The sequence below is a fragment of the Podarcis erhardii genome (assembly GCF_964252035.2).
Source record: "Podarcis erhardii genome assembly, chromosome: 8".
Classification (NCBI taxonomy): domain Eukaryota; kingdom Metazoa; phylum Chordata; class Lepidosauria; order Squamata; family Lacertidae; genus Podarcis; species Podarcis erhardii.
In genome coordinates, this window is record NC_138499.1 from 47,213,620 (window position 1) to 47,315,168 (window position 101,549).

A 101,549-nucleotide genomic window follows, 5' to 3' on the forward strand; every position below is an offset into this window, starting at 1 on the left:
GGGGCCAAACTATTTAGGACAGGGGTACTTAACACCCTCCAGATGTTTTCAGGCAGCCTCTATAATCTGTGACCACTGACCATGCTGGCAGGTGCTAATGGCAGTAGGTATCCGATACTGGGAGGGAAACATGTTAGGACCCTTAACTGTGCCTAGAAACAAACTGGAAGTCACTGAAGCTCCTTATGTATTGGTATGAAATTATCATATTCTGTCCCAAACCTGGCTGTCTGGTTTTTAAAAAGGTGGGCTATAAATAAATCAATTGTTCAGGGTGATGGTGGAGGAAAGTCATTAAAGTCTATGTGAGGGATGATTTTATAAATATTTCTGATTTGGATCTTAGTAGTCAGTGGCTCCACAAAAAACTTTCATAAAGTAATATTTTTCTAGCAGGGGAGAGGTGATGAGAGACTGGGCAACTCAAACTGAAATGAGGCTACAAACACATGAGAAAAGAGCTATAGCTGTAATATGTGTTAACTAAATTAGAGTCTCTTCAGCTATTGGCCTGTCCAGTGAGTAGATAACAGTTTACATTCGCTTACTCGATTGTTCCAAACATTTATTTGACAACCCAATTCTGGTCTTGTCCATCCAAGTACTTATATGCCCTCTGAAGAGAGTCTCCCCTGAACTGTTCAGCACAGCAGCAGCTGGCAGTAAGGCTGCAATGCGAACCATGCCTACTCAGAAGTCCCATTGAAGTAAAGGGCTTTACTCCCAGGTAACTGCGCGAAAACAGTATTCAGGGAGAGAGGGGAGACAGAACCACCCGCAGGATGTACTGAGTTTCCGTATTTCACTCCTAGGAGCAGCATGAAATATGACTACGCCATGCAATCAAGGAATTTAAGCTAGGGAGTCCTTGGTTACTTGACGGGTCCCCCGCAAGGCACCGAAAAGAGCAACCTCAGCTTCTAATCCCCAGTCCGCAAACCACCTCTGCCTGGTGCAGCCCAGGACCGGAACGGACTTGCTGCTGGGATGTCTTACACACCCATCCTTTCGTGCGGTCTGCAGGCAGCACACGGCACTCCGGCTTCAGGAGATTGTGGCTTGTTGCGACAGCAAAGGCTGCGCCAGCAACTCAAAGCCGCCGCCGCTGCAGCAGCAGCAGCAAGCAAGCAGCTCGCGGCTGCCTGGCGTTATTACCTCAGCACTTCACGAGCACAGACCGGCCGCCACGCTCGCGCTCACAGGCGGCGGCACAAGCAGAGAAGAAGAATCTGGACAGGAGAACCCGGGGCGGGAGGGAGGGAGGGAGGGGGGGGGAGAGAAGAGAAGAGGAAAAAAGGAGGCGCGCGCGCGCACGCGCTCAGATGCCAAGTAAAGTCGCCGCGCGCTGGCTTTCCGCCCCCGTCCTCCGGCGCATGCGCTCCCCGCTTCGTTCCCCTCAGTCTGTTTGAACAGGAAGGCGGACATATTTGTGAGAGTCTGCCCTCCTTGACTAGCTGCTGAGGCAGCGGCGGGGCCTCGCCGTTCTTCTCTTCGCCTCCTTCGGTCCGGCTTCCCTCACGACTTGGGAGCAGCGGCTCCTCCTCCGCCGGTCGCAGCTGCGGAACGGGGGCGGGGGCAGCAGCAGCAGCAGCAGCAGCAGCAGGGTCGAGCAGAATCAGGAGTCCAGCGGCCGCACCAGCTTCTCTTCCCCCCACCCCACCCCCCTCGCCCGCCCGCCCCGCGAGAGAGAGAGAGAGAGACGTGAAGCCCGGCGGAGTGCGAGGGAGCGCGGCTGCTGTCGGGAAAGAAAGAGCGGGGAGGAGGCGGAGAGAGAGAGAGCGGCGCAGAGGCGACGAGCGGAGGACCCGAGGAGGGGGGAAAGGAGGCGCGGGAAGGGAAGATGCCTTAGCCGTTACGCGGCCGTTGCTGGAGCCGCGCGTGTCCAGAGGGCAAGGCGGAGGCGACCGCCCTTCTCTTTCTCTCTCCCCACCCCCACCGCCGTGTCGCGGCCTATTCTGCAGCTGGCAGCCTCCCCCCGCTGCTGCAGCTCGGGCAAGGGAGGCCAAGCCGTGCCCTCCTCCTCCCTCAGGCCCGCGTCTCCACGGAGGGAGCTGCCCCGCCGCCGCCGCCGCCGCCGGTGACGCTCTGCTGAGAAAGTTTCCTGTTTTCATGCTAGGCCTCTCCTCTCTCTTTTTTCCTCTTTCCTCCCCTTGTTTCAAAGAAGTTGCTGCTGGGTAGCTGGCATCGGAGAGGAGGAGGAGGAGGAACCGCTACGCTGGCTGCCAGGGCGGCTGGGAAAATGTGGCTGCAGAGGCACGGGGGCCCAGGCTGGAGGCGAGAGGAGACTGGCAGGGCTGTGGCTGCAGCCTAGGCGCTGAAGAAGAAGGGGCAGCGGGGAAGGACTGCTCCGCACCCCCCAGCCCCCCTACGGGAGGGGGTAGCGCCTTCGCTCCCGTTTTCGGCTTTAGCTCTCTTTGGCGCGAGGATGTGTGGCAGGGAGAGCATGAGGGACAACCCCAGCGCATCCCCAGACCTCCTCTGAGAAAGGAGGACTAGGAGAGCAAGCTCAGGGAGCACTCCTGTTTCGTTTTTTTCTTTTCGTTTTTTTCTGTGGATTAATAAAGCGATCACCTCTTCAGCACCATGTCGACGGGAGAAAGCTTTGACTCTCGGTTTGAGAAAATCGGAATGATGATAAAGGATCCCAAATCTGAAGTGAACTCGGACTGCTTATTGGTGAGTTGTATGTACTACTGTTTTTGATAAATGAACATTAGCTCGGACTCCTTCTTAGAGAAGAGAGCTTCCTCCTAGAGTTTTTATTTTATTTTTATTTTTTTATTAAAGTCTACTGATGTTTGCCTTCTGATGAAGAGGAATAAATGTATTCTGGGTGCTATGTGAGATCTATTTTTCCAAGAGGCTGCTGCTCATCTCCTTATGTCTTTCTTTAAGCTGCTCCTTTGCTTTCACTATTTGATAGGCTGCAGTGGTATTCAAAGATTTGAGAGTTAATATGCTGCAATAAAAAATGTTGTTAGGTGGAGATCTCCTTTTATGCTGCAGCTGTAACCCAGGAAATCTTGTTGTGTGAAGATTTGTACTTCTAAGGGATATGTTAAGAATGACTTGTTTTTGTTCCCGCACACCATATTCTGGAAAATGTGGCTAATTAATCACTCATCTAATGTATTACCTTTGCTGAATAGTGCACAGTTAAACTGTGGGTTTCTAAATCTGAAAGTAAATCAAAATATTATTTCATTCATACATGTGAAAGTAAACAAGTACCTTAATTCAAGACATGGTAGAAAAGTGGCAGGAGTGGTGGCATCAAAAGTAAGCACAGAGTTGTACACACAATTTTTATTTGGCTTGTTCAGAGTACATTTAAGAGTCTTTCAGCATGGTTCTATGCATGCCTACTCAAAAGTAAGCTCCAGTGAAGAGCTTACTTCCCATGTAAGCAAAGGCTTTGCTTTTGAATGAAAGATGAAACAAGTGAGTATCTTTGATTTAGTAGGCAGCTCATTGTAAAATTTCTTCTCTGAAGCAGACTGTTTTTAAAGCATTTTGACAAAACTTTTTAATACTCTACCGAAGAAGCAGCAGTTTGACTTCTCCTTAGTGCATATAAATTTTCTAGTGATTTTTTTGTTAAGAATTGCTCAGTGTTTCATTCGTGTCATTTAAAGGCTTCATTAAGGTAGAATACAACTTTATCATAGCTTCCCAGAGCCAACTAGTGTGGGAAGCTTATATGCACCGCAGTGGTTGTTCGGTGTATTGTATAGCTATATAAAGGACTTGGGATTTCAATATTGTGACTGACTTGGGTCCTAAATAAAGACAGGATTCCACTAGTGAGTTCTCTTAAATGAAAGAAATTGGCAACCCATGCCAATCAGAGGGTTGTAATATGTAAAAATTTAAGAGATCGAAGGGGTTTTTTTTGTCCATTATATGCATGACATACATTTTATAATGTATATAATATAATAAACTGGAACAGAGGTAGGCAGGTATGTCAGCTGGTATTGAAACATGATTCTCCAAGTAGAAGTTACACTATGTTGACTAAACACATACTGAGGTTGGCCTAAGAAATTTCTGTATAGACTCTAGAATCCAGTGGTTAACTTCCTGTTAGGGCCTATTGACATGATCCTTTCAGCCTAGGGAAGCTGCACTTTTGTATTGGTTCAGATTGATACTTAGCTACATGAGCTGAGCCCAATAGTATAAACATCAGTGGCTATGTTTGTACATCTCTATAAGCCATAAGCCATGGTTTACCATGCATAAGCAAATTGTGTCAGCTTCACACTTCCTGCTTTTGCCAAAACGAAAAAAAGCCATGCAGACATGACAATAGTGTGATGTATTGAACTTGGGATAGATCAGTTTGGGTACTTAATCATAACTGCAGCTTTTCAACTTAGGTTGTGTGAACAGTTTCTGTTATAGTTCTAGAATATGTAGGCATGGGAATCTCAAGGCATGGTGAGGTATGTGATATTAAGGTGTAGTAGAGCATTTTCAATGTTTGTTTGAGATAAAGCTAGAACTGATGGAAACGGTGTAATTCACACTGAACCTTATCTATATTTTGTAGTCATCTTATAATCTTATAATAGACAAAGTGGGATCCATAATCTTTGAAAAAACATTAAGGGAATTCTGTAAGAAATAGTAGATCAAATATTTAAGTAGAGTTTCTCCCTACAGTGGCCCCCTCTTCCTTCCTTTTTAAATAAGGGCTCTGATAGCTATGGATTAACCTCCATTCATGGTGAGGCCTCTTGTAAATGGGTGGGAGAGATTTGGAATCTGTTGCATAATATTGGCCTTTGCTGTGCTACTTTTTCTGGTTAACTTTGAAGCAGCTACACAGCTGACTGTTGTTGCTAAGCAACAGTCCTACATATCTTCATATATTTTTTCTTTTCTTATAAGGCAGGGCACTTTTACATACCTCGTCCATGGGTGTTGTATGGGCAATTCGTGTGGCAGTACGTGGCAACTAAATACCCTTATTGAATGCTTGTGGATAAAGGCAATGAATGTTTTCATGTTTGTGATAAAAACATTTAAAACAGGCTTCCTCAACCTCGGCCCTCCAGATGTTTTTGGCCTACAACTCCCATGATCCCTAGCTGGCAGGACCAGTGGTCAGGGATTATGGGAATTGTAGTCTCAAAACATCTGGAGGGCCGAGGTTGAGGAAGCCTGATTTAAAACATTATTCTGAATCAATTAGATAGCCTTCATGGAAAAACATTTTCTAGCATTAACCACAGATTGGTAATATGTAAACTAGGCCTCAGTATTTAATTTTTGGGCAATGGCAGGAAATGTGTATGGGACATACTGAATATAGGAAGTTGAGTCAAACTATTAGTCCATCTTATTTAGTATTGTCTACACTGACTTGACAGCCATTCTCTAGGGTTTCACACAGCAGCCTTCTTCAGCCGTACTGAGAGATAACAAGGGATTGAATCTGGGAGCTTCTAAATGCAAAACATGTGTTCTACCCCTCCATTACAGTCCTGAGTGGGACAGGTATGTCCAAAGTCTGTTTCGGGGGTTAAATTCTAAAAAAACCCCTAAACAACTTCAACATTAAAAAAAGCTCAACAAATTCAACCCTAAAAAATGGTCAACAACTTTGGTTGGTCCTTTGATTGGCCCTCACAGCCCTTCACTTCATCAAATCTGGCCCTCTTTGAAAAAAGTTTGGACACCACAGTACTCTCTTTCTTATTCGTGCCACCTTTTGTTCCCTTGTTTGCCTTCCCTTCCCTTTTTGACTCCTACATCATCTTCCCTTTCCTGTAGGAAACCCCAGTGCATTAGTCTAATATACATAGGTAGTTTTATATTTTTCAAAAATGTTTTAATTAAGCTTCAGCTCTGCAACCTATCCTTAGTTCACAGAAAATAATTGATGTTTCTCTAGGTGTGTGTGAGTGTGTGTACTGTGATGTTGATTTCCTACTTAGCCAAATGCCAGATGTGAGGTGGCAAGGATAGTGATCTCACCCATCATTGTATCTAAGCCTGGTTAGGTAAGCATCTACATTTATTCCTCAGCAAGTATGTAATGCTTCTGTGGACAGAGCTGGATTTAACATTAGTCCAAGTAGGAAATCTTCAGCATTTACCTTTAGATACCATTCCCTTTGACAGTTTCCCTTTAAGATCAGATCTGAAAGAATTTTGCTGAACAAACAATGTGTTATAGACTTGTTCATTTGTATCTGTTCAGGAATGCAGATATATTTGTCCATGAATTTATATAATCTAGTACATTACTACAGGTCTGAGATACTAAATGAAGAAACCTATGGGCTTCATGTAGCCCTCAGCTACCTTGTGAAGTTAATGGTGTTATCTTGAATTCCTGTATTTATTTTTATCATCAAATGTTGTGGAACTTAAGATTGTAGAAAATATAATGATAAAAACCTAATTCATGGAAATTTAAAATAAAAATGCCTTAATTTTATTGAAATATTTATAAGTTTATCCAGTGTTAGGGATGGATGTGTAAGCTGCTGAACTGTTAGGTACCCAAGTATATTATTTTTGCCAGTTGGAGAAAATAGAGGCAATATTTGGAAAGAAACAGTGTAGTAAACAAAATTAGGGATTCAGTATTTGGGATATATGCATTGTCCATATTTCGTGTTATAGTGAAGCAGAGGTGGAGAACATGAGGCTCTCAAGGTGTTGCTGGAATACAACTCCATTTCCCTTGACCATTGGCCATGTTTGCTGGGGCATCTGGGAATTAGCATCTAATAACATTTGGTGGGCCACATATTCCCTGCCCCTGTGGTAAACACAGTTAATGGTTTACTATGGACATAGAGATAATTTCCACTTGATCCTTACTTAGCATTATATCCAAACCAGGAACAAAAAAGCCATCATCAGGAAGCCATGAACAAATCTTTGTTTCAAATCATGGCTTGCTTGGAGCCAAACAAGGTACTATCTTTGGTTTTGGTATAATTAAGCCAGGGATTGTGGTTTCAGTGTTCCCACAGGGAGGAGCAATGCAGAAGCCATCTATGCACACATGATAAACTATTAACATGCAAACTGAGCAAATATGTAGATAACTCTTATGTAGAATTGTTATTCAGAAATGGGAGAAATTTAATTTATTACGAAAAAGTTCATAAAATATCTCTAGAATGTAATAAAGTTATAGCAGTACATTTGGTGCTCAATTACTCCTTAATACCATTGGTTGAACATTTTATTCTGTACGGTAGTGTTTTATTAATTCATCTGATTTGGTTGTCACAGCAAACCATAACATAGCATGACAAGAATGAACCTCAGCCTTGCTTCCCCCCACCACATCCCAGATGAAAGGAATTCCGAAGTGTTCACTTCCCTTGTCATGCTGTCCAACCTACAAACTGCTTAATGTTAACATTAACTATGGTTTGTTTGAAACATGCCAACTTTATGCCATGGGTACAAAGATAACTTGTTTCCTTCTGTGGTTAATGCTAACCACAATTTGCTTCTTACTTTGTCCAGAGCTTGAAGTGATGCAGAAGCAGACCTCTTCACTTCCATAATGACAGCTTATCATGTGCAGCGAAATCCAGCTAAAATTTGTGGTCCTCTGGCAGAATGCATCATCTATCTGTGTCTATCAAAAGGCTCTAAAATAGTTGTGTGTACCTTGGCATTAGCTGACCTTGTATCTTGGGTACATAATTATAAGTTTTCACCCCCAGTTCTCTGCTGATTTGGGCCTAGATCCTCACACCCTCAATCAAATTGGAGTAAGCAAATGGCAACAAGAAGGTCCTGATGATGCTGTTGCTGTGGGGCTGCCTGGTCATACTACATTTGTTTGTGCGCTGGAAGGAAGAATTGGATTTTACAGAAAGTTAAACTCATAATAGATTATCAGTGTTTATTGCAGTGTTGTAAACTGAATGTTCAGAATCTTAATGATGAATTGAAAAGGGAATTAGTGTTCTGTACAGCCTAATCAATGACAAGTTCCTTTTGAGAGAGAGAGAATAATGTTTAAGATTTAAAATTGAGATTGATTCAACAATAATGGATCTTTCAGGTATCCCACAGCACATTTATAGGAAGGGATTGGGCTGTTCAGGCAGATGCTGTCAGTGTAAAGATGATAATTCCTTTTGAGGCGTATGATGTGGGTTAGTCCTGTGGTGGTATATTTTTCATCAGAAATTGTAGTACTTTGTTTTGGAAAAAATCCTTGATATTTGCAAATGTTGTGTTGTGGGGTTGAACTATAAGGACTTGCATTGTCCACAGGCAGACAGTCAATGGACCCTGCAAGTCATTAGGTTCAGAGATCAAGGGTCCATCTAGGCCAGTCTCTTCCCTTTTTTTCTTTAGAAGTATTCTTTTCATGCACAGCAGGGGGTTGGACGAGATGACCTTCACAGTCCCTTTCAACTCTACAATTTTATTATTATGATTCTATTTGTGTTTAAACTAGGATTGATGGATCATTCTTAATGTGGGCTGACATTTCTTTCATCATGTTTTTAAAAAGATAGCTGCAATGATTTACCATACCTGATCTTAAAACGTTCAGGTGAAAGAGTTCCCAGTCTCTAATATCAATTTTGGTCTTACATTTGATCTTTTATTAAAAATGAATACTGTTAATTTGAAGCAAACTTATTTGTGTGGATATATATTCTTGCAAACAGTGTCCTTAAGGAAAGAGTGCTCCCAACCTCCAATACTCAAAGAGAGTAATAAACCTATTAACATGGATGCCAATTTTTTAATTTTATCTCCCTTGTAAATGTTGGAATGAAATGTTAGTTAAGATGAAAGTATGGAGACATCAGACATTGCTTTTGCAAACCATCAGAATAAAACTACTATTTTTTCTATTATGTACAATCACTTAATCCCATTTAAAATAGTGTGTCTGATCATGTATTTAAAGCCTGGGGAAAATATTCTTCCACTCCAGTCTAATTGTGTCCACAAAAGTTTATAGTTAAAGTGTGTTTAGGGGAAAAATAATCTGTGTTAAGTGATCTTGAGTGTACACTTTAGAGACAGCTGATGTGTGTTTGGTTTACTTCTTGGCAGGCTTCAGAAAGGGAGAGGAATACTATTTCTTTACACCCCATAATAGTGAGGGAAGAAAATGGTATGTCAACACAGTGAATTGATTTAGAAGAAAAGGGCAATTTAAATAATTTAAATGAAGTTTTCTAATAAAAATTGTTTGTTTGTTTACTAACATGACTACTAAACCATGTTAATTTACAACTGGATGGGGTATTGCTTGAAATATCATTCTACCAACCAGGTCTTGCATTTCTTTGTTGCACTTTGTCTTTAAAGTATTTCCATATAGGGTCTGCCTTACTACCAGCTTCTGACTGTTTATAAAGTCAGCAGTGCAACCCTATAAAACAAGGTGGGCAACTTTCCTTTTTCTTTTCAGGACTGCATTTTATTGGGGAGTAATCTCTTCCAGGGGCAGAATGCCAGCAGAGCTGATGTTGGAGAATCAGAGAAGAATTGGGAGAATCAGAGTGTTCTAGATTAATTCATTAACACCACCTTGTTTCAGATTTCATCATAACTACATCAGATTCCCAGTTCTATGCAGGTTTACTCAAAAGTAGTGCTCAAATAGGTATACAAAGGATTTTGTTTTTATTGTTACATCAGAGCAACGCAGCCACTCTTCTTGAAAGAAAGTGAAAACAATTCTTTTCTGATTAATGCTCTCTGCACACTCAAAACACATGTGGCAGAAACTACCAGTTTGTTGCTGCACAGCTGGTGCTATACAACTGTAGAAAAAGTTAATCATGTCAATTTTTGAAACAAAATATTGCACTTCTGTTATTTAAGACACTGTATTTTTTCTAGCTTTTTGAAGTTCGCTTTCCTTCTATGTAGTGTCATAACAAACAACAGTTGAGGAATTACAATGGGTTGGAGAAGTGGGATAGTTTCAGGGAAGTATCTAGGAATGCATAAAGTGAGGCTTTGGTTCCCAAGCTGTAGATTGTCCATTTATGCTGTAGTTTTATACTGAGAAATATGTCTCATTGACTCAGTGGGGCTTTCTCCCAGATAAGTTGGCATAGCATTGCAACTACATCATAAATATGGGAATATAGGAACCCATGCATTAGACATTTTTTTCTTGTCTTCTTTCTAATGTTGCAATCTTCTGCTTTGTTCTGTTCCATCCTCATAAAAAAGATAGGAAACAAAAACAAAATGCTTATGGCTGATAGCAAACAAGATCTGTTAGTTACTCAGCAGACTAGAGTCGTTTATATTTGTAAAGTGAAGATGAGAAGCCTATGTCTAGTAGGGAGAGTATAAATTGTCTTATTTGAGAAAAGATCAACTTGGTTCTTCACTTACATAGAAATACCACATTTATCTCATTGTACTGTATCTGGAAAGGCACTGATGCAGGTTTAGAGATCAATTAGTAGCAAGTTTATATCTGGATTATTATTAACCCAAGAGAAAATACTTAGTTTTAAAAATCCAATTTAAATGTTAAAAAATCCAAAGCTTTAAAAGATGGATTTTTATTCACCCTGCATGTAGCCGATTGTCAGTATTATTTATTTTACTGCTAATTAACTGCCCGCCCCCAAGCCCGCTAGGACCTTCTCTGGGTCTGGCTTCCCTGACTCCCTGATGTCCTCCCACTCCTCATTTGACCACCCTCTCCATGGGCCTCATGACATGCATGTGCATATGTACATCTGGGGAAGAGCCAACTATGCATTTTTACTCAGAAGAACCCCATCGTGTTCCTTAGAGCTTCCTCCTTAGTAAGTGTTTTTAGGGAAGCCTGTTTTGTGGTACAAATGACCCACCCAAGCATTTCCATACATTGTGGGAGAGGGAGAAGTACGGTAAATAAACCCTCTTGCCTTCCTCTTCATCACTCAGGTTCAGGACTTGATGAGCAGTTCTCAATCTCAATAGTGATACATATTGCCAATTGTGTAGTAGTGCTAGACTGAAGTTCAGGATTAGTTGAGGGGGAAATTACTCCACTGAGCTCCAGCAGTCTTATAAACTATGGGGAGAATTTACCTGCTGTTCTCTCCCCTCTTGCCCATTGCTGTTTCCAGACCTTTAGCTTATTAGCTAAAAGAACCATTCACATTAAGAGGCAGTATGTTTCTGCATACCAAAACAGGAGAAGGCCATGCATTTAAGAACAAGAGCAGAACAGAGGCCCATCTAACCCAGCATCCTGTTCTCTTAGTTGCCGACCAGATGTCTACATTAAGAATACTAAAAAAGGCTGTTGCTTTGCCTTTCTTGTCTGTTGTGTAAGCTTTCTGGAGGCATTTAGCTTTCCACTACTGAAAACAAAATGGTGTACTTGATTAAATTTTGGATTGATCTAACAGGGCTTTCCTTGTGCTATTATCACATTCCCATTTGTTCTCAGATATCTGGCTCCTTTCAATATCTGAGCTGTGTATTTGCATAGTTTAGTCATGTCTTGATTTAATATACAAAATACCTGGGACAAAGGACACTAAAACAATTAGACTTTCAAAACCAAATTTCACAAGCTGAGAAATAAAATAATTAATGAAAATTAGGCTTGTGGGCAATCAAAATTATCAAGGGACTGGAGCAACTCCTCTGTGAGGAAAGAACACATTTTGGGCCTTAGTTTAAAGCAGGGGTGGGAAGTCTTTTTGGCTTCTTGGGCCAGATTCTTTATCAGGATCAGCCTTACGGATGGGGTCACCCCTCTGTCAGTTGCTTGATATCACAGTGATGGCGAGTGATTTGGCACTTGAAAGTCCTGAAGTTGGGACTTCAAAGTGCATTGCAGGTAGCAAAGCGCTGATAAAACAAAGGTGTTTTCCTCCATTTACATTTAGTCCTGCCAAGCTGGTAGGATTCAACTGCTGCTCATAAGTTGATGTATGTGGGGTTAAATCCTGCTAAATTATTGAGTGTTCCAGTTCCCTGCAGGATTGAACCCCACCTCTCTGCCAGAGAGTGACATCAGTTGGTTGACAGGGATGTGCCGTTTTGGGGAAATGGCTCTGTGAGCCAAAGTGGACCCACTGAGGGGCCAAGATTTGCTGCCATCCATGGTTTAAAGAAGAGGCAAGTGAGAGGGCACATTATAAAGATTTGTGAAATTATGCATGGTGCAGAGAAATTGGATAGGGAAAAGTCTTTCTTTCCCTCTCATAACACTACAACTCACTGAATCCAATGAAGCTGAATGTTGGAAGATTCAGGGCAGATAAAAGAAAGTACATCTTACAAAACAATTTGCTCTTACAAGAGGTAGTGACAGCTACCAATCTGAAAGCCTTTACTACAGTGGCTCCTAACTGGCTGGGGCAACCCAGTTAGATAGGCGGCAAATAAATATAAATATTATTATTATTAGCTAGACGGATTCAGATGATTAGAGGATAAGACTTTCAACTTCTACTGGCCATGATGACTCTGTTTTGCTTCCACTGTTCAAAGTATGCCTCTGAATTCAAGTTGCTGGGAACTGCAAGTGAGAAGAGTACTTCTCTGCTCAGTTTCTGCTGGCAGGCTTGCCATGGGCATTTGGTTGGTTGAGCAGGACTCTTATGTTCTTATGACTGCTCAGTCAAAGCAGTTTGTCACAATTCCTTACTAATAGGAGTAAGACATGCTGCATGTGAGAGTCTATGTATTGGGATAATTATCCAGCCCTGGCATTGGAAGAGAAATAGCACATCTCTGACCATCTTTCACCTAAATCTCACATGGGGACCTAGTCTTAGATCAAAAGAATTTTTACCAAATGTTTTTCTGATATTATTTGGATGATATGTGTTTGGGGGAACCTTTGAGGTAGGCATTGGTTGACAGGGTGGTAATGGAATCTTCACTGGATTCAAGCCCTATATGCCCTTGGAACTTTACTAAGTGGAATGCTAAGAAGAGAGTTTGTATTTGGGGTCCCTTCTACACACATTGTTTCTTAAATATAAAACTTAAACTAGACATTATTTCGTTGGGGCACCAAATAGGTCCATTTGACACAGTTCAGTATACTTGTGCTCCCTCAAACTTTAGTTCTTGCCCTACAAGTGCTTTTTCTCTCCTGGATTGAGTCGAGCTCCTCTGCCCCATTTGTGACCAACTTTTTACTTTTTTATATATCTCATTTTGTAGACAGTAATGTGATGAATTATTTACACTTCATGTATTCTTTAAACATTTTAAAGCCTGAGAAGTTCTGTACAGTATAGCTAATACATACAAATTGTGTTCTAAAGAAAACATCACTTTTGTTCTTCAGGATGGATTAGATGCATTGGTGTACGATTTGGACTTTCCTGCCTTAAGAAAAAATAAAAACATAGACACCTTTTTAAACAAATGTAAGTATGTCTTTGTATATATGTTTACAGGATTTCTGGTGTTGATAATGTTCCAATATACAGCTTTTTATTTAAAAAAAAAAGGAATTTTATGTGGTTAGCAGTTTGCATGGAAATACGGTATCTTTTTCTCACCCGTATATGCATTATCACAGTTGTTACTGCCATGAACTTGTTGGAGGAATCATGGGCTAAAAATTAAAGCTGGGAAAAGAGAGGCAGATGTGGCAATTCATGCTGTGCATGTAATGAATAGGTCTGGGCAGTATATCAGTTCATTGCCTGATAATGGTTTAAAGTTAAAGATGAAGGTGATGGACTATATGGAACTGGTGGAAATGACTGGCAGAATCCGAGACCAAGGAGAAGAGTTGGTGGAAGAAGATTGGAAGAAATTTAAAGTTTATCTACAGAAACATTGTAAAATTAAGGAATGCTAGAAGGATGTTGGAATGAAGTAATGTGGTTTTAGCAGAAATGATATAAGATTAAGTAAAAATGGATTGTTAATTGGTGAAAGAACAGAACGTTAAATTATAGTATATTAAGATAAATCATTAGGATAGAAATAAAGATGGAAAGGATTTGCTGAAATATCTAATTGAATTAGAATACAAAAAAGGGAGGTGTGAGGAGGTCAAGGAAATAAGCAAAGGAAAGAAAGTTATGTAAAGGATTGGTTTTTTTAAAAAATTATCTGCATCTTTTTTCTGTTTTTTCCCCCTTTGTTTTTTTCTGTTTAAATATGTTCTTAATTTTTTCTTTTTGTAACCTTTAAAATCTCAATAAAAATCTATTGGGAAAAAAAAGATAATGGTTCAAAGTTAAAATTGCAAGAGCAATTTCAGACTTTTGGAAGAGACAATGTATTGTGAATCCCCACTCACTCTCAGCTGCAGCCAGGATCGTGCTCTTCAATCCAGAGAGCCCAGCCAGGCTGCCTGATGCTCACCCATTCCCTCCCTCCCTCCCTTCCTTCCAGCTGCCGGCTTACCACAAGAGTGGGGCTTGCCAGCCTGCACCTTAATTTGTTTCTCTGGCTATGTGAGTGCCAGCAGGCTGTCTCCTCCCTCCCTCCCTTCTTGTGCTGATCACTGAGCAGAATGGAGCCACCTCCCGTGACTCACGTAGCACTCCAGAGGGTGGCTCCCAGTACCTGTGGTTTCAGGGTGAGCCTTGGCTCGTGGCTGCGGGGAGGCTAGTGGCTTATCTGTGGCAGTTCCAAGGCTTTGGAAGGCACTCTCTGTGGAAATCCACCTGGTTTCTTCTGTGTTGCCTATTTCTATAGAAATAGAAAATGATTTTAAACAAACAAACTTTAAATATGTTGTTATCTTTATTGCTGTTTTTCATAACTAAGTTTTTGTTCTGTAGCTATTAATATTGTAGCAATATTGCATGTTTGTTGTATGTTTATTTAGGATGTACTGCGGGATTGAATTGGCCATGTGTTGGGTGTGTTGTATAGAGGCATTGTGGAAAAATAAAATCCAGTGCACATATGCTCAGTGTGGGGATTTGTAGGACCTGAAAAATTGCATAGGGCTTTGATTTGAAATATTTCTAAAATTACTGCACTACAGAAATGCTGAAATGCCTACAATGTGAAAGGCTGAGAGTTTTTTTATATTAATCAGTCTATAAATTAATAAAAGAGAAATAAATAAAAGCACTTTCCCACAATGCTTCTTAATGAAAATGATGACTTATTATGGCAATAAACCAGAGGACTCTTTCATATTTTCACATTTGCTTATTGTCCTGGTAAGTCTATCGTCCTGGTAGTCTAATTGCTTAACTTTTTAAACATTATAATTTTGGATTTCCTCTTCATATATGCTAAAATATTTATCATTTTGTGGTCTAGCCACTATTCCCCCCACCCCAATTTAAATGTCCTATCTGGGAGAATGGGAGAATGATAGCATACAATCAGTTTAATGGATGATTGCAAAGATGATGTTTTTGATGCATTAAGTTGTCTAAGTGTTACCTTATGTGTTTGAATAGTATGAGATCAGAGGTTTCATACTTGCTAAGTTCATTCCTTTGGAACATAGGAAGTTGCCTTATACTGTACTGTGTTGGACCATTGGTCCATCTACCTCAGTATATTCTACACTGATAGGCAACAGCTCTCCAGGGTTTCAGACAAGGTACATTCTGAGCCCGACCTGTACATGATTGTGATTGTACTTGGAACTTTTCCCATGCAAAGCAGGTGCTCTGCCACTGATCTACGACCCTTTTAGCTTCCCAGCAGTAAAAATTTACAATCTGTGGTTTGGGGAGGCACACTCTATATGTATATCTTAATAAGGATTGTAATTGGTCAGTATTCTAGTATGTAAATATTGTTCCTTTGAACATTTCATTAGAAAAGTCTGTTTCGGTTGCTGTGTTCTGCAACCACAGAACTGAAATACTTTTTATATAATCTCATGCCAGTGTTGACCCATGTAGATTAAAATAGCATGTTACCAAATTTGGAGTTAGACTATTTGACCACTGGGAATTTAAATTATTGCAGTTTATTGGATGATGATTTTTAAAAATGCAGACTTCCTGCTTATATTTTCATGGTAAAGTTGTTTTTTAACATGAAAAAATAATAAAAAGGCCAAACACTGGAATCATATTTTAGTATCTAATTTGTAACCTAAATAGCTGATATGTTGTGATGAATGCAGATTTGTCTGGTCTAATTACTAGTTTCATATATTTGCGTATAAGTTGAATTTAAATTGAACTTCTCTCCTGACCTGTTCCTTCAGTGAGTTGTTTTATTGTGCATTTGGCATTTATATGTTGCCATAGGAATGAAAGTAACTTCAAAAGGAGATACTTGCAGTAAAGAAAAAAGATCTTAAAAAGAGCAAACTCTAGTCTTTAAACAATTTGTGTATTTAACAGGCAACAGATGTTGCAAGAAATTACCAGCAAATGAAGTATGAATAGAATGAGATGTTTACCCAGTACATTTTTCTTATATGAAAGTTTATTTTTAAGATTGTGTGTGTGCTTATGTCTCATGGTGTAGTTTTTTTAATTTATATTTTCATCACAGATAAAGACACAATAAACAAAATCAGAGATCTGCGTATGAAGGCTGAAGATTATGAAGTGGTGAAAGTGATTGGCAGAGGTGCATTTGGGGAAGTTCAGTTGGTAGGTTTACTTTTTGTGTATGAATAAGGCTAGCATTTATAAAAGAGGAAGCTGCAATTGTAACAAAAAAACAAAACGCTTACATGTGCACCATATTCAAAACAAAACAAATTCCTTCCAGTAGCACCTTAAAGACCAACTAAGTCAGTTCTTGGTATGAGCTTTCGTGTGCATGCACACTTCTTCAGATACCAAATATATGTGCACCATATATTTGTGGTGATTCCCCACCTGTCCCCATGACACTTCATGAGTTTTTTAAGAGAGTTACTTGTAAGCAATAGCAAAGCTGTTTTGATGAACAAGCATAACAGGACCAAAACAGTAAAAAATGGTCCTGATTTTAAAGGCACCTATTAATCACTAATTGCTTGCCCTGGGAGCATCAGGCTTTTGCGGGTGCAATGGTGCCTGCTAGTGCTGGGTTAGTGACATCTACTGCGTTGTCTTCAACCAGGTGCACCAGACCAAGCACATTACAGTACCTTTCAATCATAAAATTATTCAGCATTTCCCATGAGATATGTCAAGCCACGCCATGACCTTGCTGCTTTTTCCAGGGTCACAATGCTAAGATTTTTCAGGTTTACAAATGCATTGACTATTATTATTATTATTATTATTATTATTATTATTATTATTGACTATGCTCTGGAGAGCTTGAGAAGATCAGGGATGCTGTCTGTCTTTATGTGAAATGCAGAAGGACCTGTCATGCAATACTTGGGTATTGCATATTGATTGATGCAAGGCATGTGTATCATATTCATGTAGACTAAGCTTTGCCTTAAATTTTAATTTACGGTAACATTTTCTTCATCTTAAAATTTGTTTTTAAAGGTAAGACACAAGTCATCACGAAAGGTTTATGCCATGAAGCTTTTGAGCAAGTTTGAAATGATAAAAAGATCAGATTCTGCATTCTTTTGGGAAGAAAGAGATATCATGGCATTTGCGAATAGCCCTTGGGTTGTGCAGGTATATTGACTAATTTTTGATATGTTTATACCATTAGTTTTGCTGAATAAGGAAAAGTTCATTTTTCAATAAAAGTGCTAATTTACAGATTTTTAGCAACTTTAAGTCTTAAGTATGTTTGCATTTGCTGTTCCAATTTTTGCAGTGCATATAAATGTGATGATTACTAAAAATAGAAAACCTGAGTGAATAATTTTTAAGTATCTTGGGCAGAATCCAAAGATGCAGGAATGGACTTGTGCTCATAATGCTTCATTCTCATCTCCTTGCCCTGCAGCTTTCTGTGTGTCCCCAAAATCTGTTCCAGAGCCTTCCCAATTCTTTACAGCAGATTTTGAGGGTGTGTGGAGGGTTGCAGAGGAGAGGTAGTGAAGTCTGTTCCACTTGCCTGTGGACAGGGAAGATACAAACCCTTTTCTATCAATTCAGTAGTAATGTATTTACTCACCTAGCATCTTTGTTTACCGTTGGAAGTCTATGGCTACTCAGATCAAGGAAATTCAAATCTGGAGTGGTGGGAGTGAACCTGTTGGATTGGGCTTCAGTTTTGAGGTGGGGACTGAAGCCCAATTAAGCAGTTTTACTAACTCTACAGTTCAGGTAGGGACAACGTTCTTTCACACAGTAGACTTCTAACTTTATTAGGAACTATGTGCACAAGTAGTCAATAAGAGGCTGTGCACATAATTCCTGTGTCTGAATCTGGAGGGACACTTGCCCCAGTTAGAATATGCATTACTTTGCCTTGGACATCACTTGTTCAGATGGATTGAACATACCTTCCTCTGAACAATTAGCTAGTAGTGTTGAGCTGGCAGCAGCAAATATTTGATTGAATGTACAAAGTGTCCTGGTTAGCCCACTCTTGCACATGTGAATATTTTATCTGTGGCTGATTTTTTCACTTGTCTTGCTGAAGCTCATATTTGTCTAAACACTATGTGTCATTGGTTTAGGAAGTTTTGTTGCTTTGGACATCTGAGCATTTTAAACTCAAACAATTGTGTATATAATTGACGCAATGAAATAATTGAAGTCACTATGAACTTCAATGCAAGAAAGTGATGACTTAATGGCTAGTTTTCCCCAATATAACAATTAAGTAATCTTTATAAAGAAGATTTCCTTGTCTATTGTTTTTTCTTGAATGCTAATCATGCCTTTTTTAAAAACACTTTTACTAAAAATAACAACATTTGACTATGAATGGCCTGGTTCTGTAGACCATTGCTTGGCTTACTGAACCAAGAAATGTAGTTTGAAATCCAGTTTGAAAATGGATTAATATCCTGTCCTGTTTATTCAGAGGCTGGTAACCATCATTTCCTTGTTCAGATGAAACAAGGACACTATGGTTAAGTAAATCCTTCCTGGTTTAATTGCAGCTTGCTGCAAGTGTATTTTCAGATAAATAAGGCATTGTATTTAGATGGTAAACTGGTTCTTCCTTTTGGTTGATACACATACTGAACAGCAGTGAATTGCTAATAATTTAAATGTTAACAAATAATTCTAATTGAGTGAGAGGAAGGCACTAATGATGAACTGAACACACAGTAATCTTAGTTTTATTTCTTTTTATAGTTATTTTATGCATTCCAAGATGACCGCTACCTTTACATGGTGATGGAATACATGCCTGGTGGGGACCTAGTGAATTTAATGAGCAACTATGATGTTCCTGAGAAATGGGCAAGATTTTATACTGCAGAAGTTGTTCTTGCATTAGATGCAATTCACTCAATGGGCTTTATTCACAGGTGTATATGCTATTTTTCTTAATATCTGAATAACTCAGTATTCTATCTGGAGTGCATTACAGTATAATCAGTTGCATGTTTAAATTTTTTTTTTTGAATATTTATTCTAAATAGCCAGAATTTGCCCACTTCCTTACATGTTTGGGCTGGCCAATCGCAGCCATTTTGGGCAGAAACCATGAAAGGAAGGAGGAACGGAGGCAGGGAGAGAAATTGAACAAATCAAGAAGCAGGAAAGACTGGACAGGCAGAAGCTTTTTCCTTTGTTTGTCTTTTGCTGGTTGGCTGCAGAAGTTTGTGGTGGAAACCAGGGAGGGAGAGATTTATGCCAGTATAGATTAGAAATTCCAAATTCTGCCAAATCCAAACTCTCCCCCCGCCAGTGGATCTTGGATTTGGATTACACAAGTAGGCTTCTGATTATGTTGCCACTACTGTAAATAAGGTAAGGTGAGGCTCTACCATATGCTGAGGGAGGGAGAGAGAGAGTGAGTGAGTAGTGGGGAAATTAAAATGTGTAGTTCTGCAATGTGCTTTGTGTTAAGAGATACAGAGGCAGTTTCATCACATTGAACGTAAGTCAAGTTTAAGAAATACTAAGGTGGCACTGGAACCTTAGCCTCTTCCTAAAGAAAATTTCTGTCCTCTGTCTCATTTTTAATGGTGATATGCTAATGGTAAATTATGCTGCCAGTGGACTTTTAAAGGGGTCAGGCAGCTGGTGATTGGAAAGACCTCTGCCTGAGACCCAGGAGAGCCACTCCCAGTTGTGTAAAGCAGTTTCATTTGTTTGTGTGTTTAAATCACAGCTAGAGGAGGAATTTGTTCAAGGAAGAGGATAAACTATGACAACAGTAATGGCCAAAGGTTGGCTCTAAGTTTGTTAGGTGTTAGTTGTTAACCATCTTATGTGACAAGACGGGTATGTAGCATAGATGGTTTTTAAAAAAATAAATAAAACCTAGATTGATTTGCTTTCTTTTCAGAGATGTAAAGCCTGATAATATGCTGCTAGATAAATCTGGTCATTTAAAACTAGCAGATTTTGGTACCTGTATGAAGATGAATAAGGTTGGTATGCTTTTTTTAAAAAAATCTGAATTAACTTCCATGCTTTTGGAAGTAATATTTTTCTTGAAGAATGTTACTTGAATATCAGTTTTGCCTAAATTTTAGATACTTGGAATACTGATGTGGTGTTTTTTTTATTGCTCGTTTAATTTTTTTTGGCATGTTTTAAAGTGTTGCTTTAATTGTTTTTACCAGTAATTGTATTGTTTTATTATTTTTGTAAACTAAATAAATTTCATGAAATAAATAAAATTCTTAAGATTTAAATGAAGTTTAGCTTACATTTTCCCAAGGAAATCTAGGAAAATGTTTTGCTTCAAGATACTTTTCAGATCTCAGGTGAATTCTACAGAGTGCCTGTTTTAAATAACCCCTCTCTTTTCTTTATAGGAAGGCATGGTACGATGTGATACAGCTGTTGGAACACCAGACTATATATCCCCAGAAGTATTAAAATCTCAAGGTGGTGATGGTTACTATGGACGAGAATGTGACTGGTGGTCAGTTGGTGTCTTTTTGTATGAAATGCTTGTGGGTGAGCATCAAAATAATCAGTGTTTTGCAAATGACATTAACTGCATTTACTGTTGAATAAAAATGCCTTTTATTTTAACTATTGCTTAAGGTTTACATGGAAGCAAGCCCCATGGAGTTAAATGGCTGCCTTTTACAAAGATTATAAGATTGTAGTCTTCTATACTTCAATGCTACATCCTTCCAGATCTTATGCTGTTGCTAAACATCAAGTCAGGGAGCAGAAAGACTTCAGCTATTCAGGGTTTGATCTCAGCTGAGCAGGCTGACCCTTGTGTTACCAGTAGAGACCTAGCTAGATAATGGGAAGGCTTAATCTTAACCAACTCTTACTGAGGGATTGCATGTTGCCTTTTGATGTAGAGTTTAGGATTTTATTTAAGGCTCCCACCTGGGGCTTGCTTTATTGTCTCTGGATGTCACTTTATTTTATGAATTGGCAGTATTATAACATTAATTGTTACACCTGTCAAAATAGTTGCATATGTAAAAACTATCTTATCTATAACAAAAAACGTTTTAAAACAACACATACATAAAAACTATTCAAATCCAAGACATATACCAATGGAAACGATAGATGCTGCTACACTAAATGTCTGATTTTGAAGATGTTGTTGATGATAACAATAATAATAGTAATAATAATTTATTTCTACCCCACCCATCTGCCATTCAGAACACTGCGCAGTGATTGGTTTTGTATGTAGAACACATTGTGGAGGTTTTTGGCACATAGATGACAATGGTCAGGCTATCCGATCCAAAAATGGCCATAGTTGTCTTACCAGCTAAAACTAGTACAAGGCACTCCTAGCCACTAAACTTAGAATCATGTGATGTGAAAATGCTTCTACCACATACTTGTCAGAACGTGAGCTTCTTAGATCTTCAGTACAACTGGAGTATTGCTTTCTAATTTGATTTTTATGTTAAGTGATAAGGTGAATCCTGACTACTTAAAATCATGGCATGAGAAATAGCAATCATTTGCTTTCTTCATCCAGTATTTAGCCTAGTTCTGACACAATGTTTCCTTGGAATTTTATTGTCTTCAGTTATTGTGTGACATTTTTTCACTTTCGTTCTTTTTAATTTTAGGGGATACACCTTTTTATGCAGATTCTTTGGTTGGAACATACAGTAAAATTATGAACCATAAGAATTCTCTTAGCTTTCCTGATGATAATGATATTTCAAAAGATGCAAAAAATCTTATTTGTGGCTTCTTAACTGACAGGTAATATTTTACATCAAAATGAAAGTTTTTGGTTTAGAGGTTTTTCTGTAGTAAACTTCATCACCTGGTGATAAACCAGTGTTTATGAATTTTACATACGTTTTAATAAACTTTTTAATCCTATTAGGTCTTGTCCTGATAATAAAATATAGTGTTGCTGCTGTAAAACCACTCTGTATACGAGAGCTTTTAAGTCAGTCTGACAATTCAAGAGCTTGAAATCAGTTTCCTAGTATTTTTATTTGTTGAATAATAATCTTATGTTAAAGGGATGCGGGTGGCGCTGTGGGTTAAACCACAGAGCCTAAGACTTGCCGATCAGAAGGTCGACGGTTCGAATCCCCGTGATGGGGTGAGCTCCTGTTGCTCGGTCCCTGCTCCTGCCAACCTAGCAGTTCGAAAGCACGTCAAAGTGCAAGTAGATGAATAGGTACCGCTCCAGCGGGAAGGTAAACGGCGTTTCCGTGTGCTGCTCTGGTTCGCCAGAAGCGGCTTAGTCATGCTGGCCACATGACCTGGAAGCTGTACGCCAGCTCCCTCGGCCAGTAAAGTGAGATGAGCGCCGCAACCTCAGAGTCAGTCACGACTGGACTTAATGATCAGGGGTCCCTTTACCTTTACCTAATCTTATGTTAATAATTGGTTTAAAAATGTCTTTCTAAATGTTTAAGTACTTTAAGTTTATATACATTTTAAGCAGTGGCATTAATAGTATATGCAATCATACCCTGCAAAATATTTAAAGAAATTAGAATTAAACTGGCTTCAAGTTTGAATATCTTAACATTTGTACGAATTTTGAAATCTTTTACCTCATTCCTGTGTGTTCTTTTCTTGATGCAAGCAATCATTTCTTGGACAGTCAATATCCAAACAGTTATTAGCTGTACAATGTGTTTCTTTTTAGCTTTAGGGTGCATGAGTATACCTGTTTATTATTCTTAGGTTTAATAATTTATGTAAAGATGGAATTAAAAAAAATCTTGCAATTTAAAATATTGGTAGGATTATAAATGCGGTTTCTTGAATACCCTAAACAGACTATAGATACACTTCTTCAAAATAACATGTGTGAGATTGTGCTGCTGATGTTCTCATAGACTTGGATTCAAAAGTATCCTTTCTGCGAGCAGAAAAACTCTTCTGCTCATAGAAGGGGTTTTTATGACTTAGCAAAGAGCAGATGAGAAACTAATCTATAATGCCAACAATGTTCTTGAGTTTGTAAAAGCTCTTATAAAATTGTATGCGCAAGACTATTCAGTATTTTTTCTCAGGAAAAAATACTTCAAACTGTTTATAGTGTAAATCCCTAATGTGGAATAATTTTGTGCATTAATGATTGGAGTGCACACTTGCAGTTCTCCAGAACTGCAAAGCAAGACCTATGTTTTGGGCTTGCATTGCAACAGGGACTTGCGTGTGTATGGGCAAGAATGCGCCTGATCATTTTGTGTACTTTGACATAACTCTAGATACATTGTTGTGTGAAAACTTTTCCTAGCACTTATACAGCAGCTTACAGAAACAGTTCATAGTCTGTAGCAGTCCAGGAACATATATCAAAAGGGGGGGGGGGGAAATGCTGCAGTGTGTTTTGTTGAGGAAAACCCCCACTTTGGGTGGGGGTAAAGTGGATGGGAGGAGTGGTTAATATTTTTTATACACATTATTTCAATCTACCCCATAGTTTCAAGACAATGTTATGAGGTAGCATGAGTTTGAACCACAGGAGGTGTGAAACTGCGCCCTCACCTCAGATTCGGAGTGGATAAGCAGTTGGTGATTTTCTTTTCAGCTCTTCTCAGCTCCTAATCACCCCTCTCTAATTTTCCATTTAAAAAGTGACTTATTGGGGTACTGTTGCAGATGATTGCATGCTTTATGTATTTTGATCTTCAGAGCTTGCATATTTACTTGTTTCAAAATATCCCTTCAACAGAGAAGTCAGATTAGGACGAAATGGTGTGGAAGAAATCAAGCGACACCCTTTCTTCAAAAATGACCAGTGGTCTTGGGAAAACCTTAGAGACAGTAAGTATCTCTTTTGACCACGCATGAAGCTATCTGCATTGAGGCCCATATCATATATTTTAAAAATCAGTAGTATAAATTAGTTTGGTGTCCAGACTTGTATATACACAAAGTTGCGTATGTATATATAAATCGGGAGCCTACTCCAGGCATAGAATTCACCACTTAGGACACTGCAGAAATTAAATAGCAATCAATTTTTAGTATTTGTGAAAATATATTGCTCAAGAGATCCCTAATTCATTGCTAATGTGAGGTCTCTTGAGTGACCAATGGGTGTGAGGTTTTTAAATTGGCAGCTGTCTGGGGACCTCAGGAGCAATCTGTTCTGTTTAGTAATTACAACTATATTTAAGTTTTGAAGCTTTGATTTTTTAATAATAATATTTTTTCTCTTGCATGTGCTGCTCAATGTAGAATAAAGAGTTAAATCTTGCCATGTCTCCTTGTGATTCTTTCATGCCTCTTCTCTATTCCAATTGTAACATTTTTAATATATTAGTTTCAATAAACATTTTAGTAATCCTTTTTTTGTTTATATTGATAGCTGTAGCACCTGTTGTGCCTGATTTAAGTAGTGATATTGATACTAGTAACTTTGACGATTTGGAGGAAGATAAAGGAGAAGAAGAAACATTTCCTATACCAAAAGCATTTGTTGGCAACCAGCTGCCTTTTGTAGGATTTACTTACTACAGTAACCATCAGTAAGTATACATGTGCTACTGAAAATGCAGGCATGTGAGCTTAAGTTGTGAGAACAAATCCTATAAGATTTGACAGCAATGTCACAAAAGCAACTTAATTCTGGGTTTAAATGATACTTTAAAAAATCTGTCTTGCCATATCATCCTGAAATATGCAACACTTACTATAGCAGTTTTGAACTTATGGTACGGGCAGCAATTTTGTACATCTAATTTTGGTTCCTCTTGATGTGACATCATACCATATCTCTGATTTTTGTGTTTTTCTCAAGCAATGTCAGAAGGCCAGGCTTTTAAGTAGTTATTACTTCCAGTGCATGCTTACCTGGGATAAAGTCTCATTGAACTCGGTGCGGTATATTTCTGAGTAGACGTTCATAGAATTCCACTGCTAAGGGTCAAATTATTCTATGTATTCTGCTCATTAATGTGCCTTTGAATTTGTTTGCTTACTAGCTATGGAGAATAGCAACAATGTCTAGTGAGCAAACAAGGAGAAATCATGCAAGAAGTTGATCCACTTAATTATTTGCTAATATAATTTGCAAAGAGTTCATGGATTCTTACTAGGATTGTGAAAAACGTCAGATTTCATCTAGAGAAATTTTAACTCTTAAAGACCATTCAAAATATGATAGTAATACATACTACAGGTTAGAAATACATAGTCAGATACGTATTTCACAATTACACAGCTAATTTCATGATTTTTGAGGAACTGTCCAGTGTTTGGCGTAGTAAAGCTTTTTACTACCGCGGACAGAGGTTGTCCAATCTTCCTTGTAAGTTAAGATTTTTCATCAGCTGCAAAACTCTGCAGAAAAAAAATGTTGTAAAGCAAAACAGTATGTGATATTTGAAGGAAAGATGTCTAAATAGGGTGTTCATGTTGTGCCTTTTCAGAAGATGTGTGCTCTCAAGTTCAAATTTTAGTTAACGGCAGAGACTCAAAAATGTCAAAATACACTTTAAAATTGCATGCACCCTTCCTACTATATAATGTGGGCATTTAAGTTTCAGGTATATAGGTTGCAGAAATGTGCAAGCAAAGTGATCAGGGGGCTGGAGTACTTTTACTATGAGGAAAAGCTAAAATGTCGGGGGGGATTAGTTTTAAAAAGGGTAACTAAGGATAGAAATGAGAGAATTTCTAGTATGTACAAAGTGGGGAGAAAAAAAGTTGTTCTCCTCTCCTCATATTACTATAACTTTTATTGTGTGCTTACAGGTATTTATCTAGCTGTACAGCAAACTCTAATGACAACAGAGCAAGCACCAACGTAGATAAAAGTTTGGTATGTCTTTTTTTCTTCTTTTTTTAATCCCCCCCTTTGTTATCAGTTTAAGACCTCAAATAAGTGCTATTAGCTAATTAAATATTTTGTTGATTAATCCTTTGTATTGATAACTTGATTTGAATAAATGTAAATTACCAAGACATCCATATATACAGAGGTCCCTCTTTCCAAACACAGTATATTCCCAGGAAATTGTTTGTTAGGCAATCATTTGCATAAAGAGCTGATGATTTCTATTATTTCCTATGGGAACATTTTTCTGGCTCTCTTTCCATCCTTTCTGCCTGAATCTGATGCAACCAATCAACAAAAGCCAGACAAAGGAAAAGCTGATTTGTCCAACCTCCTTTCTTCCCTCCCTTCTTCCCTCCCTCCCACCCTACCTCCCTGCTTTCTGCCCAAAATGGCAACGCCAACCAGCAAAGCACAAGTAGGGAAGTGGGTGAGCTCCAGCTGTTCCGATATGTGAAACAGCCCTTTGTGTAGTGAGGGTTGGGTATAATTCTTTGTATTTTGATAACTGAGATTTCGTGTAATGAGCATTCTGATAGTGGGACCTATCGGAAGATTTGTTTTCAAGATATTGAAGGAAGTGTAGTGTAAAGATTAATAACCAATATTTGCACTCATGTAAGAATGAAAATGAGGAGTCAGTTCTTTTTCTTTCTCATTATTGCAGCACAGCAGAGCTAAAATGTCACAAAAAATTAAATTGATTTTTAATTACAATGTTTATATACTACTTGATTATAATAAAACCTCAAAGTGGTTTACAAATGTGTCTTAATTTCTGGTCCCATTTATAAGAATGTGCCCATGTTTATTAATCTGTTAAAGCAGTAATCTCTTAGCTGAAACTTGCTGTTCCAATTTTTTAAAATAAGATACTGAGAACCATTCAAAGCAATTTTAGATAGCTGTTGTAAAATTCATTATAATTTAGCTAGTCCCATAAGATCATGTCAAGTATGGCTTTTATTTTCATTCTGTATTTTATATTTAAAGCTGGAATCTCTGCAGAAAACTATCTATCAACTTGAAGAACAGCTACATAATGAAATGGAACTGAAAGATGAAATGGAACAAAAATTCAGGTGACTCATTTCATTCTATGTTATCAGAACTTCAGAAACACCTGTTTTATGAATTTTATATTGGGGAATTATGATGGTATTAACATTTAATATGTGTAGACCAGGAGATTTGTAGCCCACCTCCAAAACTGAGTATCAGGGTCTTAGGAACAAATTAATGGCACCAATTCTGAAAGTGATATTTTTAAGAGTTGCTGGTAGCAACAAAGATGCTTTTGCTTGTTGGCATTACAAAGAGCAAGACTAAGCACTCTTAGGTGAATGTGTATCAGTTATCTTGGGAATGAAGAATTTGAAAGATAGGGATATAGTCACTTTGAGTCTCCCATTTGCCTGCTTTTTGTTTAGTTTCCTTCCCTCTTAGAGCTCACCCTGGTTCTTCTCAGATTATGTTCTGGTTGCTATAAAATACAGTGGTACCTTGGGTTACATATGCTGCAGGTTACAGACTGCTAACCCAGAAATAGTACCTCGGGTTAAGAACTTTGCTTCAGGATGAGAACAGAAATTGTGCTCCAGTGGTGCAGCGGCAGTGGGAGGCCCCATTAGCTAAAGTGGTGCTTCAGGTTAAGAACAGTTTCAGGTTAAGAAAGGACCTCCGGAACGAATTAAGTTCGTAACCCGATGTACCACTGTATTTCATATTCCTTAGTGGCAGCTTCAGATATTTGGAGCTAGTTAAAATCTAAGGTTCTAGTTCTACACAGAAATAGTTAAGTAAAATTCTTAGGTTACTAGGATATCAGTGTTAGACATAATGTGTATTCAACATAGCACTAATTTGCTGGTTTCGTCAGCATAGGCATTTTTCCTTATGGGTTGTTTCCCCCTCTGGGGCAGATTGGAGATGGCATGGAGTAGTCACAGTGAAGGAGAGGGAGAAAAGTCCTGTTTTCCTAGTGCTATTTAGTTGAATACTGCCCACTCTGTATGACATTGGGCTATACCCACTAACAGGTTGGTGGTAGCCTATTCTGTACACCACTGTCAGCCTTTTGGTCACAGATGTAGATTACACAGTCACGATGATGTGAGTTATTGCAGTGTAATTGATTAAATTGGGTTGTTTGCAGAGCAGTTGTAGAGCAGTGTCCAAAAACAAAAAAGTGTCACTAACATAATTTTATTTTTTCTAGAACGTCAAACATTAAATTAGACAAGATAATGAAGGAATTAGATGAAGAGGTAAGTGATTTTTTGTGTGTGGTTGGAATTAGTTTCCCCCCATTTTTAAAAATAATGGTGTTAGAATTTTACTTGCATACATGTGATTTCTTTCTTCAATCATTTACTATTACAAATAAAACAAATCTCTCTCTGAAGGATTTCTTTCCTTTTGGGAGAATGAGGAAAGTAAAGACTTGCACCGTGGATTGCTTGTACAGAGAGACTTTTGCCAAGGTCTTGATTCATTTATTTTAATCTCTACTCTTGGAACGCCGTCTCTCTAGCCCAAGCATGGCCAAACTTGGCCCTCCAGATGTTTTGGGACTACAACTCCCACCATCTCTAGCTAACAGGACCAGTGGTCAGGGATGATGGGAATTATAGTCCCAAAACATCTGGAGGACCAAGTTTGGCCATGCCTGCTCTAGCCTGTCAAGTTGCTGGGCATGTGGCTAGTGACTGTAAAAAAGCCAATATACAGATAACTCATATCAGTTTAATACAGTATTTTTAAAAAATCTAACACAATTATGATTGCTCTATTTTACAATTTACAATTTACAATTATATTGCTCTATTTTATTCTAAAACATGATAGTATTTTCTTTCAAAGATGGATTATGAATTTCCTAAATAAAATAATTTGGACCAGTTTCAACTAAATAGTTGTCTGAGTGGGAGCCAGTGCAGTGAGTCCTTCTAGTGCAACAGGGTTTCCCCTCCTCTCCCTATGCGCCCACTTAGATCGGCTCCCAGAACAGTGGGCAGGGAAAGAGATATTGTTCTGTCTGGCAAGCAGAAATGCTTCTGCTAATCATATTCGTACAGCGTTGAATTCCACTGACAGCTTCATTGGGATGATTAGAACTTAAATTTTCTACCAAATTTAAACGGTGAAAAATTAAATGGCAGTATATATCTTGCAGGGCAGTCAGAGAAAAAATTTGGAATCAACAGTTACTCAGGTTGAAAAGGAAAATATGCTTCTGCAACATAGAATAAATGAATATCAAAGAAAAATTGAGCAGGAGAATGAGAAACGTCGAAATGTGGAAAACGAAGGTAAGCTATATTTCCTTTCAGGAAGCACCTTTCAGGTAAGACTGATGGTCTGTTTTGTAGGATATTTTTTGAACAGCATAAATATCTTAGTATTCTTTTCAGTATTATAACTGGGGCATATTTGTGTTTGAATATGCCTCAGAGCAGTAGTGGCTTGTTTTTTTTCTTGCTGTATAGAAATATTAGAAAAAATACCTCCAAGAGACATGCATATTTATTTACATTTAACATTTCCCCTTTGCATCTAGTGTCAACGCTAAAAGATCAGTTGGAAGACTTAAAAAAAATCAGTCAGCATTCACATATTACAAATGAAAAAATAACGCAGTTGCAAAAGCAAGTAAGCAATTTTCTATGCCTATATCTGCTTTCCCTCCAAAATGTATAAATTTAGGGTAAATGCAACAGAGCTGGATGTATTTGTTGTATGATACCCACTGCTACCTTTTCTTAACTCCCCCTTCCCCTCCCAACAGCTTGAAGAGGCTAATGATTTACTGAGGACAGAGTCAGATACCGCAGCAAGGTTGAGAAAGAGTCACACAGAAATGAGCAAGTCAGTAAGTCAGTTTGAAGCCCTAAACAGAGAACTGCAAGAGAGATGCAGAATCCTGGAAAGCACAAAATTACAAGTGGAAAAAGACTATTATCAACTTCAAGCTGCGTTGGAAGTGGAAAGAAGGGATAGGAGTCATGGATCAGAAATTATTGGAGAGCTACAAGGTAATAATTTAAGCCAAAGTAAATCTAATACAGTGGTACTTTGGTTTAAGAACTTAATCCGTTCTGGAAGTCTGTTCTTAAACCAAAGCATTCTTAAACCAAAGCGTGCTTTCCCATAGCAGCAGGGGACTCAATTTACAAATGGAAGACACTCAACAGGAAGCGAAACATGTTCTTATTCCAAGGCAAAGTTCACAAACCCAAACACCTACTTCCAGGTTTGCAGCGTTCTTAATCCAAGTTGTTCATAAACTAAGCTGTTCTTAAACCAAGGTACCACTGGAGTGCCTTCATTTTTGTATTGATCAAATATATGTATGAATTCAGTGCTTTCAATACAGTGGTATCTCGGTTTACGAACTTAATCCATTCCGGAAGTCCATTCTTAAACCAAAGCTGTTCTTAAATCGAGGTGCACTTTCCTTAATGAGGCCTCCCGCTGCTCGTGCCCTTCCAGCGTTTGGCTTCTGTTCGTAGACCTAGGTAAAGTTTGCTAACCAGAACACTACTTCCGGTTTTGCGGAGTTCGTATACTGGATAGTTCGTAAACAGGACTGTTCTTAAACCGAGGTACCACTGTACTGAATTTTAATACAAGCTGAGAGCGTAACATTAACATTAGAAACACTGTCTCTTTTTTAAATTAACCAACGACCTCTGATGTATGTTAGGAGCTTTATGTGGGTAAATCATAGTTTCGGTTTTGTGTGCAAGTACTGTGGCAGATTATACTATTTAATTGTTTATGTAGCTCGGGTTACATCTTTACAAGAAGAAATCAAAGGTTTAAAGAACAATCTTGAAAGAGTGGAAGAAGAAAGAAAGCAGGCCCAGGACATGCTTAATCATTCTGAAAAGGTAAGATCATTAAAACAATGAGGCATAAATTTCTTGTTTCTTGGAATACAGATGCATATTTCTAAAAATCTATAAAAAGCAGCATGTGAATGTGATTGATAGGATGATTTTATAAGATCTAAATTAAGCCACTGTGTTTGAATTTAAGTTTGTTTAATTCAGTTGATGTGAGTGGGAATACGTTGGCTCATGTAATATTTTTTATATAGTTGTGGATCAAGCTTTTAAGGGTGATAGAAATGTGGCATTAATACCAATGCATCTATTGTTGTTTTTATTGCTATGATACCATCAATGTATATATATTTTCACCAAGTAATATAGGGAAAAAGGACAGACTGTTACCCTAAAGGACTTTAAGTCTGTATCATGAGAGTGAGGGGTAGGGAAAAGTGAATGTTTGATTCATTTATGGGTGAGGATTAAAGGATTAAACCAAAAGCTTTCTGCAAAAAGTGGAGTAAGATGAGAGATGTTACAGCAAGAGTTTTTGGGTGGCTAAGCATAGCAGAATTGAAAAGGCAAAGTCCTAGGAGTAAAATGACTTGCGATGCATCTTGAATCAGTGCTTGTGGTTGTCAGTATATATATTTTAACCAAATGCAGATGCAGTGATCCCAATTCCTATCAGAACTTGTAATATTGGTGGTTTAACCCTTCCTCCATTGCCATCATTGCACTGAAAAATCACCCCACCAAAGCTTCTAGGGACAAAGGATGTTTAGTGGGGAAACGGTGCATGGGGAAAGGGTAAAACATCCTTTCATGAGCTGTAGTCCCCAGATGGATTGTGGGAAGCCCATGGCTACATTGTAGGGGAGGATAATACAGAGAAACTCAAGCATGGCATTCAAAGATACATTTACAAATAACTTGTGACTTAACCCCAGATAAAGAGACACCACCGCAGGGCAGAGCTGTTAATCATTTGTGAAATTCTAAGCGTCCTCAATCATAAATATTTGTGGATTGTGTGTGCTAAAATAAGTATGTGTGTGCATCACTTTGTCGCTCGCTTGCAATGTAGCAGTTCATTATCATATTTTCAGTTTTAAAAAAAGAAAGCTGAGGCAGATGGGATGACAAAAAGCTATTGTCATGAAATCTGAATTTCTTTTTAGATTAAGGATGGTATGGTGTTCTTAACCTAACTTCAGCTTATAAAAATATCTTGCAGGAAAAGAATAATTTAGAAATTGATCTAAACTACAAACTCAAAATATTACAGCAGCGTTTAGAGCAAGAAGTAAATGAGCATAATATAAATAAAGCTCGTTTAACTGACAAGCACCAGTCAATAGAAGAGGCCAAGTCAGTTGCAATGTGTGGTAAGTTTTTATAGCGTTTGTTCATATAGCGTTTATATACTGTCTTCCTCCCAAGGCATGTTTACAGTTTTAAAATACTAAAACAAATAAGTAACTAGAGTCCAACTGGAGCAGGTCATGATGTTGGCTTTACCTGCCGCCTCCACTCTTTTTTTCCTTCTCACAGGAAAGATCATGTCCAAGGTTAAAGTACTGTTAATTGTTTGTATATTTTTCCTTTGGATAATTACAGGATAAACATGCCAGTTACGTATATAATAAAGAAATGACAGCTGCAATGTTACTTGTAAGTCAGTAGGAGAAAGGCACAAATTGGACATGTGTGCCTTCAAATGTCTCTTTCCTATCCAGTCATTAAACAAAATGCTGCCTGTAGAAGCAGTCCTAGTGAAATGCTCAATAAAACAGTGCTGAAATGGAAAGTATGTTTCTAACAGTATTAGCACACAAGTATTACTTGTTTTTTCCTCACAGTCATCACTAGTTTTATCATTATACAAATTACACACACACACACACACACACACACGTGTGTATATATATATATAGAGAGAGACAAACAAATTTTATTACACAAACATAATAAAATAATAAAATAATAAAAATAAAATATCTGCTTAAGGCCCCTTTGAGTAGATAAAGAACACTATGAATGAGACATACAATGATTCTCCATAAACTGTCTAAGTTAAATTACACAATTCACAATTACAATATGTGGTACAGCCAACGATGCAGCTGGATCATAAGGGACTCACAAATGGGGATAGTGCTGTTGCACTCAGATCCTGCTTGTGGAGTTCCCATAGATATTTGGTTGGCCATTGTAAGAACAGGATGCTAGGGTGGATGAACCTCTACTGGTGGCGATTCTTATGTTATTAAGGGGAATAGACAAATTCGTGGAAGATAAATCTATCAGTGGCTACTAGTCATTTAGTCATTGCATGCTAAGTCCAGGATTGGAGACAGCATGCCTTTAAATACCAGTTGCCAGGGAACAACACGGGGAGAGGGCTCTTGCTCTCATGGTGCTTCTGATTGGCTAGTGTGGGAAACAGGATGCTAGGCTAGATGAACTTCCGGTCTAATTCAGCACACCTCCACTCACATTCAAACATTTGGCAATTTTTTGTAGATTACTAAGATGTCTTGTCAGTCGGGTATCTTCACTGTCCTCGTGAGTGTTGAAATAGTTTATTTTTCCTCACTACTTGCAGATAGTTTTGAGTGCTGAGTCTTACTGCCCATGGTAGTAAAGAAGTGGTGATGGGCTAATAGTCAAGTAAGAAACTGCCAGTACATATAATAATTCTGGACAGTTTTAGTATCTACTATGGCTGCTTATACTACCTAAGTCTCGCCTCCCCACCACCGCCCACATCAGATTATTGTAACTGATTGGCCAATGTCTGTAGACAGTGTAGGGTGTCTGGTCAGGTACCACTGCAAATGTGGAAGCTCTGCCCATTTAGTATGCAGAACAGCCTGCATAAAATTCTTTTATTGGAATTTTTTAAAAGATGTACTATCTTTGGTCCTTTAGAAATTGAAAAAAAGGTGAAAGAAGAGCGATCAGCAAGAGAGAAGGCAGAAAATCGAATAGTCCAGATTGAAAAGCAATGTTCCATGCTAGACTTTGACTTGAAGCAATCTCAACAGAAGCTGGAGCACCTTAGTGAACAGAAAGAGAGACTAGAAGATGAGGTAATTAAAAGTGCTTAAGTTAGTTGCTATAAGTTTGAGGTACTTAAGAAAACTTAACTTTCTTCATATCCCTTTAAGCAGAAAACTCCCCAAACCTCCACTTTTGCATGTGGATGCGAATCCAGTTTCTGAATTCATTTTCCCCCAATTTAGTGTTGTAATTGGAAATGTTTTCTCAATTCATACAGTTTGGATTCTACGTGCCATGTATTTTGCACTACAAAGCTTTGCTACAAAATATGCTAATGAAATTGGAAATACATAGAGAAATGATTATTATAAAATTAGTAGGACCTTTCTTTTGCTGTACTGTGGGGGAAATCATGGGTTGTTTTTTTTCTCAAAATTTAGAATTGAGGAAGATGGGCTGCTTTGTAAAGAAATTCTGTATGTTGCCATGTACATTCTGTTGTACATGGACATAAAGGCAGCTTAGGCAACCACACAACTTGTTTTGCATGCTCAAGGCAGTTTGTGTGTGCGTGCAGAGGCTTGTGTAGTGTTCAAGTCTTGTGTGTGTGATGGCAAACTGCTTTCAAACCTGAACTCACTTTCAAAAGCAGCTTTTGATACTGCATTGAATGCTGCTGTATAAAGAAAAAAAATGTTTAAATTCTGGCATTAACTTATTTATGAAATATTATTACTTTTAAAGAAACCAGAAAGCCTTTTCTATTGGCTAAAATATTTTATTGTGTGGTTAGGTTAAGAATATCACACTTCAGCTGGAGCATGAGATTAATAAGAGAGTGATGACACAGAATGACCTGAAGATTCATGCTATAGAGGCAGATAACTTAAAAAGTTCAGAGAAGCAGCTAAAACAGGAGATCAACACGTTGTTGGAAGCGAAGAGATTAGCAGAATTTGAGTTGGCTCAACTGGCAAAGTAAGTAAACTCAATTTAGAATCAGCTGCTTCACCCCATAATGTTACAAATGTTACTGAGTGCTTTTCTGTATTCAAATATGCATACATTTCAGTACATGAATATCTTTGTTTAGTAAGATCTGTTTATATGATCACATTACAGGTTAATGCTATAAAAGTAGATGCCATAGGGTTTGTTTCTTGTCTTTTAAGCAGAAGTGCACTGCTTATTTTCTAGTTGTCTTACGAATGAACTAATCAAAACGAAGCACTTGTTCCAGTTTGAAGTTTCAGCTAAAATTCATTTGAGGGAACGTATAACCTTAAATTAAAACCTTGGAGTAAGACAAACCCCTTCAGAAGTTTAAGCTGTCTAAAGGCTTATTTCATACTTCATGCACAGCTTGGATGTTTAGCCAGCACTTGATGAATGATAGTTTATTGTATAAACTCGTTCAGTTGAGAAGTATTTTATTTGAATGTGTATTAGGGATTTGAATGCTATGTCAAAAATGAGAGATCTTTTGAATTTGGTGGTGGGGAGCAGAAGCCTGCTGATTGACTAGGTAATGTGGGGATGGGATAGAGAGGGTTGTGTGGGTTAAAAATTACCAGATAATATGTTGCCAGCAGGTCTTTGGTTAATATGTAGAAAACTCTTTAATATTTTTCTCCTCTCAAAGGCAGTACAGAGGGAATGAAGGCCAGATGCGTGAACTGCAAGATCAACTAGAAGCTGAACAGTACTTTTCTGTAAGCTGTCCACTTGTACATTACACAAGCAATTTTTCTGAGTGATGATATGGTAACATTGTATAATCCCAATAGTAGTGACTTTCTATATTAGCTTCATATAATGTTTGTGCCTGGGGAGGGAAAATGGGTAAAGAGGTAATGATAAGGACAGGAAAATCAGACAGAAGTGGAAGACAATGTGCAGATAGTGCTAGCGGAACCCTCAAGGGCCATGGTTTCGTAGTCAATGCAACAAAAAGCAACTACATCCCTTGGGATGTAGCACTTGGGAGCCATCAAAATCAGGGTGGTCATTTGCTGACTTTTGCTAAGGATATCGTATGTAATGATGTTAGCTCAGCTGTTGAATATGATGGCATTAGTTATAGGGATCACACCATGGGCCAGACACCACTCCTGACCCTCCTACTATACAAAGACATCATAGCCAATTGTAGACATTGTCAGATCCTCCTGGTGGCCTATATCAAATGGCCCTTTCGGTGGTGCGCAACTCCAGTGCACCTGATAGCAGGGGTTCCCCTAAAGAACCTACCACCCCTAACTATCACAATGGATGCTAGCCCCAGGAATTGGAAAACCCACTAGTGGGCCAGCATGTCCAGAGCAGGAGGACCAGGCCAGAAGCCCAGCATTCTTGTCAAGTGACTGGAGCTGTGAGTTGCCCACCTGATGCTGAAACACCTCACCCACACATTGCTCATCTCTGATGTTCAAATATGGATGGACAACACAACCATGAAAGTCCATGTTACAGGTAGGAAGGAACCAGATTGTTGCCCCTTCAGCTGGAAGCCTTCCATGCACTAGACTGGGCAGTGATGCATCTGACTTAACTCACATTGGAGCATATCATTGTAGTTTCTGATGAAGGTTATGATTTTATAGGAATTTATAGATTTGTTCTCTGTTGCTTGCTTTATTACTTTGTTTAATCATATTTTAAACCTCTCTGAGATATTGCCTATACCTGTCAGGGTGCTGTCAGCGACTCCCAGCTGATTGCTTAGGGAGGTATGAAGACAAGGAAAAGTTTTTTACAGTCCTTTTTTATTTCAAACTTTACAGAGAGAGGCTATAGAACCCAGCCTCTTGGGTAATGGCATTGTTCCGAGTGAATCTCCACCCCCACCTTCTCTCCCACTTCCTCATTTTTCTTCTCCATCATCTCCTCTATGGGTGCCACTATGTGCCCTCTGTCTTCAAGCTCTTTGCTCTCCTACTTTTAAGGCTTGGTGGGTTCTGTGAGACGGTGGGTCTGGAATGCTTTCTAGTGATGTGTCAGCCAGCTGCTGCTCTGACTCTTCCTGCTCCTCCTCTCCCATTATTTCCCAACTTTCCCCCTAATTTGTCCCTGAGCTGTGACCTCCTGCAAACCACAGTTGTAAATCTACAGTGTCTTCCTCTTCTTCCTCCCTGGAAGGGACAGGATGGGGAGGCGGTTTCCACCACTCCTCCTTTGCCCAAATCCCTGACAATACCTGAAAAGTGTTTAATAAATGCTCAGAATGATAGAAGAATATACAGTAAGTAGAAAATAATGTGCCAGTATTTTTTTATGTGTCCTGTAATAAAGAATGTTTGAATGGTTAGACATATTATTGAGCACAGTATTATAGATTTGGATTTGATTTTTTAATTTGCAGACTCTATACAAAACTCAGGTTAAAGAACTTAAAGAAGAAATTGAGGAGAAGAATAAAGAAACTCAGAAAAAAATACAGGAATTACAAAATGAAAAGTAAGTAAATGTTGGAAGCACAATCTCTCCATTATTAAGCACCTGTTTATTTTAATTAGAAAGTGAAGCATGTACTCAGCCCCTCTAATTGTGGAGACATTTCTGCTTCATGTTTCTCACGAGAATGCATACAGTGTGTTTTTAATTTTGCCTAGAAATAAAATGTTCATAAAAGTGTAGGATGTTACATATGCTAGAAGTGTAGGTATACAAGGTTGTACTTGAGTAAAAACTGTACATTTTTATTTGTTTTTACTCCCAAGTTAGGACAGAGCAAAACAGCATATTCTAGAATACTGTGGACACAGTATATGTTGACACAAATTTTAGTTCTGCAAGCAAATAAAAAATACAAGTATTTAATGATTGTAACATACAGAGGGACATGAGAAGAAGACCTTGCTCTTTTCCCCTGCAGTAGCACCTGTGTTGTCTGGAACAGACTTTTTGTTTTATTGTGTTTTATTAAAAAGACAACATGGCTCATACTTTGCTTGGAAAAAGTATGTATAATTTATATGCTACATTTATTTCATACCTTTCCATCAAGGAGCTCAAGGTAGCAAATATAATTTCACCCCATTTCGTTTTCACAACAACTCTATGAGATAGGTTAGCCTGGGAGATAGTGACTGGTTCTCTGCAGTCTTAGTCTTAAAACACTATATATTACTACTTTGGAAAAAAATATTAACTTTTTGTTGTAGAGAAACTCTTGCTGCACAGCTAGATCTGGCTGAAACAAAAGCTGAATCTGAGCAGTTGGCCCGAGCTCTCCTTGAGGAGCAGTATTTTGAATTGACTCAGGAGAGCAAGAAAGTCGCATCACGAAACAGACAAGAAATTGCCGACAAGGATAATATTGTAAGCCGAGTAAGTTACTGTGCAATAAACACATTACAACACAACTTGCTATCTTGTATCAAAAACATCTTTGAATCCTCTATTTTATACTCCTTTAAAATTTTATTCCAGATGTATGTATTGCTCTGATGTGCACTGGAAGTTCTGTTTTCCGTAGTGGAGAATGGAGAACACATAACAGGGTTAACTCCCTTCCAGCTAACCCGTAGTGCTTTTCAAGTTTTGACCCTGCCTCAGAGAGAGTTAACCCCTTCATGTGTGCTTCCATTTCCCACTGAACAGAAGGGCACTTCATGGTAAGGCTAACTTTCTGATTTCAGTAAAGGGAGCTGAGGCATACATACAAAGGGCTACATATGCAAACTGGTTCCTTCCTTGAAATTATAGGAAAAGCCATTCCATGCTTTACATATGTGTCCAAGCTGTCAGGGGTGCTCCTCAGCCCAAAAAAGTGCCGTATTTTTCCATCTATAAGACCCCCCCATGTATAAGACATTTTGGGGGGGACTCTGGTTTAAGAAAATGGGGGGAGATGGCCTCCGTGTATAAGACGCCTCCACATTTTTGACATTATTTTTAAGGGGGGGAATCTAGTCTTATACATGGAAAAATACAGTACATGACACACCTGTTTTGTCGTGTCTAGGCAGCTATTCCCAGGTCTGTGCTCTGTGGAGCAGTTGCAGCAAGAGGGACCATGCCTCTTCCACCAGCTTATTTATCTTCCCCAACAGGCTATGCACATGCTACTGGATACTATACCTGTGTGTGAGCTGCCTCTGCTCTTCCTGCTTCAAATCTCTCCTGGTTCTAGGAGAAATTGGTGCAGAAGAGGGTGAGAAGCACCCAGCCCTTCACTTGCCTGAGCAGTCTTTTCTTCCTCTCCCTCTAGCTCTGAAGCTTCTTCTGCCTTTGACTCTTGCTTCCTGGTTGGTACAGGTTCCCACAAATAACCTTCCCCTTTGCCCTAGCCAGACTCCATCCACTCCCCCCCCCCGCCCAGTGCACACTTGTCAGCATCCTGCTAGTTCCTGGCAGTTCCCTAGCCTTGACATACAGTGGTACCTCGGTTTTTGACTGTCTCTGTTGACTAACATTTCGGAACTCGAACGCCGTAAACCCAGAAGTAAATGCTTCTGTTTTCGAACACACCTCGGAAGTTGAACTGGAAATGCGGCTTCTGTCTTGAGTTTTCTGTTTTGAGGCTTCTGCTTTGAGTTTTGAGAACGCGTATGGTCTTCCAGAACAGATTAGGTTCGAAAACTGAGGTACCACTGTATTTGAATCAGTGTTAAGTTTTCTAAAGTTTCTTTACATAGCAAAGCACTGTATGTGATCTTTTCGCACATCACTAAATATGTCTAGTAGAGAAAAGATCTGCAGAAACTAGTCCAGATTTTTAAAAGGATAAATTGTGAGATGACAAATTGCTACCGGTCAAGTGTTTGTAATGTGCTTATTGATGTCAGTGGTTTAACAAAGCCTTCCCCCTGTCTTGCTTAGCTTGAAGAAACAAATAATACATTAACCAAGGATGTGGCATTTCTAACAAAAGAAAATTCTGAACTAAATGAGAAGATTAAGAAACTGGAGGAAGGTATGTGATAATTTCCATATCAATGGCTATAAAAGATTAATTTTGAAATATATCAAAGCCTTTTATACACGGAGAGCAGTTCTTTTTTCAGTGGGTTAGGTCCAAACATCTCTTTCCACAAACAGAAGGGCTCCTAGTGTCTGAAGGCAGGAAATGCACCAAGTTGAGGAAGTACTGTAAGTGGCTTGAAGTCCTCAATTCCAGTCTATTTCCTGCTTTGTCCAAGGTGATCTTTGGTGTTAGCCAGGGGTTGGCAAGGTTTACCTCACCTGGGCCAGTTCACTCCAGTGGAGATCCCTCTGTGGGCTGGATCGCGCACATGCATGAGAGCGCGCCCGTGATTTTTGGCACCTGTATCTGTGCAGATGTGATTCTGGCGCTGCGGAAGCGAGTCCTTGCGGCTCGGTTCAGGGGCAGCTTGTGGGCCGGTTAAACGACCCCCGTGGGCCGCTTGTGGCCCATGGGCCTTAGGTTGCCTACCCCTGGTGTTAGCTGTTGCTCTTGACCTTTGTAAGATGGCTGTATTCTGTTGTTTGTGTCCCTTTTTGCTAGTGGACTTCTGTAGGCAAGTCTAGAACTGGCCTGGTATGTCCTCTGCAGTAAAGTATACAGTTTAACAATCTCTGTTCTGCTAGAACATGAGCTAAAAGTTGGAAATCTAACCGTTAGAGTTTGAGGTATGGAGGAGCCATGCTCTTTATTATAAATGAAGATGTTTAAGAAGAATTATTGGCAGTATCATTTAAATCAGGGGTGGCTAACCTTTTGCCCTCCAAATATTGCTGGACTAAAACTCCCATCAGCCCCTGTCAGCATGGGTAACATTCAGGAGGTTACCCACCCTTCATCTAAATTGTTTCTATTAAAAAGATTATGAGTTATGAAAAAAGTGTACTTAAATTTCTCAATTACCATCATAGATGGTAATTTTCTGAGGTCTTAGTTTTTATCTAATATCTAGAATAGTTTCTTCTAATTTCATTTAGGCACCATATCAATCCATAATTTGATTGTGTTCTGCCTTTTTGTAATTGAAATTTGTTTTTTTTATTGATTGCTTTGTTTTTATGTGACTCATCATAGTGGAAAGGTGGGATATAAAGCTTCTCATAAAACAAATAAATAGTGTGGTATCTGACTAAATCATCCTAAGAGTACAAATATTGAATCATTCCAGAATGATTATGCACTGGCATAACCATTTGGTTACATTAATAAAAATTAAATAATGATTGATGGGGGAAGGGAACCAAGTAAGGAGCAGTTATTTCAATGTCATAAAAGGTCTTGCTTAACTTTAATACTTAATATTGTCAACAGATTATATATTGAAGAAAGAAGAAGAAATAAATACCATAAAAATGCAGTATGAAAAGAACTTGAACACTGAAAGAACCCTTAAAACACAGGTATTTGTCTTTTTTTTGAAGCTGTGTTAAACTACATTCTGAAAGATTTTATTAGCTCTTCATATGTTCTTCTGTTTTCACTACAAACAAGGATGAAAGGTTTCAATTATGATTATACACCCACAGCATTTCCCCATTTGTCTTAGCTGTGGTCTTACAAAATGTGTTATCAAGGTTAAACTTAGTCCAAAATATAAAAATCATAAGCAATCAACACAATAAGACAATTACATAAAATATCAAATATATGAACATTTTAACATCCAGTATGAAAAGTAACAATCGGAAGCAGAGTTTCTCAGTGCTGTATCCTTTTCTGTATCTTAAAAATGCAAAATGGAGCTTAGGCAAATCTCTCTGGGCATCCTAATAAACCACAAGGCTGGCTGCTTTGTGGCGTTGTAAAGCATAGACTTTAGTTCTCTGTTCCTGCAGGACTGAACTGGTTAAAGGGTGTCTGGTAGCAAAGCTGGGAAGTGCTGTAGACAATGTTGGACTAAATGGACCAATGGGCTAGTTCAGCATAAGGCAACCGCTTATGTTTATAGGGTCATGCTATGGTAGTATTTCCCTACATAGCTCGAGAAGAATAATGGGTTAAATGGCTTAGACCCATAGAAATATTTGAGATCCATATATTTATTTCACTAATTGATAATGCTTTGTAAAATGTTTAATTTGTGAGCAAGACTCAAATGTTATCATTGGTTAGAATAATTCCAAGAGGTTGGGGACCATATATGTGCTTATATTTTTTATGTCTATTCAGATTTGTGCATATTTGTTTGATACATAACAGGCTGTCAACAAACTGGCTGAAATTATGAATCGCAAAGATTTTAAGCTAGATAGAAAGAAAGTAAACATGCAAGACTACAAGAAAAAAGAGAAGGAAAATCGGAAGTTACAATTGGAACTTAACCAAGAAAAAGAGAAATTTAATCAGATGGTAATAAAATACCAGAAGGAGCTTAATGAAATTCAAGCGGTAAGACCTTTCCTCTTTTTTCATTTGGTTTTATATAGTCCTGTCAAATACATTCACTGATGGTTTTCTGCTTAAAAGCTAACATATATGAGAATAAATGGTGTTCAGGACTCAGCTTGTCTGTCTAAACTCTACTGTGGAATACATTGTTCAACTAAAGAGTTTTCAAATGATTACTGTCATGCACGAGGAAGTAGCAGGACAAAGTTAATCTAACAGAGCAACCAAGGCAGTTTCTGTGCCAAAACTGGTGTTAAACCTGACCAAAAACTGGAAAATCTCTCATTTAAGAGACTGAAACTGGCCAGTGATGATATTGTATACTAGTAAATAATTTTGTTTCTGCAAGGTTGATGATAGATCTGCAAATAATGAACATTTTGTTTGGCTCAGTTTGAATTTTAATACCTCACGTTCTTAACAAATTAGTTCATACAAATAATATTCCCCACATTTTCTACTGAATACAGCAAATTGCGGAAGAGTCTGCACATAAGAACGAACTTCAGATGCAGTTGGATAGCAAGGAAAGTGATATAGAACAACTGCGCAGTAAAATTAATGACTTACAACTAGGCATGGACTCAACTAGTGTTGCCAGCCTTCCGCCAGATGACACTGATGGGAATGTTATAGGTAAGAGGCATAGATGTTTTGCTTACTATTTATGCATCTTGTTCACCAGGCTTTTCTTCTCTATATAGATAAGCTATCACCTTTTTTTTTTAAACAACCTTTGGCTTTATTATTTTACATTTCTTTTGTAGATAGAGGATAATATGGTTTAAAGGCAGGATGCAAAATTCTCTGCATACTTCTCTATAGAGAAAATTTAAAAGCTTGAGTTCCCATTTAGATAATTCCTTAGTATGCAGCTTGCAAGTTGTCATTTTTTTATACAGTGGCTGTAGATGTGATATCTGCATTTACCATCATTGTTTGGTTAGAATAGATTTACTGTGGATTATATTTCATTGCAGGGACGCGGGTGGCGCTGTGGGTAAAACCTCAGTGCCTAGGACTTGCCGATCGTATGGTCGGCGGTTCGAATCCCCGCGGCGGGGTAAGCTCCCGTCTTTCGGTCCCAGCTCCTGCCAACCTAGCAGTTCGAAAGCACCCTTAAGTGCAAGTAGATAAATAGGTACCGCTTTATAGCGGGAAGGTAAATGGCGTTTCCGTGTGCTGCGCTGGTGCCAGTTCGCCAGAGCAGCTTTGTCACGCTGGCCATGTGACCCGGAAGTGTCTTCGGACAGCGCTAGCCCCCGGCCTCTTAAGTGAGATGGGCGCACAACCCTAGAGTCGGACACGACTAGCCCATATGGGCAGGGGTACCTTTATCTTTACCTTTATATTTCATTGCACAAATAATTAACAAGTCCACTTCCCTACATGTAGTGTTGCAGTACAAAAAAAGGAATGGATTTTTAAAAAATCTTAATTATATTTATATGTATGATCTAACTACTGCAAAGAATAAAGCCCCTGACAATTGTAAAGCGCCTGTTTCTTAGCTCCCCTTTTACAATTACTGTATATCAAAATAACTGACACATCAAGATTGAATTGTTTTCTGATTCTTGATAATAAAATTAATCAGGGTCATTTCAGTTTATATTATTTTATGCTTTTAAGCTGATTGTTTAAATTAATTAATTAAATTAAGTCTGCATCACAATAGCAGACCTCCACTCATTTTAATTTCCTTCTTGCCCTGCATGCCCCCAAAATCTGCTCTGGAGGATCTTCCAACTCTCTGGAGCAGACTTTGAGGGTGTACAGAGGGCTGCAGGGTGGAGAACAGGAAGGTGAAGTCAGATTGCAAGTCCTTTCTGCTCACTCACAGATTAATATATATATATATATATATATATATATATATATATATATATATATGCAGGTTTTGGTGTCCTCGGGTGTCTTCCCGTGTAAAAGTTGGGGTGTCTAGGCGACGTTTCGACGAGGTCTCACTCGTCATCTTCAGGCTGGTGCTTTCGGCTTCTTGTTACTGGAACAGAGCAGGATCTCAGTGTTTGAGTTCCTATAAATACTGTAGAGGGGGTGTGGTGTATAGCCTCCAATGTTCTGGGCAGAGAGGAAGTTCCCAGGCTAGTGTGCCTTTTCTTCTTTTGTTCCTGAATTACTTGAGAGATATCTTGAGTGATTTCTTGAGTGATATCCTGAGTACCACTTAGGTGGGTCATTAGGTGTGGATTAGTTGTTAAAGTCTTTGTGTCTTGACCTCTTGAACTTTGTGAAGAGTTTTCCTGAGAAGATGGCTGTACTGTACTTAGTTGTGCTCTGGCTTGGCTTCGTGTATAGGGGCGAGCTGTGGTTTTGTGGCTTGTGTCAGCCAGATCTGTGTAGGGATTGCAGGGGGGTGCAGCATCCGGAGGTGCCACCATGGATTGGCTACTGGATGGTGTCTGTAATTCATCTGTGGAGAGGGTCTGGGTTTGGGTCTGGTGTGGTTGATTGGTGTTGGCGTTCTGTGTGCCTCTGGATCTGGTGTCAGTTTTTGTGGGGAGGGCTAATTTCCAGATGTCTGGCAAGCGGGATGTGTCGTCACGCTTGTTCATGTTGTGAGGGTGTTTCTCTATCTCGATGGCTTCCATGATTATTCTCTTGTGGTGATGTTCCGTGTTAAAGAGCAATTTGGAATCTGCAAAATTAATTTCGTGTCCTGTTTCTTTCATGTGTTGGAAAAGAGAGGAAGTTTTTTCTTCTTTTTTGACGGCATTCTTGTGTTCTGCGATACGTGCATTTATTCGTCTGTTTGTTTGTCCAATGTACGTGGCTGGGCAGACTTTGCAGGGTATTTCATAGATCCCTTGGTTTTCCAACTGGATTTTATCCTTGGGGTTTCTGAGGATATTGGCTATTTTTTGGTTGGTGCAAAAGGCTGTTTTGATATTGTGTTTATGGAGGATTTTGCTAATTTTATCTGTAGTGCCCTTGATATAAGGGAGGAGGGCCATGCCATTGTTTTCTTCTGTGTCTTGGTTTTTGGGGGGTGTTTCCTTTTGGATTAGCTTCGTAATCCTGTTTTGCTGGTATCCATGGTGGCACCTCCGGATGCTGCACCCCCCTGCAATCCCTACACAGATCTGGCTGACACAAGCCACAAAACCACAGCTCGCCCCTATACACGAAGCCAAGCCAGAGCACAACTAAGTACAGTACAGCCATCTTCTCAGGAAAACTCTTCACAAAGTTCAAGAGGTCAAGACACAAAGACTTTAACAACTAATCCACACCTAATGACCCACCTAAGTGGTACTCAGGATATCACTCAAGAAATCACTCAAGATATCTCTCAAGTAATTCAGGAACAAAAGAAGAAAAGGCACACTAGCCTGGGAACTTCCTCTCTGCCCAGAACATTGGAGGCTATACACCACACCCCCTCTACAGTATTTATAGGAACTCAAACACTGAGATCCTGCTCTGTTCCAGTAACAAGAAGCCGAAAGCACCAGCCTGAAGATGACGAGTGAGACCTCGTCGAAACGTCGCCTAGACACCCCAACTTTTACACGGGAAGACACCCGAGGACACCAAAACCTGCATTCCTGTACCCGTGAAAATCTACGAAAGCAAATATATATATATATATATATATGAGAAACATCTTAATTAATAGTGGACAGAATGGCCGAGGGATTAATTACCTAATTATTTCTTACTTGGTTGACAGTTCTATTTTAAAAGTATTAGATGGGAAAACCTATATAACAGGAACCTGGAGGTAAGGAAAGATAGGAAAAACAATATATAGATTATAATTTCACATCAAAATCTGTAATGTGAACAGTTCAAGTTTTAAAATGTAACAGTTATTCTGCTCATTTACATGTGATTCACCCCATCTGACCAGATTCTATATCTCTAGTCTCCAGTGAAGTGCATTTAGGACTGGATTCCTAGAGACTGAACACTACAGCTATCTTTTCTGACTCCTCCACCAGATTGTTTATCTTCTTTAGCCCTATTCAGAAGTTAGACATGTGCAGTGCTTTATTTGAAAAAAATGAGTTGCCAGTACACCCACCCCTCACCCCTTTGCCTGCCTCCTCCGCCACTGCTTCCCACCCACCGCCATCCCCAGAGGCATTTTGGCGTGACCTACCAAAGCAGGTCTACCACAAAATGGTGCGGCTAGAGCGGCCCACAGAGCAAGGAAAGGAGGAAAAAGAAATGTCGTTGTTCTAGCCATGCCACTTTGTAGTAGAGCACAGCAGTCCTCTACTACAAAGTGGCATGCCTGGAGTGGCCCACTAGTCAAGGAATGGAGGGGTAAGAAAGTTGGCCGCTCTTGCCACGCCACTTTGTGGTAGACCCACTTTGGTCCAAAATGGCTGTGGGGAAAAGGTGGAGGAGGATGTGAAAAAGAGGTGGCGGTACAATGTACTGCCGCATACCGCCTAAAAAAACAAAAACCTTGACATGTGAATGGGAAGCAGGGTTGTGCTGAATATCTGAAAAGCTCATGCACCGACTTTGTGTATGCTGAGTATTCCTGGCTTCTGGTGTCTGAGCGTACAGTGTAAATATATGTTGAGACAAAGCCTTTGTGTGTACAGTTGTATGTGCAAAGAATTCAGCACAGTCTTGAACCTCAGTTATGAGGATCACATGGAAGTCAGTTGTGTGCACAAAGGCTCCATCCACACAGATATTTGTGCTGTATGTGCAGATGCCAGAGGGCAGGGCTAGTTGGTGCCCATGATGTTGGGGGCACGGCTACTTGGCACAGCCTTGCTCATGCGCTGGTTTCATGTGTGAGCAGAATTTATGAACAGTGTTATGCATTGTATTCTTTAATGGACTTCATCTTGAAAAGCAGCAGCTTTCATTCCTAACTGCGGCTTGCTATCTCTTCCTGTCTTCTTATCGTGATGTATAAGCATCTTTCCAGATAGTGGTTCTGCACACTAAGAATTAATTCTGATTGTGTTGATTTTTTGTTTATAATGTGTTGAGAGTTTCAGTGGGGAGTACATCTGAAAGTAAAGAACCTCAGCCTGGGCTTAAAAGTCCCACTTTAGCCTAGACTCACTTTGTAATCAGAGGTCACTAGCTCTCAGGCCCAGTACCCTGTCATTAAACCTGCATCCAGTAAAAAATTATTTTTTTACTGCTAGGAGCCAGATGAAAACATTCTTCTTTAACCAGGCCTTTGGCTGTTAAAAAAATCTATGGACTTTTAAATGTGTTTGCCTGTGTGAAGAAGAAGATGATGATGATGATGAATAGTATTTTTTGTTTTTATGTTGTCAACCACCCTGTAATCTTTGGATGAGGGGTAGAATATAAATTTAATAGTAATAATATTTTTCAGTCAACACTTGGTTCTGAAACAGTACCCTGAATTTGGGATACATGTGGCAGGGTTCTCTCTCTCTGCCCCAGGTTAGAATATCACCAGCTGGCAGTTACTTGTAATGAAATTTGGTGTTACAAACATCAGTCCTTTTTATAAGCATTTAGAGAACCTTTTGCCTTTTATATGATTATGTAGAAATCTTATCACAGACTAAAAAATGTTGTATGAAAACTAAATAAACTGCTTCTCTCTTATTCTTTATATCTAGCTGATTCTTCCTGCATTCCTTATTTATTTCTCTTCTATTCTTACCTTCTGTGAGTAATGGGACAAGTGGGTACTTTGTGTTTGCTCTCCTGCTTTTTTTGTTTATTGTGAACTGTGGCTTTCAGTTACTATACCTTTATGCTTAGTATTTCATCTTCCCTTTCCTAGTGTTACATTACATTTATGTTAAAATTTTTAATAATACTATGATTCATGCTATACCACCATTTTCAGACCAAAGTCTGGTCTGGCTGTTTCAAAACTTTGCCATTGAAACAGTATTTGATGTTACCCTTGTAAACCCTTTTGCTGCTTATTCTGCAATAGGTTTATTGCCATGGAAAATGAATTTGTGACAAAGCATGAAAAATGCTTCAGTTCTGTTTTTTATTTAGCTGTGGCTTTTATTCCTGCTTCAGCAGTCTATTTGGTAATTGCTAATGGCTGCATGAAATTTATTTTCTTATAGTTCTCTGTTATTAAAGTGTTGCCTAATATGTCCCCCAACAGAGTCAAGAATGGAGGGCTGGCTTTCAATACCAAACAAAGGAAATATAAAACGTCATGGATGGAAGAAGCAGGTATATAAGAATTCTATTTTCTTTTGAAGCATATGCCAAATCAGATATTAAATTATTCAGCTTACATCCAATGCATGGGTAGAAAATATTTGATGCTTACTAAGACACACACACATGCTGAAAAATAATTGGTTATGTAAAACCATTTATGCTGTACAAAAAAACAACCCAGGCCATCTAGTTATCATTTCTTCTATCTGCATATTTTTGAAAACAATTTAAACTGAGTAAAAATCAGTATATATGCATCATTGGTTTTTATCCTAATTTATTAGTGATTAACTAATGTTGTCTCTGGGGTGGTTCACATGTCACCCCCAATTTCAGGCTAGTGTACTCCATGTTCCCTATCTTCCATCCTTCCCTTCCTTGTGTTCATAGTTAAACTCAAACTCAGATGTTTGAGTGAGATATGGCAACTTATCCTTTGCCCCAACTAGGATCAGAAGTCAAGCTATGGTTTTGCATTACACCTGAACAGCCTCTCTTTTTATCCAGAGAAATGACGAGGTGGATAGAATTGCCTTTTATGTATTAACAGTCTTTTCCCCTTTCTCTCTTTTTCAGTATGTTGTGGTCAGCAGCAGAAAGATTTTGTTCTATAACGACGAACAGGACAGAGAACATTCTAATCCATCCATGGTATTAGATATAGAGTACGTACTTCTAATATCAGTTTGAGATAACAGAAAGGAATTTTCTAATTTAAAAGGTTTAATTTTTATGGGTCTTTAGATACAGAGATACATTTTAGTTTTTGTCAGACTGGATAGGCTCAACTATTCAGAAGAATGGTTCACTTGAGCATGTTGAATCCTTTAGTGAATAGAGTGTCTCCATCATTTCTACAACTTTTATATGTTCACATGTCACACCAGATTTTCCTGCAGTAAATATGTATGTGTGAACATCAGATGAACACCCATGAACACCACTGGATACACTTCTATGATCCCTGATTCAGCTGCATCTTCCTGTTACCTATACTCTGTTACATATACGCACACTTCTCAATAATTCTTTATTTGGTAGGAAATGCAGTAACATTATGTACTTGTAGCAAAATGGATATTGATGTTAAACAGTAGGGAAATTAATTTTGATCTAATATCTGCTTAGTTGTGATATAATTATTAAAACAGTGCAATGTTTATTTGATTTCAGAAAATTGTTCCATGTGCGACCAGTAACACAGGGGGATGTCTATAGAGCGGAAACTGAGGAAATTCCTAAAATATTCCAGGTAACAGCAACTGTCATATATTGATTTGAACATAGTTTCTTTAAATAACTTGTCAACTTTGAAGAAAAATGTATGAAATACTACTATATGCCTTTCTTGTTTTGCTCAGATTCTATATGCCAATGAGGGCGAGTGCCGAAAAGATTTGGAAGCAGAACCAGTTCAGCCACCAGAGAAGACAACCTTTCTGAATCATAAAGGTCATGAATTCATCCCAACATTATACCACTTTCCAGCCAACTGTGAGGCTTGTGCCAAGCCCCTCTGGCATGTATTTAAGCCACCACCTGCAGTAGAATGTAGGCGATGCCATGTTAAGTGCCATAGAGATCACTTGGATAAAAAGGAAGAATTAATTGCACCATGTAAAGGTAAGGTGACGATATTTATATTTGAATTCAGTGCAGTTCTATCACAGGGGCAATCCAAACTAGATTGATTAGATTATGGGTTGTATCTGGTGCTCTTCATGTGTAATTACACTGGCTGAATGGGACTTCCATATTTCTCCTCTTCTTGTGCCCCCACCCTCAAATCTGTTCTGGAGGGTCCCCCAAACCCCCACAGCTGATTTTGAAGACATCCAAGTGCTTGTGTTTACATGTAGTTTTATTAAAAGTAATTTGAAAATATATTGAAATATGCTGACTGACTGTAACTTTTAAATCAGTAATCTGTTTTAAATTGATTAACCAATTAAGCAACTAAGTAAAGGTAAAGGGACCCCTGACTGTTAAGTCCAGTCGCGGGTGACTCTGGGGTCATGTGGCCAGCATGACTAAGCTGCTTCTGGCGAACCAGAGCAACACACGGAAACGCCGTTTACCTTCCCGCCGGAGCGGTACCTTTTTACCCACTTGTACTTTGACATGCTTTCGAACTGCTAGGTTGGCAGGAACAGGGACTGAACAACGGGAGCTCACCCTGTTGCGGGGATTCGAACCGTCGACCTTCTGATCGGCAAGCCTTAGGCTCTGTGGTTTAGACCACAGCGCCACCCGCGTCCCTAAGCAACTAAGTAGTGCAGTTTTAATTTTGAAAGATCTGGATTTCTTTGCTGTAAAGTATGTACCTAAGTGCTACCAACCATAATACATTACAGTGGTGCCCCGCAAGACTAATGCCTCGCAAGACGAAAAACTCGCTAGACGAAAGAGTTTTCCGTCTTTTGAGGTGCTTCGCAAGACGAATTTCCCTATGGGCTTGCTTCGCAAGATGAAACGTCTTGCGAGTTTTTCCCCTCCCCCCCTTTTTCTAAGCCGCTAATAGCCGCTAAACCACTAATAGCGCTAAGCCGCTAAGCCGCTAATAGCCGTGCTTCGCAAGACGAAAAAACTGCAAGACGAAGAGACTCGCGGAACAGATTAATTTCGTCTTGCAAGGCACCACTGTATATTAAAATCATATAATTGTAGAGTTGGAACGAACCCTGAGGGTCATCTAGTCCAACCCCCCTGCAATGCAGGAATATCAACAAAAGTATCCATGACAAATCCCTACCCAATCTCTTTTTAAAAACCACCAGTGAATGAGAGGTGTTTGTTCAATACTTTCATTAGCCAACCAGTGGTGATAATGTTTATGTTATTATATTTTGGTTTTATTTAACAGTATTCTTTTTTTCTCATTAATAGTGAGTTATGATGTAACTTCAGCAAGAGATATGTTGTTGTTAGCCCCCTGTCAAGAAGATCAAAAGAAATGGGTTTCTCATTTAGTAAAGAAGATCCCCAAGACACCACCATCCAGTTTTGTTCGTGCTTCCCCCAGAACTCTTTCTACAAGGTCCTCAGCAAATCAGTCATTCAGAAAAGTTAAGAATGCGTCTGGAAAAGCTAGGTGAGATGTGAATGGACTAAGTTTAAATCTTTTTTTTTTTTTTTTAAGGAGGGTCTGCATATGAAATAACTGACCTATCCAAAGGTTACTGTAGATTCACCTCTTACAAATCTGATTAAATCTGGTTCCTAGTTAAGGGCATTTACTAACTGGAGATACTGTCTTTTTAAATGCAGCAAATCTTACTTTATTTTTGTTTAACAAGCAGCAGGAATTCATATCAATGTAAAATGATTTATTCAATCCTAATGCATTTTGAGCAAATTGTTCTACAATGGGATTTAATTTTTAAAATAAACATTCAGTTTGTGAACATAACATACTTATAATTTTTATATTTGTAAATATTATTAATATAAAAAATTAAATGTACTAAAACAATCTTAAGTCTTTAAAATAGACATACCAAATCTACCTTACCCTTCGATCTATGCCTTTCTAGCTGATTGTAACTTGCTGTCACATCGACAAAGGAACTGGTGGAGGTTGGGGAGGTTCAGAGTCTTATATAAGCACCCATTTTTCAGTATAATCAACTGGAATTCTTCATGTACTTATGGTGATGTTCATTTTTATACAAACATCTCTTAAAAAGAGGAATGCACTTGTTAGTAGTATCCATAAAATGCATTGCTACTTGTTTCACCAGGTTTTTGCTTTATTGTTGCCTTATATTTTGCCTTGTATTTGGTTACTAATGGAAGTTTGATGTTCAGTATTATATAACTCTGTGCCCCTCTTTGCTGCATTATTCCACATCCTGGTCTAAGTTCTCAGCAAAGTATCCTGATAATAAGTCATATCGTTGATGTTGGTAAATATTCCTCCATGTAATCCTTAATACACTGTGTTTTATTTCTAGCATGCACAAGCCATTTATTTAGCCCTTTGTGTGAAAGTGCTTTCCAATCTTTAATACTTTGCTCTTTTTTATGGCAAAAAAATATTTTATGTAGATTTTTAAAACCACAGGTACATGCTTTAAATTGACAAATGTAAAAACTCCATAAACTCAGAAATTCAATAGTAGAAAAATCAGCCTTCTCTCAAAAGAAAGTAATCCACCCCACTGTGATTTAACTGACAAGAAATCTTTGCTTCTCCTTGGAATATTCAAATGGAATGACTTCCCAGGAAAAATAACACAGTAGAAACTAATTACACTGTAGAAGGCAACACATTTAAATGGGGATAATATTGGGGATGTGCACTGACCAGAGGATTTGTTCAGACCCTGATTCAGCACTTCAGAAAACGTCCACCTAAGTCCAAAGTACTTTGGAGGGTGCCCAATTTGTGTCAGTTCCAAGTCTGCGCCAGAAAAAAAGCCTTCATCATTTCTCCCATTTGCTATTGAGAACTCAGAAAAGAGCTCTAAATTGGGCAGAATTTGATAAAGGTTTTAGGTGTGCATGCCTAAAATCCTTTGGCAGAAACAATCCTGCAAAATCTTGTGAGGATAACTGCAGTGGTTTTCCTACAAGTGGAATCATTACATTTTTAAGGTGGTGTAAGAAAGCGATTACATTAGTCTTCCCTACTGTGGTGGACACTCAGGGGTGTATTTATCAATCCTTTCGGGGTTGATTTTGGAGTGAGGGGTAGGGACTACAGGGGATTTCCTTTCGTCCCTGTGGTTTTGTTTGTGGGCACTACTTCAGTGCTCATAGATGATACTGCACACAGAGCTGTAATCAAAATGCTTTGTTTACTTGTGTGCCTGCCCAGTATGCTGGGATATTGTACTTTCCCCACCCCAAGCCCTCCATTGTTGCTTCCTAAGCCGCTATTGTGTATCTTCTTCCAGCAAGAGGAACTGGAGCTGTCTGGTGTAATGCCCTTGAAACTTGCCCCCACTCAGCTTTTTTTTGCAGTACAGGCAGATGGCATAGCTGGGATCCACCATCATCTCAAAATTATCCCAGATTATGCTCTGCTACTTTCTCCTTTTTATGGTTCTGCCAGCCTTGGAAAGGGTGGGGAAGAATTTGCATCTGCTGTGTATGTTGTCACTGCTCCTGCCTGCAAAAGTTTCAGCTTCGTGGGAGTTTCAGCCTCTACCCCAGTGGGAATCACCATGTAGTTTGCTGCCAGCACCAAGTACGTGCCTGCTGATCAGACATGTAAGGGTGTGGCTGTGTTAAATGTGTCTATTGTTCTGCTGCTTTGCTACCTATACCCTTTAGCCCAGTAACACACAACAGTATGTATGTAGAAAAGAAGCACATAAAAATGGAAAGCACAGAGTGAATTGAATCCAACTAACTCATTAAATCCATTGAAATAAATGGACATGAATGATGTAAATCCATTTATTTGAATGAATTGGATGGATATGGCTTGTGGTGATACAGTGTGTGCTTCTGGAAATCACTAGTACGTATGATGAAAACAGGCTCAAAAGGACAGGAAGCCACCATTAACAAATATGGAAAAACAGGGGAAATCACTTGAGGATGGGCACATACGGGGAGGGGGAGAGAGAGAGAGAGAGAGACAGAGAGAGGTTGAGTGTTACTTAAATTAATATGACTTAAAAGGAACTGCTTTTCTCATCTTTGAGTGACTGAAAGTGTTCAAGTGGGTTTGGCTTCCCCTACTGCTCAAAGGCAGGGAACATTGAACTTTAGAGGAAGTAGATGGTTTTCTCCTTAGGCTTCAGTTTGCTTCATGTGCAAGCTTAAAAAAAAACCCCACACAAATTACACAATAACAAACCACTGCACCAGAAAAAGCTCACTGAGTACACAGCAGAGCATAAAACCAACCTTAGGAACAAGGAAACCTAGTATGGCAGTTGAAAAAAACATTTTTAAAAGGGAACGACACCTTGAAAACTTTAGATCATCCAAGGACAAATACCTTTCAGGTGAGAACAATGGTTCCTTCTCCCTTGGGTATTTAAGGTCTTCAAGTAGGATATTGCTGTTCATGCCCTTTGACCACAAGGTGGCACTAAACTCTCAGACCTGCCATTCAGGTAGGAACCAAGAATTCTCTCTCTCATTCCATCTCTTTTATCTTTGTGTTACAGCAGCTTTGCTTCATGAGTGCCTTATGCAGGCAGTAAGTTGTGATTGTTGTAACTCATCTGCTCATTTTGCCGCCTAAACCATAGAAATCATATGATCGCAGTTAAGTTTAATTATGAGTTTCAATGTTAACTTTTTCATTTAAGTTTCAAGCCATCTTTCTTCTAGAACCAAATATGTTCACCCTACTCATTTGTCTCCCTAATTTCTGACATTTTCTTATATACATCTTCATTTGTGCTTCTCTACATTGTACTAGAGGATTTGTTTACAGATAGGTAGCCGTGTTGGTCTGCCATGGTCAAAACAAAATAAAAAAATTCCTTCCAGTAGCACCTTAAAGACCAACTGAGTTAGTTCTAGGTATGAGCTTTCGTGTGCATGCACACTTCTTCAGATACACTGAAACAGAAGTCACCGGACCTTTCTATATAGTGAGAAGGTGGGGAGGGGTATTACTCAGAAGGGTGGTGGGAATGGGTGATTGGCAGATAGCTGCGATGAGCCTGTTGACGACTCTTAACGACTGCAATAGGTCTAACAGGAAAAAGCAAGGGGTGAGAAGGTGAAAAATGGCTTTGTCATGTATAATGACAAAGAGGATTTGTATTCTTTAGCTAAGCTCCCGTATGTGGATGGCATGCCTGGGAGCATGTATGATTTATATATGATTACATTAATGATGAAAAATATAGCTCTATTTCAATACAAAATATATCATAGAAGATACGTTTTCTGATTTCTGGAAAAGAAAAAACAATAAAGATGTGATTTGGAAACAAAAATATATCAGCTAAATATACTGCTGAGTCAACCACTGGAGGATATAAACATAGATGCTAAGTTGTGCTAGGATCAATGCTGGCATTCTGTATAATTTTTGCACATTCATTCTAGTTTTACATCTTTTCTTCATTATGTATCCTGAATACTGATCTTCATCTTTCTATATGTACCTGTGAGTGCATATATACATCATTTAGCCAGATAAAGAGCTACATAGCTTCACTTTGTCAATTCATATTCATAGCTGTTTCTCCCTTACCACCATTGTCTTCGGAGGAAATTCAGAATGTTGATTCATTTTAACTAGAGAACTTTGTGTTGTCCTCACCATTTCTTTATAAGTATTTCTTGTCCTATTCCACTGGGATTCACAGTCTTTCTAGTCATGGACAAGGGTCTTCAAGCATGAAATCATCTGGCACTGACCCCAGTGACAGGCTTAGCTTGCTTGTTTCATCTCTTAACTCTGATTGCTATTAAACTAGCTTTAGCTGTAGTAGAAGTTATCAGAAAGGGCAGAAATATAATTGAAGTTTAGAGCCCATTTTCATATTTTCACATTCAGTTAGGTTGGTATTAATCAACATCTATTCAGACAACTTGAAACATTCAGAAAATCACTAGCAGAAGAAATTGAACAGAAATGCTCTGATCTTGCTCCACGAGCACTTCAGTATTGCTGAAGTCAGCAAGATAGATTTAAATGCATATTTGTTTGGAACTAGGGACTAAGATACACAAATACTGGATGGAAATATGAGGCTGTATATTAATTTAAAAAATAAGACTTCTAAAACGTTTTTATTGATGGTTGCTCCTATTGAACATCCCAGAATATACTAGGCTGTGGATGGGGTTTATTTTATTAGCATTGTGTTATGATGCTTCTGGTTGTACAATTTTGTTATGGCTGCCTGAAGTTTAGGCTATCTTGAGCCTTTTGAGAGCAGGGGAAGAAATAAATACATGTTTAGAGCTAGTTAATACATTTTAGTTTTGTAAAATTAATTTCATTCCTCCTGGAGCTATTTTAATATCTGTTTATTTCCTTGTCAGTGATTTTTATTTTCTGATGGATATTTCATTCCTTATTTCAGTTATTTAGCATGATGTTATAATTTGTTTATAAATACTAAATATATGAACAGTAAGAAAAGATACACTGTATATCATTTATCAGAAATGCATATATTTAAATAGAAGTTATGCAGTGAACAGTTGACTCAGACAGAAAATAATATCTCTTTCTTCAAAAACAACCATGATCTATAGTTTTAGAAATCCCAGTTCTTTTAAAGATTTTCTTTTATTGCAAAGTAATTTGGCTATACTTTTTGAGCCTTCATCTGTGAATTTCATTGCTTGGGTCCTGAACATTTAGAAATTAGAGTCTCTTTGATCCGTAATTGAGAGGCATAAAATTTCCATTTAAGTAGAAAAAAGGGGAATTTTCTTCTTGTTAAAGCAATTCCTTTCCCCCCTCTTTCTTTCCACTGTTTTATTAGAAACTTTGGTCTAGGTCTTCCCTTTTATTTGCTATTAGCATTCAGATCACTTTTCCTAGAGCACCATTTTTCGTATAGAGTGCACAGTGAGCCCTCAGCGCATCGAAATAGTCGTGAAATGTTCATTTCTAAATTTCAATAGGTCAAAGGAGTATGGATCTGTGGGGGACATTACCCATTCAGAAAACTCAAGTTACTGGTGAGTAGCCTTTGCTTTTGAACCCACTGCTACTTGTCATGTGACAGTAGTAAGAAAGCAGAATTGCTTTCTTCTAGTAATGAAGAAGGAGCTTTCTTAGAATGGGAAAACTATATTATTTCTCAGATTGTCATTTTGGAGATGTCTGTGGCTTTCTTTCTTTGATCTTGGATATCATTTGCTCGGATTCTTTGTCAACTCTATGCTTTCTGGTCTTGATACTGTTGGTAACAAAACAGTATGCATATCCTCATAACACAATTATGTTGTGTAGAATATGCCATGGTGGTGGAATCCATTCTTGGAATAAGTACATTTCCCTCATGTGCTCTCTAACACTTCTCTATTCTGATGGTGAAGGTGTACACTTTATTATCCACAACAGCCTAATTCGAGAAAAGTCTGTGTTAACTTTGGACAGTGCTAAATATATTCATTTCCTAGGTAACAAAAAAATCTTCAAAACAAGGGATTGATGAAAATATTCTCATTTTATGGCAATTTCACAAGATTTCTTTTAATTTTACTGCCCTAATATATTTCCTAGAGAGAACAAGTAAGAAATATATTCTGCTACATCTTTCTTTATTATTTGTTAGTCTAATTTAGCCTGCTTTTCTTAAGGAAGGCCAGAGCAACTTACATGGGGTTCCTAAGCATTCTCCCATCCAAGTACTAGACTTGTGCATCTTTATCAATTTTGCATCCTCATGTCACTTGTTGGATCCAATATTTTATAACCATAGATGTCCTTGACATTTATTTCACATTCTTGATGTTAAGTAAGTTTGCGTTATAACTACTGCTCTACAAATCAGGCCATCCCCAATTCAAATCTTATCCCAGTGGCAACAGAGGTAATTCAATTGGTAGAGGATGAGACTCTTAATCTCAGAGCCCCACATTGGGCAAAAGATTCGTGCATTGCAGGGTTTGGACTAAATGGCCCTTGTGGTCCCTTCCAACTCTACAATTCTATGGTTCTAGGGATCTTCCATGAATTCGCTAGGTGGCCTGAAGCAAGATACTCTGAGTCTTATTGCAGGGCTGTTGTAAGGATTATAAATGATAAGTAAGCAGGTGCTGTAACACTTCCAGTAAGCAGGTGCTGTAACACTTCCAACGGTTTGGCTTCAACCCCAAAGCCGCACTCCTCCATTGTCTCCTGATAAGACACATGCCAACAACCAGCAAAATTATAAGTATTGTTACTTGCCTTTTGCTAGCTGAGTTATGGCTTCTGGTCAAGGCAGGAACAAAAGCTTTGGAAATAGGTTTTTGCTGCCGTGATTCTATACTCCAGTTTGTTCCCTGCCTTCCTCGAGTTCAGTACGGTTTGTTGTTGCTCCCGCTTATCCTTCTCAGGCTAGTGTCTGTGTTTCCCCCCCTTCTTCTTGCCCTTTCCCATCAGCCTTTGTTTTCCAAGATCTTTCCCTCTCTCCCATCAGCTTTGTTTCTGGTGGCTTAACATCTATGAAGCTGCTGTGGTCATCGGGGATTTGGAGCGAGGTGCCTCTTTTTCTGTAACATCTGAATCAGGAGTGACTGTAGAGACCACTGTTTGGGTGCAGTGGGGGACTGGATGAGGGTCAATAATAATGTGTGAGAGTGGTTTCTGTGTCTGGGTTTCCTTTTCTGGATGGGATTACACTTCTGAAGGAACAGGTATGTAGTTTGGGGGTACTCCTGGATCTTTCTGTGTTACTTGAGGCACAGGTGGCTTCAATGGTAAGACAGATGCACCTGTTTCCAGACCTAGATAGCTTGGCAGCTGTGATCTTGGCAATGGTAATCTCAGATTATTGGAATGTGCTCTGATGTTTCTCTTGGGTTTAGTCTGGAAGCTGCAACTAGTGAATGCAGCGACTAGGTTGTTGACTGGGGCACACCACCAACACAATAGAACATATTTGCTGAGGGAAATGCACTGGCTGCCAGTATCCTACAAACTGAAGTTCCAAGGTTTTGCTTTTAGTATTTAAAGCCCTAAACAGCATAGGACCAGGTTACTTAAGGGACTGCCTTGCCCTATATATCCCTGCCTGGTAACTGGGTTCCTCAAATGGAGCACTCCTGAGAATACTGCATGCCCCAGAAATGTGCGTAGTATGTACTAAGAACTGGGCTTTTGGTGTTGCAGCTCTAGCCCTCTGTAATGAGTTACAAACAGAAATTAGACAAGCACCTACCACCTTGATATCTATTCATATATTTTGATTTAACAAGGCTTTCCTTGAAGTGTGACCCAGTTAGTTTATGGAATATTGATTGTATAATGGTAGAACTGGTTTAAATTGCTTTTAGTTTACCAATACCATATGTTCCATTTTATCTTACTGTACACCATTTTGGTAGCTTTTCATTTTGAAGTATAGAAATGCTATTAAAAACACACCCCAAAACAAAACTTTGATCCTAGATTAGGCACAGCTCTGTGAGTTGCACTAATGAATAAAGCATATATAAACATATTCAGGATTCTGTATTATTTCATTTATGTTGTGATATTACCAGAAATACTAATTATATTTGAATATCTGAATCTACGAAATGTATAGTGAGGTTTGGGCATAATTCTTTACATCCAGATAAGTGAATTTTCACATAGCAAGTGGGTGGATAGTGGGACCTGTGTGTGGTTTGCAATTGATAGCAAAGTTTACATTTTTACCATCATACCATGGGAATCTGCTGCCAGTTGCAGCTTCTCAATACAAATGCACACAGTAAAAAAACCAAAAACATAAAACCCCCCAAAATGTTCAGTATGTACATAGGATAATCTCCACTAATGTTCCATTGTATACAGAATATCGAATGTAACACTGCTCTAACATGCCTCTGGTTCATTAACTCCTGAACAATATTTTTAATATTGTTGACCTGTTAAACTAAAAACGACATAATGAAAAATGAGGCAATTCTAATGGTGTCTTTTTCTTTTTTTCTTTCCAGTTAACAATATATGCCGCACTCCATGGAATCTGGCTGAGTCTGAGAAAGCTGTGCTTTTTTTCCACCATACAGGGCAGTGCAGACTGGTTGTTTGTTACAATGCAATTATCACAGGCTTCAGGGCTAAGACTGCTATTACTCTCTCCTCCTTGCTTTGGCACAAAAAGCACGCTGAGGGTGTCTTATTGCGGGTTTGCCTTAAGGTAGATTAGATTAATTATTACTATGTAATGCAAGTAAAAGCAAATAAAGCTTAGCTAGAAATAAGTTTAAACTGCTGCCTTTTTGGATTTCTAAAAAATAAAACCGCCAGCTAATCATGATGGAATGCAGTGAGCTTTTCTTGTATCAATGAGAATAAGAGGACTATTTACCCTGTGGGAAGGATATTTATATCAAGATAAGCACACAAATATGAGTATAGAAAGAAGGTATCTCAAACTGAGAAGAACTGAATTTTCTTTGAAGACTCGAAGTTGTGCAGAAAACAGCAAAATTTGCTTCAAAACAAATATAATCACTTGTGCCTTTTCTGCATTGTTGTTAATGCTAATAATTCATCATGACAGCTCAAGGTGTTAAATATTTTGCTTTACAAAATACTGATTCTGCATATTTGTAAAGGGGGAGAAAATGAGTAATTGCATGTAATCTATGCATTGTTGCCAAGCCATACAGAATTTTACTTCTAGAGGCATTAGAAACTAAGTTAAAACAACCAAGTTTGGAAGCATATTTTGGTACATATTTTTTTCTATAATTTGTATAACATATTGCATTAACAATTTGAAGTGCTAATTATAGCAAATACACACACCCCACAAAATGTATGCACTGTTTGAAATGTAAATTATTGTTAGAACACTTTTAATGGATGTTGCCCTTTTAGTGCCTTAATCTGTTTTACTGCCATGTCAAATAAGTGTAGAAATCTCAAATACCTATTATGTGTCAGTGGTTTTATTGATCAAAGTATTGTAGAAGCTAGTTCCATTTTCATGTGTACAATTTTAAATGAAATTGCCTGTTACCAAGAGAGATTTTAATCATAAATACAAAAAGTAACAAATGCTTGTACCACGAATTTGAAACACCTAGAACACTTTAAAATTCCAGATAATGCAGGAATTGAGTACATTTTAAGCTCTTGCTTTGTAGCAGGAATATTATTGTGGTATGAACAGTATGGCTTATTTTATTTTTTAACCAAATACCTCTTCAGTAACTTATAACAGCTTTGCAGTTGTGTATTAAATAAGAAGCACTGGAAAACTGATTCGTCTACATGACGATTTGCATGTTTAAAGTGGTATTGAAAGCCACACTAATAGATATGTAATAAGCATATCTGTTATTACTATGGTAATGACTCGTGCTCATTTAATACAAAATAAAAACTAATTTATGGAAGAACTATTTTGAAAATGACTGTGGTATTTTTCTCCAGAATACACTTCTTAGGAAGTTTGGAAAATTATGATGCTTTACAAACAGATAACTGTCAACATATTTAAATCTGATACAAACTTGATAATTTTTTTAAATTACATTTTTATAATGTCATACTACATTTTAATACAGGGTAAAGTAGAAAAAAATTCATAGGACTTTGAAGAATTTATTTTGATATGTGAATTGTTAAATCCCATTTAGTAAGCACATAATGACTTTCATCAAAAGGAAATTATACCAGGTACACAGCTCTTAAAAGAGAATATTTACATATATTTTAATTTATAATTAAGTCATGATTAGTAGTAAAAACCTGTCAAGCTTATTCTGCACTCTTTGGAAGTCAGTGATACTGTGCTATCCCTAAAAAGAAGTAGCACGGACTCTTAATTAGATGATGAGATGAAATGGGGATGGCCAGAGAAGACTGACAACAAATTAAGAGTTGGATTGTAGCAGGGGAGACCATGAGGAAGGTCAGAATTGTTCAGGAACAGATTTTCTTAAATCGGGCCTTGAGGAAGGAGAGAAAAATGGTTTGAGGAAGGAAAAGGAAAGACGGAATGGAGGGCAGCATGGCATAAGCTGCCAAAAGCAGCAACTGGGAGGGAGAGACAAAGGAGAGAAGGCAATAGATGAGCTTGTGACAGCCACGGAGTAAGAATTGGTGTGAGAGGGAACATGCAAGAAGAGGTGGAGCAGAGAGGTTGACCACTGTAAGTTCTTAAAACTGAACAGGGAAGCAACACTGGAAATAAGTGGGGGCTGATATGGCCAAAGTGAAGAAAGGATGAACCCACCTTAAGGAGAGGAAAATGGAGAAAGGCCAGCAAGTGATTTGGGCAGATAGTGATTTTGGTGCTTGCTTCCCCTGGTTCAAAAGGTGCGGGTTTTTTATTCTGTTTTCTTGATTAAAGTTGTATAATTGTACACTGTTTCCATGAAGATGGATAGAAAAGAAATGTTTATTTACAGATGGGTATAAGCATTACCTGTAAATGTGCAATTTACAGCCTTTTTGCCAGATTAAAAATTTTGGTAGAGGGGATGAGGGGTGCCTAGGAGGGAGGATTAGAGAGCACCCACGACCATATATACATATGGTAGCTTAATAGCAACAGAACTAACATAGAATTTGATAGGAGATGGAGAAGGGTATTGATGCAGAACAATACTGATCCTTGCTGAAAGCTATGTGGTGACATTTCATGAGGGTTCACCTGTTACATTCTGGAGAATTATGCCTAAGCCCCAAATTTAGGGTGCCCAATTGGTTTCATCTCCAGGGCATATTGTTATATTCAGGAATCAATTCCTATGGTGGGCAGGTGAACCTGTTAAAATATTGATTCCTGCCCAGTTCTGAATTTGGTATCAGGCCTCTCCACCACGCAATGTCATTATATTGTGAGTTAATGTTCCAATTTAAGTTATGTATTGTATCAAGATCTGATATATTTTCTCAGTATTGTTTGTTTTCACTGTGCTGTTTTGTTCTCTGGTGTTCCTCAACCCATATGTATATATCTTCTACCTTATCAGTCCACTTCATGAATCATTTGGAGTAGCTGTTGCCTGTAAAACATTATGCTGCAATAAACCAATGAGTCTGTAAAATGTCACACAAGTTCATTATCGTTTCTTTAGAATGCTATGGTTACTATTCTGAATGAAGTGTGTTCTCAATAATCAGAACAATAAACACCTGCTACTTATACGGTAATTCTTAGAATATAAATTTTGTAGGGGAAAAGAAAGTATGGAATTAAGAAAACAATTGGAAAAAATCACCTATTGATAAATATACATTGGGCCTAAGAGAGTGTAGACTTTTCTCAACCCTCTGGTGACAGAAGGAAGAGATGGACTAGAGGAAATTCTTACACTGAGAGAAGGCTGTTGGAAGATTTAAAGCTGGCAGTTCAGTGATTCCAAGACTTACTGTTCTACCTACTCACAGCCAGGTGCATGAGGTGGTCAAGGATTACTCAGTGCTTTTTTCTGGGGGGTACGCAGGGGTATGCATACCCCTAAACATTTTGTGAATCTTTGTACTTTTGTCCATTTACTGTATTTATTTCCCCCGATATGAACTATAAAATGGTGATTTTCAAATGAGAGTACCCCTAAACTTTTTTTTTTAAGAAAAGAAGCACTGGGGTTACTGCCAATAGATTAGAATCCCTCTTCCAATATGTGGCATACAAATAATTTGACACTGTAGAGCAGGCCAATGTGATGCCCTCTAGATGTTGGACTACAGTTCTGATCTTCACTGGCCATTGGCTATGCTAGTTGGGGTTGGAAGTTGCATTCTAACAATATCTAGGGGGGTACCATGCTGTAAAGGATCTGGATTCTTCTCTGTGGGAGGCAAATCTGGACGTTGACTGTATTGAAGTTTATGATGAGGCAGGTCTCTAGGAAGCGTTCCCTTACATTCAGATCTGATGGGAATTCAAGCCCAGCCAGTTATTGGCATGGTTCAAGTCCCTACTAGCAAGGGAAGTCAAGAGAGTGGTGCCTGAGTTGTCCCAAGTGTAAATTGCTCTCTGTCAAGCCACACAAAGGCAAAAGGGGCCCAAGCCCTAGAGCAGCAATAAGGAGGAGGCTGCAGCCCAAAGCCTGCTCTAAACCTAGTAACCACTGAAGGAGTGGTTGGGTTACATGGCCTTATGTTCTCATAGGGCTGGCAAATTGGACCAGACTCTTCATTCAACATTGGCAATTTTGAATGGCACATTTGGGTTGTGCTTTCTTTGATGTGGCTCCTCAACTGTGAAAGTTTAGACAATGAGTTTCTGCTGACAAAATGTTTCCATTAAGCACTAGGAGTACATTAATGATTGTTCTTTGGTGTAATTGTTCTCATGCTGCTCTATTAATTGGGCTTAAAAAGAATAACAGTTATTGGAAATGCACTGGAATCAGATGGACCTGATGAGTAGTCTACAAATTGGAGGAATATTAAATCACAGATCAAGCACTATAGACAGAACCATCACATTGCCTCAAAGACAATGCTTTTTCATCAAAGCTGTGAATATATACAGCTCTTATTTAATAAGGATGCCCTTAAATCAACCTAGAATTCAGGAGCCTTGGTAATGAGGGAGCTTAGTGTAAAAATATTTCCACTTCTGGCTGCAGATTGCAGGTGGAAGTCATATAGGTATGGAAATTTGCAGATGAGCTGGGAGATGCACTTTCACACAACTCAAGTGAAGTGTGACACTTTTCAAAACAACCCTAGAATGCAGCACCTCTAAGCAATTTATATGTATCTTTAATTATCAGGGCTAATAATTTGTTGGATAAAAGACTAACACTTCTTGCCACAATCATAATTTCCTTTAATAGTAAATTGGGTACTTGACTACCTAACAGTTTGCAAGCAAAATAGGGCCAGCCAAATATAAAGCAGTAATTTCTGTATACTTAGGGGATTCCTTAGGTATGCAGGAATATATAAATGTATAAATTAGAAACACGTCTTTAAAAAAAAACACAACCTCAAAAAGCGCCCAACAAAGTTGTGTTGTCAAATCTATGGCTGAGCACTTGCGACAGAGAACATCAATTAAAGTATGGTTTGAGATAAAGGAGAGGTGGGGGGAAAGAAACGAAAGGAACTAAAGAATGAATTGACCAGCTGAAGGCCCTGACTATTTCATTCCGATACTAGACGGGGATAATTCAGTGGTAACGGGGGGGGGGGGGAATGCATGCAGAGTGCGACATTAAACGCAGTAAGCAGGGCTTCCTCCGAAGTAAGCAGGACACACTGGGAACATGCCCCTCCCTCCGCCGGCCAGGATCCTTTTGCACGAGCACTTGCCGGGCAAATCCTATTACATCCAGCGGGGCTTACATCTGAGTAACTAACGGGACATACCGGGTCCGATCACGAGGCTAAGCAGGCGGAAGCAGCGCGACTGACGGCGAAGCTTCCTCACGCGGCTCCCTTCCGAAGCCGCCGCCGCCGCGCGCCGCGGCCACTGGGGGCAGCAGCGAGGCGGCCTTTCCGGAGTTGCGCGCGCACCCGTCCGCGCTTGCAGCGTCATCCTGAGGGGCCGGTTTGAATGAGACCCCGAGGAAAGGAAGCGCCGCGCCGCCAGAGCTCCTTCTCGCTTCCTCTGCGCGCCCTGAGCTGCCGCCGCCGCCGCCGCCGCTGCCGCCGTCTTCCTGCAGGCTGCTCTCGCTCGCCGCCATGCCGCTTTTCACAGGTGAGCCTGCTCCGCCTCCCGCCACCAGCGCCGCGCAGGGGCCTAGTGCGGCTTCTCCTTCGTAGGCCTTGCTGGGGTCCTCCCGCTCCCCGGGCCGGGGCTCGCTTGCACGGGGCTGCGCGGGCTGCCTTCTCCGAAGGGCCTTCCTGCCCACCAGAGACACGGGGAAGGAGGGAAGGCGGTTTTTATCAGGTGCGAAGTTGGCTTGGCATCATGGAGACACCTGCCCTGGTGAGGGAGGAAGAAGTAGGGGGTCCCTTATTGTTTGCAAGAGTCCCCTTCCTGTCCAGGAAAATGGGGTTGCTGCACAGTAAGCCTTCCTCTAGTCTTCTCATGCACTGCGTAAGCCACCCGTCCTGGATGATTTCGAGTAGCAGTCTTCAACCTTGTCAGAATCTGGCCCCCTTTTGATCACAACATGGAATATGGGACCTTATTCATAAGTTATTTTATGCACACACACATCTTCCTTCCTTTTCCCCAGTGGTGTTATATGCCGCAAAGGAGAATATAGTGGGCTCCTGTGTGGGAGTGTGAGAATTTTGTTGAATGCTGCTAGCCATGCAGTAGTGACGGGAGCTTTCCCTCTAGAACAGTGTTTCCCAACCTTGTGCCTCCAGCTGTTTTTGAACTACAACTCCCATCATCCCTGACTAGCAAGACCAGTGGCAAGAGATGATGGGAATTGTAGTCCAAAAACAGCTGGAGGCACAAGGTTGGGAAACACTGCTCTAGAAATCACCTTTGCATACAACTGTTAAGACTGAGTCCTTGTTTTCCTTTTCATCTAGTAGCTTTCTGTCTAGCCTTCTTTTTTATCTTTTAAAGTGAACAACAAAATGATGGTTGGTGTTGATGCCATTGGTGTGATCCATAAAGATCAGGACGTGATGCATTGGGAGGTACTGAGGACTTTGGGGTCTTCTGAAGACCAATGGTTTACATGATGAATAACACTGTGGTGAATGTCTCAGCTTGCACATGTAAAAGCTTTGGTAGAAGTTCAAATAATGACCCAGTTTGCAAGTAATGCTAAGCCAACCCATGGCTGACCATATAAGGTTCATTATTCTGCAAAGTTCTTGACTGCAGAATCCTTTGTGCTTGAATAGTGAATCTTTCCTTTAAATTTGTGCTTTACAATATTTCATTGTAAAATGAAATATAAACCTCTATAAACATTTTCAGTGTATACAGCATGTAAGAACTGCACACCACTGTACCATAACTTGATGGTTCTATTTTTCTTTCTTCCCCCTTGCAGTTAACGTAAAGTGGGGCAAGGAGAAATTTGATGGAGTGGAGCTGAATACAGATGAACCTCCAATGGTATTCAAAGCACAGCTTTTTGCTTTGACTGGAGTTCAGCCTGACAGACAAAAAGTGATGGTGAAAGGTGGAACTTTAAAGGTAGAGTTTGAGAATAATTTTGCCATACTTTTGTCATTGTGTGTTTTATAAATTTCGTGGATTGTTGCCGTTCTTAGCAGGAGAAAACATATTGAGTTTGGCTTGTGGGATACAGGTAGAGAAGCACCAAAAAAATTAAAGCAGGTAACCATAAAGTGGTGCTTCCCTTTAGGTACTTATGTTTTGGGTATGGTAAGCTACATGGCTGAAAGGAAGACTACTTCCTGTGTGTAATGTGATAACTAAAACTAGCATATTGATGCAAACCAAAGAGAGCTGGTCTGCTTTTGTGATGTTTTAGAGAATGTGTGTGATACCAATTCACCAAAATGGGTGCAACCCACCAAGCATTGCTTCCAGATGTGCCCTGTTCAAATGAACTAGAGCTCAGTAGTGCTTGGTAGGTTGCAAGAGGTATATGCATGCAAATATATAGATACACATACACACTTGTTGCTTTCTTTTTTGTTTGATGCAGTGAGCTGATATGGTAAAAACTATCAAATCACTCAAACTTTAAGCTTTGGCAATTTGATGTCATGAGTACTGCAGGAAAATTCATTCCTGTGTCTAGGACATTGAAAAACTATAATGGTTGAAAAGCCTGAGTATGTTTTGCCTGGAGAAGATTAAGACAAGACGTGAGAGCTGATATCTGAAGTACTGTTACTTGTTGAAGATGGAGCAGACTTAGTGTCTCTTGCTTCAAAGGGCAACACTGAAAGTGATGCTTGGAATTGCAAAGAAATAGATTTTGGCTAAAATTATGTGAATACAGTGGTACCTCCGGTTATGAACGTAATTCGTTCCGGAGATCCGTTCTTAACCCCAAACCATTCTTAACATGAGGCGCGCTTTCACTAATGGGGCCTCCCGCTGCCACCGCGCGATTTCCACTTGCATCCTGGGGCAAAGTTCACAACAAGGAGCATCTACTTCCGGCTTAGCGGAGCTCGTTACCCGAAGCGTTCGTAAGGAGGACGGTACGTAACCCGAGGTTCCACTGTACTTCCTAATGCGTGAACTGTTCAGCAGTTCTTGTAGGACATGCCCATGTCTTCTTTGTTAGAGGTATTTAAACAGAAGAGGGATCTGTCAAGGATTGAGCAAGAATAAACCTTGAGGAAGCAACATGCACATACCTGTCTCTAATATGTAAACACTTTTCTAGCTGCCTTAGCAAGTAGTAGCTGTCGGTAAATAATTCCTTCCCGGCTAGCTTAAGAACTTGCTTATTTTTGCAGTTATACAACATGAAACACCTGCTATTTTATGGCAACTTATGCTTGTATATAGTTGGGAATATTTTCATATATAATTGGAAAACCTATAAAACATGAAGCAGTCTTAGATATTACACTGCTTATTATATAGTTAATGGCTTGCACAAAGAAAGGCATTAACAAATACAGTGGTACCTCGGTTTATAAACTTAATCCGTTCCGGAAGTCGGTTCTTAAACCGAAGCACACTTTCCCTAATGAGGCCTCTCACCGCCAGTGCCCTTTCACAGTTCGGATTCCGTTCTTAGACCGAGGTACCACTGTAATCATAATCTTCTGAGTCTGTGGCTTGGACTCTAGCTTCCATCCTTTGAATGGAAAGGTACTCCATTTGTGGGATTAGACTTCCCACCTCTTCTTTTCCTTAGTGGCCCTCTGCCTTCACATAGTTTTGAAGGTTAGGGGACCATCGGGAATTGAATGGCAGGAGGACTGCAGCAGCAAGAAGGAATTGCTAAAAATCAGGGGGCCCACCTTGTGAGAGTGGAAGTGCTGATACAACACTTTGGGGAACAAGCCCATGTTTGCAGTTCAGAGTCGCTGCAAGTGTACTCCCCATCCATTATACTGCACATTTTCAGTCTCTTCTGTGATAAAGGAATGCTCTGTGTGCACATAGCCTTTCCCTGTTTCATGTATTAAGTCTTTCTAATGGATGAGTGAGAGCTTTTACATAGGTGGGGCTCTATGTGTGTTCTTGAAGCTTGCTGCACTGCAGTTCACATTGGTGCAATCTGCATAAAGTTATTCATGTTTTTGTTCTGTTGGAATGAATAGCACTTAACTACGTCTTTCTGGGGATTGTGCCTTGGGTTTTGCAGCTACTAGATCTGCTGACTCATCTTAATATTATTTCAGGCACTTAAATTTGTTTTGTTTTGTTCAATAGGATGATGATTGGGGCAACATCAAAATAAAAAATGTAAGTATTGCTCAGTGACTATATTGGGCTGGATGTCTTGGATCCTAATTTTTCTTCAGTGAATGGGGCAGAGTTCACAGAATGAGACTTTTCTGCCTCCCCCTTCTCTCTACACTTTTGTGCCCCTGTCTTCTGTGCTTCTTTGGGGTTGGAGACCCTTGGTAATGGTGTGGGATATGGTGTGGAAGCTGCAGGTGGAGGGGGGTTGGGCAGAAATCCCCCCTTTTTATGTGAATTGTTAAAACCTTGTTCTGTATTTGCTACAATTATTCAGCTGTGAATGTGGTAGTCGGGGTTTTGTTTGTTTGTTTCTTAAAGAAGAAGCAAGCATAAAGCTAGTAATGCAAAGTCAGACTTAATAGCTGATACCATTACTTAGCAATCTTGGTAAAAAATTTCCTGAATGCTTAGTAAATAAAAGCATCACTGGAAAGAAGAGAGGCAAGGTTAATTAAGAATATGACAGAGCCTACATTTTAAAAAAATGAACTGGAATATACTGATAGTGCTCAAATATTATTTTTGAAAGATATTCCCTAACTTGCACAAGTAACCAAAGTGTTAAAAGGTCTAAACCACCATGCATTTTATTTCTTAATTGTCTAATTATAGTCTTTGTTCCTTTTTTGAACAGGGCATGACCTTATTAATGATGGGTTCTGCTGAGGCGCTTCCTGAAGAACCAATTGCTCGGCCTGTCTTTGTGGAAGATATGACAGAAGAACAGTTAGCCTCAGCTGTAAGCATATTTTTTCATCCCTTTGCAGAAGTCTGAATGTACTTCCTCATATTGCCACAAGTTTAACTTAATAATGTATTGTGAACTTGCTTCATTTTCAGAGAGAAGAATGGATGTATAAGAGCTGCAAACCTAGTTTTGTATGCCTGAGAAGGGTGTTTGAAAAAGTCTAACAGTCAACTGCTTATTGCCTATTAAGCTAGGAAAATTTCAAAAGCAGTTTGTGGCATGGTGGTGGGGTAGCTGTTTAAAGGAAAGAAATTGGATTCATTGGACTACAGCAAGCCTTTGCATGAGTCTTAAGGTTGCAATACTATACTTGCTAGAAGTCAGCTCCATTGAACTCAATGGAACTGTTGAGTAGACTGGTATAGAATTGCACTTTGGATCCATAGTGGTGCCTTAGTTAAAAGTGTAAAAGCTTTTCTTTTTTTGTTTGTTTGAACAAACCACTTAATTTTGTCCACAGAAAAGTAATAGCTGTACATGTACTAGCCTTAGCTGTGCAAAAGTGCTATAGAACTAAATGTTGATGGTGCTTTTCTGGAAATCACTCAGGAAAAACTGCTGTAAAATATTCAAGCACTCTTATATTTTTGTGGTAGATGGAGTTACCATGCGGCTTAACAAATCTTGGGAATACGTGTTATATGAATGCTACAGTTCAGTGTATTCGCTCTGTGCCAGAACTAAAAGAGGCCCTTAAGAGGTAGGTTTCATATTTTATTCAATGATGTTCAAAATCATTATTAAATAGAGATTGTGGCTTTGGGGGATGGGCTTCAGTATGAGCACCTTATTGTTTTTAACATTCAACTTCTCTTCTTAATGGGTACTAAATATATTGATGCTTACAATTTGGTGGTAGAATTCAGATCCAGTTAGTGATCTGCTTTTCTGCAAGTAGACTTAAACGCTATTATTAATTATTTTAAAATTTGATTTCTATTCCTATCCAATTTATTCCATAATTTTTTCTGTGCCTTGTTTGCCTAGTGTAGCATATTCAGTATAATAGCTTCTATGTTGGCTTTTAAGAATATTTCTCAGGTTGCCAAATCCTAGAGTACTGTGATTTGAGATGCGATTAAGGCTGATATATTAATGCTTTCATATTAAGTAGTTGGTGCAAAATTAATTTACCATGCCTTTAAAATAGTGTTTTCATGCTTAATGTTACTTCTGTGTGTTCTTTACTGCCACTTTGCTCCCGCTCTTTGTGAATTCATCAAGAAGCAGAATAGGCAAAGGTTAGTCTTGTTAGCACTTTGGGAGGTAGGAATCAAATGAATGACTTGTATAACTTGCATATAAAGCAGAGATTAATAGAAGTCATAACATTTTGAAGCATTCCAGATGGGTGAACAGTTCGGCTAAGCAACTCTTTATGGACTCGTTGCCCTTTTAAGGCCTTGATTTGGATCTAGAGGTGCTCTTGTGCAATTGAAAGGCAGTTTTGCTTATGCAAGGTGGCTTTATGTACTTTCTTCCTTTTGTGCTCTTTCGCTGCAGTCCCCTGTGCCACACTCCCATGTTCTCCCAGAGGGTTCCTTAACCCTTGGGTGTAGCTTGTCAGTGGGCATAGGAGACTGGTAGGGAGAGGAAGCCATATTGCAGAAGTGAAGTTCTGATTGCTCATGTTTGGGCCCAAGCACTTGGCTTTTAAACAGTAACTTCATTTTTAGTATATCCTGAGATGGTAATGATAAATATGGAAGCCATGGTAGGTGATGGTTGTGCCATAACTCAGTGAACTCAATGTGTATAGAAATGCAGTTATTGGAAGGCAGAATTTGGAACTCTGCAGAATAGAGAACTGGTTTTATCTTGTGTTGTTGGGGAGATTCTGCCTTGGAGTAAATTTGTGGCCTCAGTTCATTTCTGTGTACAGTGAAAGGAGCAAGACAAGGAGCCTAACGCTGTCCCAATGTCAGTGGGAGTAGAATTTCTGGGGTGGGATGGAGGAACAAATAATGAGTAATCCAGACTTGGGGACAGAAGGATCCTGGAAACCTTGTGCTTTCCTCTGCACATGTGTGCTCACTGTTCTGCAGACACTAGAGGACACGTTTTCATTATTATTTTAAATGGAAGCTGACTCTCAATTTCTACACTTTCATTAGATAAGTTTTGCTCCAAGTAACACAGTCCTGATAAAAGTCCACCTCAGCATTATTTTTGTGGGGGCTGCATTGATTCCAAGGCTAAATTAAATAACATGTTTTAAACATCTCTTTAGATATGCTGGTGCCTTAAGAGCTTCAGGAGAAATGGCCTCTGCTCAGTACATCACAGCAGGTTTGTATTTGATCATCAATGTAGAGCTTTCTGCTGCTTAAAAAAACCCTCTTTGTAACAGAATTTTAAGGATTCTATTCACTAGATTATAACTGAGGGGAAGCCAAAGGCAAGTGGTGTCTTAACAGGCAAAGAAACACATCTCACTGTCTTATTTTTTGTACTTCTGAAATGTCTAGGGTTGTCCCCACCCCAAATCAATTACTGTCATTTTGTTGAAGCTGATGGGTCCCTTACAAATCTCCAATTCTATAATTCTATCAACAGTTAATAATGTTTCTTGAGTTTTCAAAGAATCTCAAATATAACTAATGATTTTCAAGTGTGAAGTTTTATAATTGTGTTTAAAGAGCAAAAATATCCTTATTCAGAGGTGCTCTTGAGGAGCTACTGATAAATTTTGTAGTAACAATTGGCTTTGGGTGCCATGAAGGATTCTCATACACTGAATCTCCACATGCAGCAGTTTAGTCTGTTACAAGGGTGTGATGTATTTAGTCCTGTTTTGCAGGTAGATTGTTGGGACATATGATGTAAAAAATTTAACTAGCCCTGTTCTAAAAGTAATACTATGGTATACAATAAAAAGGGAAATATTTATTTGAACTATATTGTGTTTATTGCATCTATCCTTTAGTGCTTAACAATTTAATGTTTATTCACTTTTAAAAACAACTCTGTTTTATTTTTAAGCTCTTAGAGATTTATTTGATTCCATGGATAAAACCTCCTCTAGTATCCCTCCCATCATTCTCCTCCAGTTTTTACATATGGCCTTTCCCCAGTTTGCGGAGAAAGGGGATCAAGGCCAGTATCTTCAACAGGTAAATGCTTTTATTTTACTTTCTAATATTCAGGCAGCATATGTCTCCCCAAAATACATCTATTGTTCAACCAGTTTCATATGTTTCAGTTGTGAGGCAATAATTAAGTACAAACCTGCGTACAGTTTTTGTAAACTTGAATTTAATAATTGTATTCATATGATTCTGTAGCAACTATGAAGAAAAACACTTTTGAAAGAATGTTAATACTTCAGATTTATGATGTTTGCAGTAAACTCAAATTAGTATATTTATTGCAACTTCTTTTGTCAAACTCAAGCTATCACTGTGCCAAACGTTTGCTTTTCTCTGCTTCTTTCATAGGATGCCAATGAATGCTGGGTTCAGATGATGCGAGTCCTGCAGCAGAAGTTAGAAGGAATTGAAGATGACACAGTTATGGAAGTAAGTGGTCTTAGTCTTACAGTCCTGGAGAAAATGTCATTAACTGTGCTCAGCCAAAAACAGCAACAACTTTTGATTTTGACACACACAAAAAACCATGTGCTGACTGTGTGCAAGTTTTGGGGTAAACCTTAAGGACTGTGACCTTTAGTACATAACATTTTAATACGTTTATTATACTGCTGCATAGCTTCATTTCCAGAGACTTGCCGAATGTGCCCCCCCCCCCCAATACTTGAACAACTGACTGTAGTGGCAACAAAACCTGTCCACATTTTTAACTTCGAATTGAAGTCTCAAATATTAGCACTGTGTAGAAAAAACCTTGAGTAGCAACTACAGAAATAAGAAACTCAAGCTGTTGAATACGCCACCATCAATAAAAAGTTGCTTTGATGGAGTATATCTGAGGTACATATACCTAGAGATTTCAGAGAGCACAACTGTCCTCATTTATCCAGTGTTAAGGAACAGCTTTAAGCTCACACAAAGGGTTTGTCCATGCAGAGCTCTCCTTCATACTGAAGAGGATGGGGGATCATTAGAGCTCTCCTGTTCACTAAGAGCTCCTGACCGAGCTAATGTAGATTCTGAATGTGCTGGAAGCTGTCATTCAGTGGCTTCCACATGTGGAGTACCCACTCAGCCTGTCTCACTTCCACTCCCTGCCTTCCTCCTTCCATGTCCTGCAGCTGCTTTAAGCAATTTCACATAGGGAGAGGAAGTGTTCCACTTTTCAACAGCTGTCAAAGCTCAGGTCTGTACCCAGTCTTAATAAGCGCAGTAATACTGAAGGCCAGGCATAACATTGTAAGAGTAAAGGAACTGGGAAGATGTAATGTGGCTTAAAGAAGCTCAGAATGAGAAGTCTGTTTCAGAGCACAGTTCAAAGTTGTTGGTATTGACCTTTAAAGCCCTAAATAGCTTCGGCCCTGTATACCTGCAGGAGCGACTCCACTTCCATTGTTCAGCTTGGACACAGATCCAGCTCCGAGGGTCTTCTGACGGTTCTCTCACTGCGAGAAGTGAAGTTATAGGGAACCAGGCAGAGGGCCTTCTCGGTAGTGGCACCCGCCCTGTGGAATGCCCTCCCATCAGATGTCAATGAAATGAACAACTGTATGACTTTTAGAAGACATCTGAAGACAGCCCTGTATAGGGAAGTTTTTAATGTGTGATGTGTTACTGCGGTTTTACATTTTGCCAGAAGCAAATGGGCGACATATAAATAATAAATTGTATTATTATATTACTTCTTTGTTTTTACAGACTGACTCTGGAGCTTCAGGAGCAGCAGCAGCACCTCCTAAAAAGAAGAGCTTAATTGACCAGTTTTTCAGTATTGAGTTTGAAACTATGTATCCTAAACGTTACTGGCAATACATGGGGGATGATGTTCATGGTAATAGCAACATGGGCAGGGTTGGGATTTTACTGACACAAGAGGAAACATTTTTTTTATAGGATGGGTGATTATTAACATAGAATAGAAATAAGGAATGGCAAGTGGATAGAGGGAAATGAAAATCTAGGAGCTACACAAACTTTGTTTGTTTGTTAGTGAATCTGGGGCAGGGGTGAGGAATCGGGGGGCCTTCCAGATGTTGGACTTCAAGACTCATCCACCCCAGGCAGCATGGCCAGTGGTCACAGGCAATGGGAGTTATAGTCCAGCAGTCTCTGGATGGTCACAGGTTCCTCATCCTTGATGTGATGTAGCAAGGTTTCAAATCAAATAAAAACACAGCCAGCTGTTTTTGTTAAACAGTTCCAAAGTTGCAAGGGGCGGGTGAAGTTCATGCCAGGATGTGCAAATGTGTCCTGTACTGTTTGTTAGCAAAATAATTGGTCACTGCTATCAAAACAGCTTTCCTTGAAATAAGCACCATTGTTTCACAGCAAATTAAAACATGCTGAAATGAAGAGTAAGTATTGACTGGCACTTGTTTTAACTGTTTCATTAAGCTCAGCAGTGTTGAAATAGAGCAGCACTTCAAGTCTTTGCATAAATATATATTTGTCCTTAACATTACGCAAAGCATGAAATGCACAGAAGCAGAAGAGGAGGATGTCACAAAAGGAAGAGAGAATCAACTCCAGCTTAGTTGTTTTATCAATCAAGAAGTAAAATATCTTTTCACGGGTCTTAAACTGGTGAGCAACTTCACTTCATTGTCTCTGGAAGTTGCTTTCTTTCTGTAGCACAGTGCTTGAAAGACCTTGCTTACTTTTGGCTGGCTTGAAAACAAGCCACAAAAAGATGGTGGGGATAGGGAGAAAAAATTGTTGTGTGGGTTGTTTGGACACAAAATGCAGATTTGTGTCCTGAACATGCACTCCTAACTTTTAGGTGTCTTAATCTGTAAAGCAGAATTGCATTGCAAGTTCTGTTTTGCATTTTGCCTTCTCTATCCCATCCGATTGCTATGTATATACCATTTCTTTAGTAGCTTATTTTTTTCTATGCTAATAAAGCAGAGAATTCAAGAGGACTCTCCTCCTTCTTGGTCTCCTTCAGAACTGATATGGTGTTAAGGTAGAAGGCTGAGCATGAAATGTAGACTAGTATCCTAAGTATGACCACAGGATTAAGAACGCAGAACAGATGGGGAGACTGTCCAGACTAGATTGGGTTGTATGAGCAGATGTCTGATTGTACAGTGTGGAATGCCACCCTTTGCTTTTTAGTTCAGACTTTAAAATGCAAACTCAAAATGTCACCAGCTGATAGGCATTTCAAAGACATCTCCGACTGTTCCATATCTCCCTATTCTTGGTGATTGCTTGAAAGTGCCCCAGAGATTACTGCATTTAAGACCCATCCATTGGTATAGGCTATATCTTATTTTGGCAGAAACCAAAATAAAAGCAGGGAGAGGGCAAGTTAAGACACCAAAGCAGGGGTTTTGGAATGATTTTGTATGATGTGATGTAGTATTATGTTTCTGTTTCAGCGTCTTCAAGAAGAAATTACCAAGCTGTCTCCAACATTGCAAAGAAATGCACTCTACATAAAATCTGTGAGTAAAATTTGTAGCCATAAAACCGTTTATGTTGACATTTTAGAGGTGTAGAGAGTAATAAAGTTCAAAGACCCTACAATATCAATAGATTGGATTTTGTTGTGCTGCATAAATTGGAGAAGTACGCAGTATAATTCTAAGTATTGTAATCTGATACCCCATTCCAGTACTGTAACAAGTAGCTTATGGGAGTAACTTGTATCACCTGCACAATGTGCATGTACCTTGCTGGGAGGGGGGGGGGTAGTGTGGGGCTGGGTAAATAGTGCAAGCCCAATATGGGAACCTGATACTACTTGTACCAAAAGGTGTGTATTTTGTTTGTGGATTTTGCACATAATCCAGTTACAGTGGTACCTCAGGTTACAGACGCTTCAGGTTACAGACGCTTCAGGTTACAGACTCCGCTAACCCAGAAATAGTACCTCGGGTTATGAACTTTGCTTCAGGATGAGAACAGAAATTGCAGCGCAGTAGCAGCGGGAGGCCCCATTAGCTAAAGTGGTGCTTCAGGTTAAGAACAGTTTCAGGTTAAGAATGGACCTCCAGAACGAATTAAGTTCTTAACCCGAGGTACCACTGTATATGGAATTCAGTGTTCTTATTTTCAGTGAAATTTCTTCTTGTAATCCAGGGTCATACAGGATATAAAGTTTAAAATGAATGCATACTTCATTTGCTTCCACTTGCAGCTAGGTAGTTAATGCTGTGAATATTTTGCTTGTTTTAGTCCAAGATAAGTCGCTTGCCTGCCTACCTGACTATTCAGATGGTTCGTTTCTTTTACAAAGAGAAAGAATCTGTGAATGCCAAAGTTCTCAAGGTAGGTGTTTCATACATTATTATTATAATTATTTAAATTTGCCTATAGTTCTTCATCCAGAAGATCCCAGGGCGGTTCAAAACACCACTACAGTTCTGCTTTTTGATCCACCTGGTGGTCAACAAGCTGCTAAGTGAACTTGGGTGCTTCCATGTCAATTTAAACTGTTGTGATAGGAGTGAAAGCTGAACCAGCATAGCCCATTTGATTAGGAGCATGATTTTTCTGCTAGAAAATGTTTCAGACCATGTGATAGTATGAAAGCTGTAACATGACAGAACATTCTGCAGACATTCACAGAATATATTTTTATATGTTAAGGCTAGGCTATGGAAAGGGCTATTAGCTCCAGCATATACTTTATGTGCAAAAAGTTCCCGATTCAGTAACTAGAATCTCCAGGTAGAAACTTGGGAGTTGCTGCCAGTCAGGAGACAGTTCTGAGCTAGATGGCAGCTTGCTATGTTCGTAAGTGTTTTTTGTTTTTTAAGTAAATCCTGAGTTTTAAGTGAAAAGGCAACTTTAAATGTGTTAAATTAACTGCATTTAAAGCAGTCCTGGGAAATGGTGTCTGTGGTGGTCAGTTAGCTTCATATGATGCTTTACAGAGATGTTAAGCAAGCCTCTCTCCTAACTGCTCCTAGGATGTTAAATTCCCTCTTATGTTGGATGTATATGAGCTATGTACATCAGAACTGCAAGAAAAGATGACCCCGTATCGATCAAAATTCAAGGAACTAGAAGACAAAAAAGCCAATCAGCAGCCAAAGAACGTAGGTGTCCTATTAAGATTGGTTTAGCAGTGTACCTAATTTTCTTTTATATACAAGCCTTAAATAAGAGCCAGCATTGGACAAGTGAACCATTATGACCCAAACATCATTTAGATGCTTTATAATAATGCTGTATTTTCAAAAATTTAAGACTTGATTATCAACATTTGCTGTTGAATTTCATTAATTCCTAGACCTAGTAATTGTATTAGCGTATGCAGCTGCCATTTCCCTCTTGCTGACAAATTCTTCCCTTTAATTTTATTAATGGGAAAATCAATGGATAATCCCACTTGTTGAAAGCAGAGTGGCTACTTCTTCATTGGTTGTGCTTCTTACTCTGGCTGTGATACTTTTGGAGTTTCTGTAATGCTTTGACACACCATGTAATTTGCTCCAAAGACTTTTAACTTTTATTTAGAAATTGTTTCTCATTGATAAAGGTCATCAGTGATCATTTATTAGGATGATATGTTATTTTATTTTTAATGTATTTCTCTTTTGCCTTATATGAACATAACTCATGTAAACCATAGATATGTTTATTTTTTAAGTCTAGTAAAGGTGATGGTGCACAGAAGGAAGTTAAATACGAACCATTTTCCTTTGCTGATGGTAAGTGGAAATTGAAAGGACTTTGGATACATTTAAAACTCTGATTTTTTTCACCTTAGATTACCATAAGGCGTTTAGGTATTGAAAATGGACAAAACACATAAGCATTTTTATTATTTCCTTGTCTGAACAGCTGAAGATATATTTGACCAAGTGAGTGAAGGGTGTAAGGGTGTAAGTGGTGTCTGATAAATTGCCCAGCTTAGTATTTGAATAGTACTTGATCTATGGTACAAAAACTAAAGCTCACAACTGCTACAGAAATATAACAGGAAAGAGATCAGGTGAGATCATGTCTTTGTACCAGACAAGCATTTGATCTTCTACACTCTTTTTTGTTGTTAAAGTAGATGATTTTTAAATTTTATTTTGGCTTGCACTTGTTAAAATGGAACTGCGTAGTTTTTTTACGCATGTTGTTTGCAGTCTGCCACAGGTAACAAATCTGGACAAAAATAACACAGGTAGCAAAGCTAATTTCTTCCCAAGCCTGTTACATGTAGTTCTGCTATTCGCTCTATGTGTCTACAAATTTCCTTAACCTCAGACACTGCTTAATTTTGCAGGCAGTCTCTTCCTTCACATGCTTAATTTGGTGTTCTTGGGTGTGTGCTTATGTGGAGAATGCATTCATGAATAAGGATTAAGGATCATAGGAGTTGTAATCTAGCAGCATCTGGAGGGCTATAGGTTCCCCATCCCCACCCTAAAGCTCTAAAGCATGGGTTGGGAGCCTTTTTGACCCAGTGGGCAAGCCACTTATCATTTCCAATTCTCATGGGTCAACTTTGGCAGGTCTAGACCTCTTGTCAGTGCTGGGTGTCAAGTATTTTTGCAGCACTGGGTGGTAAAGCTGCTTTCTGCAGGAATCCACTGTGCAATCAAGTACCCATGAGGAACTTGAGCTGCACAGCTGATTTAGCTGCTTCAGTATCTGCCTGACACTTGACACCACATGGACAAGTTTTGGGGAAAGTAGGCTTGTGGCCCAAATTTGTGGGATGGAAGGTCCGCATGCCTACTGTAAAGATTCCTGTGGCAATCACAAAGAGACGTGGGTTAAGTGTGCGGATTGTTTACTGTAGTGTTACATTATGATCTTTCTCCCCCAGATATTGGCTCCAACAACTGTGGATATTATGACCTACAGGCAGTGCTAACACATCAGGGAAGATCTAGTTCTTCTGGACATTACGTATCTTGGGTTAAAAGAAAACAAGGTACTGAGGCAATTTTAGATGCTAGCAAAATAATAGTACATGAAGGTTGGCTGGTTTTATTGAATGATAAATTGGAAGTCCTAGCTCTGAATAGTTCATGTAATATGTGGTATTAATTTACTATTTCTTTTTCTTCACAGATGAGTGGATTAAATTTGATGATGACAAAGTCAGCATTGTTACACCTGAAGATATCTTGAGGCTATCAGGGGGTGGAGACTGGCATATAGCTTACGTTCTACTTTATGGGCCACGCAGAATTGAAGTAGTGGAAGCGGAAGTGGAAGCTGATCAATAGACTTCATTTTTACCATTTCTGCCTAGGTGTGAAATAAATTTCTTAACTCCAGAGAGCTTCACAGAGGCTGCAAAATTGGTTCCTTCAGTCTACTGTCATTTGGAGCGGCAAGGAAGCAAATCAGGTTTTGAAACTGACCTCTGCACTAAAGTCACTACTACAGTCACTCAATAGTTGTTATATTTGAAATTGATTTTAGTTTTCAGGTTGCAAAAAAGTCCATTTTAAAACAACTAAATTTTAACAAAATTAAGCAGGCCTCCTGCCCTTTCCTCTAATGTTATCAGCAAGATATTTATTACACACCTATTCATGCATCATTTTGTTGTTAATTCTTGCATGGTTTCTACCAGTTCAGTAGCTGTCGATCCTTTCTATTGTGTCTTGACAGCTTTGTCAAGTGGAATATCAATTGTTGCCTCAACATGTAACACAGTGCTGCTGCCCATAGCCTATGGAAATATGGCTACAATCACGTATTTGTCCAGCCTGATGTGCCAACCTGGTCTGTTCTGTTGCTGGCATTCCATGACTTTGAATAAATGGTGATCAGTAATGATGGTGCTTCTTACATAAATGTTTGGTGTTTTGTCTTCTTGCTAGAGCTTAACCGTATACCTCTTGGCTTGTATCCAGTGCAGGGCTAAGTAAGCATCCCATCCAGCTTCAACAGGAAACCAAAGAATACAGTTTAGCAAAACTGTGATTGAGTGGTTTAAATTGAGGTAAAGGAGAGGAAGTGGTTACAGTTTTGGGAAATAGTTCTTATTAAAAACTTATTTGAAGAGGAGCAATCTGCCTTCTTATACTGCATGTTGATGTTATATGCTTTTAAATGGGTTTAAATACTATGATGGGTTTCTGTAAGTTGGTGCTCTGTATAGAAGTCAATGTGTAAGCAGTCACTTCTCTTCCACCATATTCTTTCATCCTGTTCCTCCTAGAAATATTACAGGCTTAATAGTTGGTACACTTCCCTAGTCTTTCCTGCTACAAAGTCTTCAGTAGTAATTAGTTAAATACCTAGTAATAGCAGTAAATTATAAGCAAGAAAAATGGTGTAGTGGAGTTTCTGGCAACAGAAACCAACGGTGCCCAGCAAACCTAGGTCTGACAGCTTTCTAGGATTTGAATCAATTCAATGTGTTTGGTGAACAGTAAGGGATCTACAAGAAGCCACCAATTTAAAGCAGGCAGTATTGGTCTGTTTGTGTGTAGCTGGCTTCTTGTTTGATCATGGTCAGGCCCAAACTTGATTAGCTACAGCAATGGCACTGTATTGGTCAGGTATATAAGCATACCTAGGGAATGATGTGAAAGCAAATACATTCCTTATAAGAAAGCACACTTTATAATTTATGCACAGATAGGCGCTATGATACTTAAGAGTAATATGAACATATTAAGTGTGGTGTTTCACAACTTCAGCAGGGCAAGAGCAAGCATTTTCTGGGAAAGTGCATCGACTTTACCCATAAGAACATTTCATGCTTAAATCCCGGGGGTTCTTCCATAGCTCAGCTCATCTTTTCACACTGCATCACAAAAGGCAGGACAAAATGACCTGCTAAAGCACTAATTTGGTAAGCTTAAAGGGGAATCCTAATCAGCCTCTTCATATTGTGATCCTTTCTGGGCATATTTTAATTTTTGTTGCAGTGACAAGGCCTAGTAGCTCTGAAGTCAGAATATCTACAGCTGGAACAGAAACTAACAAAATGCCAGTTACCAGGAATTGACAAACCTTAATGAGCCAGACCCATAAATATATGTATTGCCCTTCACTGTACATCTATACTGTATCCTATATCCCACAGAGACTTTGTAGGACCTAGCACTCTAAAACAGCACTACAAAAGCCCAAGCCAAAACTGAACATCTAGTTATAACACTGCTATCAACAGGAGAGACTTCCACTACAATGAAGTACCTTAGACACTTGCTGTACATAAAATAGGTCTTCAAACGGTCATAATTTCATGCATAAAACACTACAAGCATAGAATGATCATTCATTAAGATTATTAAAAAGGTCTTTCCATGCCCTTAATAAGTAACCAGAGTAATTCAGCATGCTGCTCTCCTACTGTTTTGGCTTACACTTATCAAGCCCAGCCAACAAAGCTCTCAAGAGGTAGTGAGAATTTTAGTCTACACATCTGAAGGGCACCAGGTTTGCAAAGAATGATCTAGAGGCAGCTTTCTCTTGTGCATCATTTCCATACAGAACTAGGGGCAAGGGCAAGGAAAATACCATTCGATCAGTATTATATTGGGACCACTTTGTAACAGCAGTACAGTTCTGTTCAGTGGTTTCCCATTTGCTATAATACTAACACAAGTTTACTGAACAGGCACCTAATTTTCACTAAAGGACTTTACAACATTTTTAGCCACATGTAAATTGGGGAGGAATCCCTAACCAAGAGCAATAGTTCTCCAACCTTCATAGAATTTGAGCACTTAAGGCATCTCAAATTATGTAAGGACTATTTGTGTACTATGTCCCTTCACCACATTCCATGGAAAAAGTCAGTAACCTTCCTATCTGCTTTTGAACAGCTCTAACAATTCATTTATTCCTGGAATTTCTAGACAGAAGGTTACTTTAAAATGTTTTATTGCTTACCAAATTAAACTGATCTATCAAATGTTGGGTTGTTACTTAGCAACAACAGCTTCTTTTTCCTTGTTTAACATCTATTTTAGCTATTGTTTTCGCTATCGTTTGTTAGGCTTTCTGCAAGGTCATTTAATCCAGCTTTGTTCAATGCAGTAATCAGATTTTCCATTGTAGCGTGGATCCCTTCTTGGTCTTGCCAAGTTACAAGCAGCTGCTTAGCTCTCATCTTCACATCTTCACTATCTGATTCAATTTGCCTTATATCAGAGTCTTTCATTTCCAAATATGGGGCCAGAACATTCCAGTATTCCCCAAGCTTGTTAGCAAGCAACTCTATTTGTTCTCCTGTTACAAGTTTATCCCGTTGAGCATCTGGACCTAAAAGCAAACATAAAAAAGAATATTTAGAGAATAGCATTGTATAATGCAGCACTCAACAAAACCTGTTTCTGAAAACTAACAGCTTGTTAGGATTGTCCAGTTTCAGTAAAGAATTATCCTTTTACATTCATGCTTCCAAGTTTTATTTAAATTCTACTATCTTAAAATCATATTACAGAAGGTGCATTTGTGACTATAGACAGATCACTTGTTAGGCTACTTTTATACTCCCTGAAAGTGCAAACCTCCACCATTACTTTTAAGTCAATCCGTGATTTTAGACAGTTGTCTTCATTTACTAAACATTGAAATTGCCCAGCTGATTTGCATTTGTTTTGCAAGTTCGAAAGGAATCCCTAACTGCTCCAAAAGAAAGCTGCCTGTTCTCCAGTGTTAATGATTATTGTTTATTGGTCACATTCATTTACAATATATTTCAGAAACAGCCCTCAATGAAATGAAAACTGGATGGCCAAGAAGCGGGAAAAGGTTCACATGTAGCTGGTAAGAGACATTGTCAGGAAGGGGGTATTTGAACTTTTAAAAACAAGTAGGAGTGAGATACAGCAAAGGGAAAGGCAGATTTCTGCTGAAGTAAAGAGGATGGGAAGTAAAATTAGTAAACAAAAGAACAAAAGCTACTAAAATGAGAGAATGCAATAGAGCAGGGTAAGTAGCATAAGCAGGATTCCATTGAGGGAACTAAAGCAAGGCTGACTTTTCAGTACTATTGTGGAGGGTGGGGAGGCACTGATGAATAAGCATAGAAGACTTGCATGAAATTATAGAATGAATCAGAGAGCAAACAGGATATGAAGTGATCACATGAGGAAGGAAGACATCATGCAAATGAATTTAATAAGAAACACAAAAAATAAGCAGACCAAAAGGTATGGAAAGGAACGATCAAGGACAAGCCAAGTTTAGGGACAGACACTGATTCACAAATTGTGAGGCAGGAGATGGAACTGGAAGGATGGTCTTTGAAAACTAGCTTTAGAAGAAGAGGACAAATTCTCAAACTGACTTGCTTCAGGTGGAAATATATACCAATAGTTTTCATAGAACATAGCCGATGAGCGAGTGCAACTGTTGACAAGGTGATGCTGTTTTGGAAGAACAGAGTTTGCACAAAGGAGCTATGATAGATGCAGGAAAAAACCTCAAGAGACAGTACTCTCAAGGTCTACTCATTTATCAAGCACAGACTATCCATCAAGAAGGCCAGGGTGCAATAAAGTATGAAGGATTAGGAGGCCCTGGTTTTGTGCCTTTGTGTGGCTCCTCTTTCTGAACATGGGACTTAAGTATTATTACTGCTACTCAGAAGCAGTAGACAGGATGAACTTGGGGGGAATGTGGGTCTGCTCACATACTCCTTTTACAACACGTGTTGAGGAAAATGGGAAAACCCCAAGAACACAGTCTTACTTTCATTGTTTTCCTTTAACAAAGCATCATTATCTTCCTCATCTTCATCCTCGCCTGTTTTAATTTCTTCGGAAGGAGGCTATAATGAGAGAACTGAATATCACCGAATGGATTTGTATATAAAAAGAATTTGCTACATGGTGATTCCTGACCTACATGTAGCAGAACAGAGTTTACAAAGAGACAGTTGGAATTTATAAAGAAACCATACCTTGCTTTTATACAGACGTCTATTCTAAAACTACTACTAATCCTAATATTCTTTTAAGATACTGTAAATCAATGTTTCTAAGAATTCCCATGCAAAACTGCTAAGAAGACAGAAATTACATCCCATTGCAATGAAAATGAATTCTTAGTAACTGGTTCCAAAAAATAATCACTCGCTCAAATTGACTTCCCAGAACTAACTAAAAGCTTCATTGTCAAGACAAATTCCTGTTCTCTTATTTTTTCCTGTATATTAAAAGGCCAAGAGAATGTCCAGCCCACAAGGCTGAATCCTTCCAAGGAAGATCATGAGCCAAAATAAAAGTAGATGCAAAAAGGATCCTTTAAACCCCAAATTCATGTCTCCCTCCTGATGAGAGTTCTTTTCACAAATGCTAAATGTTACAAAGACAAAACACACAAACAAAATCATCTGCTTGCAGTTTAAGGGCAGAGTGTTATAGGCATTTAAATAAATAATCAAAGGTATTTTACTACTTACAGGTAGTTCTTTAGCTAATTTGATGACCATGTTTTCGAGGTATTCTGGTAAACTCTTGAATTGCTGATTGGTTGGCTGGAAGAAGTGGGGGCTTCTACGTGCCAATAGCCGTAGTGCTCTCCAGCCGTAGTTAGAATTATTCACAACCCTGCCATCAAAGTCAGAATTAGTGTGCCATTTGGCATCTAGGAAAAAGGAGCTTGTTTTCTCAGCTTTGTTGTGCAAGCCAAACTATGTTTGAAGCAGATGAACAAATCAGTGCAACATGGATGAGAAATGTAAACGGCAATGAAAAATGATCTGCAGTACATACTTAAACTCTTTATCAACCATGTTTTCGGGATCTGCCTGCTCAATAGCCTCTTCAAAGAACTCTTCCAAGGTTGGCATATATTCTCTAGAAAATAAAAGTCAGATTTAGTGTTTAACTTTCTAGACTGCCTTCATGTTTCCACGTCTTAGTTGCAATTCCTTCAATAGAAGAGTGGCCAACAATGAAATGAGAAAAAAATACTATTTTTTCTACTGTCATCAGCAGTTTTGATGTAGGTTCTATTGTGGTTGAACAGCTCAGTGAATTGAAGACTGTTCCTTTTACTGTGATATAGCATATCGGAATCTGTGAAACATGCAAAAAGTATTCCATCCATATCAAAGCATCAATAAATACTACTATTTGGATTAAATCCATGTTTGCAATTATAGGAACAAACATTATAGGTGAAATATCTAGCAGATGTCCTTTGTGATACCTCATGCCCTAATACCGGTAAGAAACTTACTGCAAGTCTCTTGATTATCTGCTCTCCCTCTCTACATTAATTCATTCAAATCACTTCATGGGTCTTCTGGCTTTCAGCTTTTTAAAACTGTTTTGAGTTTTTGTTTGTTTTACAATTAAGTGGTATATACATTCTATGAAATAAAATATGAAACAAAGAAATAATACAGCTTTCTCCAAGAAGCAGCTCCCATATGGGCAAGCCACCTTGAAAAACTGAAAGGCACAGTAAATAAAGTCAATTGACCTGACTAGGACTTGACAAAAATCATTTTTTTTAAAGAAGCAATGCTCCTTTTACAATATATATACACATTCACAGTCCCAGGTTATAATCTGAAGGCACATAAGGCCACCATCTGACTGAAGCTAAGCAGGTCTGGTTAGTGCCTGGATGGATGACCTAGAAACTACCTTGGGATCCATGGTGAACAAAACAGGATATAAATGTAATAAAATAAAGTGAGCAAACAAACATTATTATAAAACTGCCATATTACTTTAGGATGTACCACTGGCCACAAGAGTTCCAACTGGTTTTATTATGGACCACCCTGCCATATTTTCGTATGACTTACCGGGTCTCGGATTTACAAGCTTCCATGTTATCAGGGCATAAATTCCAGAGTCGAGTCAACTCTTCACTAAAATGAGAATGAAAAAGCAGGTCACTGCATTGTTATGAAGTGTGTTTTGATGAGCCAGATATTTTGCAAAGAGGGGCTTCTTCAAAGTGAAAAAAATTGCATTAATTGTCTAAAACACACATACACTCATTACTGTACCAAAATTCTCATGTAAAAGATCAGATCTTAACACCCTTAAATTCCTATGTAGGGAACTTCAATACACACTGTTCTGCTGTTTCTGAAATGAACACAGGCTCAGCAAGAAAGAGGCCCAAGTCTTAAGAAAAACTAAAATAGAGATAAAATGAACAGGAGATATTGCCAACAATTATGCATGGGCCTTGCAGCTGGGCCTTGTTCTGTCACTAGTCTTGGTCTGCTATAAAAGCTGTGGCCTTTTGGTCCTCCAGATATTGCTGAACTACATCTCCCATCAACCCCAGCAAGCACGGCCAATGGCTGAGGACGATGAGAGTTGCAGTTCAGCAACATCTGGAAGTCCAAAGGTTTCCCACACCAGCACTATATGATGACACTAGAGCAGGCATAGGCAAACTCAGCCCTCCCAGATGTTTTGGGACCACAACTCCCATCATCCCTAGCTAACAGGACCAGTGGTCAGGGATGATGGGAGTTGTAGTCCCCAAATATCTGGAGGGCCAAGTTTGCCTATGCCTGCACTAGAGAATCTTTTTTATTGCGGGCCACAGCTGTGGAATGCCCTTCCCCTGGAAATACAGATGGCAGAGATTTTGATGGGGCTCCACTAGCATGTAAAAATGTGTGGTGCAATGGGTCAATGGCTGTTAACCAGAAGGTTGGTAGTTCGAGCCTGCCCAGGTGCCGCTGTGGGCAGGATTCCTGCATTGCAGGAGTTAGACTCGACCCAACTCTACAATTCCATGATTCTATGATTTCATTTCTACAAGCATTCAAATTAAATGAGTAAGACTGCCCCCCTCCCCCTGGGCATTTTCATACTGCTGCACTCATTAACAGATGAATTACTTGGTTTGTTTAATCATTGTGTTTTCTGTTTTGCTGGGATCTTTTTAATGTGATGAACGGCAGCCTAAAAATGTCAGAAATAAATTTATTTATTGACATTCATAATTTAACCAAGCCTCAAAATAACCGTTTTCATATCATTAAGTGATCTCTAAAAGATTACAGATATATAGATGATGAAATAGAAAGGTTTAACATACTTCCCCATCAGAATTTTTCGGTTAGGTCCTTTCCCCAGGAAATCTTCAGGAACGGGTCTCTTTCGCACAAAGAGTCTTATTGGCGTGGGATCACTTGGTCTACAGAACAGATATGCTAAGGTTAACAAGCAGAATGGTGCAAAGAGGTACAGCTATTACCTGTTCTACCTTGGGCAAATAATTGTGTTTCTTTTGTATGTTAAAATGCCACCCCAAGCTCCTTAGACATTTTCCTTAGCTGTTCCTGAAAATCTCAAAGTAGAGGTCCATAAAATGACAAGAACCTACCAAGGTTATGTATCATGGGTAGGCAAACTAAGGCCTGGGGGCCGGATCCGGTCCAATCGCTTTCTAAATCTGGCCCACGGACGGTCCGGGAATCAGCATGTTTTTACGTGAGTAGAGTGTGTCCTTTTATTTAAAATGCATCTCTGGGTTATTTGTGGGGCATAGCAATTCATTCATTTTTTTAAAAAAAATATAGTCCGGCCCCCCACAAGGTCTAAGGGTCAGTGGACCGGCCCCCTGCTGAAAATGTTTGCTGACTCCTGTTATGTATCCGGGGCGGGGGGGGAAGAGCTCCCTGATATGAATTTGTTTCTAAATAGTTTAATATAATACAGCATAACCTGTTTATTAGCTTGAAAATGTTATATATAAACACAGGCATAACAAGATGATGAAGCCTTGAACCTGAATGTTGATCCGATATAATACAATCTCTAAACAACGTTTTTGAACTTACCTTTCCTTCACAAAACTTGGGCAACCTTCGTTTTTCCATGCATTCCAGTTCTCTTCAGTGTTTAATATGTGCTATAAAAGCAAAAACATATGAATGTGTCAGTGTGAGTTACTGTCACCTTCAGTATTAGCATTCTTCATTTAAAGAAATCTGCATTATGAATGTATCAGGTATCTAGGGTAGAGGTCAGAGGAGAAATACAATCTCTGTGTTTACTTCTGATAGTGGTAAAAGGTAATCTTTTTTTAATATGGGTTGGATTCAGAATTCTGTTCTATTCACAGGACACTCTTGCTAGAGGAAGAGTGTGGGAAGAAAAAAATTGCCAATTCCGCCTTCAGGCTCCTTAGTTCAGCAAAAATCTGCTTTAATTGAGGGACCTGCTGGAAGAGTGTTGCTGGTGGCACAGGGACTGCCAGCCTTCACTTGATCACACTTACAGGTAGGTAGCCGTGTTGGTTTGCCATAGTCAAAACAAAATAAAAAAATTCCTTCCAGTAGCACCTTAAAGACCAACTAAGTTAGTTCTTGGTATGAGCTTTCGTGTGCATGCACACTTCTTCAGATACACTGAAACAGAAGTTTCCAGACCCTTCTATATAGTGAGAAGGTGGGGAGGGGTATTACTCAGAAGGGTGGTGGGAATGGGTGATTGGCAGATAGCTGTGATGAGCCTGTTGACGACTCTTAACGACTGCAATAGGTCTTACAGGAAAAAGCAAGGGGTGAAAAGGTGAAAAATGGCTTTGTCATGTATAATGAGATAAGAATCCAATGTCTTTGTTCAGACCAGGTCTCTCCATGGTTTTAAGTTTGGTAATAAGTTGCAATTCAGCAGCTTCTCTTTCCAGTCTATTTCTGAAATTCCTTTGTAACAGAACAGCTACTTTGAGATCTTGTATAGAATGTCCTGGGAGATTGAAGTGTTCTCCTACTGGTTTCTCTGTCTTGTGATTCCTGATGTCCGATTTATGTCCGTTTATTCTTTGGCGTAAGGTTTGGCCTGTTTGTCCAATATAGAGAGCTGAAGGACACTGTTGGCATTTGATGGCATACACAATGTTAGACGATGAGCAATTAAATAGTCCCGAGATGGTATGTGTGATGTTGTTGGGGCCAGTAATGGTGTTGTCCAGGTGTATGTGGCAGCAAAGTTGGCATCTGGGTTTATTGCAGGCTCTGGTGCCAGTGTCCGTGTTAAGTCTGGTTGTAGTATTATTGTGGGTTAGGAGTTGTTTAAGATTGGGTGGCTGTCTGTAGGCAATGAAAGGTCTTCCTCCCAGAGCTTGAGAAAGAGAACTGTCATTGTCCAACATCACACATACCATCTCGGGACTATTTAATTGCTTATCGTCTAACATTGTGTATGCCATCAAATGCCAACAGTGTCCTTCAGCTCTCTATATTGGACAAACAGGCCAAACCTTACGCCAAAGAATAAACGGACATAAATCGGACATCAGGAATCACAAGACAGAGAAACCAGTAGGAGAACACTTCAATCTCCCAGGACATTCTATACAAGATCTCAAAGTAGCTGTTCTGTTACAAAGGAATTTCAGAAATAGACTGGAAAGAGAAGCTGCTGAATTGCAACTTATTACCAAACTTAAAACCATGGAGAGACCTGGTCTGAACAAAGACCTTGGATTCTTATCTCATTATACATGACAAAGCCATTTTTCACCTTTTCACCCCTTGCTTTTTCCTGTAAGACCTATTGCAGTCGTTAAGAGTCGTCAACAGGCTCATCACAGCTATCTGCCAATCACCCATTCCCACCACCCTTCTGAGTAATACCCTCCCCACCTTCTCACTATATAGAAGGGTCTGGTGACTTCTGTTTCAGTGTATCTGAAGAAGTGTGCATGCACACGAAAGCTCATACCAAGAACTAACTTAGTTGGTCTTTAAAGTGCTACTGGAAGGAATTTTTTTATTTTGTTTTGATCACACTGCATTTCATAAATGGAAAGACCCGTCCATTCGTAGAAGGGCATCTCTGTACCCAACCCCACACATATTCGTGCAACTTTGTCACAGTTCCAGGGAGAATATCTTGTAGTTAGAGGGCAAAGTGCCAGCAGACATTATCAGGTATAGCACTTGAAACTGTCAGGTATAGTACTTGAAACTGTCATTTCACTGTTTTGACGCAAACCACATTTAAGTGGATGGCACTCATCTAAAATTTTATTCAGTTCTATTTATGAAGACGTCACTCACCTCTACCATTTTTGAGAATCTCTCTCCATCGGGAGGATTTTCTGAAAGAAGCTGTTACCAGATGTCAAAGAGTTAGCCAAAGGTTGCAGCATCCAAAGTTAGGACTGCAGCTTCAGAAATATCATAAATACAAAGTAATATATTTTGGTTTCTAATTATCCAAATTGTGCTTCACAATCTAAATAGCTTAACCAAACTTGATTTTTCAAATGTAACAAAACCAAACCAAAACCAAAACCGACCAACGTGTACATATATTGCCCGCAGTCTATATCACTGACCTGGTAAACTAATTTTGTAGTATCTTCAATCCACAGAGACTGCTCATCTGTCAAAATGTAGTTTGAACTAGAAAGCAAGCCACCACATATGTCAAGAAAACTGAAGTTCCGCATATTTAAGTTAATAATTTGAGTATTAATGATTCCCACCCCCATGGTCCCTGAAGAGCTGTTCTGGAAGGTTCATGGACCCATTAGAAATGGATGTGAGGCTGCAAGGGAAAGGAAGTATTGGTGAAAATGCCCACCTCCTAGATCACAGTTCCCTCTTCCATTCTGGGGAACAATAAAAAAAAGTTTCTCCAGGGATTTTATACAGGTAAAAATAAAGCATTTAAAAAGCGAATTAGTTCAAATTCAATAATACTAGCCTACCTTTTAAATTTCACCTGTCCCTTTAGATACTGAAATAATATTAAATACTGCAATAGGATGTGTCGGCGGAAGTTGCTGTCACTCAGCTGTAAATCCATTAACTGAAAGAAAAGATGCACAGATGGATAGAAAGGCTCCTGCAATGTATTTTACAACATAAATGGAAATACAGAGCGGTAAAAGTTAACCATGGGCCCAACAATGCAGGATGGGTTGTATCCTGTATCAGTTCTACTCAAAGCAGGCCCACTGAAATTAATGATAATTTCAACAGGTCTACTATGAATTGATCTTAGTTGAAGACCACCCAATATTCCAACTAATGATTGCCCATTGGTAAGATAACACTCCTTTGCCCACAAAAGCTAGTTTTCATGCAAGTTAAGAACAACAAAGACAATACCTTCTCACTTGTGAGAAATTTAGCAAAGTAAACATGCTCCCCGCCAGCTTTCAGCTCTTCCAATTTCTTTCTCGACGCTTGGGTGTCATCCAACTTGTAGCTCTTAAAGACAGCCAATACTTCTTCAGAGTACTTGTTAAAATTGAAAAAAAAATACAATATTTAAGGACAATCACATCCACAAATCAGACCTGAAATTTGATATGCACAATGCTGATCTACTGATGCTCCTTTGCAGAGTCCAACTTTAACATTTACCTACTCTGTCAAACACTATACACAGCCTGGCGTCAGTTCATTTATCAAGGACCTACACGTCCTCCAATGATATATGCCATCATCTGTCAATACCGTTTACACAGGTCAAACAGGGCAGTTACACAGCAAAAAGAGGGCACACAAAACAGAAATAGAGTCACAAAGCATTACCTTCAGAAACGTTTTCCACGAAACCTTTTCGTAACATTGCACTGGATTCCGAAAGTAATCTTGAAGTGACCAGAACTTTCTATACAGGTTGTAATCTATTGGAATGGAACTAACAAAATATTTAACATATAAACTCTTAACACACTTCTGCTTATTCCTGAAGATACATTCATTTATCATTTAAATTTATACCCCACTTGAGGTGCCCAATTAAAATGAACACACGAATGCAGGCAGGAAACTTTCCCAAGTTCCCTCTTCAACTCATAGAATTAATGTGAAAGTCGTTAATGGTAAATGCCTCTCTGTTAAGCATCCCCTTTTAGAAAATGCTGTATATAACTAAATAATAAATAATAATAAATAAATAGTGGCTGTGGAATGTCTCTAGTGAATGATGACATTTTTAATTAAGAAGCTACAATGTTATGAATTCTCTATTTTAAAAAAATCTTGCACACCTGAAGGAAAGCATTATTTGCCTCGGCTATGCTTACTACTGTATTTTTCGCTCTATAGGATGCACCCGACCATAGGACGCACCTTGTTTTAGAGGGGGAGAAGAAGAAAAAAAATTCTCCCCCTCTCTGCTCAGCGCCCCATCAGCGAAGCGGCAGGAGAAACGGAGCCCCTTCCATTTCTCCTCCCACTTGGCTGAAGGGGTGCTGCGCAGCTCTCCCTCTCTGCTGAAGCCAGGAGAGTCTTGCTCTCCTGGCTTCAGCAAAAGGAACCTGAAGCCTCCGGAGCGAACCGACCCCTCTTGCTCTCCAGGCTTCAGCGAAAGCAATGCGAAGCCTCTGGAGCGTGGAGGGAGCGCTCCCACTGTGCTTCGGAGGCTTCGCGTTGCTATCACTGAAGCCAAGGAGCCTGCATTCGCTCCATAGGACGCACACACATTTCCCCTTAATTTTTGGAGGGGGAAAAGTGCGTCCTATAGAGTGAAAAATACAGTAGTTCTAACCACACTTCTCATTCGGTTCCTTAAACATGACAGCAAAGACCTGATAATCCACCAATACAGCTCCAATTTTCGATTGTCACAAAACAGTGGCAGAGGACACTCTTGCAACCATTTCAGTCAAAGCTAGCTAATCAAATTAACTGCATTATGTGTATCACTAGCCACCCAGAAATATTTTCCACTCCAATACAAGCTAGTTGGATGAAACTGTTTATAAACATTATCCTGAATATATCATCATGGATAAGAGGACATGGAATCTGTGCCCTCCAGATGTTCCTGGACTACAACTGGGACTTATGGGAGCTATCGTTCCTTAATAACTGGAGGACCAAGGGCTCCCCACCCCTGCTCTAGCCACAGAAAATATTTCATGCATCTCCCCCCCCCCATTTTAGAACAAACAAATGGATAAATTGGTCTAAAAGCTTACCAGCTTGTAGGAGCTTCATCATCTCCCATCTCACCTTCCTCTACATCCATCCCTTCATCTCTCTCCTCAACATGCTGAAGAGAAAGAGGGCATTTAGAATTAATAACGCTGAAAAAGGCTTTGCACCAGAAAATTAGGAGATGCAGATTAAAGATTAAAATATTATTTATCACAGGAATTCTAAGTAATTAGTAAACTACAAAGGGCTCAGAAAAGATACAGCAATTTCCTCCACCTTGTGCCTTCTCCCCTTAAGACTCCAGTTTAGAAAAGTGCTAAAATTTAAAACCGATGCTTAAAATAAATTATGTTCACATGTATATTAGTAAGTAACTGAAGAATTTTTTTTATTGTTTGCCCTCTTTAGAGAGTTGCATGTGTATTTGTTCAGTATATAGAAAGCAGAGTGCTATTTTATGCCTTGTTTCCCACAGAATGGAAAATATAATAGAAAATATAAGATAATAGAAAACAAAAAGAAGATGACCCACCTTCTGTCCAAGGGTGCTGTCTTGCTCACTGGTATTATAAACTGTGATATTTTCCAAATTAAATTGACTTTGCAAATTAAGCCCTGTAGAAAAAAGGATGCACATTAAAAGCCAAGAAAAACAGAGGAAAGAATTATATCCAAAACCCAATAAGACATTTGTAACTTGCATATGTCAATTTACAGAATATAAGATATGATGTTTCCCATCAACAGTATAAAAATCAATCACTGTACTTTAGCTACAATTAAGCAAGACAGGAAATGTCTACCATTACCACCTTCAGAGATTTCCTTGGCTAAGGCAGGCTAGACAACTAAACAGATTACAAGCATAATAAAATTAGTAAAGAACTTAAGATATGCAGCAGACTTCCATTTTTCCATTTGAGTATGTTTATGTCATACACTAACAAATCTCACCTGATTTTTCTGAAAGTGGGAATAATCTAGCCAGGAATAGCTGGATTCTTCCACAGAATACTGTATTTTGGGATTTAGACAATCGTCTCAGGAGGTCTAAACAAAGAGATAAATAAGGAGAATATGTTTATCTTATCATGGCTCCATAATTTTTATAATTTGTCATGGGCAGACTGTGGTATGTTAAGGAGCTGATAAATGTCCTACAGGCAACCAACTTCTTCACTTCCCTCGCTTGGCTAACTAAGACCAGCAGCAGAGTGTGGCTTCCCAGCCAGGGCAGGAACACCCAGGCGTGCCCAGGGGCAGGGCTTGAGAGGGCATTGTGAGGACACAGCAGGGGAGAGGCCCCACCATGCCACTGGCTAAGACTGCAGTCCTAATCTCAGTGAGAAGCAGACCCAAACAAACTCACTAGGAACTACTTATGAGCAATCATGCAGTAATTCTCTGAACTTCGAATATATACACAATACTAATACCCTGTTCCAAAGAGTTCAAACTAAAGCACATGTTTGGCTGCAACATGAAATAGCTTTTGATCTTCAATTGTGTAATAATAATAATAATAATAATAATAATAATAATACCCCACCCATCTGGCCAGGATTTCCCCAGCCACTCTGGGCGGCTTACAGCATATCTAAAAAATTATAGCACCTGATACAGGGCTGCTTTCAGATGTCTTCTAAAAGTCAGATAGTTGTTTATTTCCTTGACACCTGATGGGAGGGCGTTCCACAGGGCAGGTGCCACTACCAGGAAAGCCCTCTGCCTGGTTCCCTGTAACCTCGCTTCTTGCAGTGAGGGAACTGCCAGAAGGCCCTCGGAGGTGGACCTCAGTGTCTGGAGTGTTCAAATGTAGTTGGCTTGGAGACGAGTGAAGTTTCCATGAACTGAACTGAAAGTTGTGCAAACTGGGGATGAAGTGGAGAAACAAGACTACTCACCATTGCACATTCTCAGCAAGTAATTCTTTCCTGCTGAATAAAACGTGTTCTAAAAATAAAGTACCAAAAGGTTGTGATCAGTTAACATTTTAAGTAAGAAGGTTGGAGGTTACACTGATACTGTAAATAAATCCACTTAACTGTAGAAGAACAGTCACTTTATATCAGGCCACGCCCAGAGAATGCTTGTGGACAACTTGCCCACAGCAAGATTATGGGTGACAATCAATTATGTACATCCACTTGTGCAACAAAAAATCCACTTGGGTCACAGGACATCCTGTTTCTCTTAAACACGTCTCCAGCTCTTTGTGTGCCCCCAGAGTCTGCTACAGAGAGTTCCTCAACTCTCCAGACCAGATTTTGGTGGTATATGGGGGCCACAGAGTAGAGGAAAGGAAGGGAGAAGCCCTGTGAATTCCCATTATATATTAATTAATATATCAATTATTTCCAGTCAGTCAGTCAGAAATGTTCTTAAAGAAAAAACACAATGTAGCAAAACAAAATTAATTTAAAGTGTTTCAATCCAAAATTACACCAAACATACAACTTCAGAACAGCAGACTTTAAACAGCACCTCACAGGTCACATCCTGCATGGGGCGCAACAGTAGTGCCAAGCACCACCTTCTAGGATCATCCTTCCAGAAAGGGTGAGTTATTGCTTCTTTCTTTTCTTTCTTGCAACTAATGGCTTAACAAAGCTATATATCACAGGTATATATAGGAAAGCAATACAGAAACCCAAAAGTCTTCTAATAATCAAATCTATCCTGGAACAATAATACTTACAGATTTCCATGTAGTTACATTCTTTTCCACAAAGGTGAAAATTTTATCACATTGATCCAAAGGAAGGCAATCCAAAACATCTCCCAAGAGGACAAAAGGGGTTGATGCAGTGCAGATACCTTCATGGGTCAGAATACATGTATATATTAGCTTCAGGAATTTTTAAGAGACTTGCAATTTGTTTATGTTGAAAGACTTTTCAATTCAGTGTACAATCTAATCAAAATATGTTTTACTCGATTTACAGGTGCAATTCTTTAAATCTAGTCTTACAGCCCAATTCTCTCTCTCTCTCTCTATATATATATATTTACCCAAAAGTAAGTCCCACTGTCTTCAGTAATGCTTACTTCCTAGCGTATTTAGCACTGCAGCCTTAGAAAACAGTAGACGTTTAAAAGCAATTTCAGTTCAGTTGTTGTCAAATAGGAATGAAAAGCTAGTAGTAATTACTAATAGAAAAACTTGGTATCAAGCCACTCAGTGTCCCCTCCTCACAGAAAAAGACCCCAATTGGCTGCACGGTGCCAGAACGTTACAAAATATTATTTAAGGAGTATTTAAAGCAGGGTTTTTAATTATTTTATTCTATTTTATTTATTGTAAGCCACCTGTAAATTTTATAAACAAGCAGAAAAACTGTTCCACACTCACCTTCTGTGACCCCACTAATAACAAGTGATATGATAGCCAGGACATTTTCACAGGAAGCTTGGTTTATCTGAACAAATATAGTACAAAGTAAACATTACTTTACAGGTGAAAAATCCACTAAAAACCAACAGCCACACCAGCACATTGTCAAGAAACAACATTAAACTGCTACAATGGCTTAAAGCAGACTTTCCAAATGTGTTACCCTCTAGATGCTTTGGAGCACAACTGCCATTAGTCCCAGCCAGCATGGCCAATGGTAAAGGATGATGCAAGCTGATGTTCAGAAGATCTGAAGGGTAACACATCTGGAAAGGCTGACTTAGACAAAAGCAAGTGAAGCAGGACTTAAAGCTAACTAGTAACAATGCAGGTTTCTCCAAGACATTTATAGTCTGCTTAATTATTTGCATTTCTAAGCGGCATACATAAAAACAATTTAAAAAATCATAAAACCGAACACTACTTTAAAATGCCTCCTTAGTCGTGTGCCTGATGTTCAGCAAGGAGAGAATTTCACAGGCTTGGTCCACTACATTGAATGTACAACTTCTAGTAGTTACAAGCGATGCATCTGACCCATGAGGAACCACCAACAGAGACTCCCCCCCCCCCCAAAATCTCAGTGACTGGGCCAGGATAGAGGGGATCAAGCATTCCTTAAGCTATCCTGGACCCATGTTGTAAAGGGCCTTGTAAATGAATTCAAGAACCTTGAACCTTTCCTGGTAACATATGAGTAACCTGAGCAAGCTTTTAAGCACCACTGTTATGCACTGGCAGTAGTCTTTCCCTATCACTAGTATAGCTGCAGCACATTGCACCAGCTGAAGCTTCTAGACCAGACACAAGAGCAGCTGCACATAGGCTGCATTGCAATAATCAAGTCTTGTGGGCCCTGCAACATTGAAGAGGGCCCTCAGGAGTGACTGTATCAACAGCTGTCTTCATCTGCCCATCCCACAACAAGACCAGGGCCTCAACAGGGTCCCCAGCTCCATCTCATGTGAAATCCCCCAGAGCAGTCAGGAACCTATCTGGTTCCATTGTCTCTTGGTGAAGACCATCTGAATGGTTTCCTCACTCCCTCAGAGTGGGGCTGCTACCAGAACTCCAAACTTCACCAGGAAGTGTTCCCACCCTCACAATAGGTTATGACCACCTCTCTCCTCACTAGGGACAAGGACCAAATCAAGGGTATGCCCTGCTCTGTGTGTTGGGTTGGTGACTATCTGGGACAGTCCTGGTTGCTATGGAAATCATGTGATCTTGAGCTAGCCCTGAAGCAACCTCAACATGGATGCTGCAGTTGTCCAGGACCACAGTCCAGGTTTCCTCCAACACAACACCAAGAAATTATAGTTTTTGGTTCTTCAAAAAGATCAATCAAAGCATTGAAGGTTCAACTGATTTGGTGACTTCCCTTAGTGGTCATATTTTTCCTGACGCATCAGAAGTAATTATACATTTTTTACTTCGAAAGGAACCATACACTTTCTACTGACAGTGATATGTAGAGTTACAACAAGTAGTACTCACAATTTCTTCTTCCAAGGCAACTCTGAAAGCTTGATCCAGGGTAAACTTTTTTTCATTTTCACTACCAGAGGAGAAAAGCGTTAAGACTATTTTGCCAAAGCCTACCATATCAACATAATTAAATACATGTTAGGAAACAAAAAGCAAACTAAAGGTTACCTTCCAGGTATCTGGCTGAAGGCACTCAGTAAAGGTTTAATAGTTTTGTTCTTAAGTGCATCTCGAGTTGAGTTCTGAGAAGAAAAGGCAAGTGGGAAAGATTAGTAGTATTTTTAAGTAGTAGTTTTAAGTAGTATTTCTATTCAATACTATGTGTAAATCTATATCAAAATTAATTTATAACCCACCTTTCTTGCATGATGGTATTTAAGATGGGTAACATATGGTTCCCAGGCACAAATCAGAACTGCTTCACTTTAGCAAAGTTTATGCATTGGGGCCTTCTCACCACAACCATGGATAATAGGGATTTTAAAGTTCCATATTTACTTAGAATTTAATTGCTCTAGTACTTTAAGTCCAAGACTTTACTCATATGAAAACATGCTATAACTCATAGCACAGCCTAAACCAAAACTAGACTTGTCTAACCAGACTGACTTTATATCATTAGCGTTCAAATTATAATTGAATATCTTCAGTACAAGGAAAGAATTCATGACTTATGTGCACTCAGACCATAAAATCTTCTTGGGTCATTCCAAATCAAGTGATCAAACTTTTAATGGTTGTTGTTTTTACCTCGTGTCATTTTCTTAACATTTTGTACACTTGTTGAACAATCAAAACTAAGTTTAAATCTAAAATTTAAACTGTTTATCCTATCCCCTTTTTGAGACAATTCGAAATAATAAATGTAAGCATAAAATGTGCTTCAAGGTTTGTGTATTCTATACTTAAAGCTTTTAAACACTGCAAAAATGCATGCCCTTAGCCATGCAGTTTTGAAAACAGATATGGAAATGTAACATGATGGGTAAAGGTAAAGGTAAAAGACCCCTGGACAGTTAAGTCCAATCAAAGGTGACTACGGGATGCGGTGCTTCCATAAGCACAATCCAAACCATAGTTTCTCAGAACAAAGCACTACATATTTAAGTATTATTTACTCTCAACTAAGTAGACTTAGGAGTGCATCCATTCACCTCTGCAAATAACAAACAAATGTGCTTTTGATTGAATTAGGGCCAATTCACATGATTAAACTGGAATGTTTGGAATACAGACTGAATAAGTCTAAACAAAATCAGGCTACAATGAAATACTCATGTGACTACATTTTACCAGTGTATAACTCAATCTAAGCAAACCACCTGAAAGCGGGCTGAGTTCCTTTTAGAATTAGAGATGAGATAATGAATTACAGTGATTATACCGAATGTTAAACTTGCTATTACATTATTATATATTACATTCAGCTGTTATACACGTCCCTCACTAGTTGTCTGTAGCAATAAACAGTGATTTGTATGAATGAACATCACCACAGGTCCAGCAAGCTACTTCTATTTACACTCCTTTCTCCACACACCAATTAAAGGTGCAGAAACCTTTGGGCATCTGACCACCCTACCGGAAGCAAAATTTCGACATCTTCTCAAGGAGGACAATGTCGCCCTGTGGTGGGTTATCAGCAAACAGCTGTTATTGCTGTTCCTTATATCCCACCGAAGACAGGAGTGCCTGGCGTGCTCTGGTCCATGGGGTCACGAAGAGTCGGACACGACTGAACGACTAAACAACAACATATCCCACCATTCATTTCCACAATAAAGATACGGGCATTGAAAACGAAGCTAAAAACACAATTCCAAAGTGCAGAAGATATCAGCGTTGAAATGTGGTCGATACAAATGTAAGTGATGTCCCTCTTATTAATACTCAACAACAGGTCTGAAGCCTATGGCTTTAGGGGGGAGGGTGGGAAACGGTCAGGTAGAGAGGGAGCTCCGTAATAATAATAATAATAATAATAATAATAATAATAATAATAATATATTTTTCAAAATATTATTTATACCCCGCCCTCCCCAGCCCACGGCGCGGCCACCGAGGGAAGCCACGTCCACCGAAAATGCTACATTTCTAAACACATTTATTGGGTAGGACGGGTGTGAGTGTGTCGTTTTTTCGGGGGTGGTGGCATGCAGAAAGCAGCGTGGGCTTCTCTCCCCGCGCCCCCAACCCAGTTCGTCCCCATCCATTCCGGATACAAGCGGGGGTGAAAAGGGAGCTCAAGCGAAAAGGACAGGCGCTCGGGAAGCCCCAGCTCTCCGGAGTCGCCAGCGGCGGCATTCGCGCCCCAGCCCGCCTCCCCGCTCACCGTGAAACGCAGCCGCGCCTCAGGCAGGCTGAAGAGCGGCGGCGGCGACATAGCACCTCCTGGAAGACTCGGCGAACAACCGGCGGCCCGCTCTGGTGACGCCATCCCTTTGCGACTGCGGAAGTCCGAAGGCAGCCGCGAGCGCCCCCTCCTGTCCCGGAGGAGTCTTTTTAGCGCCGAGAAAAGGGCGTCTCGGAAGAGGAGGAGGAGCTTCGAGGATTCTGAACCACGTGACTGCTCTCTGCCCATTCAACTCTCGCGTCGTCCTGCCTCGTTTTATTCTCAGTTCGTTTTGTGGCGAGGGAAGTATGGCTCGCTGCCTCTCCACCTTAGTTTGATCTTTCCTATTAGTTCCTTCTAAGAAGCATTAGCTTTCTTATTTTCCTAAACCCAGAGTCCCAGCAT

General features: G+C 39.2%; 3 protein-coding genes and 1 long non-coding RNA gene across 6 annotated transcripts; 2 read left to right on the forward strand and 2 right to left on the reverse strand.

Moving 5' to 3' along the window:
- Positions 1 to 1,694: 1,694 nt before the first annotated feature.
- Positions 1,695 to 63,121, forward strand: ROCK1 (Rho associated coiled-coil containing protein kinase 1). 2 transcript variants are annotated; one of them, XM_081874935.1, is made up of 34 exons: positions 1,695 to 2,676; positions 13,277 to 13,358; positions 16,426 to 16,526; positions 17,367 to 17,504; positions 19,089 to 19,264; positions 20,251 to 20,335; positions 20,726 to 20,870; positions 21,971 to 22,109; positions 24,052 to 24,143; positions 24,691 to 24,850; positions 26,079 to 26,145; positions 27,154 to 27,242; positions 28,379 to 28,427; positions 29,336 to 29,471; positions 29,720 to 29,811; positions 29,948 to 30,194; positions 30,946 to 31,052; positions 32,230 to 32,380; positions 33,927 to 34,087; positions 34,792 to 34,976; positions 35,641 to 35,710; positions 37,360 to 37,454; positions 38,162 to 38,327; positions 39,822 to 39,915; positions 41,236 to 41,324; positions 42,124 to 42,312; positions 42,783 to 42,948; positions 48,413 to 48,483; positions 49,051 to 49,139; positions 49,648 to 49,726; positions 49,836 to 50,097; positions 51,361 to 51,565; positions 57,031 to 57,087; positions 60,043 to 63,121. In XM_081874935.1, exons 1-34 carry the CDS (start codon positions 2,584 to 2,586, stop codon positions 60,044 to 60,046), a joined length of 4,131 nt encoding a protein of 1,376 aa, XP_081731061.1. In that variant the 5' UTR covers positions 1,695 to 2,583; the 3' UTR covers positions 60,047 to 63,121. The 2 variants fall into 2 exon arrangements, with proteins under 2 accessions (XP_081731061.1, XP_081731062.1); XM_081874936.1 differs by lacking the exon at positions 57,031 to 57,087.
- LOC309349205 lies at positions 51,572 to 57,024 on the reverse strand. Its single transcript, XR_014159817.1, has 3 exons — positions 55,193 to 57,024; positions 52,712 to 54,852; positions 51,572 to 52,544 (listed from the first exon to the last, which is right to left on the reverse strand). It is a non-coding gene; the product is annotated as an uncharacterized lncRNA (long non-coding RNA).
- Positions 63,122 to 65,529: 2,408 nt separating the features above from the next.
- On the forward strand, positions 65,530 to 80,930 carry USP14 (ubiquitin specific peptidase 14). Its single transcript, XM_081873249.1, has 16 exons — positions 65,530 to 65,720; positions 66,985 to 67,130; positions 69,303 to 69,335; positions 69,970 to 70,074; positions 70,680 to 70,783; positions 72,314 to 72,372; positions 73,066 to 73,196; positions 73,521 to 73,601; positions 74,871 to 74,959; positions 75,641 to 75,755; positions 76,556 to 76,621; positions 77,355 to 77,447; positions 78,092 to 78,220; positions 78,775 to 78,835; positions 79,948 to 80,055; positions 80,196 to 80,930. Exons 1-16 carry the CDS (start codon positions 65,705 to 65,707, stop codon positions 80,351 to 80,353), a joined length of 1,494 nt encoding a protein of 497 aa, XP_081729375.1. The 5' UTR covers positions 65,530 to 65,704; the 3' UTR covers positions 80,354 to 80,930.
- Positions 80,931 to 81,681: 751 nt separating this feature from the next.
- Positions 81,682 to 101,267, reverse strand: THOC1 (THO complex subunit 1). Of its 2 annotated transcripts, XM_081873238.1 has the most exons (21): positions 101,145 to 101,266; positions 98,981 to 99,054; positions 98,822 to 98,882; positions 97,283 to 97,349; positions 96,629 to 96,747; positions 95,835 to 95,883; positions 94,885 to 94,980; positions 94,463 to 94,545; positions 93,972 to 94,045; positions 92,578 to 92,686; positions 92,149 to 92,280; positions 91,746 to 91,846; positions 91,371 to 91,437; positions 91,090 to 91,140; positions 88,864 to 88,934; positions 88,119 to 88,217; positions 86,860 to 86,925; positions 85,814 to 85,897; positions 85,501 to 85,648; positions 84,789 to 84,867; positions 81,682 to 83,354 (listed from the first exon to the last, which is right to left on the reverse strand). In XM_081873238.1, the coding sequence occupies exons 1-21, from the start codon at positions 101,247 to 101,249 to the stop codon at positions 83,059 to 83,061; spliced, it is 2,031 nt and encodes a 676-aa protein (XP_081729364.1). In that variant the 5' UTR covers positions 101,250 to 101,266; the 3' UTR covers positions 81,682 to 83,058. The 2 variants fall into 2 exon arrangements, with proteins under 2 accessions (XP_081729364.1, XP_081729365.1); XM_081873239.1 differs by lacking the exon at positions 84,789 to 84,867 and having other exon boundaries at positions 83,186 to 83,354; positions 101,145 to 101,267.
- Positions 101,268 to 101,549: the final 282 nt, after the last annotated feature.

Bases quoted from the DNA above. Each gene is read 5' to 3' on its own strand.
- ROCK1 (XM_081874935.1), top strand. From the start codon at position 2,584: ATGTCGACGGGAGAAAGCTTTGACTCTCGGTTTGAGAAAATCGGAATG. The intron at 2,677-13,276 runs GTGAGTTGTATG...TTTGTTCTTCAG, and splicing joins TGAACTCGGACTGCTTATTG to GATGGATTAGATGCATTGGT. The intron at 24,144-24,690 runs GTAAGTATCTCT...TTATATTGATAG, and splicing joins TTGGGAAAACCTTAGAGACA to CTGTAGCACCTGTTGTGCCT.
- USP14 (XM_081873249.1), top strand. The intron at 70,075-70,679 runs GTAAGCATATTT...TTTTTGTGGTAG, and splicing joins AAGAACAGTTAGCCTCAGCT to ATGGAGTTACCATGCGGCTT. The intron at 70,784-72,313 runs GTAGGTTTCATA...ACATCTCTTTAG, and splicing joins CTAAAAGAGGCCCTTAAGAG to ATATGCTGGTGCCTTAAGAG.
- THOC1 (XM_081873238.1), bottom strand. From the start codon at position 101,249: ATGGCGTCACCAGAGCGGGCCGCCGGTTGTTCGCCGAGTCTTCCAGGA. The intron at 99,055-101,144 runs GTGAGCGGGGAG...TTTTCTTCTCAG, and splicing joins AGGCGCGGCTGCGTTTCACG to AACTCAACTCGAGATGCACT. The intron at 85,649-85,813 runs GTATGTACTGCA...CTTTGATGGCAG, and splicing joins ATGGTTGATAAAGAGTTTAA to GGTTGTGAATAATTCTAACT.